At 44.3% G+C, this 102,308-nt stretch overlaps 1 protein-coding gene and 1 pseudogene across 2 annotated transcripts; one reads left to right on the top strand and one right to left on the bottom strand.

Annotated features, from left to right (window-relative positions):
• Nucleotides 1–3,871: 3,871 nt before the first annotated feature.
• CDC48B (cell division cycle 48B) lies at nt 3,872–96,695 on the bottom strand. Of its 2 annotated transcripts, none has more exons than XM_087399327.1 (13): nt 96,407–96,695; nt 95,666–95,839; nt 95,462–95,506; nt 95,300–95,355; nt 89,013–89,162; nt 88,690–88,791; nt 88,470–88,569; nt 75,037–75,321; nt 74,730–74,899; nt 70,175–70,303; nt 28,404–28,506; nt 25,006–25,083; nt 3,872–4,804 (listed from the first exon to the last, which is right to left on the bottom strand). In XM_087399327.1, the coding sequence occupies exons 2-13, from the start codon at nt 95,813–95,815 to the stop codon at nt 4,514–4,516; spliced, it is 1,659 nt and encodes a 552-aa protein (XP_087255453.1). In that variant the 5' UTR covers nt 95,816–95,839; nt 96,407–96,695; the 3' UTR covers nt 3,872–4,513. The 2 variants fall into 2 exon arrangements, with proteins under 2 accessions (XP_087255453.1, XP_087255452.1); XM_087399326.1 differs by having other exon boundaries at nt 96,440–96,695.
• On the top strand, nt 46,010–48,023 carry LOC147883154 (uncharacterized; annotated as a pseudogene).
• Nucleotides 96,696–102,308: the final 5,613 nt, after the last annotated feature.

The raw sequence follows: 102,308 nt of genomic DNA, 5'->3' as shown, positions 1-102,308 counted from the left end.
AAGATATCACATTCCATTAAAGTTCAAGAATTCTGTAGAAGATTAATGAAACAACCAACTGCATTGAAATTCCTACAAAGAGATATCAAGATTGGGATGTCGAGATTGGGCTTATATTATAAGATATGAAGAGTCTCTCATGTTTGTGACCCTTAGCATCATTTCAAATCTTGCATGTTTAAGGATGCAAAACCTTGGAAGGTATCACCATCCCATTTACGCCCAAAAATTTCTTAAAAGATTCATGCAACTACATGCATATTTTGACACAAAATTGTTGAGATTGGCTTGCCGAAGTCAAAATCTTGACAACCATTAGTACCCCTATCATGGAAGAGCTTGTTGAAGTAAGAAGGTATCTCTTTGCTTGATATCCTAACTTTCTACTAACCTTTTTTGCGAAATCTCAAATTTCTACTAACATATTACATGGATGCTAAACCAAAGGCATTTGTGTGTAATTGGTTTCTACAAGATGTATGCCATAGGTAGCTATATTGATTGCTTCCAAGGATCCTTAGGGGACTCCCTCTCATGGGCCCTCACTCATGAATTCTTAATGCTAATTGGCTAATGGTTATCTTTTGTAAGTGTTCTTGGTTTGTTCTCAAACATTGAGAGAATATGGTTCCCCTACTATACAAAGTAACCACATCTATTCTCATGCTAACACTCAATAAGTAGCCAATGAGACGTGATGCTCATGAAGCTAATAGAAGTCTATGATGTAATCTCTGCCACAAGAACTTTTATGTTCAATAGCAACCAAATCTATTGTGCAAATGATAAATCTTAATTCCAATGCATACAAAGCTATTGCAGAACTAAGCATCAATCAACCACACAAACAAATCTACCCAAAGGTCCTCCAAACATCTAGACGAAGATAGAACACAAGAAGAATTGTTCATAGATCAACAAAAGTCAAAAATAGGTATCGAGACTGAATTCAATTTTTCTATATATCTCTCTCTTGCAAAAACATCAAGGGGTCAAGGGTGTTAATTTTGAGCTTTTGCATTTAAGTTGCAATAAATTTTTTCCCATGTAGAGATGGAGTCACATGCTACGTAGGATAGGTCAAGGGGAAGCTATGCACATGCCCTTCATCAAATCTTGTAACATGTCACATGCATAGAATCACATGAAGAAATGTCCTACAACAACTTAGCAAAAAAAACTCTTTGATCTTATATTCAACTACTATATCAAAGGTCAGATTTGTGTCTAGGCGCTCACCTATATGTAGTTAAAGCAATGCCAAACCTACAACATAGGCCATAATCTTTTCTCCTCAATTCTGTACAATTGCATACACTTGTGTTTGCTTCTAAATCTACAGATGGAGTATGGCTCCATTTGCTATAGGCTTGAACGACATTTATTGCAGCTTTGGGGTCTCTTCGTAAGCGCACACTCCAGCATTAATTATATTCGTGCAAACAAATGGTATTTCAACTAAAGCTGAGGAACGTGTTTGTGAAGGCCAAAGCTGTTGGGTAAACATTTTACTACAAATTCATTCGCTTTCTTCTTGCTGGGTGCATTCTGTGATTGGGCATTCTAGAGACTTTGACCATTCAATTGAAATTGTTCAGCGCTTCCAAGCCAAGCCCATGTTGGGCATCACGTGCAATTAGCAGTCCATGAGACACCATCTCAAACTTGAAGCCTATGTGCATTTCCAAGCAAGCCATATTTCAACGTATTGGCCAACCTGTTGTCCACCAAGGGATACTTTCCTGCCTCTTTACGGCAATCTTAGTATATGTTTCTCAGCCTTCGTCTGTGCCTCCACATTTTAAGCGAGTAAAGAAATGCAACACGACTAGAGGGACATCTTCCAGTTGCCTTAGTTTGAAACACTTAAGCACTTCTTACCAAGCCCATGTTGTGCATATGAAGAAAGCAAAGCTTCTGAAGTGAGTGGCAGAAGGGCCTTCTTTCTGATGCTCAAATGGAACGAGGAAGCTTTCCTAAACCTTGCCTTACTTTGCTGACTGTAGTTCTGTGACGAGCTCCCACATCTTCTAGCCAAGGCTGGGCCTACCCTTCTAGCCAAGAATTCCTGGTGCTAATAAATGGCATGCATAGTAATGTCATTGTTTTCTGGACTCCCGCTATCTTGCTATGTCACAGGTTGCCGATCGCGGGTGGCTAATTTGGCAAACCAATATAATGGGTAATAGAATAAGTAAACATAACCGACATACAAACACGTGGCATTCATGACTTTGCTTATATTTTAGAACTATATCTCGTAGCTATTGTTAAGTTTTAACCATTTCTTGGTTAGACTAGACTCCCAAGTTTCTCCATTGCAGACGTTCATATTGCATGATGGAGAAGACACCTAAAATGATCATAAATCTTGCAAATAAATCATGTTTTGTAATCATTTGCTCAATAAATGAATGGCATAGCATCATAAATTAGATATATGGATACAGCTTACCTATCAATTTGGCCATCCTTTGAAATTGAGACCTATTATTTCATAATGTCATTTCCGTGTATTAGTCCAAGTGAATGCATTATCGACATGATAGATGTATTATTGTGCATGTCTAAAAGTCTATGCAAAATGATATCTTAATCTCCAAACTCATGAATCGAATAGCATGAACAAATAGAGCATCTTGTATTGTTGAAATTATGATGTTCCAACTTCTCTTGCACTACAATTGCCATTTGTTCATAAAGCAAAATTTTCTTTTTTTTAAAACAGTTCATTAACCTTATGGTGGAACAACTAGTAACAATAATTACCATACCTTCATAAAGAAAAATTTTCATTTTTAAAAAAACATTTCATTCAAATGACGATATGGTGAAAAACTGGCATTTCATCTAGAGAATCTCTTTTATTTGACTAAATGTGCTTATAGCTATTTCATACTTATAATTATAAGTTATGAGCATGTAAACTTTGGCTATTCTTTTTGAGTTGCTCAAATTGGACACACATTAAAAGTGCACAACCCGTACATCACCTTGTGCAATTTTTTAAAATACTTTTCAAATCCACTAAGACTGGTGCTTCTGAATTTTGACCCTTTTTTCTAACTTCAAATGTTAGATCCACTACTTGCCTCAGCAGACAACACTGCACAAATCTGATTAGGCCAGTGCTGAGAGAGAGAGAGAGAGAGAGAGAGAGAGAGAGAGAGGGAGAAGAAGTTTTTTTTTAACGTCAGGCCACAAGGCAGGGCCCTCACAAGGTCATCAGACGTTGATCCGGGGATTGAACTCGACACACCCAACGACAAGAGTCACTCCCGTAACCAACAAGTCTGCTTGCCGAGAGAGAGAGAGAGAGAGAGAGAGAGAGAGAGAGACTTATGAGGCTAAAATAAAATTCGTTGAACCTTCACAAGTTAAAGAAAGGTAAATTTGAAAGAAAGTACTTATAGTAATAGCAAAGCAACTTCAAACTAACATTGCTAAAAGTGTTCATACAAGTAGTGCGAGGACATTCAGAATATTGTCAAGTGCATACCCAGCAAAGAGGTAAACTGGAAGATAAAACTGACTGGGTTCTTCACAGATTAAAGTCGCTGCTTCTGATCTTCAGGAAGTCACTGCTGCGGAGTGGAAGATGAGTTGTTTTTGAATCAGGATTCTGCTAGATATTCACACACTAATCGATTTCTACATATATGCCTCTTGCAAGGGTACAGCACCACTAGGTGGATCATCATCTATTGTTCGATTTGATTGTTATATTTAATTTAACACCTGGCCATATTTTTAGTTACCCTTAAAAAGTTGTTAGCTTGCAAATCTGATATGGTGGGTCAAATCAAAGTGGCAAAATTAGTAAGAATATCTATTCAAGAAAATTGGAAGGAAGTGTAGAAAAAGACACCAATATATTGGTTTTGGCTTGGAATTACGACTTGTAGCCAGAAATGTGGTAAATGAAGCCACAAAAAGCGTTGCAAATACATCATGAGAATAAGGAAGAGATTACATTGGAAACAATATCATGTGGTTAGGTGCATGATACATCTCGGTGACTAGATACGTGGAAGTATACTAGACCATTCCTTGTCAAGGCTGGTCCCATGGTCCACAGGAGAAACAGATCAGCTAGAAACCTTTTTAGATCTTGCTCATATAACGTCCCCAAGGGCTAGCATAATTGATTGATTCTTGCTAGCCCCACTTCGACCCTGATTCTAGTTCCTCCAAAACTGTTATGTTATACTGAATGGATCCCAGAAGGATTACTGCTCTCCAGCAGGTACTGTTTCAGGATTGACTGAACAAGTTACCTTGCACCAAACAAAACATTAGTGCTCATCTTTTAACTACTGCACGTGAATGTAAATCAAGAGGATTATTGCCCTTCAACAGGTACTATTTCAGGGTGAGCTGAACAAGTTACCTTGAGGCAAGATATCTGCAAATAAAACATTGGTGATTGTGTTTTAACCATCATATCGATGCTCATATCAACAATACTATGAGAAACACAGTCTATGAGTTGTCTCAAGTGAATAGTAATGTCTTATAAGGCGAAATTGGCATAAGCAGAAATCTGTGCATGTGTTAAAGAAGGTTGTATTAGTTTAATTGCACTTCCAAAATGCCGTGCATGCACAGTGTCTGCAGAAAGATCCTCCCTTAATGCTGCCATGCCTGCCTCACTACAAAGTCCTGCCAATTCTGCTCCCGTAAAAAGATCTGTTTTTAAAGCTATCATGGGCAGATCCACATCTTCTGCCAGCCTCATGTTGCATGTATGAACTTGCAAGATTTCTAATCTACTTTCTACATCAGGTGGGGGTACATAAAGCACCTGTTAAAAAGTACAATCAGCAGATGTTACATACCTCACAATGACACATAGCATATCATTCTATCCATTATTAGACCATCTGGCTAAGATGAATCAAGCTAGCCATCAAACAACAGTCATATACATAAAGGAAAACCAATATATAAGCTTAATGGAAGTCGTATTAACTCATCGAACAAACAAAGGCGTTACACTAAGCATATATAAACACACTGGTCTCCCCATTGTGAATATGAGACTCCATTAAACGTTGTTCATGTTAAATTTCTGCAATAGTTCGACCCTAGAGGAGAAAACACTGCTTAAATAATACTCGGTGGTAAGCTGCCAAAAAACAAACTTTTAAGATATGTCTTATGATCTTATCATGCCTAAACTCCAGTATACTCTCAAAATTACCACTGGGTGTGCCCCTCTTCCATCAATGACAGCTCTATAACCAGCTGGTCACTTGTAGACGCTTGAACACAGCACTGGATTGAGGATCAGCTCATAAGCTATGCAATTCAGTCTTTTAGCACCATCAAAAAAGAATCACAGATGTCAACTCTTCTCTCACCAAATATAGAGTAATGTAGTTGGCACCTAAACTAACTTATATACATGGATAAACTGCCTCTCTCCCTTTAGATCAGGAAACATTTCAGATTTATGCCTCCCTAGGCCTTGGCCATATTCCCTTACTTTTCTGTTTATCCTCTCCCCCTCCCCCACAAGGCAACATTTAGAGTCCTTGGTACCCCCTAAGGTCTACCAAATGCATATACATTTTCCACCAATCGAAGACGATTAAGTAGAGAAGTGTACAAACTGTTTTCCCCCAATCGAAGACGATTAAGTAGAGAAGTGTACAAACTATCTATGGGTGTGAAGATCCACGCTTTTCGAAAATGCAAATGTGTGCAATGCATGCAGAATTTGAATGCCGATTGGCCCTCCAATGGGGAAGAGCGCCCTCGTGAGAGTACTTGTTTCTTTTTCGACCTACATGCAAGGTGGGAGAGAGATGACGGATGAATGCAATGTGGTAGAAAGAATGCTACGTGAGATTCACAATGAAAGGGTGATACCCTTTCATTAATGTCCCTTGAGATCACTCAAGTTCCATCTTCCCATTTACACCTACCCTTAGCCTATGACCCATGCACCTACCATTCAATGCACTCTAATGCACCCTTTCCCTTTCCTATTGCCCCTAGGACCTAGACTCGTGTGTGCACATCTTTATTACTAATCATTGGCCAATGTTACATAGTTTTGGCGGTACTATTTACACCGCTTGATCGATCATAAATACAAACATATAACCGCACCATCAAATTGGCGCCTAACAATAATAAAGTTCTAATGACTATTAATTAACTAAATAATCATTTCTCTTGTCATGACACTCCCTCCTGCTTGAATGAGCAGAAGTCCTCTTCTGGATTATTGCTTGTCTCTTCCTCTTATGTGCACTTTCTCTTGTTACTTCTGCCATTGCATCGCCTCTTTGTAATCTGCGAGTATCTGTGGAAAATCTGTAAAGAACTCTTCTTCCATCCATTGTGCATCACTAGCTGGCTGGTTTTTAAACTTCAGTAAATACATATATCTCTTCTTTCCACGAGTACTCTTCTCTTTATGGTATACGATTTGTTCCGGAGTAAGAACTTCAGTCCCATCTTCAAGTTCAGGTTCTTCTTGCTGCTGAGTATCCAAAAACGCAGAAGTATCGCCATGGTATCTCTTCAAATTGCTCACATGAAAGATGTTCTTCATACGCCAGTGGGCTGGTAACTTCAGCTCATACGCTCTGGATCCTTCTTCTGGATATAAAGCTGCTGAAATCTGAAATGGACCATAAAACTTCGGTGCTAGCTTGACATGTTTGGTACTTCCTCTCATTGACTTGATTCTTCTTTTATCAATCTTCAATAAAACCCAATCATCCTCCTTGTAATAAACTTCTTTTCTTTTTTTATTGGCTGCCTTGGATTGTTGAACCTGGGCCTTCTTAATATGTTCTTTTACCTGCTCAATAACCTGTGACATATCCTCAGCAAACTGGTCAGCGGCAAAAATTCGCTCCCCCAAGTGTGTTATTGGAGTGGGTAAACATTGCCCATAGATGATTTCAAATGGGGCTTTCTTGGTGGAAGTATGTACAGTGTTATTATAAGCAAACTCTAACATGGGTAAGAACTCTGGCCACCTTCTAGGTTGGTCATGGACATAAGCTCGAAGTAAAGTAATTATGGTTTGATTGGCGTTCTCACTTTGTCCATCTCCTTGAGGATGGAAGGCTGTAGTAAATTTCAGTTTGGTTCCGAGATTCTCTAATAGAGCTGTCCAAAAGTTGCTAATGAAACGGCCATCATTATCGGATACAATGGATTTTGGTAACCCATGTAACCTGAAGATTTCCCTAATGAATAACCTTGCTGTTTCAGGAGCAGACAACTCTTTTTTACAGGGCATAAAATGAGCTTGTTTACTCAGCCTATCTATAACAGTGAAAATCTGCTCAAACTGACCAACCTTGGGGAAACCAGACACAAAATCCATTGTAATGTGTTCCCACCTTTCCGAAGGAATAGGCAAAGGCTGCAAAAGACCAGCAGTCTTACTTGTGTCAGATTTAATGCGCTGACATACGTCACATTGTTGAACAAAGGTCGAAACTTCTTTGCGAAGTTTAGGCCAATGGAAGTATCTCTCAATATTGTCAATGGTTCCTCTAATACCTCTATGTCCAGAATATGGACTCGCATGTAACTCACTCATGACTAGATACCGAAATGTTTTGGGTACACATATGGCACGTCCCAAAAATAAGTATCCATCCACGATGGAATAAGCTTCTAAATCCCCAACCTCATTACGTTGAATCTTCCCATAAATGTCAGCGAAGTCCTCATCTAAAGGATAAGCTTCAACCATTGCTCCTAATGATTTCTCCTTAATCACAGAGACGTGATTAACTTGGGGCCGTCTACTCAAAGCATCAGCTACTAAATTCTCCTTTCCCGGCTGATATTCGATATTTGGTTGCCCAAAGGATTGAATATATTCAGCCCATTTGATTTGTCTTGAAGAGACAATGGGTTGAGAGAACAAGTGCTTGATACTTTGATGGTCAGTCTTAATCTTGAAAGCAGAACCATATAAATAATGCTTCCATAACTTTAGAGCATGAATGACTGCCAATAACTCCTTCTCATACGTGATATATTTCAATTCAGCCCCTTGAAGTTTTCTACTCTCATAGGCAATGGGATGCCCTCCTTGCATCAACACTGCCCCAATCGAGGTACCACTTGCATCCGTACATACAACAAAGAACTCTTTGTCCATGTCCGGAAGTGTTAACACTGGTGCAGTCACTAATGTTCTCTTAAGCTCCTCAAAAGCTACCTGGTGAACCTCTCCCCACTCATACAAGGAATGCTTCTTCAACAAATCTGTTAGTGGGGAAGCAAGACGTGCAAAATTCTTAATGAATCTGCGATAATAACTACACATCCCTAGGAAGGATCTCAGCTCATGTATGTTTTTGGGTATTGGCCATTCAATTATGGCCTTGACCTTTTTAGAGTCAACCCGAATTCCCTCGGCAGACACAATGTGTCCCAAATACTCTATTTCTGTCTTGAAAAACTCACTCTTCTTGATATTTAGGAACAATCGATCCTTCCTTAGGAGCTCCATCACCTTAGCAAGGTGATCCTTATGCTCTTCCTCATTCTGGCTGAACACTAAAATGTCATCAAAAAAGACTATGACAAATTTTCCCAAGTAGGGTCGCAAAACCCTTCTCATCAGCCTACTAAAAGTGGCTGGAGCATTAGTTAGGCCAAAAGGCATGACCAAAAACTCATAATGTCCAGTGAGAGTGCGAAAAGCTGTCTTATGTTCATGCCCAGCTTTCATACGAAGTTGATGATAACCAGATTTCAAATCCAATTTGCTAAAAACTTTAGCACCTTTAAGCATATCCAATAAATCATCCACTCTTGGAATCGGATACCGGTTCTTAATCGTAAGTTTATTCAAAGCACGGTAATCTATACACATACGATATGATTCATCCTTCTTCTTACCCAATAATACAGGTGCTCCAAATGGAGAACTGCTTGGTCGAATCAGGCCTTTTTGCAACAGATCTTCAATTTGTTTTTCTACCTCCTCCATTTCTATCCTATTCATCCTATATGGGGCTCTACATGGAGGGGAAGCTCCTGGCTCTAAGTCTATGGCATGATCATCTTCTCTCTCCATGGGCAATTCGAATGAGTCATCTCTTGAAAATCGATCCTCATAAGCTCTAAGGAACTCATTTCTCTTCCGATCTTCTTTTGAGATATGAAGATCTCGTGAATCCCGTATATACACAAGATTACAATCTACCCCTCTTTTTACCAATCTTTTGGCTTGGGTAGGAGTAATCAATGGAATTGTATACACGTCCCGATCCCCTACGATCCTTATGTTTTCATCCTTATGTACAAAGCAACAATGATGAGTATGAGGATGAATAGCAGGGTTAAAATCATACCGCCATGGTTTACCTAGTATCATGTCAACGTCTTGTAAAGGGGCTACTAGAAAATCCCTTCGATCTCTATATTTTTGTATACGAAAAGGAATATTTCGTACTATGGATGTGTCTTCTTCATTGTGTCCCCTAAAAGCTCCTGAAAGCGACATGTTTTTTATAGGTTCTGGTTTAAGATGGAGTAATTTTGCCAATCTATCACTTACTAAGTCATAATTACATCCATCATCTAGGAGAACCACTATTCTCTGTCCATTCACGAATCCATACACCTTAAAAAGATCATGAGGCCCAAAGGTATTGGCTGAATGGACAGCATTCACTATTGGCTCAATAGTCACAGTAGATTTCGAGGGTGACAAGGTAGAAGCCTCACCCTCCTGCTTGGATGCCTTGGCTTTCCCTTTTACTGAATTCGTCTTGGCAATCTTAGCCAAGAGAACGGGACACTTATGCCATACGTGCCCTGGTTTATGTTTCTTACAACCGAAACATTTTCCTTCCTTAATCAACTTCCTCTTCTCTTCGTCAGTCATAGAAGGAAATGGCACCCATCCAGGACGTGATTGGCTATTCACATTCCTTACAAGAGCTTTACCCTTCCCTTTATTATTCTTAAACCGGTTTGGTTTCCTAAAAGTGGGTATATTATTGGTCTTAGATGATGACCCATACTCCTTATTGAAGGGTTTACGAGGATTCAATTTTCTCTCGGCTATTTCAGCCAGCTTAGTGAGGTCCTTAAGCGTGGTCGGGTTAAACATTTCAACCTCGTACCTTACTTTTGGGCTTAAAGCTGCTAAATACTTCTTTCTCCTATCTTCCTCACTCTTTTCGGGTAACTCTAGAGAGAGTTTCCAAAATCTGGCTGTAAAATCTGCATTACTCTCATTATCGAACTGCCTAAACCTCTCCCAACGAAAGGTTAGGTTCTCTTCATGCCTCGGTGGCATGAAAGTGGTTTTTAGTTGCTCCACAAATTTAGCCCATTCATGAATAGGCTCTTTTCCTGTTTGTGACAAGGACCACCACATTAGAGCATCCTTCTGCAGATGCAATGTGGCAAGAGCAAGCTTCTCTTGCTCGGTCTTGTCTTGATGGGCAAAGTATAGCTCAAAATGACGAATCCAATTGAGGATTTTGTCAGCCTCCCTTGCCCCATCATATTTGGGAAACTCAATTCTCTCTCGCGGTTGGAATTTGGACCTCTTAGAAGGGTTACTCAACTCTTCATCCCCGAAGTTTAAAGTCCTCTTAGTCCCTAATCTTGTCATAATGGATTGCTCAATCATATTGCTAAGCTGGAAAACCAGCTTATCAACAGGAGTCTCCTCTCTTCCTCTTGCACTTGGATTAGAATCCATGTGTATTGGGTTTTGAGTTAAAGGCGTGAACTCATCACCTTGTTCTTGGCTGGTCTCATTTCTTCTTTCATTACGAAAGGAGAACTCCCTATCAGTAGGTTCTTGAAGGAGAGACTGCTGTAAATCTATTTGTGGGTTATCATACTCAAGATGTGTATAACTCTCACCTAATCCATCCTCTTCAAGAGGGGGTGAAGGTGTTCTTTCTCTCTCTCCTTGGGGTAATGGAGGAAAAGGAATAAGTTCATTGTTATATGTCCCTTCCCCTTCCATTCTTTCCTTTTATTAATACAAGAGAGAAAATGTCTTGCTGTAATTTCAAAAAAAGAAGGTTTATTTTACAGCAAACTTCAAGTGTTGTAGAGGTGGTGGTACTTATCCGACTCCCGCTTCGTTTGTGTTGAGAAAACACTTAAAATGACCTCCTTTCCCTTCTCTTTGAAGCTTTTCTTCTTGTATTTCTGCTGTAAACTGGTACGCTCCGTTTGGGCTACTTGTTTTGAGCGGATTGGAGCTCTAGATACCGTTATAGGGGTTACTTGATGGGTGGATCACTCCCTTAAAATCTTAATCCGATCCGACTTCCGGTTGGGTAGAACGGGAATCCCTTTTTCTCACGGTTTAAGGGTACATTCACAAGAGGGGGGGGGGGAGGGGGGGGAGGGGGGGGGGGGGGGGGGGGAGCGCACCCCGTTCGCCGTTCGCCGTTGAAGGCCAAAATTTTTCCGAAAAAACCCCTTGTCTCAGAATCTCAGAACCTCGAGATCGGTCGATCGTGATCCTTTTCCGCCAACCTCTCTTGCGACTTCCGTCGTTCACAACTGTCGCCCTCTCCTCGTCCCGTTCGTGGATCGTCGCCGCTCTGATACCAAATGTGAAGATCCACGCTTTTCGAAAATGCAAATGTGTGCAATGCATGCAGAATTTGAATGCCGATTGGCCCTCCAATGGGGAAGAGCGCCCTCGTGAGAGTACTTGTTTCTTTTTCGACCTACATGCAAGGTGGGAGAGAGATGACGGATGAATGCAATGTGGTAGAAAGAATGCTACGTGAGATTCACAATGAAAGGGTGATACCCTTTCATTAATGTCCCTTGAGATCACTCAAGTTCCATCTTCCCATTTACACCTACCCTTAGCCTATGACCCATGCACCTACCATTCAATGCACTCTAATGCACCCTTTCCCTTTCCTATTGCCCCTAGGACCTAGACTCGTGTGTGCACATCTTTATTACTAATCATTGGCCAATGTTACATAGTTTTGGCGGTACTATTTACACCGCTTGATCGATCATAAATACAAACATATAACCGCACCATCAAATTGGCGCCTAACAATAATAAAGTTCTAATGACTATTAATTAACTAAATAATCATTTCTCTTGTCATGACAATGGGTACAGCAGGGTCTAGAAAAAACAGACAGGCCAAAACCTGGTCAAAGGCATTGATTTCGGTCACAAACCTTACAAGGTCATCCAAGAGACTTTTGAGGAGGAAACCAGAAGACACAATAAATCTTTTAAGCTGGTTGGGTTTAAGGAGGATGCAGCCAGCCCCTAAAAATTTCATGTGTGAGAAATTTGGAGTGAAAAAGAAGCAAATTGAGAATGCATGGAGAGTGGGGAAAGAGAGCATTAGGGAGAGACACCTCATCATTAAGTTCAAGGATGCATAGATAAGGTTGTCACTAGGAAGGTTGTCCGGAAAGGGTCTACAGGCCATCTTAATGAGGATCTCACACAAATGCAAATGGAACATAGGAAGGAGGGCCTCAAAAGGGTCGTACAAGCTCAGGCCAAAAGTAAGTGGGCTGTTTACAGTAGATTGAAGAGTCATCATCCAAGCTTGGAGACTCTTTCATCCACCAAACACACACGCAAGTGTTCTAGCAGTTACTCTTTTGAATACGAATGGGGAAGCAATGTCCAGGAGGCATCCGAGGGAATGGATCTCATGGTTTATACGAAGACAAACCAAAGTCTTGCAAGAGGGCTACCCACAATACATGGATACGCATGGCTATCAGTCCATGGACAGAGACACGCACAGATGGAGGGGTATAAAATTGGGAGGGTCTTGGTCCACTGACATTTGCAGCCCTATGCCACAGTTTTGAACACAGAGGAGCATGCCAGCTACATAGATCCGACTCCAAAGGCCCCACACTAGGGATGTATACATTGCAGCATGCTGTTTCCCTACAAAGACATCTGAGTATGCCAAATTTTCCACAGGTAGAGCAGTGAGATATGGACAGCAAGGAGAGATTCTGATGCTAAAGGTTAGGACACGTATCTTGCAGGCAAAGCTCTTGGATTTCCAGGAAGACACCATCCTAATCCTGCAAGCAGAGATCATGCACAGTTTTCAGCAAATATCTGAGGACACGTGTGTGCATTCCACAATCACATGGTATGGGCAAGACCTACTAGGAGACATGGGCAGTGGGCACACCCAATGAGCGGACCATATACAATGGTCTGCTGAGATGACTAGGATCAAAGTGATGCACATGTAGCCCTCATGTAGGTGGCCCCTATGACATAGTCCACAACACAATGTCTCCTGCTTTTACTTAGAGTCCACTCACTCATGCCAAGAGCCAAATTTCATCTAGCCCTACCCCAGCCCATCCCACCACCTCTGTCACTATACTTTGACCACTTATTAGATGACTTATATGGATTTTTTTAAATTATTGTTTTTCCAGAGAAAAGAACTTCTATTGATGCTTGTAAAAAAACAATCATACAAGTTGGCAAATACCATAAAGGTGCCAACCATGAAAATCAACGAAAAATTAAATGATGGCTGTCAGAAAGACACTCCTGCTGCCAGAGATCCCAGCTCACTGCCTAGGGATTCTCTGTAACAGGGGGTAACAACCAGGGTGGCGGACTATACAACCATCTGATCCCTCTCGGGGTGATGTTGTAGAAAACACCTGCAGGCCAAGCCTTGCAGAAATGTTCCCGTCGTGCGACAGTAGCTCGAGAACCTGGAGAGCCTCGCTCCCAAATGGCGCGAAGCGCGAAGATGATGTATTGCCAGATCGCTACCAAGGTGGCCGACAGTGGAACATGGTGCTGGCCCATAACCCAGCTGCAGCGAGCAACCCAGATGTTTCATGTCGTAATGCTGGCTACTACCTCCCACACGTTGTCCTCTGACGAAGGAAGAGGTCGATGACTAGTGGGAGGGGTCGCCTCATGAAACTCAATGCTGTGAATGCACAGGCCCTGTATCCTGTATGCTGGAGAGACCACGTCAATGGGAAAGGCATAGCCACCCTCTGACAACCAAGCAGCCATGCCCCACGTGAAGTCTCCTGCGTGCCCTGTAGCCTCACCACGATCCGAAGCGCTCCTCGCCATATCCTCTGTGCTGTTGGGCAGCTCCAAAGGCAGTGGGGGATCTCACCTCTCGAGGTACTTGCCCAATGCCTCTCTCTTGACGGGGTCCAGGCTATCGCCTCCATCTGCATGCGACATCCTATGCGTGTAGTATACACTCTCTCTATGTGTCCTGCTCTGGTCAGCTAGAACCACCCGCCTGGGTCCCACTGTACCTCACTGAGGGGACAACCCTCCCATAACCATAAGCGCTAGCAAGCTGCATCCAGATCTCAGATGCAAGAGGGGTCGATTGACCACTCCTTGCCTAGAAGGCCCACTACTTTGACCCTCTGCCACCCTAACTGATCCAAGGCTCCATCCATCTCCGAATCTCCATCTGTCAGAGACTGCAAGAGGCCACTTGGACCCACACTGTAGAACCGGGCTCGGCTGAGAATGGGAGGGAGGTGAATCCGAAGAGGTAACCCTATCCCAGAGAACTGGCCCAACCACCGTGCTGGTGTGAAACTCTGAAAGCCCGCCCACCAAGACTTTGGGATAGCTGCCTCAATCTCTGCCATCCTCGGGCCCGCGTCCCAAAGATGTGAGAGGGTCTCTAATCGTACCTCTGTGTCAGCCGGGAGTCTCGCTCATGTCCGACCTCTAGGTGCTAGATCAGAGGCCAAGTGTCGTGCAAACTCCTCAGAAAACTGAGGGAAAACTGAGGACTAGCCCGGATAAGACCCCCTGCCAATCGCTGCCAAACTTTGAAGAGACTCCGCATCAAGGGAGAGCCCTTTCCTGTAAGGGGGGCCTTTGAGAAGAGCCATCTGTGTGATTGCTACCACTGACCATCCGTGCGGGGGGTGTTTCAAAGGAGACCCCGCTGTGCAGAAGAAGCTTCAAGGGCTCTATACCTGGAGTGAGGCCCCTCACTACCAACTTGCCCAACAAGGCTCTGCTTTGCATCTCCGGATCAACGATGCCCAATCCTCCCTAGGCCTGGGGCAGGATCACTGTCTGCCAAGCTACCCTGGCTCGAGTGTGATGTGTGCCATCCGATCCTTCCCAGAGGAAATTGCGCACCAAGCGCCTCAGCTGTCCCATGCATCCCTTGTGAAAACACCAGCACGAGGCTATGTACCAGGCAGTAGCAAGAAGGACCTGGTTAGCCACCAAGGCCCTTCTTGCAAGAGAGAGTTTGGCCGAGCTCTAGTACAAAAGCTTGCGCCCAACACTCTCTAGGAGCGGGGATATCTTCTGCTCTGCTGAAATATCAATGCCAACCTGGCAGCCAAGGTATCTTGCTGTCTGCCCCCTCATAATCTACTGGAAGCCTAGTGCTGAGCCCCTAATCCTGGATCTCCTGTACTGCCTCTGTCGTGCGAGAAAGCCGACTGATTTGGTACAATTGATCCTAGAGCCTGAGGCTAGACAAACTCCCACTTACTTAGTCGTATTTCCAAGGGCTGTAAAAGTCCGGGTGGCTTCACCCGTTCGGCCTTACTTACCTGACACAAGAAACATCGTGTCACATATTCATGAATATGCTTTTTCATCTTTGGCCAAAAGAAATCTCGCTTCACGAGATCATATGTCTTTTCGACTCGTGGATGTCCCGCACACGGGCTATCATGGCACTGTCGAATGACTCTCTGCCTGAGATCATTCTAACTAGGTACTACAACCTTGCCATTTCTTTCTAGCATACCATCCCTTATGGTATATCTTGCATAAGTTTGGCCTTTTCTGGATGCCAGGTCATCCTTTTCATTTTCCCCGGGTTTTAACACATAAGCCTTAGGCCATAAGCTCTGGACAAACTCGTCCACTTTTGGAGTTTCTCTGATCTCGGTCATTAGAGCACTCTCTAATACCGTGAAACTTAGGTTGTGCATAATGCGAGACAACGCATCAACAACCTTATTGTCTTTTCCTCTTCGGTACCGAATCGTTAAATTAAACTCCTGCATAAGCTCTGCCCACCTAGCTTGGCGGCCCCTCAAGTCAGGCTGTTTACTAAAATGTTTCAGAGTATCATGATCCACATCCACATAAAACTCTGAACCATACAAATAATGCCTCCATGTTTTCAAAGCATGGATAACTGCATACAACTCTAATTCATAAGTTGGCCAATTCCTTTGAGAGGGAGAAAGCTTCTTGCTTTCAAAGGCTACTGGTCTTCCCTCTTGAAGGAGAACTGCTCCTACCGCAATGCCACTTGCATCGGTTTCTAGGAACAACGGTTTATGGGGATCAACTATTTTTAACACCGGTCCTGTGACCACAGCTTGTTTTATGGTGTTAAAACTTTCTTGTTGATTCTGTCCCCATATAAAAGGTACTTTATCTGAGGTCGGATCAGTCAATGGTGATACTATTTCGGAATATCCTTTGATATGTCTTCTATAAAACTGGACAAATCCCAAGAATGATCGCAACGCGGTCAGACTCTGAGGGATTGGCCAAGTTAGTATCGCAGCCACTTTCTTCGGATCCATTTCTTCCCCCTGTGGAGTAATTATGAATCCTAAATATTCAAGCGTAACCATACACAGTATAGTTTACTTTTTATTTACATAAAGACTGGCTTTCCTCAAAGTACTGAACACTACTCTTAAGTATTCACGATGCTCAGTAATACTTATACTGAATATCAGGATATCGTCAATAAAATGTACTACGAACTTTTCGATATACGGACGTAGTAAATCGTTCATAAGCATGACGAATGTCGCTGGAGCATTGGTAAGTCCAAAGGGCATTACCAAAAACTCATAATGACCAAACCTACTTCTGAAAGCGGTTTTATGCACATCCTCGGCTAATTCGGATCTGATGGTAGCCACACTTGAGATCTATCTTGCTGAAAATCACAGCTTCATGTAATGCATCTAGCAAATCATCAATCCGAGCCATCGGATACCTGTGCCTAACAGTGATATTATTCAATGCTCTGTAATCTATACAGAGGCGAAACGTATCATCCTTTTTCTTCTTTAATATCACTGGCGAAGCAAAAGGTGAGAAACTTGGTTGAATTTGCCCCAACTTGAGGTATTCTTCCAGTTGTCTACGCACCTCCGCCTCTTCAGTAAAACTCATTCTATAGGGAGGTCTATTTACAAGTTCTGCCCCCGGGATCAGTTCAATCTTATGCTGATTTTCCGCTCTGGAGGTAATCCATAAGGTAGTTCATCCCTAAAACATTCAGAGAACTTCTCTGATATCTCTTTAGCCAACTCGGCCATCTTCCCATCTTGGGTAGCCTCAGTGCTAGTCGATGCATCGTCGATCGACTCTACCGATGCTATACACAGACACAGAAACTCTTTCGGAGTCCTCCGAATTTCCATGGCTGAAATCAGTGGTCCTCGAGGTAAATCCTTTTCACCTCGCAAGACATATTCTACCCCATTCATCTTGAACTGGTAAATATGCTTCTTCCAATCAATGGCTGGATTTCTCTAAAAATGCCAAGCCATGCCTAGGGCTATATCTGCGTGAGCAAGTCTGGTCAATTCAAAGTCCAGCTTCTCCACATAGTCCTGAATTCGAAGTTCCAACTGGGTAACCCTTTGGTCCCATACCTCAGTTGAACTTCCGTCCGCCATCCTGACCGTATAAGCATAGTCAGACGGACTAGTTTTCAACTTGAGTCTCTTAATAAGCTTCGAGTTGATTACATTGTGTGTTGACGCTGAGTCAAATAACACAATCACATCATGATTGGCTACTTGCCCTTTCATTTTAATCAACTCGGGGTCATTGAAAACCGTATACCCGTTGCTGCGGGCTTTGAAAGGATGTTATCAGGTGCACCGCTTACTAACTTAGTAACAGACACACTTAACAACACAGGTACTAACCTCTGAGAAGGTCCCGCCAATTGCATCTGCATATGTTCCGCATTGGGACTCTCCTGCATTTCCGCGTCGCATTCAGATATTATCATATTGGCCGTGCGACGGTCTTTATTCAGTGGACAATCTTTCCACTGATGTCGCTGAAGGCAACCGAAGCACAATTCTTCTTTTCTAGCTTTCTCTTTTTGTTCAAGGGTCAACGAGGACTTTGACCAAGCCCGGGCTGCCATTGGAGTTATTTTCCTTTTCACCCCAACGGTGGTACTTGTTTTTGCTAGTCCCTCAACCCGCTTCACCTGCTTGGTTTGGCCACTTGGCTGTGAGACACTTGCCTTTGAAGTCCATTTCCTCTGAAATCCCCCCTTTCTCGCGTACTCATACTGAGTCCCTGCCTGCACAAATCCACTAGATCTGCCTCTGGCATCCTCATAGTTCAGGGCTACTGCAATAGATTCATCTAATGTAGTCACATATTTAGCCCGAACTTGCATTTTAATCTTGTCGTTCAGTCCATAGATATAATCTTTCAACTGAACCGACATAGGGAGAGGGTCTGTTATCTTTATAACACATTCCCTGAACTTGTCAGTGTACTCTGCCACCGACAGACTCCTCTGATGAAGGTTTCTATAAGCATCCCAAGCTTGGGACTCTTCTTCAGGTGGAAGAAAGTGTTTCTTAAATTCAGCTTTAAACCCTTCCCAGGTGGTAGGGGCAACTTGATCTTTCTATTGCTTTATCCACCATCTATCCGCTGCCTCAATAAACAGGTGAGTGGCCTTACGGATTTTCTTTAGATCAGATCTGATTTCACAAATGGCGAAGGCTTCTTCCCACTTGTGTAACCAAACCTCGATCACATCAGAACTGCGCTCGGTCATCCGACCAGCGTACTTCTCCGGTCTATAGTTAGCAATATTAGGCACCTGACCCTTGCACGCTCTGATGAATGTATGCTGGGCTCTGGCTCTGCTGGAGCTTTGCCCTTATCAATTCTAGATGGTCTAGCCGACAAGGCTTGCACCATCTCCCTAATCTCATTCTGACCAGCATTCACTTGAAGCTGCTGGTTCATAATTTGCTGTAAAGCATCTTCTAATACCGAAATCCTACCCACCAGAGTAGGTGTTGTGTGATGGGTTATTTGTTGTGTAGACCGTGCTCTAGATTCGCTAGGATTCACCCTGGAATCTTGTCCTTCTGCCTCCATAGTTTCAAAAGGGAGAGTATTCCACCCAGCCTTGCTCTCGTGGATCGCAATTTCAACAGATACGTCATTTTTGCCTCTCATGCATATCCACAAAACCCACAACTCCCTAGATGGTTCCCTTTGCCACATGTCATCATTTTAGCCCTTTTTACTTGGTACACCATCTACCCCTCTCTTGGGGCACAATTAAACCATTTGCCCCTGGGCATTATTACATATTTAGGTGCACCTAGGCCTTAGCACTCAGAACCACCTAGTCAATGCCATTTCACCCTCACCTAGGACCTTGGCAGTTACTTCTCTTGACCATTTTATTTACGCACATTAAATATTACAGAAGTCGGTCATCTAAGAGAAAATGCCCACCGATGTTTCCGAGGTCATGCTATCTCAGCTAGAGCATAACATCTAGAGCCATCGGATATCTGTGGCCAGATGAGGACCAAGAAAGATAGGGCTCTGCTCCACAAGTGACAAGGTGGTCTCTGGAGAGCTCAACTGGAGAAGGAAGACCCCTCGCCCATAGATGGTGACCTCCTGGATGTGGTCATCTCCTAGGGCTAAACTCGCCTCAAGCCAATCCCGAATTTGTTGCCTGGAGGGGGTCAGCCCAACAATCCGGCCTACCAAGGCCCTGCCCTAAAGAGCCTTCACTGCACTTTGAACCTGTCTTCTTCAATAGTGGCAGCTGCAACCAAAGTTAGCATGGTCCTTAGATCGTTGCTTGGCAAGCTTCTGAAAACAACGATCCTCTGTATGGCCAAGCTTCTTACAATACACTTGAGAGGCTTGAATTTGTTTTTACCCTTAGAATATAATGCCATTTCCTCATGGACATGGTCATCCTTATGTCTTCTATCATGATCAATGAGCATTGCAGCCATCTCATCAAATTTCATATCCCATGCCACACGAAGTGCTGGAATAATGTCATGATATTTAGGAATGTCCTCTATGTTGAAAGGAGGACAGCAACCTGATCTTCTTCCCCATCAAGGGCCTTCAACCCAGCAAGTTGGGTGATGAGAGATTCCATATGATTCAAATGTGCATTGAGAAAGTCTTCATGCTTCATTTGAAGCTTAAAGAATTCATGTCTTAAAAAAAACTTTGGAGTTGATAATTTTGTGTTGACTCCTATGTTGTGACACACAAGTACAGCCTCATATAATCTAGACACTAGACATAGAGTACCAAAGTGCATATGGGATATCTCCCAGTATAACACGTGGCATCCATAGGACACACTAGACTAAAACACACATAAAACTCACTCAACTTGACTCCATTTCCTAGTAGAACTTGTCCGTGCTCCCTCCAATGCTTTTTGGCACGTCATGCTAGAGGAAAGCAAGTCCTTTTCGACGCAAGTCTTGGGGGGCTTCTTGTGTGAAACTGTCGCGGCAAGTGATCGGGGCATAGCTCCTTATCTAGAGCTTTGGCAAATATCTTTTTGTGTTCTTGTTGATTTTTGTGAGGATTGGAGACCTCATGAGCAAGGTTAGATCAAGAATTGCAATTTACCTCTCCCCCTCTATTGTAATCGTTTTGTGAGGGTTTCAGATAGAGAGAGCTCTCCCCCTCTGCTGTAATGATTGTACTTCGGTACTTTATTCTTTTGAATTGAGTATATTAGATTCTCAGTTGAAAGAATTCCTTACCCATGGGTGGGAAATACTTACAAGAAGGATTTCAAAGCAATACTCCTTCGCCATGGCTGGGAAATACTTGCATCGATCTTGGCCAAGCTATTTAATGAAGCTTTTTGTAAAAGCTTCCATAGCCTCGACCATCAACACCATATTTCCAATTCACAAAGCACGAGACCTTATGGACATTGGTAAATATCAAAGCATCATGCTCATGATAAATTCACCCTAGAAATGGTAGCATGGCTAATACTTATAGCTGTATACGAGGAAGATTCGCCCATTGACCTAGATTTCATAATTGTGTTTCACCTTTATTTTTTACCCTAGCTCAAACGCATGCATAGCTGGTCGCAACGTGAAGGTCGGGCCTGAAAAGAGAACCCCAGTTATGTATAGGATGCAACAATCTCCACTGGAGCCCCATCTAAGGTGAATAGCTCTCTCTACGCAGCAGCTCGGGATATGTTGACGATCATGACCTTGGTTTTACCCAAGTTGACCTTCAAATCATGTGTCTCGCAGAAAGGCTAGAGTGTGTCCCATGCTGCAGCCAAGGAGGAGAATAGGACCATGTCATCTGCGTATAGTAGAATCGGGATCAAGGAGCCAGCTAAGGGGAAACCTGCTCCTCCCAAATTTGTGATGAAGGACTCAAGCTTATCAACGTATAGGCCAAACAAGCATGACCAAACAAGGGCAACCTTGTTTGACAAGTATATGTCCTAACTACATAAATGATGTCTTGACTTTACCCTAGATCAAGTAGTGACCTGAATAGTCGGGCTCATGATATAGTGTCAAAGGCTTTGCATACAGCCACAAAGTAACAAGAAACTCTATGCTTCCTTGCTCGGGCCTCCTCAATGACAGCTCTCAATGAAAAGATGTGGTCTAATGTAGCATTATTTGTCCAAAATCCTGCTTGACCTTGAGAGAGAGAGAGAGAGAGAGAGAAAGAAAGAAAGAAAGAAAGTTTATTAAAGTCTACTAAAGACCAATGGGTCTATGAGACTGATAGAAAACCTGAAACAATGAGCGAAAAGGATGGAGCTACTAAAATGAGCATCCTAACCCATGCTAGAAAACTGTGTCGGACATAGTCAATGTCATCATCATCAATATCACCATAGTCATAGTCCTCACTAACGTCATCACCATCCTAGCAGATATAGCCTAACCCAATACAATACAGCACACACATAGCATGAGACATCAAAGTAGGCTCGATGACGGGCTAGGCTGTGCAGGCATAAAGCTCGTGATAGATCGATGTCTGTTGTCTACAAGTGTAGTCTGTCGTGACATCCTAGCCACGGCTCTATACCTGACAAGCGCCACAGTAACCCCTGTCGGCCATGCCCCAAGCCTGGACATGGATGAGATGTCAACTAGTGTGATATGTGCATCTTTCCTCTGTAGAATGTGTTGCATCTCGGTCGCGAGGTCTCTGCCGAGAGAGAGAGAGAGAGAGAGAGAGAGAGAGAGAGAGAGAGAGTTTATTAAAGTCTGCTAAAGATCGATGGGTCTATGAGACTGAAGAAAAACCTGATACAAGGAGCTACTAAGCGAACATCCTAACCCATGCTATCCTGGAATCATCCTCCTCATGTGGGGGGGGAGAGAGAGAGAGAGAGAGAGAGAGAGAGAGAGAGAGAGAGAGAGAGAGAGATTAACATCCGCGGGAGACCTCACGGGTCTATGGGACAAAGCACACACCAAAAAAGGATGACTTACAACATTTGGATACACCAGAGGGTCGAGGAGTGCACATGGCATCTCAGCTTGAAGTTCTTAAGCACACCTCTAGATTCTAATATTATGATAGAAAAAGTGGCCTTCATTGCATCAGTTTAAGACTGAGGATCTTTGGGTTTGGATTTGAAGTCTTAATAAGTGCTTTCCCATCTCTGTAAACAGCCCATTTACCTTCCTTGCAAGCTTCCTTCACTTTGGCTAATTCTGCGGCTTTCATCTTGAGCTGAGTCGGGGTGAGCTCCTCTGAAATCCATATCTTGGTGCCTCTTAACTTGTTTGTTTGCTTGAGAATTTTGCTTCTTGCTAACTCGTCCTTCAAAACTAGTTCGGCTTGTGTCCTTTTGAAGGAAACCAACCATATCTTTTGAGTCCCATTCAATCTAGGGAATTGCTTCTATGACATGTTCCAGCTTTTCATCCATGCTCCCATCCTACCAGCCCATGGGTAATCCACCTATGTGTAGAATCCCATGGCTGTTGCTGGCCCTTTTCTCCTGTTCTTGTACTTCTTCATAAACATCCCATGTGTTGATTTTGTTGTCCATGTCTTGCTGTAATTTCCTGTTTTACTGATTTTGACCTGAGTGGTAACTAAGTCCTGGACTTTGGTTACAGCTCTAGTGAAGATGGCATCATTGAGAGAGAAAGGTAGTTATAGGATGTCGTTCATGCTCAACCTGGGTAGCTTGCCTAGACAACTCTATGGTCTTTGAGAGGTAGCTAACTGTCTGACAAGTGTGATTGTCACTCCCGTCGTTCCTCCCTGAGTCAAAGAATAAGGAGGAGATATCTAGAGTCCGCATGTGTGGGTCAACATGACGACAAATCTGTCGTGCCCTCAGAGCCTTTGATCAGGGTTTCTTGAGTGGAAGAGAGAGAGAGAGAGAGAGAGAGAGAGAGAGAGAGAGAGATTTGAATATATACAGCCCAATCAGGCTGAAAACTGTGAAAATCATGCTCTCCTCTACAAGATGTCAGTAGCCTTCCTTGCACAAGTCCTAAGACAAGAAGTGGAGGACCAATGTGCTTGGATGCTCAAGGCCTAATGCTCTTGCATTCTACAAGGGACGGCCTCTAAAGCTCTTTGGAAGCCAAACATAAGATTAGCCACTTTTTCAGGCTATGGGATCTGTTGCAACTTCTTTCGGCCCTCAAATAATGGCATGAGGTGGCATTATGCCCCACCATGTTGGTGATATCTCCACCCTTCGAATTACTTGTGAGTCAATACGGGCTAGACACCTAGGCCTAGCAATAAGTGCAATGTGGAGGCCAACTATATACTGCCACGATTGTTAAGCGGGGTTGGACATGGTAGAGCAAATGCTGGCCAAATATTAATTTCTTGCACCAATTGATTAGATCATCTATATGTGTCAATGTCTATCAGGTAGTGGCCTAGTTGGGCAACCCAAGAGAGTTCATGGGACTCTTAGACAGTAGCGGCCTAGGTTGGCAACCCAAGAGAGTCCATGGAAGTCTATTAAAACGGGGCCTAGCCTCCAAGTTTCTTCAAGCCCCTAAAGCTCAAGAAGGGCACGCAGTTTGGAGTGCCATTGTAATTGAGGTTTTGGAGCAGCCATCTGCCTGGGTGTGCTGCCTACATGGGGTCTATTTAAGCACTAGCTGAAGGGCACACTCATCCGTGACAAAGGCTAGCACTAATAGAGAAACATGGTTCCAAAGAAACATGTCTTCCTCTATGAAGAAAGGCAAAGCTTCTACACATACTCACATCAAGTTAGAGAGAAGTAAGCTTATGCACCCTTGGCACATTAAAAGTTTGCAGCAGCAATCATCCTTATCCTCTGACTTCAAAGGCTCCCCTACCAACTGTAAATTAGTTGGTCAATCACTAATTTTTTTGCACAAGGTATATGAAAGAATTAATGGGCTCACATGCATGGACTTAGCATGGACACAATTGAAGAGGTAATAATCACCAAAAGGTTGCAATCTATGAAGAAAGGCAAAGCTTCTAGGCTTAAGTTGCCTCATTAAATTGAGATGAAACCCAGTTGTAGTACATATCAAAATGCAAAGTGCAAGATCATTTTATTTTCGCCCTCCTTCTACAAAACTATGTTGGAAGCTCAGTTTTAGTCTATTGACAAATGCAAAGTGCAATTCTACCTCTTCTAACACTACTTACATACTCACATCAAGTTAGAGAGAAATAAGCTTATGCACCCTTGGCACATTAAAAGTTTGCAGCAGCAATCATCCTTATCCTCTGACTTCAAAGGCTCCCCTACCAACTTTCAATCAGTTGGTCAATCACTAATTTTTTTGCAAAAGGTATATGAAAGAATTAATGGGCTCACATGCATGGACTTAGCATGGACACAATTGAAGAGGTAATAATCACCAAAAGGTTGCTATCGTCAAATTACTCAAAACCCAAATTAAAGGGACTTGCATACCCTATGCTTTAAACACAACTCAAAACCTCACATTAAAAAGACTTAGTACCTGATCAAAACGACCAGGACGTAGAAGAGCTCCATCTAGAGATTGCGGTCGATTGGTTGCACCCAACACTAGAACTCCCTGAACAAAAACACGATTTCCTTCAGTATTTAGACCAGGCGTTCCCAGCAAATATACACATGCATATCAATATCAAATTTTTGGTTCCTGTGTACAGATATGCTTGTTCATATATGGTTTGAGTGCATGTGTAAGAACAACAATCCTTTTCCTGTTTTTTGTCCCTTGCCTTGCCCTGAGGGCAGAAGAACGAGTGACAACAAAAACCTCATATACTTCAAGAGCATATGCGAAATGTTGCATAAGAAAAGCATAGATGGCCTTCATAAGCAAGGAAACAAGACTAATTTTGATTCAGCATATTCATTAGGATCTCAATAATCCTAAGACATAATAGAGATAACAATGCATAAACCAGATGGTGACATTTAGATAGCGCATGAAAATATAGTGCCCAAACATGTATTGTATAAAATGGTTGCATCAAGAGCATAAATTTTACACAACAGCTTCACGAGTAGGATATGCGTCAATTCCGTATCGTAGATGGCTTATATTGACAAGATAGACATTCATATGACTGCCAATCCACTGTTAATGAGTCTCTTAACTTTCAGGTGTACGTCTACAACTCTCTGAGCTGCATCGATCGATGAAGATCAGCATTCAAATCCCTCGTATTGATAATATCTGTAATAGGCTGAAAGTGGTACTACACTCTTCATTCTATAACGGCTTTCCTCCTCCCGACCACAAACACTATCATACCCACTCACGAGGCAGGCGAACCCATGGATGCAGGCAACTACCAAACTATCATGATTGGCCACTTGATGACCAAGGTATATCACTCAGCTCTTGAGATACATATCAATGATGGCGCCATGAGAACAGGCATGCAAGCGACTAGGAGGGCAGATTTTTGACGAGATAGGTCCACATGAAACCACATTTTCAAAGCCTTCATAGAGGAGGCCAAACATTGGAAATAGACAATATACTGCTGCTTTATGGATTTTCAAAACTCTAAGGTACTGAATAAAAGGCCCTCTAAGAATCCACACATATATACACTCACACACATATACACTCACACATATATACACTCACACGGGAGCGTCCCTACCGCTACCCGTGCCCAGATTCACTTTGACCATGCCCTGGATCCAGTGTATGTGTGTCACTTAGCCAAAGAGCTTCCGGCCTTATTGGAGGCTGATCTAGACCTCGCCCACGCCTCAACTACCCTTGTCACAGTGATACAGGATGCTGCCACCACATCCTTTCCTACAACCCGATCTTCACGGGTACAAGATGGGAAGATGCCTCAAAACCCCTGGTTTGATGATGAGTGCAGAGAAATGCGAGCCCACCTCACACGGGAGTGAGTCTTGGGTCAATTGACGCCACACGAGGCACATTGGATCTTTCAACGGCTGACACGCCGCAAGAGACCAGCCTTCCTCACACATAGGATGGGTGAGATCATCAGATCATTCCGCGGAGGAGACCCAACCACTTGGTCGGGATTCTTCCGGAGGGAAAGCCACCCATCCCCATCATCAATCCGAGCGTGTAGCACACTTATGCATGCTCCTTATATGATGTCCCGAGGCAAACACCGCCAGATATGTCCACTATGCCCAGGCCCACTACTTGTCATCTATTCACTACGCAGAATGTGCGGGCTGCACTTCGCCGGCTCCACAACCGGAAAGCACAGGATCAGGAAGGCCTTTGGACAAAGCACTTCGCACATGGGCAGGAGATCCTAGCACCGATTCTTGCACATATGTTTAACCTTGCAGTTTGCCAGGGCTTCCCACCAGCGTGGAGCACCACTACTATTGTACCGATACACAAAGCAAGAGACCCCATGGACACCGGGAACTATTGTACCCTCATGATTGGCCACACACTGGCCAAGATCTATGGATCGGTACTAGAGAGAGAGATCAGCAGTCATACAGAGGCACGGGGGCAAGGAGCACTAGGGCAAGCAAGATTCAGGAGGCAGCACTCTACTCTAGAACACATTTTCACTTTGAGGGCTATCATTGAGGAGGCGAGGTCCAGACATCAGAAAGTCTACACATGCTTCGTAGACTTTCGAAAGGCCTTCGACACTGTTCCATGATCCCGCATGATCAGGAGACTACAAGGGATGCCGGTCAACCTTGGGAAAACTAAGGTTATGGTCTTCAACACCTCACGAGCAGTGACTAACCGACTCACTTTCACCTATCGTGGTGAACCAATGGAGATAGTGCAGTCATACACATATTTGGGAGCAGTCTTCACAAGACCCATCTTCACGATGAAGCATGCAGCCCACGCACGACTCACACGAGGGCATAGTGCTTCGGCTAGGCTAGAGCGGCAGTGTTTTCAGACGCACTTCCAGGATCCACCAACGAAGGGCTGGCTTTTCGACACACTAGAGCGACCAACTGTAATGTATGCAGCACCTTTCTGGGGGTGCGATCTCCCGAGGACAGATTGGAGGAGCTTCGAGCAGCTACAGGTGACGATGGGATCCAGGAAATGAGGAGCTCAAGGTACAAAAGCCACAAGCAGCCCTTGGACTAAACATTAGGGTGGGTAATTACCTGAGAGCTAGTACAAAGAGGAAGATTCACATGAAGATACATCAACAACCATGGAGAGAGCGACCCCAATGCAGGCCTCAAGCTACATTGAAAAGAAAGGTTCCCAAGCAAGCATCACATTCAAGACGAGAGAAGGCAAGCTTCAAATACTCAACTGCTCAAGGCAACGACAGAGCACAAAGCATCACCAGCCTTCTTGGGTTCCATGACTCTTCTTTGGTTGCTTTGAAAAGCAGTGACTCCATAAGATTTTCTAATGGCATTGTCCCGATAGATGGAGGTGAGAGGTATTGTTTTTGTTCATACAATAGTCAAGAGAAAAAAAAAGCATCCTAGCCTAGAATCTTGCATACAATTGTTCAGCTTAAAATCAAAATTTAAACTCATGTCTTCACTTGTTTGAAATCATTTGTGTATGTCTATTTCATATCTATGAAGCTGAAGCTATAACATGTACAAATGAAGCATAAAGTATAACATAATTCAAAAGCAAATCTCATCAGAGACCATCCAAATGAGAAAACCCACAATCAAAAAAAATTTGCTTACAGATATTTTAAAAGAGCTGCATTGTTGATAAAACATGGCAATTTGTGGCAAGATCATATTAGAACATACCAGAAGATGAACAGGAAATTATATGTGTAGTGTAATTGCCTTTAATTATTAGCTTTACAGTTCCACAGTCATGACTATTCAATGATTGCATGTTCCCCTTCAGTCAATGCAAGGGGAAATTCCATAGATGGGCATGATAAGAAGTGAAAGAACCTGAGCTAGTTCCAGGCCATCGATTTCAGTCAATAATGTGGACAGTAATTTCTCTCCAACACTCGTCCCCTTGTTGCTTGTGGAATTCTGATCACCTCCCTCCCTGTTCAAATCCCTTACTTTGTTAGCTCACAACAACAAACTGCACAATCTGCTGATCAGTACTTGAATGTGTTAGTCCATGTTTGTGAGTTTAACTTTGGTCTGCAGAACCCTCAAATTTGCCGAAGAAAGTGAGTTTTTAAAAAAATAATGGGTCTCAAAATAGTCTTGTACAGTTGATCCTTGCCTTCGACTGCACCATCCCAAACTAAAAATAATGAATGCCTAAACTTATGCTGAGAAGCTAGGAGGTGATACCATTTGCCTTGCCTTTAAAATTTTGAAACATGATTACCGCATCATTCATGACAGCTTATGCTATCAAACAAAAGGATTTTTGCTTAAACTTATGCTAAAAATTACAAGGTCAGCGCGCGCAGCCTCTTCCCTCCCCTCCCTCCTACCTGCTGCTCCCCCGCCTCCTCCCCCAACTCCCCTCCCTCGCTGCTCCAGCCCCCCCGCGCTGCTGCAGCCCCCCCCTGCGTGCTGCCTCCTTCCCCCCACACGCAGCCTCTCCGTTCCCCTCCCTCCTACCTGCTGCTCCCCCCGCCTCCTCCCTCCCCTCCCCCCTAGCCCCCGCCTCCCCTCCTCGCTGCTGCAGCCTCCCCTTGCGCGCTGTCTCCTCCCCCGCGTGCTGCCTCCTCCCTCCCCTCCCTCCTACCTGCTGCTCCCCCCACCCTCCCCCCCCCCCCTCTCTCCTCCACTCCTCCTCTCCTCTTTCCCCCCTCCTCTCCTCTCCCTCCTCCTTGCTGCCCCCCCTATCCCCTTGCTGATTCCTCCTCTGCTCATCCTCTCTCTCCCTCCTTCCTTTCACCCTCTCCCCTCATCTAGAGTACCCTATTCTCCGTTAAGGGTCTCCTGGGCTTCAAGAAAGCGGACGGAGTTCTTCCTTGCGTTTGAATCGGCCTTTTCCACCTCGATTGACGAATGGGTTTCCACTCAGTCAATCCGTTACCGCCCACACCGGCCGCGAGAACCATCACTTTCTCAAAAGACGAGCTACAGCAGTTGCTTTTTGGCTTCCTGCCTTGGGAACCAAAGGAGGTACATGCATATCAGTTTCAGATTCTATTCTCCCTTTGATCATTGGACACGGTACCATTACCCCTTCCAGGGCCCAGTGGGTTTTACTTCTGATTGACGGACGTAAGGTTGGTTTCCTCAATCTCTATGCTCCGAACAACAGAGGGGACCGCGTTCTGTTTTGGAAAGAGTTGCTCTCATGGGCTGACATTGCAGATTCGTAGATTATTGGAGGTGACTTCAACATGGTTGAGGCACCTTCTGATAAGCAAGGAGGCAAAGAAGGTGGTATTCATTCCCTCGAGAGAGCAGCTTGGGATGCCTTCTTGTTCAGGTTCAGTGGCAGAGATGTTTGGTCAGATGATGCATTTCATGTTCAATCTCAGTCACTTTTGTTTTCATGGTCAAACCATAGGGTGCAGATGCCTATCCATGCCCAGATTGACAAATTCTATGTGGATGACTAGGCTCTTGATAGAGGGGGGACAGTTTGCATTGCACCTGGTGTTTCCACTTCCGACCATTTTCCGGTAGTTTTGTCCATTTCAGAGCCCCATCTGAGAGGACGGTCTCACAGTATCAGGATCCCCGATGCCTTATACACAGATCAGACCCTCACAGAGGCAGTCTTGGAGATCTGGATTGATCAGAGAGCAGAGTATGCCTTCCATGCACGGAAGTCCTTTTGGATACAGATGGGAGGGAGAGTCAGTAAACACTTTTTCTCTACACTTGGTCCCAGACATAGTAGAGAGAGTGTCAGGCAGCTTATTGACTTTGATGGCATTTTGCAGTCTCATCAGGATACCGTCATGCACTTAGCAACACACAGGCCAAAGATGTGGCTAGAGATGAGATTTTGCAAAGTTTACCTGTGGTGGTCACACCAGAGATGATATGCTCACTTGATGCACGCTTTACCAACACAGAATTCAAGAGTGCTCTCTCCACCCTTCATAAGGGCAAATGCCCTGTTTCCGATGGTCTTACTCCTTTTTTTACAGCCTTTTGGGATATGATAGGTGATCATATTACTTCAGCCCTACAGGGCATTTGAGACTCGGGTGAGATGCCTGACTCACTAACCGAGGGACTCATACACCTTATCCCGAAAGGTGGCAACATGAATTTTGTATCCCATTGGAAACCCATCACTCTTTTGGGCACTCTGTACAAAATCATGGCCAAGGCGATCAGCATCCGGTTCCAGCCCCTTCTTCCAGACCTTATCCATGATACTCATACAGGCTTTGTGCATGGCAGGAGCATATTTGCTAATATATTTTCCTTTTGGGAAGCCACAAAGTGGGCTATGCAGAGCGGGCAGAGGCTGACAGTTCTACTCCTGGACTTTGAGAAAGCCTATGACAGAGTAGATTGGGGTTTTCTTGAGGGCACCTACGGTTTGGATTTTCAGATGCATGGATTAGAGGGGTGGCCTCCCTTTACAGATCAGCCCATAGCCAGGTTTTGATTGGAGGGGTAAGGGGTGACAGGTTTTAGATTTTCAGATCAGTTCGTCAGGGATGCCCTTTAGCCCCCTTCCTGTTTCTCTTTGTGGCAGAAGCTATGAATATCTTCCTTAGATCTCAGGATGAGCTTTATGGGTTGAGATTGCCCTTGAGACAAGAGCAGGAGCTTCTTGACTATGAGTTGGCTGATGACACTGCTATTTTTATTGAGGCCTCTTCGCAGTCACTTGATTCTTTCCTGACAGCCTTGGATATTTTTTGCTCAGCTACACGGGCACACATCAATTGGCATAAATCCTTTGGCTTTTGGATCAGTGATGAGGACACTCCAGGCTGGGGAGTTGACATTGGCTTTTCTTGGATTCAGAGGGGTGTTCCTGTCAGGTATTTGGGATGCCATGTAGGATTGGGCATCTCTCCAGCACGGCAGTTTGCCCCAGTATTAGAAAGTATAAGGAAAAAACTCCTTTTTTGTAGCTCAGCCAAACTCGACCTTGCCTCTAGAGTTGTGGTAGTGAACCAGGTTCTCTTGGCCACCGCCTGGTTTGTGTGTTCTTGCTGGTGCCGGTCTAGGGATTGCATCACTCAGCTCATTAGACCAGTCAAGAATTTTCTATGGAGTGGACTTGATGGCACGGCAGATGTTGCAACGAGGGTGGCCTGGGAGACCATTATTCTCCCTACATTGGAAGGGGGACTTAATATCATTGCCCCGGACTTGCAGTGCATGACATTGCTTTGTAAGGTGGTGGTGAGGGGACTCATGCCTGGGTAGGAACCTTGGAAGGATTTCCATGCCGGTGGAATGGACAGTTGAGGTGCCTTATACTTCCACCACTTGGATGGGAGCTTTTTCTAGGACAGTAGTTCCTCTACAGGTGATCGCTCTTCGAGGTTTCGGGGAAGATGCTTTGGTCTTTGACATTGGGGACGGAGGTACACTCTCTAGATCCACGGATGATATTCTTCTAGAGGTTGCCTTTCAGCCTGTTAGGATTGCTGGTTTTGTGGACCACAGAGTGGGCTTGCAATGGTACTTAGACCCCGACCCTCTGCTCTTGGCCCTGGGATCCTGGAGGTTGTGGTTATATGGAGGTGCACCTATCAGGTGCTTGCAGTGGGACCCAGGAGAGTGGGAGTGGATAGATCATGGGCACCGAGAGAGGGGGATTCCCTTCTTTCGTTTCACAGTTGGTAATGCCTGGAGATTTCAGCTGAGCAATAGAGGTTGGATTCCCTCCAGAGCCCCCCATTGGGATAGCTTCTTCATCACCGCAGATTTGCGTAGGAATTTTTGGAGGAGGCTCTGGAAACCCCTCAGAAATAGAAAGATCACTCTTTTCTTTTGGCTTTCTATTCATGGAGGGATTGCAGTGAACCTGTGGAGATCACGATTTGGGGCTTAACCCACTTGCCCTCGTTGTCAGTGCGACATTGCCTTTGGGACTGCAATCAAGCGAGAATTGTTTGGAAAGGAGTTCCTCGGATACTCAGCATTTTTCATACTTCCCCTTTCTTCATGACTTGGGGCTCGGTCGCATGGTTATCCCTTACTGGGCCCCAGGTGTTCTATGAAGGTGAGCCTTCTTCTTGGGCACTCTCGATCCGCCGACAAGGGATAGAGCCCTGCTCTCTTCAGAATGTACCACATACTCCCCTTTCAGAGCTTCACATGTTTCAGTGGAAACCTCTTGGGAGATTTTAGCTAGCATTTCCTCTTGGCACATTTGGAGAGCCAGATGCACAAAGGCCTTAGATGACACCCAGATACACCCATCACAGGTGTTCACTGGTATTTGGAGTGACACGGTTCACACTTTGATAGCCATATGGGCTAGCATGCAGGGCCCTTCACGGGCAGCCTCTTCTAGGAGGACTGTATTTCTTCGAGTTTGGAGGGGTTCTCCCTTTTTCTCGGAGGTTGCTACCGAATTGAGATGGCACTATCAGCCCCAATCCTTTCTTTTTGGCTCTTGAGCTTTTCATGCATTGCATGGTGTATCCCGTATTCCCGTATGGAGCTTGCTCTAACGGTTTTCTTTAATACTTAATAGAAGTCACTTTTTTGTCTGAAAAAAAAGAAATACAAGGTGGGATTTTCTTCTCTTGTGGCCCAACTCTCCTGAGTTGCTGCTCCTCCCCGACCCTTGCTGCCCCCTCTCCCTCAGCCCCTCCCTCCCTCCCCTCCCTCGCCCTCAGCCCCTCCCCCTCCCCCCCCCTCAGCCCCTCCCTCCCTCCCCTCGCTCACCCTCTCTCTATCTCCCTCTCAGCCTGCCCCCTTTCCCCGCCCGCTCCCCCTCCTCACCCCCACCTCAGCCCTCTCCTCTCCCCCACTCCCTACCCCCCGCCTCATCCCTCTCCTCTACCCCCCTCTCCTCTACCCCGCTCCCTACCCCCTGCCTAAGCCCTCTCCTCTCCCCCGCTCCCTACCCCACCTCAGCTCTCTCCTCTACCCTCCTCTCTTCTCCCCCGCTCCCTACCCCCCCACCTCAGCGCCCTCTCCTCTCCCCCGCTCCCTACCCCCCGCCTCAGCCCTCTCCTCTACCCCCCTCCTCTACCCCTTCTTCCCGCTCCTTGCCCCTCCTCCCTCCCCCTCTACTACTCCTCCTCCTCCTCATCCGCCCTCCTCATCCTCCCCTTCCTCCCTTTCCTCCTCAGCCCCTCCTCCTCCTCCTCCTCAGCTCACCTTTCTCCTCCTCCTCTCCCGGGCAACTTAGTGCAGAAGGAACCTTGTTCGTGTTCGAGTCGGCCTCACACCTCGATTGGCAATGGCTTTGCCTTCAGCCAATCTCCGTCCAATCCCACCGGCCACAAAAACAGTTGTTTTCTCAAAAGACGAGTTGCAGCAGCTCAAAAAAGATACTGAGCAGGAGAGCTTGAGATCGCTCTTTGCTCGCATCCATGGGTCCCACCCTTCCAAGTTACACGCGAGGGACTGGATAATCGCCACTCTACCTGGAGACCTCGCAGGGCACCTTACAGATGTTTGTCTGCTTGGGCGAGGTTTCTTCCAGATTGTTTTTGACTCCTCGGAGGTAGCTTGATACGTGAAATTCTGTCAACGCCTAAACTTTTACTCAATCACGGGCATAGGCACAAGGATTATCCTCCCAACCAACCTCGGTGGTAGTAAGCTCTCTATATCTTTCACTACATGAAGGCTCCTGCTTACAAATTCCACCAAGCCCTAAAATTCCCTAGATGGATCTAGTATGCCACATGGCTTCATTCTAGGGTCCCTCCTAAATGCATCATTTACCTCTCTTGGGATATCATTGAAACCCTTTGCCCCTTAGCACATTTCATGCATTTAGGCCCCTTAGCCTTAAATCCACCTAGTCTAGTGCCATGTTACCCTCACCAAGGATCTAGTGCCATGTTACCCTCACCAAGGACCTTGACCTTGATTCCTTTTTTATCATTTACATGAAGTCCAAACAAATATAAGACAAACATTAATCCTTTAAAGAAAAATGTCAACTGACCCTTCCAAGGTCATGTTACCTCAACTTGAGCGTAACATTCCTTCCCTCTTCAAGCATCAACGTCCTCGATGATAAAGTCTGGGAATACTCTCCGTAACTGGTATACGGATTCCAAGGTAGCTTCTAATAGAGGTAAACCATGCCATGCAACCAACACCGTGGGTATCTTCCAATTGCGTACTTGCATTGTTCCTCGGTCCAGGATTCCTACTGGTTTGCGTCTAGCATTATCCTCTATCTCCTCAAACAACACAACACCCTCGATTAGTGAGTCGCCTGTATGAAAAAATTTCTTTAAACGAGAAACATGAAACATTAGGTGCACCTTAAAACCCTGTGGCAATTCTAATTTATAGGCTACCTTGCCTATTCTTTTTAGAATTAACCATGGCCCACAATATCGAGCTGATAATTTAGCACACTCTCCTGCAGTCAAAGACTTAGAGTGCGAAGGAATTCTGAGAAAAACTTTTTCTCCTTCCTTAAATTCTCTAACGGATCTGTTTTCATCCGCATACATCTTAGCTCCATCCATAGCTTGGCGGCAAGTGCTAGCATCTCCCGCATCTGAACCACAAAGTTTGCGGCACTAGGCACTTTCTGAGGTACTCCAACTATAGTTAGATTCGCTGGTCTATAATCATAGTTCAGCTCAAACGGACTGAACCCTGTAGAGAAATGTTTTCTATCATTGTAGGCAATTCCGTTTGACCATCCCTTTCTGGATGATCCCCACTACTCATTCCCAACCCTGTCCTTAGTGTCTCAAACACCGCAGTCCAAAAATGACCGGTAAATTTGACATCCCTCTCTGACACTATGGATTTGAGTAATCCATGCAAACGAAATATATGTCTAATAAACAAATCCACCACTTGCGGGAAACTAACAATTCTCTAGTTGGAATGAAGTGAGCCATCTTGGTAAGACGATCAACCACCACAAGAATAGAATCATATCCACCTTGTGTCGTAGGCAGACCTACAATAAAGTCCATGGAAATGCTCTCCCACCCACCTAGTGGTATTTCCAAGGGTTGTAAAAGTCCGAGTGGCTTCACCCGCTCTGCCTTACTTACTTGACACAAAAAACAACGTGTCACATATTCATGAATATGCTTTTTCATCTTTGGCCAAAAGAAATCTCGCTTCACGAGATCATATGTCTTCTCGACTCCTTGATGTCCCACACATGGGCTATCATGGCATTGTTGAATGACTCTCTGCCTGAGATCATTTTGATTAGGTACTACTACCTTGCCATTTCTTTTCAGCATACCATCTCTTACGGTATATCTTGCATAAGTTTGGCCTTTTCTGGATGCCAGGTCATCCTTTTTCCCGGGTTTGAACACATGAGCCTTAGGCCAAAGGCTCTTAACGAACTCGTCCACCTTTTGAGTTTCTCTAATCTCGGTCATTAGAGCACTCTCTAATACCGTCAAACTCATATTATGCATAATGCGTGACAACGCATCAGCAACTTTATTATCCTTCCCTCTTCCGTACTGAATCGTCAAATTAAACTCCTGCATGAGTTCTGCCCACCTAGCTTGGCGACCTCTGAGGTCAAGTTGTTTACAAAAATGTTTCGGAGTATCATGATTAACATCAACATAAAACTCTTACCCATACAAATAATGTCTCCATGTTTTCAGAGCATGGACAACAGCATACAACTCTAATTCATGAGTTGGCCAATTTCGTTGAGAGGAAGAAAGCTTCTTGCTTTCAAAGGCTACTGGCATTCCCTCTTGGAGGAGAATTGCTCCTACCGCAATGCCACTTGCATGGGTTTCAAGAAAAAACGGTTTTTGGGGATCAACTATCTTTAACACTGGTCCTGAAACCACAACTTGTTTTATGGTGTTAAAACTTTCCTGTTGATTCTGTCCCCATAAAAAAGATACTTTATCTGAGGTCACATCAGTCAATGGCAATACTATTTTGGAATATCCTTTGATATGCCTTCGATAAAATTGGACAAATCCCAAGAATGATCGCAAAGCGGTCAAACTCTGAGGGATTGGCCAAGTCAGTATCGCAGCCACTTTCTTTGGATCCATTTCTGCCCCCTCAGGAGTAATTATGAATTCTAAATATTCAAGTCTTACCATACACAGTATAGTTTTCTTTTTATTTACATAAAGACTGGCTTTCCTCAAAGTACTGAACACTATCCTTAAGTGTTTGTAATGCTCAGCAATACTTTTGCTGAATATAATAATATCGTCAATAAAGTGTACTACAAACTTTCCGATATAACACGTACTAAATCGTTCATAAGCATGACAAATCTAGCTGGAGCATTGGTAAGCCCAAAGGGCATTACTAAAAACTCATAATGTCCAAACATGCTTCTAAAAGCGGTTTTATGCACATCCTCGGCTCTAATACGGATCTGATGGTAGCCACTTTTAAGATCTATCTTACTGAAAATTACGACCCCATGTAACGCATCTAGCAAATCATCGATCCGAGCCATAGGATACCTGTGCTTAATAGTGATATTATTCAATGCTCTGTAATCTATACAGAGGCCAAAAGTATCATCTTTCTTCTTCTTTAATATCACTGGCAAAGCAAAAGGTGAGAAACTTGGTTGAATCTGCCCCAGCTTGAGGCATTCTTCCAGTTGTCTTCGTACCTCCGCTTCTTCGATAAAACTCAACCTATTGGGAGGTCTATTTACAGGTTCTTTCCCCAGGATTAGTTCAATCTTATGCTGAACATTCCGCTCTAGAGGTAACCCATAAGGTAATTCATCCCTAAAACATTCAGAGAACTCCTCTGCTACTTGATCAGCCAGCTTGGCCATCTCTCAATTTTGAGCAACATCAGTGCTAGCCGAAGAATCATCAATCGGCTCTACCGATGCTGTACAAAGAAACAAAAACTCTTCTTAAGCTTTTCGAATTTTCATTATGGAAACCAACAGTCCTTGAGGTATATCTTTTTCACCTCGTAAGACATACAGCACATCATTCATCTTGAATTGATAAATGTGCTTTTTCCAATCTAAGGCTGGATTCTTCCTAGAATGCCAAGCCTTACCCAGGGCTATGTTTGCATGAGCAAGCTTTGTCATTTCAAAATCAAGCTTCTCAACAGTCCTGAATTCGAAGCTCCAACTGGGTAACCCTTTGGTCCCATACTTCAATTGAACTTCCATCCGCCGTTCTGACTGTATATGCATAGTCAGATGGGCTAGTCTTTAGTTTCAGCCTCTTTACAAGCTTGGAGTTAATTACATTGTGCGTTGACGCTGAGTCAAACAACACAATGACATCATGATTCGCTACTTGTCCTTTCATCTTAATTAACTCTGTATCATTAAAGGCTGTATACCCCATTGCTGCGGTCTTTGACAGGACATTATCAGGTGCACTAGTTACTAGCTTAGCAACAGACACACATAACAAAACAAGTACTAACCTTTGAGAAGATCCCGCTAGCTGAATCTGCATCTGTTCTGCTCTGGGACTTCCCTCCATTTCCACGTCGCATTCTGAGATCACCATCTCAGCCATCCAACGATCTTTCTTTCGTGGACAATCTTTCCACTGATGAGGATGAAGGCATCCAAAACACAAGCCTTCTCTCCTGGTTTTTTCCCTTTGCTCTAGGTTCAAAGAAGACTTCGACCAAGCCCGGGCTGCCATTGGTGTTACTTTTCTTTTCATTCCAATAGTGCTACTTGATTTAGGAGTCTCTACTGTTTTCGCCTGCTTGGCTTGACCACTAGGCTGTGAGGCACTCCCTTTGCTAATCCACTTCTCCTTAAACCCACTTTTCTTCGGGTACTCATGCCGAGTCCCAACCTGCACAAACCCACTTGGCCTGTTCTCTTTTGCATCCTCATAGTTCAGGGCTATGGCAAATTATACGTGAAATTCTGTCAATGCCTAAACTTTTACTCAATCACGGGCATAGGCACAAGGATTATCCTCCCAACCAACCTCGATGGTAGTAAGCTCTCTATATCTTTCGCTACGTGAAGTCTCCTGCTTACAAATTCCACCAAGCCCCAAAATTCCCTAGATGGATCTAGTATGCCACATGTCTTCATTCTAGGGTCCCTCCTAAATGCATCATTTACCCCTCTCTTGGGATATCATTCAAACCATTTGCCCCTTGGCACATTTCATGCATTTAGGCCCCTTAGCCTTAGATCCACCTAGTCTAGTGCCATGTTACCCTCACCAAGGACCTTGACCTTGATTCCTTTTTTATCATTTACATGAAGCCCAAACAAATAGAATACAAACATTGATCCTGTAAAGGAAAATGTCGACTGACCCTTCCGAGGTCATGTTACCTCAACTTGAGCGTAACATAGCTCGTACAGTGCTGCAGGCTAGCCCGTTAGCACTGAGCTCCAGGAGGATTTTTTTGACCCCTTTTTCTTTGGGGTTTGATCTTGTTGAGGAAGACAGCCGGACGACGTTACTCTTCATCAGATTTCCAGGCCTTCCTCATGTGTACCATCGACTGCTACATTCCATTGGAGCCGACTCTGAAGTGGTTACTAAGGTTCCCCCTCTCCCTAAGATGCCTACTTCAGCAGCAGAGGCAGTCTGGTCCAATGGGGTACCGCGTGTTAGGGTCATTGTTTCTTACCCTAACATCTCAGATAACCACATTATGCTTCAACGTCCAGATGGCTCCTCCTTCAAAGAGAGAGTCGAGATTGTAAGGAGACACGAACAGTGTAGGATTTGCAGGACCCATGGGCACTTTGCCAGAGATTGCCCAAGGAAAAAGAAAAGACCAAAAAGATCCACGGGTGCGCCTCATAGTTTCACCCGACCTAGACCTTCTTCATGACCAGTTCCTACCGCCTCACACGCTGCTAGACCTTCGACTTCACAACCAAGACCTTCAGTCTCTCGTTCTAATACTTCTATAGCGCGTACAGGACAGTCAGCACGTCATGCTCCAGTCGTCGCCCGTTGGGTGCCTGTCAGAGTTGGTGAGCCAGTACCTCAAGCTACCACTGACAGGACCGCTGACACGTCTCTTCAAGCAGAGACATCCCTGTCCAAGTTCCATGTGCAGATGAGGCTGCTTCTCCTGACCCTGCTCAAATGCAAGAGCGCTCATCTAGGGAGGCTGTTCTTGCAGAGACCGTGCTTTACTTGAGAAGGGTAACAGAATTGTGGCTCAGATCAGGCAGATGTTGCCAGGTCTGCCTACACCTGACAAAGGTAAGGACATTATTGGTTCCACTCCTTCTGCAGGGCTCCTTCGCACTCCAGCGCCAGAGGTACTTTGTAGGAATTCATTTTCAGTTCTGGCAGACTTGGCTGAGTTTGAGGTAGAGGAGGAGTTTGTACCCTCCATGCTTGGGGAGCATATCTTCCAAGACAGAGTTTCCCCCTCATCAGAGGAGGTGTGCTTTCCCCAATTGACTTCCCTCCTCTTGAGAGGAGGAATTTTTCGCAGGAGAGGGCTTTCTCCACTACTAGGTCGGGTAGGATCTTCCATCCGGCCTCCTCCTCTCGTAGATGAGGATTGTCAATTGGAACGTTCACGGCCTCGGGGGTGTACCTCACCGTCGACGCAGGCAGCTGATTCGTAACCAACCTCATCCAGGTGTTACTGAGGGTCCCACGGACATTATGATGATTCAGAAACACAAATTGGATGCCAGGGATTGTTCCAAGTCAGGTAAGCTTCTTTCTGGTCACACTTTTTGGTCACCCACCTTGGGCACCAGGGGAGGTACTTGCATTTTTGTTTCTTCTTCTATACTCCCCTTGGTGATTGGACACGGGACCATAGTCCCTTCCGGAGCTCAGTGGATTATACTTTTGATTGATGGGCATAAGGTTGGTCTCTTAAACCTTTATGAACCCAATTCTAGAGGGGACCGTGTTCTTTTTTGGAAGGAACTGCTTTCTTGGTCACATATTGCAGATGCTTGGATTATAGGAGGCGATTTTAACATGGTTGAAATGCCCTTAGACAAAAGGGGTGGTAGGGAAGGTGGCCTTCACTCCCTAGAGAGAGCAGCGTGGGATGCCTTCCTTTTTCAGTTTAGCAGCACGGATGCTTGGCATGATGATGCTTTTCACACTCAGTCAAATTCTCTCCTGTTTTCTTGGTCGAACAAGAGATTGCAAATGCCTATACATGCACGGATTGACAGATTTTATGTGGGTGATTGGGCTCTTGAAAGAGGTGGTACTGTTTACATTGCAGCTGGGGTGTCTGCTTCGGATCATTTTCCAGTGGTTTTGATGGTCTCAGATCCCCATGTGAGGTGCCGCTCTACCGGTATCAGGATTCCAGATTCTTTCTATGCAAAAAAGAGCCTTACAGAGACAGTGTTGAGGACCTGGGTATCTCATTTGCAAGATGGACAGCTTTCTCCTTTAGATTTAGCCGCAGCCCTCTCTAATATTAGTGACTTTTATCTTTCAGTTACTCCTATCAGAAGGGGTGAGATCCTCAGGCGTGAGATAGGTATCCGCAAGTAGTTGGCTGCCCTCCAGAGGGAGGAGTAGAAGAGGCCAACATAAGCTTGGATTCACGAGCGCCTTGTTGCAGCAAGGGCTCAATAGCAGTCACTTTTAGATCAGAGAGCTGAGTATGCCTTTCACGCCAGAGAGTCCTTTTGGACACAGAAGGGAGGTAGGGTCAACAAGCAGTTCTTCTCTACTCTTGGCCCCAAACATAGTAGGGAGAGCGTCTCACAGCTTGTTGACTCAGGCGGAGTTCTTCAGACACATCCAGAGGCCGTCTTGCAAGTTGCCACCGATTTCTATGCCTCCCTTCATACAACAGATCCAGACACTCAGGCCACAGATGATGCTAGAGTGGTTATTTGGCGACACTTACCTGGGTTGGTGATAGGGGATATGACTGTTTCACTTGATGCACCCTTCACCAATGTAGAGTTCAGGATTGCTCTCTCTGCCCTTCACAAGGGCAAGTGTCCTGGTTTAGATGGACTTACCCCTTATTTTTTATTACTTTTTGGAATCAGATTGGGGATAATAGGGCCTCATTCATTTGATTCCGAAAGTGGGTTGCAAGAATTTAGTGTCTCAGTGGAGACCGATTACCTTGCTGGGTACCTTGTACAAAATCCTAGCTAAAGCTATTAGCCTTCGTCTGCAGTCCTTTCCACCAGATCTTATCTATGATACGCAGACGGGTTTTGTGCATGGCAGGAGCATCTTTGATAACATCTCATTTTGGGAGGCTTCGGATTGGGCCATGCATAATGGCCACAGGCTGGCCATTCTGCTCTTGGATTGTGAGAAAGCTTATGACAGGGTAGACTGGGGCTTTCTGAAGGGCACACTTGCTCACTTTGGCTTCTCAGATGCATGGATCAAAGGGGTGTCAGCCCTCTACAGATCAGCCCACAACCAGGTTCTTATTGGTGGAGTCAAGGGAGACAGGTTTGAGATTACCAGATCAGTCCGTCAGGGTTGGCCCCTAGCCCCCTTTTTATTCCTTTTTGTGGCTGAGGCTATGAGCTATTACATTAGAGCTCAAGCTGAAATCGTAGGGCTCAGGCTTCCTCTGAGGCAGGAGGATGAGCTCTTAGACAGTGAGTTCGCAGATGACACGGCTGTTTTTTTGGATGCCACTCCACAGACACTGAATTCATTCAGGACAGCATTGGATTTGTTTTGCATTGCGGCAAGTGCACACATTTATTGGAACAAATCCAATGGCTTTTGGATCAGTGATGAGGACACTCCAGTCTGGGGGATTGACATAGGGTTCACTTGGATTCAAAGGGGAGTTTCCGTCAGATATCTGGGATGCCAGGTTGGGTTGGGCATCTCTCCAGCACAGCAATTTGCTCCCGTGTTGGAGAGTATCAGGAGGAAACTCATCTTTTGGAGTTCAGCCAGACTTGACCTTGAATCCAGAGTTGTGGTTGTGAACCAAGTATTATTAGCCATTGCTTGGTTTGTTTGCTCATGTTGGTGCAGATCTAGAGATTGTATTGCGCAGCTCATGAGACCTATTAGGAACTTCCTATGAAGCGGTTTAGATGGCACCTCAGATGTTGTATCCAGGGTGGCTTGGGAGACCCTCATTCTCCCCACAGGAAAAGGGGGTCTCAATATTATTGACCCGAGCTTGCAGAGTATGGCCTTGCTCTACAAGTTTGTAGTACGTGGATTGATGCCTGGACAGGAGCCCTAGAAGGATTTCTTTTCATGCAACATTCAATCTTGCACCCCTTCTCGTGGGGGAGATTGGTTGGACAGCAGCAGATGGATCTTTACTTCAGCCCATCTCAAATCCCCACCTTCCCCTCTCATGGCTGCTATTCTGAAAGCTTGGGGCTACTTCAAAAACACACTTCGCAGAGTTCCACCCACTTCTCGTGAAGAGATTCAAAGGCAGCCAGTCATGTGGAATGACTCAATTTTGGATCATCATGGCACGCCACTAGAAGTGTCCATTATATGCAGTGGTCTAGATGGGAGAGGGGACCTGCCTCTACTCTAGGCACTTGGTAGGCCTTTATGAGACTTCCAGAGGATCAGAGATTTTTAGCAGTTGGCCACCTCAAAGGGAGTGCACTCAAGATACAGCAGATATAGGCAGCCATTCCGCCAAAGTGGATTGACACAGATGACATGCCGCCTACATAGTCCACTTGGTGGGGAGCAGGGACGGGCATTCCGTTACAGGTCATTGCATTGCAGGATGCACATGAGGATACCCTTGTCTTTGATGTTCAATCGGGAGGCAGACTTATTAGATCTTCTGATCATATTCTTTTGGAGGTTGCATTTCAGCCTGTCAGGATTGCAAGATTCATGGAGTGGGGCAGGGATTCACAGTGGTATCTTGACCCTGATCCTATTCTCCTTGTGCTGGGGTCTTGGAGACTCTAGCTGTATGGTGGTTCCCTTATTAGGTTCTTGCAGTGGGACCCAAGGGAGTGGGAATGGATTGATGAGAGGCACCGAGAGAAGAGCTTTCCCTTCTTTCGATATACAGTTAGAAATGCCCGGAGATTTTAGCTCAGCAGTAGAGGTTGGAGGCCCTCCAGAGCGCCACACTGGGATAGTTTTCAGATTTCCGCAGCTGTGCGGAAGAACTTTTGGCATAGGCTCTGGAAATCCCTCAGGAATAGAAAGATCACTCTTTTCTTTTAGCTTTCTATTCATGGAAGGATTGCAGTGAACCTCTCGAGATCCAGGTTCAGGGCTGACCCTACTTATCCTCGTTGTCACATGGCAATTGAGTCAGTACAGCATTGCCTTTGGGAGTGCAGATAGGCGAGGACGATCTGGAAAGGTGTTGCTAGGATTTTCAGTATCTTTCATACAGCACCTTTCTATATGACATGCGGTTCAATGGCTTGGTTCTCTCTTACTGGCCCACAGGTGTTCTTCGAGGGCAGGGTTGCCTACATTCGACGTACCGAACGTTCCGTACGGTTCTGTACAGTCCCGTACAGTCACCTGTTTTTTAGGGTTTCGACCGATTAGGGTTTTCGTTTTTTGACCGTTTTCTACCCGTTTTTTACCGTTGGGGCCAGCCTCTCCTCCAAACCTGCATATATACCCCTCCCCCTCTCCACCAAGCACTCTTGCCTCTCCATCTCCCTAGCCATCAAGCAGCCCGCTGCCCACCTCTCCATCTCCCTCTCCCTCCCTCTCCCTCTCTATCTCCCTCTCCCTTTCTCCTCTCCATCTCCATCTCCATCTCCATCTCCCTCTCCCCCTCCCTCTCCATCAAGCTCCCCCTCCCTCTCCATCAAGCTCCCTCTTCATCCCCCTCCTCCATCACTTCTCCATCTCCATCTCCATCTCCATCAAGCTCTCTCTCTCCATCAAGCTCTCTCTCCATCTCCCTCAGGCCTCTCCATCAAGCTCTCCCTCCCTCTCCCTCTCCATCAAGCTCCCCCTCCATCTCCATCTCCCTCTCCCTCTCCATCAAGCTTCTCTCCATCTCCCTTGGGCCTCACCATCAAGCTCCCTCTCCATCTCTCTCTCTCAGATGATGTCGTTCTTTTTGCATACGATCCGGAATCTATGCACAAACTTTTACAAGTGCTTAAGACTTTTTGTAGGGAAAGCAGGCTGCAAGTAAATGTCGAAAAAACAAAGATGATGGCAGTCTGTACCAATCAGCCAGAACATCCCCCTTAGATCACCTTTGATGGACAGATCATTGAGTATGTCAACACCTTCAAATACTTAGGGGTTGATATCCCGGCAGATCACAAATGGTGGCAATGTATACATAGAAGGATGGACACTGGTTGGGGGAAGTACTACCAGCTTGAGAATGATTGCAGGCACACCGACACTAGGAACTGGAAAATTCGAAATGTATTGTTTGATGCATATGTAGTGCAGACAGTATTATATGGAATGGAAGTATGGGGAGGTAGCATTTCAGCCTCTACATGGAATGATATTGAGAAAATGCAAAAAGCTTTCTTAAGGAGACACCTTGGTGTCAAACCCACTACTCCATACTCAATACTTCTATTGGAAACAGGAAGGAGACCGATTGAATTTCATGCATTGATCAGAGTTATACAATACCTAATAGAGGTGCAGCAAATGCAACCTGATAGGCTGCCTCATAAAGCATGGAATGCCAGCACAAAGCTTCAAAAGAACTACAAAAGTAAGGTCATCTGCACAGGATGGGCAACCGACATAAGAAAATGGTTCAACAGATGGAAAGTGGAAGCATATTTGACCATGCCACCTGAAAAGGTCAACATGCAAGAGTTGCAACTGTCTTTACTGAGCACTTTGCGGAATCACTGGTTGACAAGTGAAAAGACGGTAAAGCTGGAATATTACCAAGACAACATAAATCCCACATGTTGGTCTACATACATGTCCATAGAGACTCATGCTCAGTCTTATATTAGCACACCTATCCCCCTTCTATATCACAGAAACATCGCCAGGTTCCGTACCAGATCTCATACATTTGCCATTGAGAAGGGAGCTTGGATACACCAGCCCAGACATGCTAGAGTTTGTACCCTTTGTGACATGTAGACAGTTGAGACGGAGGCACATGTGGCTCTACAGTGCCCTGATATGCACATATCAGGGAGGACTACCAGCAAATACTGGGGGACTCCACTCAGTCAACATCAGTTCTCTTCACTGCCTCTCCGGCAGCATTGGGATCTTTTGTCACTCGTCTTTTTACCTGTCGTCAGGAACTCATAGACTCCTGACCCCTCTCCTTGAGGAGACTCTTTTTACATTGTATCGAGACGGGTCCCATGGGTCATTTTTTGGCCCCCCGAGGACGCTAATAAATTCTACTTCTACTTCTACTTCTCTCCCTCTCCATCAAGCTCCTCTCCATCTCCCTTGGGCCTCTCCATCAAGCTCCCTCTCCATCTCCCTCTTCCTCCCTCTCCATCAAGCTCCTCTCCATCTCCATCTCTCTCCCTCTCCATCTCCATCTCCATCTCCATCTCTCTCCCTTTCTCCAAGTATCAAGATTCAAGCCTCTTCATCCTTTTCCCTCCTCATCTCTCTCTCTCTCTCTCTCTACCCGCAATGCCACCAACTATTCATGAGCCCTTTTCCTTGCATTGTGCTTACTTTGAGAGAGTGAAAGAGAAGTCCAATGTTTGCAAGTGGAGTGGCAAATATTGCCCCAAGGCCCAAACTAGTAGTGTGACCCGCCTTCTTATCCATTTGTGTAAGTTGGGTGGGCAATGCGGACCATGCACGGGGATTCCCAATGACATTTTTCAAGATTGTTGTCAAAAGTACTTACCCTTGAAGCGAAGGAAGAGGACCTCTATGGCACGAGAGGAGATGGTATGCCCGGATAATTCCTCATCCGAAGCAGAGGATGAGGCCTCTCAATCTGTCTCCGTTGCCTCCGCTGGGCCTACTATGTCCTCCAGTACGACATCAAAAAGAACGAAGACAAGTGATGCACCAAGAGGGAGGCAAGCCACTCTTGCCCAAGCCATGGGTGGCCTCTCCAGTCCATTGTCATTCTTGAAGGGGCAGCAAAGACAAGCAGAAATAGAGATTGCCCGGACCGTCATTGAGTGCAATCTCTCTTTCCATGTGCTTCGATGTGACCGGTGGCGAAGAATGGTGAAAGCCATAGCCTCGGTTGGTCCATGTGAAGGGTGGGATGGAGTTAGCTACAACGACATGCGTACCAAGAAGCTAGATGAAGAGAGGGAGAGAATCAACAAGTCTCTTGAGCCCGTGCGTGCCGGGTGGGCCAAGTATGGATGCTCCATTCTCTCCGACAGATGGTGTGATAGAAAGAAGAGAGGAATCATCAACATTCTTGTCTCTTGCCCTCTTGGCACATACTTCTTGCGGGCTGTGGATGCGGGAGAGAAGGGAAGAAAAACCACCGCCTCCTTTATCTATCGTCACATTCGGGATGCTATACTGGAGGTAAGTTGAGACTCGAGAGTCATGTAGCAACTAGCTTCTTTATATTTTTTGATCTCCATAAGCAAATCTACTTCTTCTTCTTGAATCTTACAAGCTGAAACTTGTCATGTAGGTCGGTCCCCCAAATGTGGTGCACGTCGTAATGGACAATGCCTCCAATTGTAGGTCCATGGGTCGCATGCTTGAAGGGGAGTTTCCCTCAATAGTGTGGACTCCATGTGCTAGTCATTGCCTTGACCTTCTCATGGAGGACATTGGTAAATTGCCATGGGTAAAGACCATTGTGAGTGATGCTTGCTCCATTGTGAGCTTCATCAACTCCGAAAACAAGCTTTTTCCATCTTTCGTATCTACTCCGACTTGGAGCTCAAGAAGCCATCAAAGACACGATTGGCTGCTATGTGGCTACTTCTTGAGCGGCTCTAACAAGCTCCAAAAGAAGGTCGTGTCTGATGAATATAAAGAATGGCTTGAAGGAGAGTCGAATGCAACTCAACAAGATGCCATAGACATTCAATGGCTTTGCTTGAGAGAGTCTTTTGGCAAGGGGTGAAGGCCATTCTCATTGCCATTACACCCTTGTACAAGGTATTATGCATGTCGGACATGGAGGGGGCTACTTTGGGGCTTCTCCATCACTTCATGAAAGAAGCCATTGCAGAGATTAGCGCCTCCACCGTTCTAGATCCGGATATAAGTCCATCATGGTAACTTATAAACCTACAATCCTGATATCAAATCTTGTTTCTTTGATTTTGAATGTCAATTAATAATCTCTTGAGTCTAGACTCTAACTTATCTTTATGCTTTGGATATTAGTGATATCTTGGATACCACACCAAAGCGGGATGATATCCTCTTTCATGTCAACAAGAGGTGGAAGTGGATGAAACGACCCATCCATGGTTTTGCTGCCCTCATGCATCCCTCTTTCAAGGCTCCCTCTCTCTTTGCGGACTCAGAGTTGGCCTCTGATAGAGATGCATATCTTCCTAAAGCCTTGCATGAGGACAAGCATGGTGCATTTCTTCAAGAACTTATTAACTACAATGACCAAAGGGGAACCGCATTTGCTTCCACCGTGTGTTGGAAGAGGGACTCCTTGGTCAAACCTCTTTTTTGATGGGAGTCTTTTGGATACTGATTGCCCCATCTACAAAAAGTAGCTATGAGGATTCTTGCACAGGTAATTAGAAATCTAAAGCTAGAACACGTTACACACTAATATACCTCTAGGCTCTTTAATCTTAAAATCGTTTACTTGGCGACATTCAGTGGAGTCTTGTTCCCTCCAGGATATTCCCCACACTCCTTTCATAGCTACTCATGCCTCAGTAGACACGTCTTGGGATATTTTGGCTAGCATTGCAGCTTGGCATATTTGGAGAGCCAGGTGTACAGAGGCGATGGAGGGTATCCAGGTTCACCCTTCCCAGACTATGGCCAGTATTTGGACTGACACAGTACACACTTTGATGGCCATTTGTGTTATGCTCTAGCCGAGATAGCATGACCTCAAAAAGATCGGTGGGCATTTTCCCTTAGATGACCGACTTTTGTAATATTTTATGTGCGTAAATAAAATGGTCAAGGGAAATAACTGCCAAGGTCCTAGGTGAGGGTGTATTGGCATCAACTAGGTGGTTCTGAATGCTAAGGCCTAGGTGCACCTAAATGTGTAAAAATGCCAAGGGGCAAATGTTTTAATTGTGCCCCAAGAGAGGGGTAAATGGTGTACCAAGCTAAAGGTCTAGAATGATGACATGTGGCAGAGGGAACCATCTAGGGAGTTGTGGGCTTGTGGATATGCATGAAAAGAAATTGAATTATGTATCTGTCATAGCATGCAATCCACGAGGTGGCTGGGAGGATATTTGGGATGCTAACGCCTGTGATTTGTCTTATCCTCGATTGACGAAGAGAAAAGAGAGACATGTGACTTTGTATTGCCTGTAATTCGACGGAACAGTGAGAATAGAAAAGGAGTGTAATATTTGGTATCAGAGCGACAGGAAGAGATCAGGAAAGGTTGGGAACAGCGATGATGTGTGACGAATAGAGTCTCGTAAGGTCTGCAAGAGGTGACAGGTGGGCAAGGCGAGCGGAACGCATTGTGCTGGGCAGACATCCATTGCGTTTTTGAGTAACTTCCAAGAGAGGAAGCGCGTGAGACATTGTAATTTTGAGACCGGCACTATCGCATTTCCTCTGGAAACGACCGAGCAGCGTCCCGAATTCCAATCGTCATTGGTTTGTATGCACCAGCGCCGATCGGTTATCCGGATTCTGTCATTGGTCAGAAAGCAACGATCTTTCTACAAGCACTAGCGACGGAACGACTTGGAATGGAAACAATGCCATAGAAAGACTCAGCAGCAAATTGAAGCTGGAAAAGCGTAGCTTATGAAATGGTCAGAAAGACATGGACAGGAGTGGTATGTCGGAGGTGATCAGAGGAAAGCTATATTTTGCCGTTTTGCACAAGCCGGAGGATCTCAAAGCATCGTGGCTACCGGGGCCAGCCATTTGCTTTAGCATTGACAATGAACCTTTTTATGCTGATTTTGGACCACTCGACCTCGCTTGTACCTATCATTTTGCATGAAGCCCTGCGCGTGAAAACAAGCCCTCAGTTCAGCAAGAGGAGTGACGGGTGATTTTTGGGTCTTAGCATCGTCTCCGACGATTTATTCCAGGGAGCATCATTTTTTTCCTTCTATACGACTTTTCGGTTGCAGTCTGTTATTCCTGTACAGAAAAAGGGGAATTCGAAGGGTGATATCTTTTTGGGGTTTTTGACGTACGGAAAGAAGTTTTTTTTTTTTTTAATAACTATTTTTCCTTTTGAAAGAATGGAGACAGAGGGACAAGATTCCAGGGTAAATCTTGGTAAATCTAGAGCACAGTCTACGCAACAACTGTCCCATCACACAACACCTACTCTGGTGGGTAGGATTTTTGTATTAGAAGATGCTTTACAACAGATCATGAACTAGCAGCTTCAAGTGAACGCTGGTCAAAATGAAATTAGGGAGATTGTGCAAGCCTTGTTGGCTAGACCATCTAGAAATGAAAAGGGCAAAGCTCCAGCAGAGCCAAAGCCCAGTATACACTCATCACAGCGTGCGAAGGTCAAGGTACCTAATATTGCCAGCTATAGACCGGAGAAGTACGTTGGTCGGATAATCGAGCATAGTTCTGATGTGATCGAGGTTTGGTTACACAAGTGGCAAGAAGCCTTCGCCATTTGTGAAATCAGATCTGATCTAAAGAAAATCCGCGAGACCACTCACCTGTTTATTGAGGCAGCGGATAGATGGTGGATAAAGCAACAGAAAGATCAAGTTGCCCCTACCACCTGGGAAGGGTTTAAAGCTGAATTTAAGAAACACTTTCTTCCACCTGACGAAGAGTCCCGAGCTTGGGATGCTTATAGAAACCTTCGCCAGAGGAATTTATCGGTGGCAGAGTACACTCACAAGTTCAGGGAATGTGTTATGAAAATAACAAACCCTCTCCCTAATTGAACGACTATATCTATGGACTGAACGACAAGATTACAATGGAAGTTCGGGCTAAATATGTGACTACATTAGATGAATCTATTGCAGTAGCCCTGAACTACGAGGATGCCAGAGGCAGACCTAGTGGGTTTGTGCAGGCAGGGACTCAGCATGAGTACCCGAGAAAAGAAGGATTTCATAGGAAATGGACTTCAAAGACAAGTGTCTCGCAGCCAAGTGGCCAAACCAAGCAGGTGAAGCCGGTTGAGGGACCAGCAAAGACAAGTACCACCGTTGGGGTGAAAAGGAAAGTAACTCCAATGGCAGCCCGGGCTTGGTCAAAGTCCTCGTTGACCCCTGAGCAAAAAGAGAAAGCTAGAAAAGAAGGATTGTGCTTCGGTTGCCTTCAGCGACATCAATGGAAAGATTGTCCACTAAACAAAGACCGTCGCACGGCCAATATGATAATATCTGAATGCGACGCGAAAATGCAGGAGAGTCCCAATGCGGAACATATGCAGATGCAATTGGCGGGACCTTCTCAAAGGTTAGTACCTGTGTTGTTAAGTGTGTCTGTTACTAAGTTAGTAAGCGGTGCACCTCAGAAGATCCTTTCAAAGCCCGCAGGAACGGGGTATACGGTTTTCGATGAGCCCGAGTTGATTAAAATGAAAGGGCAAGTAGCCAATCATGATGTGATTGTGTTGTTTGACTCAGCGTCAACGCACAATGTAATCAACTCGAAGCTTATTAAGAGGCTCAAGTTGAAAACTAGTCTATCTGACTATGCTTATACGGTCAGGATGGCGGACGGAAGTTCAACTGAAGTATGAGACCAGAGGGTTACCCAGTTGGAACTTCGAATACAGGACTATGTTGAGAAGCTGGACTTTGAGTTGACCAGGCTAGCTCACACAGATATAGCCCTAGGAATGGCTTGGCATTTTTGAAAAAATCCAGCCATTGATTGGAAAAAGCATATTTACCAGTTCAAGATGAACGGGGTAAAATATGTTTTGCGAGGTGAAAAGACCTCGAGGACCATTGATTTCAGCCATGGAAATTCGAAAGACTCCGAAAGAGTTTCTGTGTCTGTGTATAGCATCGGTAGAGTCAATTGATGATGCATTGGCTGTGAGGTGAGAGAGAAGGAGAGAGCACACCGACACACAGAATGGACACAAGATTGTGGGGATAAGAGGTATGTGTGTACCTCCCCTAGCACACAGTCAACCTTTTATATCAATGGATAAGGTTACAACACTAAGTACAAAGTACTTAGTGTACTTAACAATAAAAGTACTAACTGTACTTAAGTGTACTAACTGTACTTGGGTGGCCATAGTGCCTTTACCCCAACAACCTCCCACTTAAAGGCAATATGCCCTCAAGTAAAATAAGTGAGAGAAATACAGCATATACACAATGGAGTACAAGGCCAAAATGAGGCTCAACCTATACCCATCAACTGTCGGCAATGTGCAAACCGCTCTGCAGGCAAGCCTTTTGTCAACAAATCTGCTGGATTGTCATCCGTGTGAATCTTGACAAGCTGAATCAGCTTATCATCTATTACCTCCCTGATGAAGTGATACTTCACATCAATGTGCTTTGCCTTTGCATGAAAGACAGGATTGTGTGCCAATTGAATAGCACTCTGACTGTCACAATGCAACAATGGAATATCACCTGTAATGCCCAAGTCTCCCACTAGCCGAGATAGCCATAAGGCCTCCTTGCATGCCTCTGTGGCTGCAATATATTCAGCTTCCCTGGTAGACAAGGCTATGCACTGCTGCATCCTTGACATCCATGACACTGCACCTCCAGTGAATGTATAAACATAACCGGTAGTAGACTTCCGGTTATCTGGATGACCAGCAAAATCTGAATCCACATAACCATGCACCTTTGCATCCCGCTTGCCAAAGCATATGCACAACTCCTGTGTGCCCTTCAGGTATCTCATGATACCTTTCACTGCATTCCAATGCTTCTTGCCTGGATTTAAAATATATCTGCTAACCACTCCCACTGCAAACGCAATATCAGGTCTGGTAGCAACCATGGCATACATGAGACTACCACAAGCTGAAGCATACGGAATCTTGGCCATTTCAGCCCTATCAGCATCTGAGTGTGGGCTGTCCATGGCACTGAGTTTCACATATGGAGGCAATGGAGAACTAAGGGTCTTCCCCCCCTCCATATGAAACCTGTGCAATACTTTGCCAATATATTCGGTCTGAGACAAATACAACAAACGCTATCCCCTGTCTCTCCGTATCCGCATTCCCAGTATGTGATTTGCATCACCAAGGTCCTTCATATCAAAGGCCTCATGCAATCTTTTCTTAAGGTCATCAAGCTCCTTACGAGCTTTACCAGCAATAAGCATGTCATCCACATATAAAATGAGAATGATTAAGCTGCCATTTGCAGCTTTTTTGGTATATAAGCAGTGATCGTCATCACTTCTCCTGAAACCTTGGGACTTCATGAAGGTATCAAATTTCTTATACCATTCCCTTGGTGCCTGTTTCAGCCCATAAAGGCTCTTCTTAAGCTTGCATACAAGTGACTCCTTGCCCTTGACTGCAAATCCTTCTGGCTGCTGCATGTAGATCTCCTCATGAAGATCACCGTGAAGAAAGGCTGTCTTCACATCCATTTGGCATAATTCCAAATTCTCACATGCAACCAAAGCAAGTACAATCCTGAGTGTGGTCATCTTAACCACTGGAGAAAAGATCTCATCAAAATCGACACCATACTCCTGCTTAAAGCCCTTGGCAACCAACCTGGCTTTATACCTTGGCTTAGCTCCAAGTGTGACTTTCAATCTATACACCCACTTGCATGGCAGTACTTTCACGCCCTTAGGCAACTGCACCAATTCCCAAGTACCATTTTTATGAAGACTGTCCATTTCAGACTTCATGGCTAGTTCCCATAGCCTTTTATCATGCATTTGCACGGCTTCCTTGTAACAGAAAAGTTCTCCACAGTCTGTAAGCATAATAAAATCTGCTCCTGGAACAAATCTGTCTGACTGTTTCATTTGTCGAGTGGACCTTCGGACCCATTGGTCTTGCTGTCCAACTTGCTGCTCCCCTAAAACAGGTGGCTGTTCCAGTAGATCAGGCTGCAGAATTATGCCTGGGAGGTCTTCCAAAGGTGGCATGTCCCGTAGGACATCATCCGCCACTGCAAGCTGTTCATTTGGACCTGCTGCAGCATCATGCATTGGCTGATTACGCTGCTGTTGTGGCTGATTTACAGCCTGCCTGAATTGTACAGGATGTCCCGAGTCATCAATGTCAACCTCTGAAGCATCAGAAGGCTTATCTACTGTCTTAAACATACAAGACTCATCAAATAAGACATCATTGCTGCGTACTAGCTTCTTATTTACAGGATCCCATAGGCGGTAACCCATCTCACCATTGTCACCATATCCAAGAAAAATGCATTTAAGAGACTTAGGATCAAGCTTGCTGCGATCTTCTCTGTGTATATGCACATACGCAGTGCAGCCAAAGACCCTCAAGTGCTTATAGGAAGGAGGTTTTCCTGTCCAAAGCTCCTCTGGCACTCTGCCATCCAGTCTTTTATTTGGTGACCTATTGATGAGGTGTACTGCTGTTTTTACAGCCTCAGCCCAAAATCCATGAGGTAAAGCAGCATGTGACATCATAGAGCGGGACTTTTCCTGTATGGTTCTATTCATACGCTCTGCAGTGCCATTCTGCGCTGGACTGTAAGGAGCAAGGAGTTCTCTTTTAATACCTTTAGCATCACAAAATGCATTGAATGCATTAGACATATACTCCCCACCGTTATCTGACCGCAAAGCCTTCAATTTTCTGCCTGTTTGGTTCTCAACCATAGCAAGCCATTTCTGGAACACTGGAAAGACATCACTCTTCAATCGAAGAGGATACACCCACACCTTCCTTGTGGAATCATCTATAAATGTGACAAAGTACCGTGCACCTCCAAGTGAAGGACTAGGCATCTCACACACATCTGTATGCACAAGCTCAAGTTGAGCATCTTTATGTCCTAATCTCCTCTTATGAGGACACTGTAACTGTCTACCATATATGCAATGCTCACAAAACTTTAAATCAGAAAATTCAGAGACGGTAAGTAGCCAAGGCGAGCCAATTGCTCCATTCCACTTATGCTCATATGTCCCATCCGGCTATGCCACATAGAAATATTCGGTAGCTCGGTGGCATGAATATCAGCATGATTACATACTTTAGCATGAAGAGTATACATCGTGTCAATCTTAGAACCTCTGGCAACAACCAAGGCACCTTTGGTGACCTTCCAGAAACCATGACCAAAGCTGGTCACAAAACCTTCGTCATCCAACATGCCTGTAGAAATCAAATTTTTCTTGACTTCGGGTACATGCCTGACATTGTGAAGCATAAGCTGAGTACCATCAGCAAATACAAGCCTGACATCTCCAACACCGACAATACTGCATGCATGATTATCCCCTAGAAACACGACTCCATTACTGCCTGCTGCATACCTGACAAACAATTCTCTGTAAGGTGTAACATGGAATGAGGCACCTGAGTCAATAATCCAAGAGTGCATGTCTGCAAAATCTCCTGCATGGAGAGAATGAGCATCCAAAGTAGAGAGAAATAGAACCTCTCCCTCACTGTCATAACCATGTGTAGAATGAAGCTCTTCAATCTTCACACTGCTCTTGCCATTGCTTACTGGTACAATTGCCTTTGCATCTGACACATCTGTGTTTTTGGCTTTGTCTCTCTTATCATTTTTCAGTTTAAAGCACTGCTTTTTGGTATGTCCCTTTTTGCCACAGTAGTAGCACTCAACATCTTTGTTGGAGCGGGACTTGCTCCTGCCTTTTCCCCTTTCCTGGGATTTGCCTCTTTGCTGACTTCTCTCTCTTGCATTCAAGGCATTGTTAGGCTTTACTGCATCTTGAGCTTTCAGCTTCTGCTCTTCTTGCAAAATCAGCCCTGTGATATCTGAAAAACTTATGAAAGTGTTTGCATTTGTTACAGCTGTGGTGAATGTATCCCAACTTTCAGGAAGAGAGATCAAGAGTGCCATACCCTTGGTTTCCTCATCCACCACATACTTCTGATTCGCAAGTTGAGTAACAATTGAGTTGAACTCATTGAGATGTGCATCCATGGAGGTCCCTTCCTTCATCTTCAGATTGAAGAACTTGCGCAACCAATATATCTTTGTGGCTACACTTTGCTGCTCATATGTGTCCTGTAGCTTTTTCCACACACCCCAGGCTGTTGTTTCACCATCCACATTCCAAACAACACTCTCATGGAGTGACAATTCAATTATGGACTTTGCTGACAGATCAGCTAGTGCCCAAGCATCATCAGATGTGCCAGTGGGCTTCACACCTTTGTGTATAATAGGAGCATGAAACTGCCTGAGGATTAGCACATTCAGGACCATCTTTTTCCACATCGGGTAGTTAGCAGCACCCTGCAACTTTTTAATATTAAGAAGAGAGGACTCCGAGGATGAAGCCATTACAATCAGCAGGAAATATAACCCACACTTGGGTGCCTGACTCCCTGCAAACCAAGTGCACACAGGCACTTGAACTGTGCTCAAAAAATTTAATTCCTGCAGCGGAACAATAGGAACTGCACCTGCAAATATTTCTCCCAATTAAACAGAGAATTATAACTGTTTACTGCTTGCTGCAGTATCCGAACAGCAACTGTTTTTGCATCATTAAATGCACTGTTGTACAATCAGCAATACTCTGATATTAAAGCAGCATCTGCCCTGCAATTACAGTGAAAGACAGCAGTGTATTTTGCACTCTGTACTTCTGTACAATGACTGTAACCAGCCCCACAGTTGACACAGAACAGTACCTGACTGTACCAGAAAGTACAGAATCAGTAAATGACTGTTGGACTGTTCAAACCTGTCAACTTCAAGCTTCAAGATACCACTAAAACTGTATAACACAGTTTAGAGTGGGATTTAGGCAAAAGCCCCTTGACTGGAAGAAAAAATTCTTAGAATTTTAGTGCATTTACCGCTTCACTGACCACTGTAAGGCATTTAATTGCATCCCCCAGCACTGATATGCATCCAATTGCAAAACCCCCAATTTGACTGGCACATTCAGTGCTCAAGTCTACAATGGAGTACTCAATGCATCTTCCACTATCCCGTAGGTCAACAAATGCATACAAATCCTGCAAGAATCAACTCCAAATAGGAGGATAAACACAATGCGTGCGTATACAAGCCAATACTTGGCACTGGCTACAAAAGCCCCTTGATTCTGCAATTCAATGTTGAGGATTTCCTCACACAGTAGGCATAGACTATTATCTGCCTCCCCCAATACCAGTAATGCTCACAATGAGCTCGAAAGATGCACCTGTACCTGTAACACTCCGGAGCAGTTGGAGAACTCCTGGCGGGAGCTCGTAGGACTGGCGGGCTGATGCGGGTTGCTCGCATGCGTGGCGAGCTGACTGCAGACTATCTTGGTTGCGCACTTGAGGCGTCACCTATATGGCGACTTGGCGGCCCGCTGGAGGCGTCGCCTGAATGGGCGACGCTGTCCGTTAAAGCTGGCGCCGCTGCTGCTGGCGTCGCTGGTGGCGCTACTGCTGGCATCGTCGCTGGTGGCGTTGCTGGTGGCGCTGCTGCTGGCGTCGCCAGTGGTGGCGTCGCTGGTGGCGCTGTTGCTAGCGTTGCTAGTGGTGGCGCTGGCAGCGCTGGCTTGCGTCGGCTCTGCTGAAGCAGCAGATCGAAGCTGCTAGCGACGAAGATGCAGCAGCTTAGGCTGCTGATAGCTTGAAGGCGCTGTTGCTGGACGAATGGGAGGGAGATTGGCAGGCTTAGGCTCTGATACCACTTGTGAGGTGAGAGAGAAGGAGAGAGCACACCGACACACACAATGGACACAAGATTGTGGGGATAAGAGGTATGTGTGTACCTCCCCTAGCACACAGTCAACCTTTTATATCAATGGATAAGGTTACAACACTAAGTACAAAGTACTTAGTGTACTTAACAATAAAAGTACTAACTGTACTTAAGTGTACTAACTGTACTTGGGTGGCCATAGTGCCTTTACCCCAACATTGGCTAGTACTGAGGCTACCCAAGATGGGGAAATGGCCGAGTTGGCTAAAGAGATATCGGAGAAGTTCTCTGATTGTTTTAGGGCTGAGTTACCTTATGGGTTACCTCCAGAGCAGAATGTTCAACATAAAATTGAGCTTATCCCGGGGGCAGAACCTGTAAATAGACCTCCCTATAGGTTAAGCTTTCAAAGGCTATTGGCCTTCCCTCTTGGAGGAGAACTGCTCCTACCGCAATGCCACTTGCATCAGTTTCAAGGAAAAACGGTTTCTGGGGATCAACTATTTTTAAGACCGGTCCTGAGACCACAGCTTGTTTTATGGTGTTAAAACTTTCCTGTTGATTATGTCCCCATATAAAAGGTACTTTATCTGAGGTCAGATCAATCAATGGCAATTCGGAATATCCTTTGATATGCCTTGGATAAAATTGGACAAATCCCAAGAATAATCGCAAAGCGGTCAAACTCTGAGGTATTGGCCAAGTCAGTATCGTAGCCACTTTCTTTGGATCCATTTCTATCCCCTCAGGAGTAATTATGAATCCTGAATATTCAAGGCTTACCATACACAGTATAGTTTTCTTTTTATTTACATAAAGACTGGCTTTTCTCAAAGTACTGAATACTATTCTTAAGTATTCATGATGTTCAGTAATACTTTTACTGAATACCAGAATATCGTCAATAAAGTGTACTACAAACTTTCTGATATACGGACGTAGTAAATCGTTCATAAGCATGACGAATGTAGCTGGAGCATTGGTAAGTCCAAAGGGCATTACCAAAAACTCATAATGTCCAAACTTGCTTCTAAAAGCGGTTTTATGCACATCCTCGGCTCTAATACGGATCTGATGGTAGCCACATTTAAGATCTATCTTACTGAAAATTACGGCCCCATGTAATGCATCTAGCAAATCATCGATCCGAGCCATCGGATACCTATGATCTCGTGAAGCAAGATTTCTTTTGGCCAAAGATGAAAAAGCATATTCATGAATATGCGACACGTTGTTTTTCGTGTCAAGTAAGTAAGGCAGAGCGGGTGAAGCCACCCGGCCTTGTACAGCCCTTGGAGATACCACTAAGTAAGTGGGAGAGCATTTCCATGGACTTTATTGTAGGGCTGCCTACGACACAAGGTGGATATGATTCTATCCTTGTGGTGGTTGATCGTCTTACCAAGATGGCTCACTTCATTCCAACTAGAGAGTCTGTTAGTGCCCCACAGGTGGCGGATTTGTTTATTAGACATATATTTCCTCTGCATGGATTACCCAAATCCATAGTGTCAGACAGGGATGTCAAATTTACCGGTCATTTTTGGACTGCGGTATTTAAAACACTAAGGACTAAGTTGGGAATGAGTAGTGGGGATCATCCAGAAACGGATGGTCGGCCAGAAAGAATCAACCAAATTTTAGAGGATATGCTTAGAGCATATGTGTCATTGAGGCAACACACATGGGACAAGTGGTTGCCATTGTTGGAGTTTGCCTACAATGATAGAAAACATTCCTCTACAGGATTCAGTCCGTTTGAACTGAACTATGGTTATAGACCAGCAAATCCAACTATAGTTGGAATATCTCAGAAAGTGCCTAGTGCCGCAAACTTTGTGGTTCAGATGCGGGAGATGCTAGCACTTGCGAGAGCTAACATCCGCCGAGCTATGGATAGAGCTAAGGCGTATGCGGATGAAAACCGTTCCAATAGAGAATTTAAGGAAGGAGAAAAAGTTTTTCTCAGAGTTCCTTCGTACTCTAAGTCTTTGACTGCAGGAGAGTGTGCTAAGTTATCACCTCAATATTGTGGGCCATGGTTAATTCTAAAAAGAATAGGCAAGGTAGCCTATAAATTAGAATTACCACCGGGGTGTAAGGTGCACCCAGTGTTTCATGTTTCTCGTTTAAAGAAATTTGTGCATACAGGTGACTCACTAATCGAAGGTGTGGTTTTGTTTCAGGAGATAGAGGATAATGCAAGACACAAACCAACAAGAATCCTGAACCGAGGAACAATGCAAGTGCGCAATCGGAAGATACCCACGGTGTTGGTTGCATGGCATGGTCTACCTCTATCAGAAGCTACCTGGGAATCCGTATACCAGTTACGGAGAGTGTTCCCAGATTTCATCATCGAGGACACTGATGCTTGAAGAGGGAAGGAATGTTATGCTGTAGCTGAGATAGCATGACCTCGGAAAGATCGGTGGGCATTTTCCCTTAGATGACCGACTTTTGTAATATTTTATGTGCGTAAATAAAATGGTCAAGGGAAGTAACTGCCAAGGTCCTAGGTGAGGGTGTATTGGCATCGACTAGGTGGTTCCGAGTGCTAAGGCCTAGGTGCACCTAAATGTGTAAAAATGCCAAGGGGCAAATGTTTTAATTGTGCCCCAAGAGAGGGATAAATGGTGTACCAAGCTAAGGGTCTAGAATGATGACATGTGGCAAAGGGAACCATCTAGGGAGTTGTGGGCTTGTCGATATGCATGAAAAGAAATTGAATTACGTATCTGTCGTAGCATGCAATCCACGAGGTGGCTGGGAGGATATTTGGGATGCTAACGCCTGTGATTTGTCTTACCCTCGATTGACGAAGAGAAAAGAGAGACATGTGACTTTGTATTGCCTGTAATTCGACGGAACAGTGAGAATAGAAAAGGAGTGTAATAATTTGGGCAAGCATGCAGGGATACTCCAGAGCAGCCACTGCCAGGAGAGTTACTTTTTTCAGAGTTTGGAGGGGATCTCCTTTCTTCTCTGAGTTTCCTTCAGGGTTAAGATGGCACTTTCAGCCTCCGACTTGGTTCTTTATTAGCTCACTTTGAGCTGTTTTTTCCTCATGCATTGCATGATGTACTCCCGCATTTGAGCTTGCTCTCGCGGTTTTCATTCATACTTAATGAAGTAATTTTCTTGGAAAAAAAAAAATACAAGGTGATACCATTTTCCTTTCCTTTGATAAATTTGACACACAATTACATAGTCATTAATGAAAGCTTATTCTATCAAAAGAGCATTTTGCCTCCATGTATAGGCTTTTGCCTTATTGCTGCACTAGAAGTTTGCGACTCTGTTTTTTTTAATATTTTGTGACAGCAGCAAGGGGTGGCCAGCCAGAGTATCTAAGAATCCCAAGTTTTCTATTTTCCCCCTTCTTGTCAATTCTTAATGCGGTTCAGGAAAATAGCATGCTACCAAATAGCTTGTTTCTTAAAGCAATGCGCTTAAGCAGCTGGAGGAGACTAAAGCTTTATACTGCGGAGTATTTTGTGCTACGGTATTGGTTTCTGCAGCAATGCAACCTTTGAGAAGTCACTGAGCTCTTTAAATCTTGAACTTGTTGTGAATGCTACCCCTACTGTTACTAATTGGCTAGCTGTACTAGCATGGGTCCTGTGGCTTCAATGTGTAACTCGCTACACTACCAGTTATGCAGCACGTTTGTGATAGGTTCTTGCAAGAGAAGCACTAGTGTATTGAGTATGTGTTCAATAAGGTGATAGGTTTCTGTCTATTCCTTTTCCATAAGGAAGTTTATGCCATGAATCCTCAAAAGTGATTCTAAACCTTATTCGATGGAGTCGATAGCTAGAGTACCTCATTCAATTGTCTAAGACACACCATGCTACTGTTCTCAGGGTATTCGTTATAACACTTGCACTGAACACAGACCTTGCTGTGTAAGCATGCCCTCACCAAATTCTCACTCCTCTTGTCCTAGTTCTTTGTCCAGTTTCAAGCTCAATTGAGGAGCAGTTGGTACTATTACCCACTCCCACTTCCCATCTGAGAAAGAAAGCCAGATCGATAGACAAAGAGGTAGATGAACCAAGAACAAGGGAGGGGGAAAATAAACTGTCAACCTTTGGCCATCATGTCAAGAATTGTGATCTATTGAACTAGGAGCCTTGAGGAAGGTTTATCCTCACCCATTGTGGTGAGTATTTAATGGCTCTGAGATCTATGCATTGGTAGTCTTATCCGAGTACTATGCACGATTAGGTCTCTAAACTGCATGTGCTACCAAGCCAGTGCTGGAGGAGGTAGTGGCAGCCCTCGCATAGGTGGATCTTCATGGAGACCACCCTGACTCGGAGGGGTTTCCCTTGATGAGGGATCTTGATGAGGGCATGGAGTCACGTATCACCCTCATAAAGTCACTTATCAATTGGTATCATTCGCGCTACCCTCGGTGAATGGAAGAAATAGAGCAGCAGCCCCTTGTTTGGCACCCAAAGGTCCAAGACTAAGAGGACTTTATGTTTGGACACATGATGTGTATCAACTAGGCACGATGTGACAATGGAACCACTAGACTATAGGTTCATGATGTCATCTCCCGTAGCAACTAGAGAAGCGAATATGGTCATTGGCATATATAAGAGGAGTAGGATGAAGGATTGAGGAGATTGATGCAGCCATCCTACGACCCTAGCAAGAGGGGCTTATACAAGGAGTTTCACATACCACTAAGGCTCTCCAGATAGGTTAGTTCTCCGCGATTGAAGGCCCTTTTGACACCTATAATATAGGTTGTACAAGGATGAGGTCTTCCACAACATGCCCTATCTGAAAATCTTCAGCATAGGGTGAGGAGGTTGGGGGAGGGGGCGGCAGCGGGATTTTGGGACGGTTGGGGGAGTAGATGTCAGAAGTGCAGCAGCGCGGAGCAATGACAGAGATAAAGCAGCAAACACTCACAAGAAAACAAGAGAGATGTGAACAGGATCTCAGGAAAACCTCCTCAACTGCAGGAGAAAACCCTCTACTAAAGTGTGTACAACCATGAGCAGAGATACCAAACAAGGGAGGGAGGGGGCCCTATTATAGGGTCATCCCTGTTAGAATTATTGTTATATTCTAGGCAGTGGCCAATGTAATGTAATAAGTAGGTGAGGGGAACTTTTCCCTCATTGAGGTTTTTCCCCCTAATCACAGTTAGATCCCTAACTATAGTTACTGGATAGGATAAGGTTTTGTCACTTAGACAAAACCTCTCACTCTCTTGTACTTCCTCACTCATCTATTCAGACGTTTTGCTCACTCTTGCTCTCACTCTTGCATTCTGCTCCCTCTTCTCTCACATTTGGTATCAGAGCAGGTTGCTCCCGGTACTGTTCCTTGCCCGCAAGCTCGAGCTCCAGCCCACGTTCCTACTAGTCCGTAAAGTCCGTACGAGGATTTCTGTCGCTATACATCTGCAGGTCGCCGTACTGTTGCAAGTTGCCATACAGCAGGCACCATTCGTACCAACTCGCCCATACATCTGCAGCTAACAGGTCAATCCGTACATATACACCATCCATACTAGCTCGCCGTACATCTACCAGTCGTCCGTACCTTCTTGTACGGATTCCGTACACTGACTGTGCCTCAGATCCGTACATTCGCACCATACATTTCCATACGCGTGTATGGATTCCATCCGTACAGGCCGTACACTGTGCCTTGCCGTACTGTTAGTTTCGTACAGTTTGAAGGCGTCTGTACTTCGAACAGTTGTTTCTTTGTAGGTGATCTTTGGAAGGTGCATTATTGCAGACAACCATTGTTTGGTTTAGTTTTCTGGGAACACATTTGGGGCATCCTGTTTTGTTGCAGACATTGCAGTCAAGTTGCAGAACCTACTCCAGAAATTTGGGGTTTTTTGGTTCTGCTTGCAGTCTTGCAAACAAAATTTGGGGCTTTTGCAGATAATTGCAAAGTTTGGGGCTTTTGGTTGTTTTGCCCCCTTTTAGGTGCAATTTCTTGCAAAAATTTGGGGCTTTTGCATGTTTGATGCAATTTGGCAGTTGAAAGATCATTTGGGAGCTTTGCAGGCAATTTTGGACTCAGTTTGAGTCACATTGCCGACATTTGCCACTTATTGTAGATATACTTTGCAGATTTTTGAGCATTTGCAGAGCATTTTGGTGCATTTCAAGCCTTTGATAGATTGTCACAGCAATTTTAGTTTTCTGGAAGAATGGCTCAAAATAACCCCAATGAGGTGTTTGGAGTCCTCACACAGAAGGATAAGTTGGATAGCACCACTCCTCGTGGAGTTTTATGGTTTGCAACATCTTGGTTGGCAGACATCTCTGGGATTATGTCATTGGAGATGAGGCAAGGCCAGAAACTATGGCTACACCTGTCACTCCTACAGCTGGAGGCAAGGGTAGAGGTCAAAATGCAGGACAAGTGATTGGAGCAGCAGCTGATGGGATTCTAGGGATGCACAAGCTCTTTCAATTATTTCTCTTTCATGCAAGACCTCAAAGGAGCTTGGGAGATTTTAGAGAGCATGTTTACAGCAAGAAATGATGCCAAAGTTTCCTTTCAGAAGAGAGAGCTATCTCATACACATATGGATGAGGGAGATTCCATGAATGCTCACCTCACAAAACTTCAGTATTTGAGGGAACAGTTGCTGAATATGAGGTTATTCCGAATTCAGAGATGATTACCACCACTCTGAATTCGCTTCCTGAGCCTTATCTCGCTTTCCATACCTCGCTGAATTTGTCATTGAAGGGGGGCAACAATCCTCTCTCTCTTCACGAGTTGGTAGAACTCTTGTTGCAAAAAGAGCAGACAAGAAAGAACATGGCAATAAGGGCTGGTGAGCATGCCATGCTTTCTAAGTTCAAGCCCAAAGGAAAAGGGCAGCAAAAGCAACATGGAAATCAGCCCACACATCAACATAAAGCTGATTCAGGATAGCCCTCTTATAAGGCTAAAGGTGATTCAATAAACTTAAGAGAAAGGGCATTTGTCACTACTGCAAGAAGCCAGGTCATTACATTGGTGAATGCAAGAAGCGAAGAGCTAAGGAAAAGAAAAGAGATTCAGGTATGGCTGTCTCAGATGCATCAGCTCCTAATGCACATGATGGAGGGGATGTTACAGCCAACTTTGTGGAAGAGCACTATGTCTTTTGTCTTGCATTTCAGATTTTCCAGTGGCTAGTCCTGATACTACCGCCACTCTTGAGGATGACCCGTATGCTTTCATGACTTGCAGTTATGACCCTTCAAAGGATGCATGCTCTTTCAGTGTCAATGAGACACTGAACACTTGGTATTTTGATAACGTAGGCCTCCATGGTGAACCCCCTCTGCCTCTCTAAGGCGGGCAAACCCACAACAATGGCCCTGACACTCCCTCACATGGGCGGGCAGACCCACAACCAAGGCCCTCACTCAAGGAGATAGGAGATGAACTCTAGCACCCCATCTTAGCTCCTGGATCATGAATCATCCTAAGGGAGCTGGAATGATTGCCAAACAGCTGCTGCGCCAAGGGCTTGGTGAAGAGGTCCGCCTTGTTGTCCTCCGTCTTGCAATACGTCAACTGGATCACATCATCAGAACCTTCTCCCAGACATAGTGATACTGGATCTCAATATGCTTGGTGTGGGCATGAAACACAGGATTCCAGGCAAGAGCAATACAACTCTGATTGTCACTATGGATGACTGTCGGGGATGTCTGTGTGGGAACCCAATCTCTCCAAGCAACTGCCGGAGCCAAACTGTCTCACAAGTAGCAGAACATGCAGCACGATACTCTTCCTCGCTAGAGGATAGAGCGACTGTCAACGGCGAGTGTTGGAATCTCCTCCCTAGTCGGAATCATTTCAACCTAAAAGCTGGATCCTGGAATGCTGTCTAGACTAATAGAACAACCCTTGATTGCGAGACCCTTAAAGATAACGAATGATTCGCACACCAGCGTCCCAATGAGTCTTCTTAGGTGTCTGCATGAAGGAACTTATTTAGAAGACCAACACAGTAACATAGATCTAGTCTGGTATTGAGGAGCCAAATCAGGAAACCAATCAATTTACGATATCTGCTTGCATCCACTGGATCACTAGGGTCATACTTGGTCAATTTGGTACTAGGGTCCATGGGTGAGTAAATGGCACGACAGTCGGATATATGAATAGCCTCCAGAAGCTCCTCAATATAACATTTATGGGACACAAAGTAACCCTCCGATCCCTGTGAACTCTCCAAACCCAGGAAGAAGTGTAGAAGACCGAGATATGTCATCTCAAAGGCCTGAGAAAGAGCTGCCTTGGTCTTGGCAATATGGGCGGCATGACTTCCTATAATGAACAGATCATCAACATACAGGATAATGAGGGAAAGAAGTCTTCCTTGACAATAAATGTACAAGTTGCGATCAGCCCGATATCTGCGAAAGTGCTTGCGAACAAAGAACTCATGAATCTTCTTATTCCATGCGCGAGGAGCCTGCTTAAGCCCATATAAGGATTTCCGTAACCTGTAAACCATACCAGCAGTTGACTTGGTAAACCCAGGTGGTTGCTTCACATAGATATCCTCCTTCAAATCACCATTGAGAAATGCAGATTTAACATCCATTTGATAGATGGACCACTGCTCATGAGCTGCAACTGCTAATACTGTCCGAAGAGTGCCCATCTTGGCAGTTGGAGCAAACATGTCATCAAAATCAATCCCAGGGTGCTGAGAATAGCCTTTGGCCACAAGTCGGGCTTTGTGCTTATCCACGGTCCCATCGGAGGAATACTTGGTCTTGTAAACACATTGGACACCAATGACGGAATGACGCTTAGGGCATGGTACTAATTTACAGGTCCCATTCCGCTCGATTGAATCCAACTCCAACTCCATGGCCTGCTTCCAGTGGGTCTGAGAGAGGGTGTCTCGAACATTCGAAGGCTCCTTGTCTTTGAGGATGCGGGATATCAAGGAATAGTTGACCTGAAGTGGGACTACCTCCACCACCTTTTCCTTATTGCGATGGGATCACCAGGGTCCATCCTCCTCCCCAAGCCATGAGGAAGCAATGTCGGTGACACCGGAGTCACGAAGAGTCTCAATCAACCAACGAGGTACCTTCTGAGAGCGACCTGAAACTTTCCCCGACGGCCTGATGAGGTGGGGAATCATCTGAATCACTGTCGGGGTCACTCTCTCGAGAAGACTCGGGAACAACTACCGAGGCTGGGAGTACTACAGGCATAGACTCATTACTACTTTCATCATCCACGGGCTCTGGAAGAAGGGGTGGGGTAACGTCAATGACGGAAGACAGAAGCTGCTCATCAAAGATAACATCCCTGCTGAGGATAATCTCCTTCCTGGAAGGATCATACAGTCGATAACTTGTAGATTGGGAATTGTATCCGACAAAGATCGTCTGAATAGACTTCACATCTAACTTCCCACTCTGCTTCTTGGGAATGTATACAAAGGCATCACATCCAAACATGCGAAAATAGGAAACATCAGGCTTCTTGCCGAAATAGGCTTCAAAAGGAGAGGCCTTGGGGACAGCAGATGTCAGAGAGCAATTCAAGATATGAACTTCCATGGCAGTGGCTTCAGCCCAAAGGAACCAAGGAACTTCTCGGTGAGTCAGCCTGGACCGAGACATCTCAACCACAGTACGATTCTTGCGCTCAACAACTCCTGCTTCAGAGGTAGTGCCGGTGTTGGCAAGCTGCCGTCTAATGCCTTTTGTCACACAAAACTCCTTAAATTGATGAGAACAAAATTCACCACCTTTGTTAGACCGAAGAGTCTTTACATGAAAGTTAGATTCATTCTCAACTACGGCACACCAATCCCCGGAAGCGAGAATATGCTAAAGATTTTTGAGCCCAAAAGTATATCCACATAAACCTGCAGAAGTCATCAACCAATACCATGAAGGAGAGAGCCCCGCCAAGACTAGCAACAGACATTGGTCCACAAAGATCAACATGGACCAGCTCTAACGGTGAGGAATCCTACCGCCGTGAAGCCTGCTTTGGGAACGCATCTCGGTGTTGCTTGCCTTGAATACATGACCAACACTGACTGTGCTTGTTGCCCACATCTGGTAATCCGAGGACCATTTGTTCTCGAGCAGCACGTCGGAGAGCATCAACATTCAAGTGACCAAACCGAAAATGCTAGTGATCTCCTTGAAGAGATGACGTGATCGTGGAAAGTGCTAACAAAGTGTAAATGCCATGACTAGCTATACCAGTCTATACCACCTGATCGGTAGCCTTATCTCGAACATCCACAAAGTTTTCATCAAACAATACTGTGGTTCCAAGTCGGTAGTCTCATAAGCAGACAATAGATTGAATCCGAGAGGGTGAACGAACAAATTTCGAGAGGAGTGCATCCCTCCTTTTCCATTGGGAATGATGTCGAGGTTGCCTTCACCACTAACTTTGATGGTTGAGCTATCACCACCAGAGATCACAAAATCCTTCGACCCAAATGAAGGACTCATATTCTGGGATGCCCCGCAGGTCCGGACGTTTTTGGCGTGGAGAGACAAACCCCCCTCTCCAATAGAGGATGCAAGAGAATCAATCATTTCAATATGCACAAAAGCGGGAGTGATAGCAGCAGAGGAAGAACTTGTGGACCTTTGGAAGAACTGGGACCTCCTTTGTTGTTAGCCCGTTGATATAGGCACTTCCGCTAGTAATGACATTTCTCGCCGCAGTGATTACACAACCATTCCACCTTCAATACCTCCTTCTCAGCTTCAATCCTCGTATCAGGGGTACGACGTCCTTGAAACTTGCCTGACTGTGGGGCTGCCAGAGCATCGGAGCCACCACTCCTCTTGATCCAACACCATAGGCACCAATTCCTCCTAGGTGACAGTACTCATCCTGCCACTAGTGATCAAGGAAGAAATGAAAGTAGAGTATTGGGAAGGGAGATGAGACAATAAAGTTATGGCCATATCTTCAGATGAGATCTCCTTTCCTGCCTGAAGTATCTCCTGTTGAAATTCCTCAAGCTTATTGATATGTTCCCTCATGGAAGATGACTTAGCAGGATTTAATATCTCCATTTGAACCTCAAGAGAGACCCTCTTCATCGGAGTAGTCCGGTTATAGAGGGAATCCAACCAGATACTCTTTGCAGCCGACATGTGCTTTACATGGTTAATAATCTGAGTACAGAAAATGAACAAACAGACCCTTGCATTGACACGGTCCCAGATCTAGGCCAGATTCACGGCTGCCTTCTGCTGATCCAGAATGCCCAAACTTTCATCAAGGGGATCTAGCCTTGTGACACCTACCAGGATCAGGTATGCCAGGTCATAAGACTGCAATACTGACTCCATCATAACACACCACATGCCATAATTGTTCCCGTCCAATTGTCGGTCAACAGGGAACGTGGGTAAGACAGGGATCTTCACCTCGTTTTCTGCCAATTCTTGAAGAGAAACCATGGGATAGAAGTGAGAGAGACAGAGAAGATTGGGAATGAGGATAGAGCAAGAGCAATGAAGGAGGAAAGAAAGGGGAAAGGAGAAAAGGCTGAATAGGTTTGAAGAGGATGCTTCCTTCAACCTCCGAGTGACTGCCCTTCACACAAACTACCCCTTCGATCTGCAAACACCCTTCAAAGTAACTATCCTTCTATGTAATTCAACAGCAGCCCGTGCCTTTTCAACTTCCACTACGAACAGCTTCCCAAGGTGTTGATATAGCTTGCTGACACAGCTCAAGTCTTTTTAGCCAGCCTTAGGCTCTGATACCATGTAAGAAGTGAGGAAAACCTCCTCAATTACAGTAAACAAGGCAGGGAGGGGACCCTATTTATAGGGTCACACCCTGCCCCAAAAACTGACTGAGGGGGGGGTAGGTGGCCGACTACAAGGGCCGACCCCTGTCTGGAGCAGACCGGCCAGATGGTCGGCTGTGGGGTCGGCTGCTGGGAGGCCAAAGGGCCCGCAAAACAGGGCACCAAACAGGAGCACACGTGCGGCCTGGTGGCAGCCCCCAAGGTGGGCTGTACAGCCCCTCCAAGACCTCAAAACAGGGGCAGACAGCCTTGCCCAGGGCCGTGAACACGTAGGCCTCCATGGTGAACCCCCTTTGCCTCTCTAGGGCGGGCAAACCCACAACAATGGCCCTGACACTCCCTCACATGGGCGGGCAGACCCACAACCAAGGCCCTCACTCAAGGAGACAGGAGCTGAACTCTAACAGTAGATGGGTCATTGACTCCAAACTGACGGAGAGACATACATGCAAAGGAGGCTTTGGCTTTGGAAGAGTCACTCCTTGAGAAAGCTACACTGAGACCTAGAAGAGTGGTTTTGGCCCTCACGAGTAGAGGACAATGCGGGTAACCTTGTCCTACAACACCCTATTGGAAGATGCTTGCAGCAAGTGGCCTTCCCCTAGAGGCCCTTATGAGAGACACCGGTGGGAGTAGCAGATGATGCATAAGGTGCTTCCTAGGTTTTGGTCTTGACTATGGACCAACCTCCAAGCAGGGGAAGATCTCTTATTTCTTTTGGTTGGTGGCCCAGAGAGGCTCCGCATAGGTCCTTGGCTGGAGCAAATGAGCAGAATGATACATGCCATCCTAGATACAATGCTTGCCCCTTGCCCAAATGCAGGAAACTCCCCAAAAAAACAAATTTAAAACCTCAAAAAATGATAGGACTGTTTTGAAGATATTTTAACAAGCACAAACTGTATCTGCAGGATAAAAGCATGCAAATCAACTTACTCATTGTATAAGTCTTTAAAATCTAAGATAGAATTTCCAAGAGATTATAGAAACCACCATCATCAATGCATCCATGATATAAACATATGCATATGGGCTTCAAGGTTATATGTAACTGGCTCTTACCGTTTTGCAGCGATTGCATCAGCTTCATCAAAGAAAACAATACTAGGCGCAGCAAGGCGCGCACGACGAAATGTTTCTCGCAATAAAGCCTCTCCTTCACCGACGAACATGGAGTAAAGCTCTGCCCCACTACGAAATTGAAACAAAAGTACATTCCTTCTCAATCTACCAAATGAACATGTATGATAATAAAGTGGCTTTTGCTTATAGAGAAGTCCTTCAAACAAAAACAAAAACAAAAACAAAATTATACTAGCTGTTTTAGCAAATCCCACAACTTCATTTGTCACAAAACATTCCTCAACAACGAAACACTTGGATCCATACCTTAGTTTGTCAAGATAATTTGGAGATTGGAAAAATTAAAACAATAAGATGACGACTTCACCAAATCCCTTAACCCACCTCAGACAAAAATCTTGCCGACATCAACTAAAGCTCCAATTCCCAATAAAAATAATACAGAACACCCTGAGTGAATTCCGACATTAATTCAGATTCATAGCGTAGTTTGTCATAACCTGGAGATTTAGAACATAAAAATGATATCATTACAAGGCTGCCAATTCCTTCCATCAATCTCATACCAACAATCTCGCCAAGGCACTAGCTCAAGCTCAAATTTTCTCCCGTAAAAACAAAAGAACAGCCAAGTTCCAAAAACGTGAAGTCAAACATTACGAATCTAGTTGCAGCATTGTGAATAGTTGCCAAACAAAGACCAAAAATGCAAAAAAAGTTGAACAAACTCATCAAAACTAGATGTATAATCAATTTAAACTAAGTTTAAAAGTGACACTGCCCTAGCTTGGATGCATATTACGCTAGTAAGGATGGCACTTGCACGTCCCAATTATGACATTATCTTCCCTAGGACATCCAGTGCGCTAAAAGCCACGCTTGCCCCAAGCTAGCAATAGAAACAAAAAGATGCAAGATTTCTTTGGCTGTTGCCTAGTCAAATTAGGCCGTACTGCACGTGTGGCGCCGTACGCTGTATCGCCATACCAGCCCTGCGCCATATTCCGTACATCTGTCGTCAAAGCTTCCGTACAGCTCCTACGTACAAAAATCGTTCATGCTTCCGTACAGCTCCTGCGTACCCCAAAAAAAAAAAAAAAAAAAAAAACGTACCTACTTCCGTACAACTGCGTATAAATATTCCGTACCACACGTGTGCCACCAACCTGCATCGACCGTACAGTACAGTCATCCGTACTCTGTCGTACAGTCACCGTACTAGCAAATCTCGTAGTGTTTGTGCAGACATTTGCAGTCTTTTGCAGTCATTTGGGTATCTTCGGGTTCGTAGTTGCTTGTGAAGCAGACATTGCAAGCAGAGGTTTAGCCCAAAAATTTGGGGCTTTCTGCTGAAATTGCAAAATTTGGGGTTTTCTGTGCTTTTGCTCCTTTCTGGTTGCAATTTCAAGCTCGAAATTTGGGGCTTTTGATTCTGCAGTACAATTTCTCAAATTTTGTAATTATACTGCAATTTCGCAGTGAAATTTGGGGCTTTTGCAGACAGAGTGCAATTCTTGCAACATTTGGGGCTTTTGATCAATTTGCCCCTTTCCGTTTGTAATTTCGGGCCTATTTTGGGGCTTTTGTGTTGGGAGAGCAATTTTGGAGTTTTCAGTTCATACTGCCTTTCTTGAAGTGTTTTGTGGCACTTTTGGCAGATTCTGGAGAGTTTTTGATGCTTGGACTGATTTCTGATAGTGCAAGTGCAGAAATCTGAGTTGCATTTACAGCCAGTGCTTAGCTGTGTTTTTTGGGAGTTGTGCATTTCATTCCCAGTAAGGGAATTCAGTTATGTATCTGCTTAAATCTCTTTCTCAAATATGACCCAGCAAAATCAGAATGACTTCCAGTTCGGTGGTCTTTCACAGGAAGACAAATTGGATGGTACCAACTACTCCCTCTGGAGTTTTATGGTACGCAATATTCTGATTTCTCGCAATTTATGGGATTATGTGAATGGGGGTGAGATCCGACCAGCAGGTATGGCACCTAATACCCCTCCTCAGCAAGGAGGTGGAAGAGGTCGTGCACAGGGTGGAGCTGCAGAACAAGTTGTTGGTGCAGCTATAGCTACTACTCCAGAGCAGAAGAGATGGAATTCACGGGATGCCTTAGCTTTGTCATGCATCTCTCTTTCAATGAAAAGATTTATCATTCCACATATCCGGTCGTGTAAGACCTCGAAGGCAGCGTGGGATATCTTAGAAAGCATGTATGCAGCCCGGAATGATGCAAGGGTATCTTTCTTGAAAAGAGAGTTAAGTAATATACATATGGAAGAGGGTGACTCCATGTCAGTCCACCTCACAAAGCTACAGGATCTCAGAGAGCAATTATTGAACATAGATGAGATTATTCCTGATTCAGAGATGATTACTACCACTCTGAATTCTCTTCCTAAGTCTTATCTCAGCTCTCATACCTCGCTGAACTTATCATTGAGGGGAGGTGCAAATCCTCTCACTTTTCATGAGTTGATAGGACTTCTGCTTCAGGAAGAGCAGACCAGGAAAAACTTGGCTTCACGTGCAGGTGAACAAGCTATGCTCTCAAAGTTTAAGTCAAAAACAAAGGGACAAGCAAAGACATCAGTAAATCAGCCTTCCAGTGGGTCAGGACAGCCTTCACAAAAGGCTAAAAATGATGCAAGTAAGCCCAAGAAGAAGGGTTTTTGTCATTACTGCAAAAAGCCAGGTCATCACATTGCAGAATGCAGGAAAAGGCTTGCAAAAGAGAAGAAAAACAGCTCCGGTATGGCTGTTTCAGATTCAGCTCCTCATGCATCTAACAGTGGGGATGCTGCAACCAACTTTGTTGGACAGGATTATGCCTTTTTATCTTGCATTTTGTTATACCCTTCCCATCCTCAATTCCTACGCTAGTGCAGTCACGGGCGATGGCACCTCAATTTTTCCACCCAGCCAAACTCTCAGGATAAGATTCGTCATATTACGTACATTTCTTCGTTATTTTTTCCATCCTTATCCCTGAGACCCACATCTCCCTAGATAGTTCCTGGCCACATGTCACATTTTAGGCCCTTACTTAGATGCATCCTTTTTCACCCCTCTCTTGGAGTTCCTTTTAAAACAATTGCCCCTTGGCAATTTGCACATTTAGATGCACCTAGGCCCTAGCCCTATTAGAACTATCTAGTCAATGCCATTACGCCCTCACCTAGGACCTTGGCAGTTACTTCTCTTGACCATTTAATTACGCACATTAATTATTACAAAAGTTGGTCATCTAAGAGAAAATGCCCACCGATCTATCCGAGGTCATGCTATCTCGACTAGAGCATAACACATTTCAGATTCTAGGCTGGCTGCTCCAGATACTCAGGATAGTACAACCACTTGTAATGATGATACATAAGCATTTTTTACTTGTAGTTATGACTCTTCCACGGATGCATCTGCTTTCAGTGTCAATGAAACACTGAACACTTGGTATTTTGACAGCGGTGCATCCAAGCATATCACTTCTAGGAAGTGTCTTTTTACTTCCTTGCATCCACCTCCCGTTGGTAAGAAAGTCACTTGTGCCAATAACTCGTCATATTCAGTACGTGGCACAGGAGAAGTTGAGCTTACTGCCATTGATGGCTCAGTTTTCAGACTTTCAGATGTCTTATATGTGCCTAGTATCACCAAGAATCTTCTTTCAGTGTCCACTCTTAACAGAGCTGGATTTCAGGTCATCTTTGAGGATGACAAATGTGCTGTCCGAGACAGGGAAAATGATTATGCCTTAAGATTATCTGGTACTCTACTGCGTGGGCTTTTTCAGCTTGATCTTTTTGAGAAAAGAGCAGCCCATGCTCTTGCAATTTCTACCCCTACTGCTGCCATGCAGAATGCAGAATTATGAAGCTTAAGACAAGGGCTAAGGCGGAACGGAGAGGGGGAGGAAGAAAGGGGGCTGGAGCAGAGGAACGCAGTGGGTGGGGTGCACCACACTGGGCTGGGCTGGCAGACCTAGCAGTGGGAAGGTCACTCCTTGATTGGACAGCAGTAACAGGGAGGAGTGGCATAATGGGCAAGGACTTTTGTTTCCCCAAGACATGTTACATCTTCAGGAACATACCCAGGCATTCAGCATTTCCACATACTCAGTTCCAATCTCCCAGCTCTGCCTCATACAAAGAGTCGGACCTAAACTCAATGCCATGAGGCTCCGGAAATCTTAGTGACTGAAGCATGGCAACCAGGTTGCAGATCTCTTTCCAAATGCTCTCAAGCACAAAACTAAAGACGATAAAGACGACACTTCATATACACACCGTAAGAAAGCATCTCTGACATGAGATGGTAAATCTACCATCTTTGAAGCAAGGCCTCAACTTTAATATATCCACGGATGGTGACCCGAAGGACCGTAACAGGATGACTAATATTCCTTACACCTAGCTGCCATGACTCTTAATTTTGTTGTCTCATGATTGTGCCTTGAATCTCTCAGGAAGACAAAGTAACTTTTCTCTCCTGCTGCCTTTTTTTAATGTAGTGAAGAAGGAACTTTTTATGGGGAATACCTCATAGAAAAAAGATTTGCTTTTGCAGCATGGGCAGCAGCCTTGACCAATGTTGTCTTAGAGCAACCTGGAGGACCATGCAGTAGGACTCCTCGAGGAGGCTTAAGACCAAGCCTTGCAAATGCATCCGCATGCTGAATGGGCCACTCAACTGCCTGTCGAAGTTTTTTCTGAGGACAGTGCAAAGTACATAGAGTAAAATTAGTTGAAACCAGTATTAGAATTATTGAACCCAAATCATTGTCGGTTGATAAATTAATTTAATCAAATGATAATCTCAACTATCTTTGTGAAAATTAGCTTCAACCTTTACTTCATGTAGTCCTCCAATATCTTCCCATGAGACTTTAGGCACCTCAGCAGCTGCACCTCTAACTATGCTGGGTCCCACTTTTAAATGTGCTTGCTCCCAATCCTCTATTCTGATTTGCGGCACTTCTGCTTCCTCGCCAGCCTGCAAGGTTCTCCTGAGAGCTATCATAGCAGCTTCACGGCACAAAGCAGCTATATCAGCTCCAACATATCCATTGCACATATCAGACACAGCTTTCAGCTTCAAATTACTATCCAGAGGGAGGTGTCTTGCATGAAGCTGCAAAATGTGACAAGAGATACACTACATGTCAACTGAGGATTGACAACTTGAACATCAGCAATCGACAAAACTCACCAATTTATGGATCTAGCATTGATGTGCCTCTCTCTTTGCCATTGCTTATCTTTAATTCTATCTTACTGAAGTACATCATAAGCAAAATATTATAAAGGCAATTTGTCTACACGATCTGACCAGCTATAGCACAAAGATAACCCAGATAAGCACTGAAACAAGTGTACATAGAAGCAACACAGATTCTCACTTCATTAGACAATTTAAAACACCTAATCATGCAAATCACCTTGATCTGCTGAGTTTCATACTGGTCGTACAACTCTGCATCTCACTGGTTCAACCCAGTCTACTGCAGTAATTTTGTACAAAACCATCCCTCAAGATTTTGATGTGAGTTCTGCTTGCTCAATGCTCCTCATTGCTCTTGGTATAAAACAGATCCGTCAAAGAAAGAAAGCAGCATCTCACTGGTTCAACCCAGTCTACTGCAGTAATTTTGTACAAAACCATCCCTCAAGATTTTGATGTGAGTTCTGCTTGCTCAATGCTCCTCATTGCTCTTGGTATAAAACAGATCCGTCAAAGAAAGAAAGCAGACAAAAAATAGCAAAGGCTGTAGTAACTTGGTGAAACGACTTAATCTGTTTAGTCCTAACTGATTCACGATTCACGGGCACAGGCACATCGATTTTCCTCCCAGCCAACCTCGGTGGTAGCAGGCTCTCAGCAAAAATCTCACTGTTACGTGAAGTTCCTGCCTACTAAATTCCACCAAGCCCCCAAATTCCCTAGATGGATCTAGTATGCCACATGTCTTCTTTCTAGGGTCCCTCCTTAATGCATCATTTACCCCTCTCTTGGGATGTCATTGAAACCCTTTGCCCCTAGGCACATTTCATACATTTAGGTCCCTTAGCCTTAGATCCACCTAGCCTAGTGCCATGTCACCCTCACCAAGGACCTTTATCTTTATTTCTTTTTTGATCATTTACATGAAGCCCAAACAAATATAATACAAACATTGATCCTTTAAAGGAAAATGTCGACTGACCCTTCCGAGGTCATGTTACCTCAACTTGAGCGTAGCATTCCTTCCCTCTTCAGGCATCAGCGTCCTCGATGATAAATTCTGGGAACACTCTCCGTAACTGGTATACGGATTCCCAGGTAGCTTCTGATAGAGGTAAACCATGCCATGCAACCAACACCGTGAGTATCTTCCAATTGCGTACTTGCATTGTTCCTTGGTCCACGATTCCTGTTGGTTTGCCTCTTGCATTATCCTCTATCTCCTGAAACAAAACAACACCCTCGATTAGTGAGTCACTTGTATGCAAAAATTTCTTTAAACGAGAAACATGAAACACTGGGTGCACCTTACAACCCTGTGGCAATTCTAATTTATGGGCTACCTTGCCTATTCTTTTTAGAATTAACCATGGCCCACAATATCGAGGTGATAACTTAGTACACTCTCCTGCAGTCAAAGACTTAGAGCGCGAAGGGACTCTGAGAAAAACTTTTTCTCCTTCCTTAAATTCTCTAGCGGATCGGTTTTCATCCGCATACCCCTTAGCTCTATCCATAGCTTGGCGGATGTTAGCTCTCGCAAGTGCTAGCATCTCCCACATCTGAACCACAAAGTTCGCGGCACTAGGCACTTTCTGAGGTATTCCAACTATAGTTGGATTCGCTCTGTAACCATAGTTCAGCTCAAACGGACTGAACCCTGTAGAGGAATGTTTCCTATCATTGTAAGCAAACTCTAACAATGGCAACCACTTGTCCCATGTATGTTGCCTCCATGATACATATGCTCTAAGCATATCCTCTAAAATTTGGTTGATTCTTTCCGTCTGACCATCCGTTTCTGGATGATCCCCACTACTCATTCCCAACTCAGTCCTTAGTGTCTCAAATACCGCAGTCCAAAAATGACAGGTAAATTTGACATCTCTGTCTGACACTATGGATTTGGGTAATCCATGCAAATGAAGTATATGTCTAATAAACAAATCCGCCACTTGCGGGACACTAACAGACTCTCTAGTTGGAATGAAGTGAGCCATCTTGATAAGACGATCGACCACCACAAGGATAGAATCATACCTTGTGTCGTAGGCAGACCTACAATAAAGTCCATGGAAATGCTCTCCCACTTACCTAGTGGTATCTCCAAGGGCTGTAAAAGTCCGAGTGGCTTCACCCGCTCTGCCTTACTAACCTGACACGAAAAACAACGTGTCACATATTCATGAATATGCTTTTTTATCTTTGGCCAAAAGAAATCTCGTTTCATGATATCATCCGTCTTCTCGACTCCTGGATGTCCCGCACATGGGCTATCATGGCATTGTCGAATGACTCTCTGCCTGAGATCATTCTGATTAGGTACTACTACCTTGCCATTTCTTTTCAGCATACCATCCCTTATGGCATATGTTGCATAAGTTTGGCCTTTTCTGGATGCCAGGTTATCCTTTTTACCGGGTTTTAATACATGAGCCTTAGGCCAAAGGCTCTGGACAAACTCGTCCACCTTTTGAGTTTCTCTAATCTCGGTCATTAGAGCACTCTCTAATACCGTGAAACTCATATTATGCATAATGTGTGACAATGCATCATCAATTTTATTATCCTTCCCCCTTCGGTACCGAATCCGTAAGTTAAACTCCTGCATGAGTTCTGCCCACCTAGCTTGGCGGCCTCTCAAGTCAGGTTGTTTACAAAAATGTTTCAGAGTATCATGATCAACATCCACATAAAACTCTGATTCATACAAATAATGTCTCCATGTTTTCAGAGCATGGACAACAGCATACAACTCTAATTCATGAGTTGGCCAATTTCGTTGAGAGGGAGAAAGCTTCTTACTTTCAAAGGCTACTGGCCTTCCCTCTTGGAGAAGAACTGCTCCTACCGCAATGCCACTTGCATCAGTTTCAAGGAAAAACGGTTTCTGGCGATCAACTATTTTTAAGACCGGTCCTGAGACCACAGCTTGTTTTATGGTGTTTAAACTTTCCTGTTGATTATGTCCCCATATAAAAGGTACTTTATCTGAGGTCAGATCAATCAATGGCAATACTATTTCGGAATATCCTTTGATATGCCTTGGATAAAATTGGACAAATCCCAAGAATGATCGCAAAGCGGTCAAACTCTGAGGTATTGGCCAAGTCAGTATCGCAGCCACTTTCTTTGGATCCATTTCTATCCCCTCAGGAGTAATTATGAATCCTGAATATTCAAGGCTTACCATACACAGTATAGTTTTTTTTTTATTTACATAAAGACTGGCTTTTCTCAAAGTACTGAACACTATTCTTAAGTATTCATGATGTTCAGTAATACTTTTACTGAATACCAGAATATCGTCAATAAAGTGTACTACAAACTTTCTGATATACGGACGTAGTAAATCGTTCATAAGCATGACGAATGTAGCTGGAGCATTGGTAAGTCCAAAGGGCATTACCAAAAACTCATAATGTCTAAACTTGCTTCTAAAAGCGGTTTTATGCACATCCTCGGCTCTAATACGGATATGATGGTAGCCACATTTAAGATCTATCTTACTGAAAATTATGGCCCCATGTAATGCATCTAGCAAATCATCGATCCGAGCCATCGGATACCTATGCTTAATAGTGATATTATTCAATGCTCTGTAATCTATACAGAGGCGAAAAGTATCATCTTTCTTTTTTTTTAATATCACTGGCGAAGCAAAAGGTGAAAAACTTGGTTGAATCTGCCCCAACTTGAGGTATTCTTCCAGTTGTGTTCGCACCTCCTCTTCTTCGGTAAAACTCAATCTATAGGGAGGTCTATTTACAGGTTCTGCCCCCGGGATTAGTTCAATCTTATGTTGAACATTCCGCTCTGAAGGTAACCCATAAGGTAGCTCATCCCTAAAATGATTAGAGAACTCCTCTGCTATTTGATCAGCCAACTTGGCCATCTCTCCATTTTGAGCAACATCAGTACTAGTCGAAGAATCATCAACCGGCTCTACCGATGCTATACAAAGAAACAAAAACTCTTCTTGAGCTTTTCGATTTCCATCACGAAAACCAACGGTCCTTGAGGTATATCCTTTTCACCTCGTAAGACATACAACACATCATTCATCTCGAATTGATAAATGTGCTTTTTCCAATCTATGGCTGGATTGAGATTGATAGGCAGCCCATCATGTGGAACGACAGTATTTTAGATGATCGTGGCAGACCACTGGGTGCCTCACTCTACATGCAGTGGGCCAGGTGGGAGAGGGGACCTGCTTCTTCTTTGGGATCTTGGAAAGCCTTCCGTAGGCTTCCAGAGGAAACCAAGTCAGGGTTGATAGGACATCTCAGAGGGAGTGCAGGGAGGATCTTGCAGATTGAGTCAGCCCTTCCAGAGGCTTGGATAGACACAGATGATATGCCTCTCACTACCTCCACTTGGGCAGGTACTTTCTCGAGAGGCGGGGTTCCACTTCAGGTCTTAGCCTTCCGAGGTGCACAGGAGGATGCTTTGGTTTTCAGTGTCCAGGATGGTGGCAGATTGCTCAGATCTACAGATGATATATTGCTTGAGTCTGCTTTTCAGCCTATCAGGGTCGTAGGCCTTTTGATGCAGGGATCAGATTCAGAGTGGTTCTTAGACCCTGACCCCCAGTTACTCTCCACCGGGTCTTGGAGACTTTGGCTCTATGGAGGAGTTCCCATCAGGTATTTACAGTGGGACCCCGGAGAGTGGGAGTGGATTGACGCGGGGCATCGAGAGAAGACCATCCCCTTCTTTCGTTACACGGTCAGTAATGCCAGGAGATTTCAGCTCAGTAGTAGAGGTTGGAGACCCTCCAGAGTTCCTCATTGGGAGACTTTTGGTATTACTGCGGATCAGCAGAGGTACTTCTGGAGGAGGCTCTGGAAATCCCACAGGAATAGAAAGATCACTATCTTCTTTTGGCTTTCTATTCATGGAGGGATTGCAGTGAACCTTTGGAGGTCCAGATTCGGAGCCGACCCTACTTGCCCTCGTTGCCTTTCTGCTTCGGAGTCTATTCAGCATTGCTTATGGGATTGCAGACAGGCGAGATTGATTTGGATGGGGATAGCCAGGATCTTCAGTCACTTTGCCCATTCCCCACTCTTTATGACTTGGGGCTCGGTGGCTTGGCTTTCTCTTACAGGACCTCAGGTTTTCTATGAGGGACTTGACTCCTCCCGGGCCATTTCAGTTCGACATCATCGGGTTGAGCTCTGCTCGTTGGATGTGGTTACACACCGTCCTTTTACAGCTGTACATGCCTCTGTGGATACTTCTTGGGAGATTATAGCGAGCATAGCAGCCTGGCATATCTGGAGATCCAGATGCACAGAGGCTATGGAGGGTACTCAGGTTCATCCCTCGCACACATTGGCTAGTATCTGGACAGACATCGTACACACTCTGATGGCCGTATGGACGGGTATGCAGGGGGACTCCCGTGCAGCCTCAGCTAGGAGGGCTTCTTTCTTCAGGGAATGGAAGGATTCTCCTTTCTTCTCTGAATCTACTACAGGGTTGAGATGGCACTTTCAGCCTCAGCCTTGGTTTCTTTCCACCTCACTCTGAGGGGGTTTTTTATTATCCTCATGATTTCATGATGTATTCCGCTTTGAGCTTGCTCTCGCGGGTTTTTGTTCTTACTTAATAGAAGTCTTTTTCATGGAAAAAAAAAAAAATCTATGGCTGGATTCTTTCTAGAATGCCAAGCCTTACCTAGGGCTATGTCTACATGAGCAAGCTTAGTCATTTCAAAATCAAGCTTCTCAGCATAGGCCTGAATTCAAAGCTCCAATTGGGTAACCCTTCGGTCCCATACTTCAGCTAAACTTCGGTCTGCCATCCTGACTGTATATGCATAGTCAGATGGAATAACCTCATGATTAGCTACTTGTCCTTTCATCTTAATTAACTCCGTATCATTAAAGGTTGTATACCCCGTTGCTGCGGGCTTTGACAGGATATTATCAGGTGCACTAGTTACTAACTTAGCAACAGACACACATAACAAAAAAGGTACTGATCTTTGAGAAGATCCCGCTAGCTGAATCTGCGTTTGTTCTACCCTGGGACTTCTCTCCATTTCCACGTCGCATTCTGAGACCACCATCTCAGCCATCCAACGATCCTTCCACCTGAGATGCATCTGTCTAGCAAAGAGTTCATACTCAGTGAAAATGCTAGATGGAGGGCAAGGTTTAGGCGGAGGGATGTAGTTTAGACCTAAGCCTAAGAGTTTCCTTTCTACAAAAGACAGCTTGTATTGGGAAAGATTGTGTATAGAGGTATTGGTAACCCTACAATCTACTTCCGAAGGAGTCTTTCTGCTGAAAAGAATCAGGGTATAGAGAGAGGGATTAAGTAGTGGGAGCCAGAAGATTCGCCTATCTCGACATGATTTCTTCTGAAAGGAGGAACCGAAGCATTTCTTTGTGTGTTGCACAAGGTGCTTCATGATCTGGGCCCTTTTTGTTATTTTCCCGAACCAGACCTCTGGGCATATTGGCTTGTCTTTGAAGAGGAAGGCTGTGCATTGGAGGGGGTGGAAGGCTTCTTGCTTCCCACTATGAACATTCTGTTTTGCATCACCTACAAACTCTTCTATGCTTCAAGTCTTTCTTCTCGCACCTATCACACCTCTCCTGCTACCCCATATCCTGTCTTCGTGTGTTTTATTCACGCTTCTTCTCCCAATTTCCAATTTTCTCTTCCTCTTGGTATCATCTTAGAATTTTCGTGGACAATCTTTCCACTGATGAGACTGAAGGCATCCAAAACACAAGCCTTCTCTTCTCGCTTTTTCCCTTTGCTCTGGATTCAAAGAAGACTTCGACCAAGCCCGGGCTGCCATTGGTGTTACTTTTCTTTTCATTCCAATGGTGGTACTTGATTTTGGAGTCTCAACTGGTTTCGCTTGCTTGGCTTGACCCCTAGGCTGTGAGGCACTCCTTTTGCTAATCCACTTCTTCTTAAACCCAGTTTTCTTCGGGTACCCATACTGAGTCCCAACTTGCACAAACCCACTTGGTCTGTTCCCTTTTGCATCCTCATAGTTCAAGGCTATGGCAATGGCTTCATCTAGCGTGTTCGCATACTTAGCCCGAACTTCCATCTTAATTCGATCATTCAATCCAAAGATAAAATCTTTCACTTGGATTGACTGAGGTAGGGGTTCATCAACCTTCATTACACTTTCTCTAAACTTATCAGTGTATTCTGCCACTGATAAATTTCTCTAACGAAGGTTTCGATACTGATCCCAAGCTCGGGATGCTTCATCAAGAGGTAAGAAGTGTTTTCTAAATTCCTTTTTAAACCCCTCCCAAGTAGTGGATACTACTCCATCTTTCTGTTGTTTTATCCACCACCTATCCGCTGCCTCATTAAACATATGAATGGCCTCGCGGATTTTCTTCATATCATTTCTGATTTCATAAATGGCGAAGGCCTCGTCCCATTTGTGTAACCAGGTGGCAATGATGTCGGAACTACGGTCAGACATCCGACCAGAATACTTTTCTGGCCTATAATTGGCAATATTAGGCACCTTAGCCCTCCTAGGCTCGATCGTACGAACACTGGACTCTGGTTCCATCGGAGATTTACCTTTCTTCTCACGAGATGGTCTAGCAGACATACTATGCACCATTTTCCTGAGCTCAAACTGCCCTACATTTGTTTGTAACTGCTGCGCTAAAATATGTTGCAAGGCATCCTCTAACATTGCAATTCTGCCAGACAGTGTATGACCTGTTGGGCGCGACACTTGCAGGGTCGGTAGGACTCCCGACTCTACGAGATCCATCCTAGAAGCTGCTTCTTCTACTTCCATTTAGGTCAATGGGTGTTTTTTTTTTTTTAAATAAATTTTATAACACCGCTTGAAACTATAATTACAAATCACAAGTCCAACTTCCAAATTTATAGCTAACCAGGCATATATCACACTGTAACCAAACCCGCTTTTCCCTATACTAGGGAAACTCCTGCAATCTAAGTTGACTCACACACGGAGGTAAATAAACAAGCATATGCTCCAACAAAGCTTAGAAGGCAAAGAGAGCTCCCTGGTTATAATTCTTGCTGCATGTTCCCTTCGCATCGTGGTAAGCGATTCTTGGGCCCCATTTGTACCACAGCGTATGCTTTACGAAATCAGCAGACAGACTTACCAGCATTTGGTCTTCTATCCATCTCTTAATGGTTTCGTTAAACCATTAAACCAACACTTGGTTCGATCGCGTCAAGATATGGTAGCCTGAAACTAAATGAATATCTCCACCAGGTAATCACGACGCCCTTTTTAATAGACCTTGTGTCTGTAGATCTTTCGCGTCGCGTTTTAGTGTATCATATAGGTACAGCGCAAAATCCTTCACTCGATTCCTGTCGCTAACTGATAAGGCTGCTGTGGGTGGAGCTTGCAGACGTATCCTGCCAGCTCGTAGTTGAGGCTTCACTTTGAGAATCGTTAAGGGACCATGCCCAGTTACCACTTCCTTCAGTCTGGACACACTGGTAATTGAATACCGAATCTGTCTGCACTATCACGTAAGTGGCTCTCGTCGTACGCTGTTCATCTTTCACACCTTCAAATCATCGACGAAGTATACGACACCACCAGATTACAACAGCTAGTCCCTTGCCGCGATACCAAGGAGTCCTGAAGGAAACCTGCGATTGTACGCAATCCTGCCATTCTTTCACCCGCAACTCCAAGGTTGACGAACCACTTCAGATAATGCGAACCTAATAACGCAAACAGCCCGTGAGCTTAAGCATGCGCCTGGCCAGCCCAAAACCTCTCGTGATCCCCCTTTTCCAATCACCTGCCTCTCTGATACCAAATGAAACGACTTAATCTGTTTACTCCTAACTGATTCACGATTCACGGGCACAGGCACCTCGATTTTCCTCCCAGCCAACCTTGGTGGTAGCAGGCTCTCAGCAAAAATCTCACTGTTACGTGAAGTTCCTGCCTACTAAATTCCACCAAGCCCCAAAATTCCCTAGATGGATCTAGTATGCCACATATCTTCTTTCTAGGGTCCCTCCTTAATGCATCATTTACCCCTCTCTTGGGATGTCATTGAAACCATTTGCCCCTAGGCACATTTCATGCATTTAGGTCCCTTAGCCTTAGATCCACCTAGTCTAGTGCCATGTCACCCGGTCACCCTCACCAAGGACCTTGACCTTTATTTCTTTCTTAATCATTTACATGAAGCCCAAACAAATATAATACAAACATTGATCCTTTAAAAGAAATGTCGACTGACCCTTCCGAGGTCATGTTACCTCGACTTGAGCGTAACACTTGGTCATTAGGACTCATCGGTGCTTCAATGCCAAAAATGTAATAGAGGGGAGAACCAGGCGAATTTGCTGCCCCCCCATACAATACACAACCCAAATGTTCTAGGCGGTGATCCTGGAAAATATCTACTAGATGTTCTTCTTTGGCAAGAACGCAAGTTTCTGGTGAGAGGGTGGCACAAATCCGGAATGTCATGGCTTGTGACTCTCTCCCTATCCACCATGTCAGCTAAGGAAATCATGCAATGTGTGGCCCTCCTGTCAGCCAGGCTACCATACCAAACATGAAAACTTGTCGAATCTGTCACCTTCTCACAACAGTCCTAAGAGAGCATAGCCAAATCCCTTGGGCTGCAGGGCAGCTCCACAGGTAAATGTGTGATCATCTCATCACGTGTTGAGCAATGACAACACTATCCTCATCTGCTCCACCTATGGGCAAACTGAGAGGCCTCCATGCCACCAACTAAAAGAATAAGAGATCTTCCTTGGCAGGTCTAGTGCACAAGCATGACCAAAACTTGCTAAGAACCTCATGTGGCACGTGCCGCTCTAGCCAATGTCTCTCAAGGGACGGGGTCGAAGGGGAGGCAGCCAACTTCGAACATCTTCCAATATGGGTGGTGTAGGGGAAGAATGGATTTGCTTCGTCCTCTTAGATTGCCCTATCCTAGATGGCAAAAATGACTTGCTTGGATCCATTGCAGCTCCCTCAAAGGACGGTCCTCCCAAAGCAAGAGTCTCCACTAGGTATGTTCCTTCTTGCCCGGTCTGGGGTCGATACAGTGAAGCTGATTAGCAAGGAATGTGTAACAATTTAGAACTTGAAAATGCATTGCTACGTGATGAGGAGCATATATGCCATCAGGAAAGGATTACTAATAAGGTTGGGAACAATTTGTGTATCACAGAACACACAGAAATTTAGACTTTGGTCAAAAGGCACTTTTAAGTTTTGTTGGCCAGAAATGAAGTTTTATGTAAAGGACTATGTCCAGAGATACCACCTTGCAAGCTTAATAGACAGAGCGCCATAAAGTTGGAGGAATGCTACTGCCATTAGAGATTCCTGATGATAAATGGGAAAGCATCTCGATGGACTTTGTCATTGGATTACCTAAATGCAAAAGGACATGATGCAATTTGGGGGGTACTAGATAGACTCACCAATTTGCACAATTTATTCCTACCCGGTCAAATGCTAAGAGCTTAAAATTGACACAAGTGCTAGAGGAAGAGTTGTTCAAACTCTATGGATGTTGCCAAGGGATAAAGCCATTGATAGAGAGACAAAATTTAGTGCATCATTTGGCAATCAATGTTTCAAAATTAGAAACAACCTTGAGTATGAGTCTTCATATCATCCAAGATCGGATAGTCAGACTAAGCAAACTAAATGTTAGAACATGAAGCCAAGTTAAGTCAGTTTGGTGTGTTCTAGTGAGTTCTAGTGTGAGTTCTAATCTAGTGTGTCCTATGGATGCCACATGTCACATTGGGAGTTATCCCATATGCATTGGTGTTCATATGTGTGTGTGTGCTCTATATAAGAGCTATACTTGTCTAGTGTCAAATCAATCAAGTATCAAGCTACAAGCTCTTTGGTCTACATGTGAGTACTTTCATTTGTTCATTATTTAGTCATTTCATTTCCATTTCATTATGCCTTTCTTTGGGTATCATTATCTCTCTTCCTAGCCTATTCTCTCTCTCTTTTCTCCACCATGTCCCTTCATGTGGTATCAGAGCCTCCCTTTCTCCTTGCTCTACCTAGAAAATGAGAGAAGCCTGCAAATGGAAGCTCCCCTCTCCTCCAAGATAGAGATCCCTTCCACTTCTTTCTTCCCATCTTGCTTTCCTTAGCCTCACCTTCGGAGCCGTTGGAGCTAATTTGCAGCTGATCTACCTCGCCATCAACTACCCCTTCTTCAGCGCGAAATGCCTCGCCAACAGCCGCTTCTTTTGCCTCGCCACCAACTGCTTCATCGACTTGCAAACAGGCCGTACAGTCCATACGGACTGCCTCGAACCGTATGGACTGTTCCAACATGTCCGTACTGTTGGCCCACTACTGCTGCACCTGCCGCGACTGCTCCTGTCCGTACCAGCCCTCTTGTGCCCTCGGGATGCGTGCCATTGCTGATATTTTTTGCCTTTCCCATTCTACATGAGCTAGTGAGCTGAGCTGCCCTCATTTTGCCCACAAATTGCTGCTCCATCTCTCTCATGATGACATCTCTATACTCCACCTCTCTGCTCGTTGGAGAAGTTCAAGGGCCAAGGCTTTCCTACTTGGCAGACGAAGCTGCATTTGCTTCTCATGAAGGAAGGAGTATGGGACATCATTGCAACTGATGCCACTCCAACGGATCAACAACTCCTCAAACTTTAGAAGCAGCAGAATGACAAAGCTATTGCTCTTATTGGGCTATGCTTGGCAGATTCTCTCATTCATCACGTCAACTTCAAATCCAAGGCTAAGGAGATCTAGCACCGATCAAAAGTATGCAAGGTATTTCTCGTTTTGAGCACAACATTGAGGTCCTATGACTTGCAGCTACCACATTTGATGATTTGGTTGCTCTTCTTATTGAGAAATACTGTCGGAACAAGGAAAAGGAATCTACTCCTACACTCGGCATTAAAGAGGCTCTTATTTCCACAAGCAAATGGCAAGCCAATAAGAATATCATACACAGATATTGCAAACGGAAGGGTCATAGTGAAGCATATTGCTTCAAGAAGAAGGAGAAAAAACAAGAACAACACCATGCTAATCTAGTTTCTATTGATACACCAGAGGAGATTCTAGACCTCGACCACGTACTCACTGCCCATGTCACCCTCATTGAGGATGACAATCCATATGTATTCTCATTTTCTCTTATGTAATGAAGGTTCTCTGTCTTGAGTAGTCCCTCTAAAATGAATGTTTGAAGAGTCAATAAAGGTCCTCTTCCTTTGCTAGTCCTCAAAAAATGATGTATTTATTTATAGTATGTGGTTCCATGTTCCTAGTTAGTCCCTAGAGTCAAGAGGGGGATATATTGTGGGAGCCATGTATTGACATTGATAGGGTCTACTTATCAGGCCTGGCATATGAGTTCGAGGATGTTGGTGCATTGGTTTTCTAGACCTCTGAGTTGGTCCAAGTAGTCAATGACTCGACTCCCATCCTGCAACCTACTCAAAAGGACATTAATATTTGCCGCGGATCTCATTGTATCTAGGGCATCTCAACAATAGGTGCTCCTATGTCTCCACCTCAAGCATGATCTCAGCTAATGCATCATGTGGGCTCAGCCTCTTGCCCTGCTCGATGAGAAATCGGTCAAATGATATCCAAAGCTGGTCATAGCTTAGTAGCTACCCTTACAGAGACCTGTACAGACTGATAGTTGGTGGATCTTTTGGTATCCCAGCATTCGGATGAAGTCATCTCAGTGGTGTGAAGAAAAGAGTCTCTAGAATGCCATCTTGGTGGCATGTGGCTGCACTAGAGATACCCAAGTCCGCTGAATGTACATCTGCCATAGGCTGCCTCAAATGATCCCATGGATCTCCTTACATTATGCTATTTGTTCAACACAAACGACGACAACACAGACAAGCAGATACTTGAGATTGACATAAAGCAATATATGACCTCAAACCACATTGAAATTCGACATCCTAAAGACGATTCCAGTTGAAACTTTCTGGATGCTCAATATTTCCAATGTTCACCTCATTGAAAGCTAAAGCATCTTCCAAACTCACATAGAATATTTCACCTCTAGAATCTCAAAGCGCTCTTCAGCATTAGGTGCTGTAATCTCTATTTCTCTGTCAAACCGCCCAGGTCTGCGAAGTGCTGGATCAATGGCATTAATCCTGCAAGAACCATGTATGAAAAACCACATGCACTGCAGATGGTATCATTACATAACAAAAGTTGACCATTTGAAATTTACTAATATAGTTTGACTGTACTTCATTAAGTTTGGTATCAACCTGTTCGTTGCTGCTACTACAACCATGCGTGCCTCATTAGAATACTTCTTGTCATCCATCAATGTAAGAAGTTGTGCCACCAACCTTGACTCATGCTGGTGCCTGAAAGCAAACAGAATAAAATAGCGAACACAGACGTTTTCAATGAAGAAAGTTTCTATTGCATACTAGTCCCAGCCTTCTTTTCAGCCAAAATATTACATATGAAACTCGGACCTTTCAGTTTCCTAGCGACTACATTAACAAGATCCTGAAAATCTTAATGTGTATGGAAGCATTCAAATGACATCCTAAAGCTGCATGGGTCACTAGTTGTGTAGTACCTTGAGTCCCGATGTGGACACAACGCATCAATCTCATCAATGAAGATTACAGCTGGCTTTCCAGATAGAGCCTGGGATGATGATTCTGCAAAAGCTTCACGCAAAAGCCTCTCACTCTCCCCAGCATAAGCCCTGTGTACTGAGCCTGCACTGCACAACATACATCCCACACAATTCAAGAGCACGCAACAAAAGGCACCTTCATTCTAGTTTTCCTCCAACAGCAAGGCAATTGGCCAAAGAACATAAGCAACGAAGAGCCATACATGCAGCTAAATATTTACCCTTCCCAAGAAAGAGCCTCCAACACTAAGTCTAACCTCTAGGAGAAGAAATGTACGAGCTAGCTTGTACACATTCCCACATTGCACTCTCACTGCGTGCTTCCAAGAACATTAAAGTGACTGTAACTTTGCAAAAGCATCAATCAAGAAAGCGTGATCAATCCAATGGCTTTTGGATCAGTGATGAGGACACTCCAGTTTGGGGGCTTGACATAGGATTCACTTGGGTTCAGAGGGGTGCGCCTGTCAGTTATTTGGGCTGCCAGGTCGGCTTGGATATTTCTTCCGTGCAGCAGTTTGCTCCCGTGTTGAAGAGCATCAGGAGGAAGCTCCTTTTTTGCAGCTCAGCCAAGCTGGATCTTGCCTTTAGAGTTGTGGTGGTCAACTAGGTCCTCTTGGCTACGGCCTGGTTTGTTTGTTCTTGCTGGTGCTATTCTAGGGACTGCATCACTCAGCTCAGAAGACCGATCAGAAATTTTCTTTGGAGTGGGCTTGATGGCACAGCAGATACCTTAGCCAGGGTGGCTTAGGAGACCCTCATCCTCCCTACACAGGAAGGGGGTCTCAATATTGCTGATCCAGATTTACAGTGCAGAGCTTTACTATGCAAGATGGTGGTGCGAAGACTTATGCAAGGGCAGGAACCGTGGAAGGCCTTTCTTATTAGCAACATACACAGATGCACACCTTCTTCAGGAGGAGACTGGATGAGCAGTATTAGGTGGATCTTCACCACAGCACACCTCAGATCACCTTCGTCCCCTCTCATGGTTGCCATTCTGAAAGCATGGGCCAGTTTCAGGAGCACTCTTCGGAGGATTCCTCCTTCCTCTCATGAAGAGATTGATAGGGAACCCATCATGTGGAATGACAGTATTTTAGATGATCATGGCAGACCACTTGGTGCCTCACTCTACATGCAATGGTCCAGGTGGGAGAGGGGACCTGCATCATCTTTGGGATCTTGGAAAGCTTTCCGCATGCTTCCAAAGGAGACCAGGTCTCAGTTGACACGACATCTCAAAGGGAGTGCAGGGAGGATCTTGCAGATTGAGGCAGCCCTTCCAGAGGAGTGGGTAGACACAGATGATATGCCACTCACTTGCTCCACTTGGGCAGGTACTTTTACGAGAGGCGGTGTTCCGCTTCAAGTTTTAACCTTTCGAGATGCACAGGAGGGTGCTTTAGTTTTTACTGTGCAGGATGGTGGCAGATTGCTTAGATCCACAGAGGACATCTTGCTTGAGTCTGCTTTTCAACCTATCAGGGTTATAGGTCTTTTGGTGCAGGGATCAGATTCAGAGTGGTTCCTCAACCCAGACCCCCGGCTACTCTCCACCGGGTCTTGGAGGCTTTGGCTCTACGGGAGAGTTCCCATTAGGTATTTGCAGTGGGACCCTGGAGAGCGGGAGTGGATTGACGCAGGGCATCGAGAGAAGAGCATCCCCTTCTTTCGTTACACGGTCAGTAATGCCAAGAGATTTCAGCTCAGTAGTAGAGGTTGGAAACCTTCCAGAGTTCCTCATTGGGAGACATTTGATATCACTGCGGATCTACAGAGGTGCTTCTGGAGGAGACTCTGAAAATCCCACAGGAATAGAAAGATCACTCTGTTCTTTTGGCTTTCTATCCATGGTGGGATTGCAGTGAACCTTTGGAGATCCAGGTTCAGAGCCGACCCTACTTGCCCTCGTTGCCTCTCTGCTTCGGAGACTATTCAACATTGTTTATGGGATTGCAAACAGGCGAGGATGATTTGGATGGGGGTAGCCAGGATTTTCAGTCACTTTGCTCACTCCCCATTCTTTATGACATGGGGCTCAGTGGCTTGGCTTTCTCTTACAGGGCCTCAGGTATTCTATGAGAGACTTGACTCCTCTCGGGCCATTTTGGTTCGACGTCATCAGATTGAGTCATGTTTGTTGGATGTGGTACCACACCTTCCTTTTACAGATGTACATGCCTCTGTGGATACTTCTTGGGAGACTTTAGCGAGCATAGCATCCTGGCATATCTGGAGAGCCAGATGCACAGAGGCTATGGAGGGTACTCAGGTTCATCCCTCGCACACTTTGGCTAGTATCTGGACAGACACCGTACATACTTTGATGGCCATATGGATGAGTATATAGGGAGACTCCCGTGCACCCTCAGCTAGGAGGGATTCTTTCTTCAGGGAATGGAAGGATTCTCCTTTCTTCTCTGCGACTCCTACAGGGTTGAGGTGGCACTTTCAGCCTTAGCCTTGGTTGTTTTCCACCTCACTTTGAGGGGGTTTTATTTATCTTCATGATTTCATAATGTTGTATTTCCGCTCAGAGCTTGCTCTAGCGAGTTTCTTTCTTACTTAATAGAAGTCTCTTTTTTGCAAAAAAAAGAAAGAAAGTGCTGTGTTTGCTGATATTAATACGCAACAAATAAAAGAGCGATTTCTAAGCTTAAATGAATCATTTCCTAAGCTAGTAAATTACAGAAATTTACATGCAGATAGAACAATGTACACAAGCAAGCTGCAATTAGAAATTACATATGTTCATAATTACATGAATCACAGAATTTGGGATGGCCATGGGCCTCTCATAAGCAGGCAAATAAAATTAAAGAAGTTTCATAATACAATGAGCCGTTCCATTGTTGAAAAGGTAAATGGGTGGAACAGGGGACAAAGCTTCAGACCCAGCACTCTTTATATTTGATCCTCAAATATTATCCTTTTCAGGTTGCCTAATATTCCCAGAGAAGCTGTGAGACATGATTTGAAGAACTGTTGCATAATTGACACTACAACATGCAAAAGTGTGAGGAATTAAAGATATGAACAAGATGTAGATAGACAAAACAAGAACTAGAGATGTACTGCAAATTACGAGCTCATCCTACTAGCATTATTGCTCAGTTACAAATCAGCAGAATTCATGTCTCTACACCTCGCTCACAGGCTCACTTCTTGTGGCATAGCAAATAGACTACATATTCTCACAACACAACTCTACCTAAGATGCTGGATGCCACTGGCTTATTAGTTCACTGCTCCATAGATCTCACCTCAGCTCCACAACCATAGCTCCACAAATCTCTGCATTGATTTTGCCATGAACTACCTAAGCACTTGAACCACTAACAAACATGGGCCAACCCATAACACGAGGTTTGCCAACCCAGGTACCCATTTCGAACTGAGAGTAGCCACAGACTGATCTCAACTATCAGCCATAAATCCAGCTTGTTTCTTTCCGCTGCAAACCATTCACAAGCCCCCATTGACATAAAGGCCTGTTGCTTCTAGAGGAAATTGAAAAATTGATCACAACTCACAACTTCAACAACTAACATCAAGGACAACCAGAGGAAACAACAAAAACATATAGCATGCAGCGCTTATTACAGCATCATACAGATGCATCTTAGAACAAGAAATCATAATCATCAGCATCAGTGTATGCTTCGACAATGCATGCTGCCACCACCTCAATTGAATCATTCTTCTCCACCATCACTGCTCCCTCTGCTGCCTTCAGCTGTAAATTATAAGCTTTCTTTAAGCATTTCCCTTCGAGATGTCCTAATTTGCTGCAGTGTTTGCAATTTCAGGTGCTTCTGCCTTTCTCAACGTTTGATCTTTACCCATTTATATTCACTGACCCAAACTCCTTGACCATGAATGCTTGTTCTCACCTATACTGGCATTGCCGGCCATCTGCAACCTTTGTTCTTCAGTTAGAAACATGGAAAACATACCATTGTTTGAAATCTAAAGCTCCAGAACTTGGGCGTAGGATTTTTACCAAATCTGTGCAATGCACCGACAAACTTCAAAGTCAAGATGCCTTGCCTTGCATCTTCATCTTCTACCTTTGAACCAGAAGCAGTCAACTGCCACACTATCACTTGCATATCATGGAGGTGTGCTCCAAGATATTTATCCTCTGCCATCTTCTGACTGAAAATTCTTGCTTCAGCATTACTTTTGAATCCATCATCTTTGTCCCAGCAAGCCAACAGCTGTGTCATTCTTTGATTCCATAATGTTATTTTTCATGAACCCTGTGTATTTGGTGGCTTCCTTTCTCTTCCTTCAACCACAGACCAAAGACCTCACTTCATCAACGGAAAGGAAAACTGTGGTCTGTCACAAAGGAAAACTGTGGTCTGTGAATTTTTCTACAGATGCAAAACTATCTGTTGTAGATTCCATTGCTAATGCTTCCACAATATGAGCAAGTTCAAGACCTCTACACTCGAATACCAATTAGGACATATCAACTGAATAACTACTGTGTAATTAATACTACAACATGTAAAAGTGGGATGAATTAAAGCACGTGAACAAGATGTAGATAGACGAAACAGGAACTAGAGATGTACTGCAAATTACAAGCTCATCCCTGCTCCGTTACAAATCAACAGCCTTCATGTCTCTACGCTTGGCTCATATGCTCACCTCTCTTGGCATAGCACTACTTCTTACATCACACAACTCTACCTAAGATGCTTGATGCCGCCATCTAAGGTTGCCACTCCATAGATCTTGCTTTGATCCCATAACCATAGCTCTGCGAATCTCTCCATTCCACGAACTTCCTGAGCACTTGTGCCACGCAGAACCACCTACACAATACGTGGCCAACCCTTAACACTTACTCAACCCAATAGAATACACCACAAAAAAAAGGAACGAGATAGCTATTGGCAACAACATGGACATATAGAAGAGGCCATGACCTTGGGCAAAGGCTAAGCAGGAAATTACACGGCTTCAGTCATGATACAAACTTTATATAACAGATAGTTAGCTCTCCAAGTCTGTTTTTGGAAGGCATGTAGATCCTGGCATCCCTATCTATCTGGGTGGCAACAGAATGACACCAATTGGCTACAAGACTCCACTACCAAGGAATCTAGCCTAGAATAAATCAAGCTACTTCATCAAATGTAGTCTTCAGACTCCTAAATCAGCATTCAGTGAATCCCTTCGCTGCTTACACAAAGCACAGTGTAATATAGGTGACGATAGATGTCACGGTCATAGTTGCCAAATGCAGCATTGATTCATGCATTATTGTTGTTCATCATATTCCATTCACTAGCTGCAGCTTTATCCTGTAGCATTCCCAAAGTCTACCATTGCACTGAATGCATGGCAGCAGCACATTCTTGAAGTACCATCTACTATATCCTTGCACAGTTCTTGAATCGATCAACAAAGTTACACAGCTAATTACTGGACTTGGGAGTCTACACAGGGCTTGCTTCAGAAGTCCTTTGCTTACTTCATCCACAATGGATGAGGGGTATACTGTTGAATGCATTTTTGATAGCAGCTTAATTCAACACAAAACCACTCAACAGCTTCTTTCGTGAAAGAGTGGGACCACAGCTTATTTTTCATATATACTGCCACAGGGCCTTCGTGGCATATGCACTCTCCGAATTAGTTCCAACAGCTTCGTTTCTTTTCTGTAGGTTTTCACCAGAGTTTATCCTGGCTATTTGTATTTTGGTCATACTTCAAAGAAGCTCACTTTCTGCAAAAGAAACAGAACAACACTCAACAGCTTACTGTCCAAGGTAGATTCTACTCTTTAGTATGATTTTAAGCAACAAAACCATTTTCTAATAGTTGACATGTGTCACCCGGATCATGGCAGGAAGCAGAAGATGCTGGTCTCAATCAGTAAATGCGGATGTATTGTTTGGCAAAACAGCGGCTTCGGGAATGCTCACCAGGAAGGATGCTCCACACAAAGAACTTGAAAAGGCATAAGCTTGTTTGCCCTGGCCTTGTATATTATTATTATCATGTTCTACACTCCACATCTCCTAAGAAGCAAGTTGTATGGCTGCTATCATTAGATGATCCATATCACCATGATGTGTCTTGCTCTGCTACATATACTGGCTATTTGTCCACAAAACAACCCTTGCAATCAAGCAGATTTGGGCATTTCCCATGCAGAAGCATTATTTAGGTCCAAAACAAAACTCAATGATAAACAACCATACCTTAAACTGGTAAGATGAGCACCACATTCGCGAACCATAGCATGTACAAGGCTCGTCTGCACCAGAGTTTTAATTGCATGAAAATAAGGTTGTGACTCTACACGATCCGAATTTGACTTCTTAAATTTAAGATAGTACAGGAAGCTTTGATCAAGAACGTACTTTGCCAGTACCAGGGGGTCCATGCAGAAGAAGCCCTCTTGGCCACTACATTATTGCAAACAAATAATTGTCAGCATGAAAATCTTCATTTTGGTGTTAAAAACGACAGCCTGTCTGTTTAGCAGCCAGTAAATGTTCATCATATGCATTGACCCATGTATCAAGAAAATGAAGAAAAGGGCAAATGCAATTACACATATATACCTTCAATCCAAGAACGGCTGCCTCTCTGGAGTAAAGAAGAGGCCATAACAAAAGCTCCCGCAATGCTTGAAGAGGCTTGCTCAACCCTGCAATGGATTGTTCTGCCCTGTCAGGCACATTGTCCACTCCAAACTGCTCTCTGCTGTGCATCTCAGCCACACAGAGAGAGTATTCCTGAGAATGATCTCGAGTCAGACCTTCAAGTTCACTTATGGAAGCACAAAGGTCAAAACTGCAATGCAAACCAAGTATAGAATGAAGCATGTGGAAGGGATCGGGCACAAACGTGTGTGCACTTGCTTTCACCGTGTAACACAAGCAGAGTCATATACATCCTTGCGATAACTAATGTTCTTTGTGGACATACGTTTGTGTACAAGCAATCATTCTACAGCTCCCAAAAAAATGCCCTAGATACAAAACAGCCACGCATGCCATGGATTGACCCAAAGTATCGACAGAACCTTCCAACTTGAACGTCCCATCATAACGAAGATTACAATGGTGCAAAACTGACTCATATTGCCTATCAACCTATAGCAACCCAGAAAATGTTGTTGCTAGAACCTACTACATCAAACTGTGTGTTGACAGCACGATGCGAGACTCTCCCATACAACCAGGATGTAGTTGCTAATGAACGTGTACTCGCAACTATCCTAGCCAGGCAGCTCCTCAGGCATACCATCAATTTAATCTTATTCTGAAATGTTTGTGAGAGAGATGAAGATTACTACTTACTAAGCAAAGTGAGGACTATGTTCGGATGGCTACCCGTGCTAGCTGCTCATGGTAGAAGGCAGGGTCCATTAACGAAAGCCTTGCTTCACACATGAAGAAGAAACTCTGAACGAAAAACAAATGCCAGCCTGTGGGAGGTGACTATCTCTGTGAATGGATTTCACGCATTTAAAAAAAAGGATGAATTACATTCAAGCTATGGGTGTAGGTTTATGAAAGAGTTGTGTATGTTCGTGTGTATGAAAGACCAGTGTATATTAATGAATGGTGAGACCAATGTGAGTAGTGAGAAGTGTGTGCCTGTAAGTCTGTTTCAATGACTGTGTTTGTCCCAAAGTGGAATTATGAATTGTAGTGGGGTCCTCAATGAGTTGGTTTTATTTTTGGCCTGCCACCGGAGGCCTTAGTGAAGGCGAGGCCTGCTTCCAAAGCGAAAATACTTATTTTTGTATTTCTTTTTAATGATCCACCATTCTCTCTCTCTCTCTCTCTCTCTCTCTCTCTCTCTAGATCTCGATCTCGATCTCCAAGCCCACATTATCGTGATGCAGCCAAGAAGTTGCAACCTTGCTCCAACTCCTTTTGGGCAGGCCTTATAAATGACAGAAGTCATTCAACTTGTTTTTTTTGCGACAAAGTTGACAACATTTTATTGACTGAAAGGTAAAAAACTATACAAAAGAAAAGAAAAGCGCGGCCTTCGCGTAGCGTTGCATAGAGACAAGAATGGAATGAATGATGCCTTGTATGGTTCATGGCAGCTGGTGAGGGGTTTAGTCATTATGCATATTTGGTCTCTTAGGAACAAGGTGGTTTTTAAGAGGGTACCCATTGCAAGATTATTAGTTAAGGATTTCATGACGGACTTCAAGAGAACAACTCAGTTGTTTGGAAGGAGAAGTGAGGCTTTGAAGATGATGAACAAGTTTTGGAAATAGTTGCTCTTGCCACCTTCCATCTGAGATTAGAGAAAACTTGAATAGATCTAAATCTTGACACCACTCCCCTCCATAAATCATGAACTAGTAAACACTCCCAAAGCAAGTGGTAATGAGTTTTCTTGTATCCATTACAAAACGGGCATAAGGGGGAAACCTCGAGTTCCACTTGGAAATCCTCGCTCTAACAAGCTGCTTACCCACCAGCACCCTCCACAACATCAAGTTGATTTTAAAGGAGGGGGTAGCCTTCCATACTCTCTATAGTCTCATGGCCCAAGTGCCAAGCCTATCCAAAGGGTCTCGTGCTACACCAGCATCTCCTCATTAAAATCTTTTAAACATAGTTTTGAAAATAGCTTGCCCATTTTCCATAGAAAGCCTTTTTAGCTAGTACCCTCTTTAAAGATGTGGCTTATAGACCAATCATCTCTGATCCTCTCCAAGAGAGATCTGACTACCTCACACTCAGAGTTAGACAAAGCAAAGGTCCGTTTGATATTGCATAGGTCCAACCATTTGTGTCCTCCCAGATCCCATACTTCCCCAAAAGTCCTCGGCCCCTTTCTAAACAATCGTGCCGCCACTTTAGGATGACTAGTAATCAGGGAAGGGTCCTCTTTAAAGGCATAATCTGAAAGCCAAATGGACCTACCTAGTGAGGCATCTCCATGTAAGGATCTGATGCCTTTCCAATTGCAGCCTTTAACTTCGCTCTTCCAAATCTGTATCATTCTGGCCATAAATTCAAACTAAAGAATTCTAATGGGCAACTCTGACAACACAACATCCTACCCCATGGATAGCAAATCCCCTTTGGAGCATTGAGGCAAGTAACCCATGGTCATGCTGGCTACCATGATTCTGAAATTCAGTGACAAAATAGAAGTCCATGACCTTCCCTGTGATGGAGGGATCTTGTTTGAGCAAGCATTTAATCGCTTGGAATCTATGCACATAGTATTGAGCTGATGTTATTGGGTCTTTGCGAATCAAGTTGCATATTTTCATGGAAGCAGTAGTGTTGTCATTTACCTGCAAGGGTTTCCAAGCATTCCAGTAAAGGCTTCCATAATCTTTATGCTACTGAGAAAGTAATGAAGAAAGTTGGAGGCCCTAGCTGTTGTGGCAAATAGATTTTTTTGGAGTTTCATTTTGCTGTCTGATGATGTTCACATGGAAACACATAATAACCAATGTTTGAACAAAGAAGACGTTCTACATTTGCATTCTATAGTGCATATTTTGCATTTAATGTATGCCCCGCAATTGCGCTTTACGCATGCGCACCCAGGTTGACGAGAGAACTTGGCAAACCAATACTTTGATTGTTTTGAACAAAAGGTTTTCTATAGACATTGCAAAGCGGCGATCGTTGTGAGTTCCCAATGTGCAATCTCTTGGTATGAAGTATGATATGGTATATTGTACATGCGTGGGTGGCCGAAAATTGCTTAGGAAATGCAAGTTCTTCACAGTGTTTATCCTTGAAGATGATTAGAGGTGAGAAGCCCTTTGAAAGAGTGACAACTACTGTTTTGTCTTCAAAGTCAATTACTTGTTGGCTAGTGTAAATTCCACGGACTAGTGTGTCGATTTCAAGGTTCTCATTCTTGTCGTTTGAGAAATTTGTTGTTTGGAATTGCTTGTTTTGCAAGCTTTCGATGTGCTCAGCCCAGGCGGAGTTCAATTTCACGTTTTTGTCTTTGTATAGTGTTGTAATTAAAAGTTTATTCAATGCACTCATTGTAAGAGTAGGCCTTACCAACCCACTCATATAATTATGTGTGTACTCAAGTTTCCTTTTGATAGCTACCATGTCAGTTGCACCATCAATGAGGAGCCCTAAAGGACATGTTGGGCTCTGTCGACATCAGTGAATACATTGACAATGCTTCCGTTAAGGCCATATTGCATGTCGAAGCTTAATTCATGTATTTGGGCAAACGGAATTCACATTGACAAAAGGCATGCTTCAATGTCATTTACAGCACCTGCATGCATTGTTTCTTTCATAAGAACCATGTTCTTATGGCTGAACGTTAGCGCAACATTATTTTTAATATAATTGAAACAATTTGTACACAAACATCTTTGCTTTGAAGGGATTTTGCTTTCGATGACACCATTGTGTAACAAAAAAATATTCATTGATTATCTTATTATCTTTAGCTTTGAAATAAATGTTAAAGTCTTGCAACCTTTATAAGCATGATGTGAAGAGTCTTGTATTGTTCTTAGATACTTAGTGTGAGCATTATTATTATGTCTTTTTCTCTTACTTGATTGAATTCTCCTCCCTGGTTTTCCCATTTTAGGTTGCTTAGGAAGGCAAGTTTCTATTCCTATGGCATGCACTGTCATCAATTGAAGGCAACATACTCAATGTATTGACCCTTGCTACATTTGCATCTTTCATTCTGTATATCCAGGTTGACGAGAGAACTTGGCAAACCAATACTTTGATTGTTTTGAACAAAAGGTTTTCTATAGACATTGCAAAGCGGCGATCGTTGTTAGTGAGTTCCCAATGTGCAATCTCTTGGTATGAAGTATGATATGGTATATTGTACATGTGTGGGTGGCCGAAAAACCACTTAGGAAATGCAAGTTCTTCACTGTGTTTATCCTTGAAGATGATTAGAGGTGAGAAGCCCTTTGAAAGAGTGACAACTACTGTTTTGTCTTCAAAGTCAATTACTTGTTGGCTAGTGTAAATTCCACGGACTAGTGTGTCGATTTCAAGGTTCTCATTCTCGTTGTTTGAGAAATTTGTTGTTTGGAATTGCTTGTTTTGCAAGCTTTCGATGTGCTCAGCCCAGGCGGAGTTCAATTTCACGTTTTTGTCTTTGTATAGTGTTGTAAGTAAAAGTTTATTCAATGCACTCATTGTAAGAGTAGGCCTTACCAACCCACTCATATAATTATGTGTGTACTCAAGTTTCCTTTTGATAGCTACCATGTCAGTTGCACCATCAGTGAGGAGCCCTAAAGGACACGCTGGGTTCTATCGACATCAATGAATACATTGACAATGCTTCCCTTAAGGCCATATTGCATGTCGAAGCTTAATTCATGTATTTGGGCAAAAGGAATTCACATTGACAAAAGGCATGCTTCAATGTCATTTATAGCACCTGCATGGATTGTTTCTTTCGTAAGAACCATGTTCTTATGGCTGAACGTTAGCACAACATTATTTTTAATAGAATTGAAACAATTTGTACACAAACATCTTTGCTTTGAAGGGATTTTGCTTTCGATGACACCATTGTGTAACAAAAAGTTATTCATTGATTATCTTATTATCTTTAGCTTTGAAAGAAATGTTAAAGTCTTGCAACCTTTACAAGCATGATGTGAAGAGTCTTGTATTGTTCTTAGATACTTAGTGTGAGCATTATTATTATGTCTTTTTCTCTTACTTGATTGAATTCTCCTCCCTGGTTTTCCCATTTTAGGTTGCTTAGGAAGGCAAGTTTCTATTCCTATGGCATGCACTATCATTAATTGAAGGCAACATACTCAATGTATTGACCCTTGCTACATTTGCATCTTTCATTCTGTATATCTTAGGCATAATTGATTGGATAGAATAACCTGCATTTTTGTGTTGTTAAATGAATATGGGAGCAACTTCTCTAGCACTTAAATTGGGGGTGCTTTGAAGAACTAGTGTGAGCTCCTTTTCATCTTGTTTATCCCTAGTCACATATGCACGTTTATGTTGAGTTTCGCACAAAGGAGACATTTGCATTGGAATAGTTATTTCATCAAGAAGAATTGTGTGAAAGACAAGATTGCCAAGAAAGTAAACATGGAAAGCTTTGTACACATGTGTAGCAGTTTGGCAAATCAATCTAAATGAGCAACTTAAAGGTTCATAAAGTTTTGTCAAAAAACTATATAATAATGATCTTGAGGTTGATATGTTAGCTGCCATATCCCAATGTCCTTGGTACAAGCACTTTCATTATCCTAGTTTTGACGCCAACTTTGTGAAGGACATTCCATGGGCAACACTCGAGTTTGCATTTGCTTGAATGCATTGAGTAAGGATTTCTAACAATGATGAGTATGAGTGAGCAGGAATAAGTTCAATCAAGCATTTTATCATGTATGTATTATGGAATTGCCTCTGTAGATTGATTGTCAAAGAGTTTCTTTTTAGAAAGAAATGTCCATGTCTTTGCAAGTGTGCCATTGCAAACTCCACAGTAGTACTCAACGAGTTGCAAGTTAAGGTTTATGAACTCAAGCAATCCACTCACCTGCAAAACAATATATACAACAACATTGGCAACAACAATTTCATATTGAACTTTGGAGGCATAGGGTTAGGAATTACCATACGACTGTATCCAAGACTCCCCACTTGGATGACAAACACTTGTGTGAGCTCTTCCTTATTTGGTCCCTCCGGAATGTTCACCAAGATTGTGAAGTCAAAAATACACAAGGTGTTTCTTACAGACATGTAGGACACATTCTTCAGTGTATGCATCACGATGCCGTCCTCATTGTTGTCTTGCACTAGGTGCATGAAGAGTCCCTTGCACTCATTCACAAAAGTGAGCTGAAAGTTTGAAAGGCTTAATACACACTATGAAAGCAAAGAAGGTACTTCACATTGCAAGGAATTATTCTATTGAAATCACTCACCACAACACAATCTTCATTTCTAGGGCCATCTGCAATAATCAGTTGATCTACCACTGCCCCATCCATGTCAACTTTGATCACAATCAAATGATTTGGTGCCCATTGCCATAGTTATGTTTTTTAGGGACCTACAATTTTTGGTGACATAAGGCATGTATGTTGTGAGTTTGTGGTCGTTTAGTAGTGTAATAGTTCCCTCAAATGGTTCACCTTCGAGTACACTGGTCGTGGCATCAAGATGAATAGAATAGTGACAAATACCTCCTTCGCCTGTGTTTCACTTGAGCACCGTAGGACCTTCC

The sequence above is a fragment of the Dipteris shenzhenensis genome, chromosome 28, assembly GCF_047967505.1.
Source record: "Dipteris shenzhenensis isolate YYH24624 ecotype China chromosome 28, Dip_SZ_1.0, whole genome shotgun sequence".
In the NCBI taxonomy this organism is placed as follows: Eukaryota; Viridiplantae; Streptophyta; class Polypodiopsida; order Gleicheniales; family Dipteridaceae; genus Dipteris; species Dipteris shenzhenensis.
The sequence above is the reverse complement of the archived record's forward strand: the minus strand, read 5'-3'. Positions and strand labels throughout refer to the sequence as shown.

Coding starts and splice junctions, on each gene's coding strand:
- CDC48B (XM_087399326.1), bottom strand. CDS start 96,499: ATGTGTGAAGCAAGGCTTTCGTTAATGGACCCTGCCTTCTACCATGAG. Junction 95,840..96,439: donor ACCATGAGCAGCTAGCACGG/GTAGCCATCCGA, acceptor GATCATTCTCAG/GAATACTCTCTCTGTGTGGC. Junction 95,356..95,461: donor GACCCCCTGGTACTGGCAAA/GTACGTTCTTGA, acceptor ACTCTGGTGCAG/ACGAGCCTTGTACATGCTAT.